Genomic DNA, 144,179 nt, shown 5'->3' on the forward strand with positions numbered 1-144,179 from the left:
GGCCTGGGAGGGGCCATTCACAAGTCATTCTTACTTTCAGTAGGGGAGGATGTAATCAGCACGTCCTGGAGAAGGAAATGCTTGTTTCTTCTTGTCCGTCCCTCCTTAGCTGTTTGGGGATGGTCAATTTCTATCTGGCAAAGCTCCTGTGCCAATCCCAGTAGGTCTATTTTTATTTTATTTTATTTGCAGGTTCCCAGTTATAGTTTTCTACGGTTCTAGAATCACAAGAGAAGTGGTAAAAGACGTCATTTCTATTTGATTCAAATGAGTCAAAGATTTATATGGGAATATTTGGGTAACTACTAGAGGGGAATAAAATAATGTATAATAATTTTAATATGTATAATATAATGTATAATATATATAATATACAATTATTATACACTATAATATAATGTATAATAATATTATAATAATAATAAGCTAAGAGAGGCGAAGGAAGAGAATAATAATAATGTGATTAATCCCCCCAAAAAAGACAGAGAAAAGAACTAGGTCAAATAAAACATAAGCAGTAGGTTGATAGATAGAACTCCAAATACAACAGTAATTACATTAAATGTAAATGGATTACATACTCCAGTCAAAACAGATAACAAACCAAAGGCCACATAAATGCAACTTATAAGAAAACCATATGAAATATAAGGACATAGAAAAGTTGAAAGCCAAGGAATGGATAAAAGATATGCCATACGCACATTAATTGAAAAATAATTGTTATGCTACCACCGGATCAAGTAGATTCTAAGGCAGGAAGCATTACTAGGAAAAAAGAGGAAGTTTTTGAAATGAAAACAGAGCCAAAAAATATAATAATTTAACATACATGTATAGGGGCGCCTGGGTGGCGCAGTCGGGTAAGCGTCCGACTTCAGCCAGGTCGCGATCTCGCGGTCCGTGAGTTCGAGCCCCGCGTCGGGCTCTGGGCTGATGGCTCGGAGCCTGGAGCCTGTTTCCGATTCTGTGTCTCCCTCTCTCTCTGCCCCTCCCCCGTTCATGCTCTGTCTCTCTCTGTCCCAAAAATAAATAAACGTTGAAAAAAAATACACGTATGAACAATCACATAGCTTCAATGTACACGAAACAAACTTGGCAATGATGAGAAATAGACCAATCCATGGTAATAGTAGAGTTTCATACACTTCAATATCTGATAGAAAAAGCACATAAAACCATAGAACATCTAAAGTACAGTTAACAAACGTAGCCAACTTACATATTTATTATGAATTAATATAACATATGTACAATATGGTATATAATCATAACCATTGAATCCAACAGCTACATAGAACATTAAACCTAAGGTCTTGTCATTTTCAAGGCACGTTCTATGACCTCGTATTTCTCATTTTGGTAATGTAAGCATACCTCTCTTCATGTAGGAGATATTGTGCCCTCTGGGTGGCTTTTCCTTGTCTACTCCTTCCCTTGGCCACTTCTAAAGTGGGTGTGAGGAAATATTTCCTTCTTGGGGACTGAGCACCTTTGTAAGTCTCGTTCCTGGCTACTGAATTCCTGTCCCAGGACTGAGTCTCAAAGGGCCACAGGCTCCTTTATTCCAGACCTGTAGCTTCTCAACCAACACAGCTCAAAAGTAGCTCTTGTCTATTTGGTTACAAAGTTCTCTAATTTGACGTATTGATCTGCTTTCTTACTCTTACCCTGCCCTCACGCTAATGATATAAAAAGGGAGGCATGATTGGTCTCAGGACAGATGAGAATTCTATCCCTGGTGTACCACAGAATTGCAGATACCTGGAGATGATAAAAAGGCAGACTGATTCGGGGTTGGTTTCAGAACTGTTTTTAAAGTCTGTATTGACAATGTACCCCTTTGTTGCCCAGGCATAGAGACTACTGATCCCACCAAAAAATCCCTTAGTGGCTGCGCCCCATCACCTCTCACGTCCATGTTACATGGGGCTTCTGTCAGAAAGCCACACCCTTGATCTCATCTCTCTCCTGAGTTATTATAGTCAACTGGGAAATTTTGACATGATGTAATTTCTTTTTCTTTTTCATCTGCCTTTGTCCCTCAAATTCTTTTAAAATTTCATCTCTTACTCTTTGGCGTCTAAATATAAATGACTTTTCAATACTGAAAAATCCCTACATTTCTAGGATCTCTCTATTATTACTGCTAGCAAACTTGCCAATTCGTTTCTAAGCTCATCTCTTTCTTGTGATATCTTGCCAGACGTAGCTATTTGCCACTAACACCTACAAGTAAGGTGTGCCTTCCCATTTCTTCCAGAGCGACAAGATCCTTAGGCAAGGAGTCTGTTTTCCAGGTATCCATTGGTTTACTGCCTATTTGGCTGCTGTCTAACATGGACAGTCAGTTCACGTTGGTTTCCTCACCACCCTCACTTTCCGGCATCCGACATAATTCCTTCACCCTATATTAGTCAGGCCAGGCTAGGCTTGTGCTGTGTGACAAATGATTTCAAGCTTTTGGAGACTTAGAAAGGAAATTTATCACTCACGTGAAGTCCACCACAGTTTAGGCAAAAACCCGTGTTGTAAATCTGAGATACTGGCTTCTCCCGTCTCGTGTCTTGCCCCGTCAATAAGGGTTTGAGTTCTTTACGTGAAAGAAAGACACTTAGAAGGTTGCTGGTGGGGCGTGTCTCTGCCTCAGCACGAGTGTGACCTGCACCCATGAACCAGTCACATGGCCCATCTCACTATGAAGAGAAAGAAAGAAACACAGGTCCCATGGGTTCTGGAATGAAAACAAGAATCAGATACCGGGAACCCTAGTGATGTTTCTCACGGATAAGAGTTACAGTCTTCATTTTACAGATGGGAAAACTGAGGCTCAAAAACATGAAAGGGATTTGCCCGAAATTCCAGGTTGGTAAGTGACAAAGCCCCAAATCAATCCTGGTATCGGTAAATCTGGTATTCTACCAAGTGACACTCCTCTCCCAGTTTGTTTTCTCATTTCAAACATTTAGGCATCAGATTATTGTCCTAGGAAACTCACTTGGAACATTAAAAGTCACCTTTTCTCTGTGATACTATAATGGCTCCCCATTGTATGTGTTTTTCCTAAATATGTGAAATAATTCCCCTTAGAATACATACATTTTCTCTTTTTTATTTTTACTAATTTTTTAGTGTTTATTTAGTTTTGAAAGAGGGAGAGAGACAAAGTGTGAATGGGGAGGGGCAGAGAGAGAGGGAGACACAGAATCTGAAGCAGGCTCCAGGCTCTGACCTGTCAGCACAGAGCCCGACATGGGGCTCGAACCCACGATCCAAGAGATCATGAACTGAGCCGAGTTCAGATGCCCCATCGACTGAGCCACCGAGGCACCCCTAGAATACGTACGTTTTCAACGACTACTAAAGCATAAGCGTGTATCTTGAGAAGCGTGTGCTCTCCTGGAACTTGCTGCCGATGAGCGAACTTACCCAGTACCACAAAGGGTAAGATCGCCTTGCAGGCATCATTGGTACATTGTATACCTTGGTGGTTGCAGCAAAAGCATTTAGGAAGAACCAATGCTTGGAACAAAAAGCAGGACTTAGCTGGTGAGGGTAACTGTTGCAAGACACCCAGCCAAGAAGTGGCCAAGGTAAGGAATAACGACGTGTGGCAGTCATGGAGAAGCAGCGAGTTAGATGACAGAACAATGGTGGAGAAAAGGGGGATTACCAGCCGATATCAAGATGCCGGAAAACAAAGAGGTGGGGGGATTTTAGTACAAGGAAGAAGCACACACGTGGCAGGGTTTTATTTTGACAGCTAAAATCTGTCCTTTTTTGCTGTGTGATCATGTCTGAGAAAACAGTGGTTGCTGCCTAGAAGTTTCTCTACCAAATATTATCCCTTTGAGGCTGTATGAAAAGAACTCGAAGCTTGGGATATTTGAATATGCTGTATCTGAAATTCAGGTTAAAGAAAACAACAACAACTGTAAATACCAACAGCCTAAAGGCATAATGCAAAAGCCCAAAAACTTTTGCCTTGATGCTTATTTTATGTTATTTTGTTGCATTTTTTAAAAGTGCAACGCAAGCTCATTTTAGTGATTTAAGTAATGTTTCAAAGTAACAAAAAAGTTAAAAAAAAGAAAAGGGAGAAAATGACTTCAAAGCACGTGTTAGAAATTGCCGTAATTTGATGACTATTATTTCACATATATTTATGTGTCAGTGCTCAAATACGATAGCATAAAGAGAGGAATCATTTTATAAAAACGGATTCACGTTACTGGTACAAAATCATGGTAAAATATTTAATAGAATAAGAAGAAACTAGAGGGGCACCTGGGTGGCTCAGTCAGTTAAGCGTCCGACTCTTGATTTGGGTTCAGGTCATGATCTCACAGTTCGTGGGATCGAGCCTCACGTCCGGCTCTGGGCAGACAGTGGGGAACATGCTTGGGATTCTCTCTTTCTCCCTCTCCGTGCCCTTCCCCTTCTCTGTCTTTGTCAAAATAAATAATAAATAGAACTTAAAGAAAAAAAACTTGAGAAATTGCTGGACTTTGTATGCATATAAGTATTCCATTTTTCATTACTTTCTATATGACATCTCTAAGGAGAGAAAAAAAAAATAAAAAGGAAATCATAAAGAGGTTGAAGCCCTCTTTTGAAGGCATGTTTCAATTTTAGATGAAGGCAACTGACCCCTGGCTTTGAAAAAAGGAAAAAAAAATGTACTGTAACATTTAAAGAGAAATCCTCATTGTTCATCTCCCACTTTGACGAGCTATCGAATTGTTCCTCACTTTTCAGGATGTATACCATTCAGATTCTGTACCCTAGCCATGCTATTCACAGTTGTTTAGTCTTAATTCTATCCGTGAATGGGTTCAAGTCCACTTATGATCACCAATTTCATGTCGTGCTTACCTGGATTTTACCACCATGTAGGTTTGGTTTTGGTGTTATTAAAATCTCATGGGGGCTGCTTACTTGAGCTTTTACATAATTGCACATGTCCTTATGCTCAGAGGGCAAATCATCTGGATACACTTTTTTAAAGGTAATTTTTCTTCCATCACTGTTTAAGCACTGTTTATCTCTGGGGGTGAGAATGGCATTGACCCTTTGATCACAACTCCCAGGGCTTTTTCATTTGTTCCTTGTTTTTTTCACTGTCAAGTACTTTTTTTTTTTGTTTAAATATGAAATTTATTGTCAAATTGGTTTCCATACAACACCCAGTGCTCATCCCAACAGGTGCCCTCCTCAATGCCCATCGCCCACTCTCCTCTCCCTCCCACCCCCCATCAACCCTCAGTTTGTTCTCAGTTTTTAAGAGTCTCTTATGTTTTCAAGGAACTTTTTAAAGAAGAGTGAATGGTGTGATGTTTCTGTAGCTAGTTCATCTGACTGATACTTTTACTTTGAAAGGACAATTGTATCCACATTTTATATTTGAAAGCCAAATTCATTCTTGGGTATAAAATCTGGCTGCCAAACTTTCTCTCCCTCAAGACTTTCTGTTGTTGTTGTTTATGTGTTTATTTTGAGAGACAGAGCATGCGAGCAGGGGAGGGGCAGAGAGAGAGGGAGAGAGAGAGAATCCCAAGCAGGCTCCGCACCGTCAGCACAGAGGCCGACGTGTGGTTCGAACTCATGAACCATGAGATCATGACCTGAGCTGAAACCAAGAGTCAGACCCTTAACCACCTGAGCCACCCAGGTGCCCCCCTCCTTCAAGACTTTGTAGACATTGCCTCATTATCAGCTGGCATAGAGTATATGCCTATAGCCACATGTATGTGTATGTATACATATATCATATATGCATATAAATTCACATACATGTATGCATATGTTGAGGAATGTATGTGTATAAAATGTATGAAGCCATTCTGATCCTTTTTGCTCTTCTTTTGTAAGCGATTTGCTTTATTTGCCCGGGTGTTTGAATATATCATTCTGTATCCTTCAAGTTCAATATTTAACCAGGCTCCGTCTCCAAGCTGATTATTTTGTGCCATTCAAATGGGCAACTAAGTTTTTCCTTAGGTTCACAGAATCTTATTCTATGTCAAGAGTCATACCCTTCAAGGTTGAGAAAGGGCTGGTGCATAACAGGCATACATAAAGTAGGCTGGGTAACTTCAAGAGTGATGGTGTCCCTGGGGGATGCAGAACATGAATGCCCTGTATTGAAACAGCTAGATAAAAATTTTAAAGCAAGAGAATGCACGGGTCAAAAGATACATGTTCCCGGTGTGTTATTCTTGGATTATGACTCTGTATGATTTGTATGTTCCATCTTATTGTTTTTCTTTTCCAATGTTGGGGACCATGATCAACTTATACTAGACTGCATTTTCCCCCTCTTCCCTAATTATTATCTTCTTTCTTTGTATCTTTGTACCTTCTGCTTTCATTATTGTTTCCTTCTCCTTTCCATTATGCCTGTCATTCAGCATCGTCTGTGCTCCACCACTGTTTCTCAAATTTATTTATTAATTCGTTAAGGGCGTGATTTTAGTCCTCAGTGACTTTCAGTTAATGTTTATTATTATTATTATTATTTAAGACTTGAGCTCTAATTTGATTGAGTTTTTATTATTGTCATCCTTCTACTGCCTTAAGCAGCAATGGAGGCCTGTCCATGGTGCCTTTTGCCAACTTTTTAAAAAAAAAAAATTTTTTTTAACTTTTTTTTATTTGTTTTTGAGACAGAGAGAGACAGAGCATGAACGGGGGAGGGTCACAGAGAGAGGGAGACACAGAATCTGAAACAGGCTCCAGGCTCTGAGCTGTCAGCACAGAGCCCGTCGCGGGGCTCGAACCCACGGACCATGAGATCATGACCTGAGCCGAAGTCGGACGCTTAACCAACCGAGCCACCCAGGCGCCCCTGCCAACTTTTTTTTTATAGGTTAGGTTCTTCACTTGTCTGGTAAGTATAACTTTTCTTGTCTTTTTTGTAGCTAGGAAGCTTGCACATTTTCCGTGGCATTTCTTTTTATCATATTTTTGGATGGCTCTGATATGGTGTGGGTGAACTTCTCCTTGAATCACACCTAATCTTCTCTGAGTCATGTTTATTTTCTCTGAGCTAATACTCCAATGGACTGTGGGCTCAGGGAGAGGGAGAAGCTACGCCCCTTAACTAAAGTGGAGTCCTGGCTTTACTTTTGGAAAGACGCTCTGCAGCCTCCTCTGAATTTTCTTGCTTTTCCTGTGCCAGGGGGATGTGGCAAGGTGGGCTGGGTTCAGTCAGGACCCAGGACCCTCCCTCAGGGCAGTGTGGCACCCCTCAGCGCAGTGTGGCGCCCCACATCTATGGATGTGTCAGAATTGGTCCCGGCTGTTCTCTTGCTCCCGTTGGCTCATTTCTTCCAAGAACTGTTTGCTTTCTGCAGGCAGATGGGATGGATGAGGAAGAATCTCTGATTCTAACCTGAGTCCAAAATTGCAAAAGAGATAGGTTGGAGGTGGGCACCACGCCCATCTTGCTCAAATTGCGCTAGAATCTTGTGTTCCTTTTCATCATTTCACCTTTTGAGATTTTGCTACCAACCTATGTTCTATTCCTGGTTTGGTTGCTTTTGATAAATAATAATAATAATAGTAATAATAATAATTATTATTTTTAGATAGAAAGAGGAAAAAAAGACAGTCATCCCTCTTCATGTTGCTAGCGGTTCTTAGAAATCCTGTCTCTGTATTTACTCTATGGAAAGGAAATCGATCTCATTGAGGGCGTGTTTCAACATGTCTCAGAGCTGGAGACCACAGAAGCATTTGTGATTACTGTAAAATGGTTCCTTGGTTAGTAATTTGCAGATACCACACAAATGGATGGATAAAACTGAAGAATGAAGTACAGACTAGCCCAACAGTTCTGGGGTAATATACTGGCTTCTCTGGGAAAATGATCTGAAGAGAATATACCCTGGGAAAAGACTCAACACCCAAGAGACAGTCGTGACTTACAATGAATAGGCTGGAGATTGATGAGCACCGGGGCCAGTATTCAGGTCTGGGACATCAGAAAGGAGACCTGAGAATGGGGAAGGGGGGGTGGGCAGGCACTTTAAAGGGCAAGATGGGCTAATTATGAGACCAAAATGTTTCCGGTTGTTTATCTCCCTCTGAAATCACTAGCAGTTGGGCAAGCACTACAAAGTGAAAAGCTTAGAGGACACAACTATTAGGAAGAGTGATTGGTGCAAATTCTATCAAGTTGGGAGACATCACATTAAAGCTCCAAACACTAATGCGTTGGTTGGTCGGTGGATGTTTAATAAGCCCGTTTGTGGTGAGACTTTTTCCAACTTTGTTCTGATTTCTAACGTATCTTTATCTATCTATATCTATATCTATCTATCTATAACTATATCTATATCATCTATATCTATATCTCCATCTCCATCTATATCTATATCTATCTATCTAGATCTATCAATCTATCTATCTATATTTTTCTTTTTGCTAGTTGAGTGTTTGTAAACAGGCTCAGATCCTTACTGGCAGAAGTGAGGTATAAATGAACACGCATGTTACTGTCTTAATTATGTTATTATTTATAATATACTTTTAAGAACCAAATCCTCTTACTTTGGGTTGGTACCAGTGCATCTGAATTAGCTAGCTAGGTAACGAGACGCATCACCACCGCTTCTGATGGTTAATCGTTTGGAACATACACTGTGTTGCTTCTGGAGATCTTTCTGAAAAGATGAAATTTGGACTCAACTTGGAAAAAGTTGTTAGAAAAATGTCATTTAATCTTGGTGGTGGGGCAATGAGGCAGAACGTTTTGCATGTTTGCAAAATAAGCTTCATTTTGATGCATTTGGCTTTACTGATTATATTAATTAACTTAACAGCAAATGTGAAGATTATTTATGATGCATTAAAAATGATTGGTCCTTAATTGCTTCTCTGGTAGAACAAGGGACCGGAATTTCAGTGTAAGGTTTGTAAAATTTTAGCTTGCTGGTATGCAAATTCAAATTTTAGAAATGGTCCTTTGAAAAGAAATGAAATCTCATGATGAGATGTAATTATGCATAATATTTCCCTCAGAAAGCAGAATTTAAAGGTTTTCTCTAAACCAGCGCCCCCCCCCCCCCATTTTACAGCTTATGTGAAGACTATTTCTATTTTGTTTCTTTTTAAAGATAGTTGTTTATGTATCTTAAGGTATTCTTTCATTATTTAGTAAAAATATACCCAAGTGTATATTTCTATTGTAATATCTAAGACCCGAGCATCATGGGAAATAAAAAAAAATAGTCACATGTTACATTATTGGCTTCTAAGATTTTTTATTTAGAATATCCTCAATTTTACTTCAGAACGTTAACAGCTTCCTCATATTTTCAATTTCAATTTGATTCGAATTGTCTTTGCCCTCTTTTCTCTATTTCTATGCAAACTGAGGCCTGAGCCCTTTTCTGTGAATTTTTTTTTTCCTGTTTGGGTATTCATGTGCCATGGGCAAGAGTGAATTTCAGGATGAAAGTTTATGTGGATTCTCCAAGTTTGTTAACCCCATGGAACTTGCTTTACCTGTTACCAACGGTCAGTGTATCTCACAGGCAAATGCGCAAAACTCCAGCAAGGAGTAAGAAGAGTGTGTAATATTGAGTTATGAGTTATGTGTAATATTGAGTGTGTAATATTGAGTCAAATGTAGTTGACTGGTAAAAACCAGATTAATAATTTAAAGTAGTCTTTTAAACCTCGCACGTAATGTGTTTTGTTTTATTTTCTTCTCTGCTGAAGATTTTACTTCTCTGGGTAGGAGGCAGGTGCATAGTAGATCAAAAGTTAGTGGGAGCAGTGGGGCAATCTACTTATCTTAACCAATATATGTACTTCAGGCCGTAATTATGATAGCTCCCAGAACAGGTTCGCACCTATGTTTTTTGGTCCTTAATGCATCTAAAATGGAGTCTGAGCTGCAGAGTTTCTATGAATGCATGTGTAATGTCTGTTTGATAAGTGTCTTCTCGCACCCTGAGGACTTTTATAAGCAATTTGCATTTCACAATGAGAGAAATCAGCTGGAGAGGGTTTATTGTTTTGTATAATAGAGAGGAGTGTGAAAATATTCCAGTTCTACAGATGGCACTTCTCGTTAGCCTTGAACATATACATGTGCAAGGATTGTTTTATCTTAACTAATATAGCCACCAAAAAGGCTATTTTTAGAGGTGAATTCACAGTTTGGTTGGATTGCAATAATTAGTCGGATTTCTTTAAAGATAGATGAAGTAGTTTTTTGAACTCTTGGCTGTAGAGTGACTCCATGATACTGGGAAGGAAATTTCCCTTTGCGTAGATATCTTTTAAAGAGAGGGCTGTAATAAGCCTATACTGCCATCAGCCTGATTTTTAAATAACTCAAAAGGCAAATCGAGGAGTGGAGAGCGAGTGCCGCTATGGACAATCTTCTCACTTGTGGCGGTGACAAGCACATGAAAGCATGTGCGTATGTGAGCCAAAAAAGCAGGTAATAAAACAGAAGCCTCTAAAAAGAATCTCAGAAAGGAAAGCACATGCACTTAAAAATGCATACCAATGAGTAATAAAATCTTGTCAGGAAACAGCAGGATCCTCACAATTCGTAAACTTCGCTTGAGTCCTATATATGGCTCCGCCTCCCAAGTAGGGTGTCGACTTCTCAACTAGATACGGGGATAAACGAAAAAATGATTCCTGTCGATTGGTGGTACTACTGCCCAATTTAAAGAAGTATCTATATTTACATTTTCATGGAAAATGACATATCTCAGCAATTCTCAAACTTTGGGTCTCCTTGTCCCTTTCCTTCTTAAAATTTATTGAGGCTTCTAGAAGGCTTTTGTTTCTAAGGATTGCGTTTATTCATATCTACCATAGTAGAAATTAAAATATTATTTTGCAGTTCTTATTATATATTTTAAAAATGACTATCACAAACCCGTTACATGGTAACATACATGACATTTTGTTAATGTTTATTTATCCTTGAGAGAGATAGGGAGAGGGAGACAGAGAGTGTGAGTGGGATAGGGGCAGAGAGAGAGAGAGAGGGAGACATGGAATCTGAAGCAGGCTCAAGGCTCTGAGTTGCCAGCACAGAGCCCGACACAGGGCTCGAACCTGTGAACCACAAGATCATGACCTGAGCTGAAGTTGGACGCTTAATGGACTGAGCCACCCAGGCGCCCCTACATAACATTTTTTTAAAATTCCTTTTACTTTATTTTTTATTTGAGAGAGAGAGAAAGGCTGAGAGTGGGGAAGAGGGGCAAAAGGAGTGAGAGAAAGAGGAGAGAGAGAGAGAGAGAGAGAGAGAGAATCGTAAGCAGGCTCCATGCTCAGGCAGAGCCTGATATGGGGCTCAATCCCACGACACTGGGATCATAACCTGAGCTGAAATCAAGAGTTGGATGCTCAACCAACTGAGCCACCCAGGTGCCTTGCTCACATACACAAATTTTTTGGTGGCAAAACAAAAAAAATAGGGAAAAGGGTATCCGTGATTTTCATTTTTGCTAATCTTTTTAATGTCTGGCTTAATAAAAGACAACTAGATGTCATATCTGTTTTTGAAATCAATCTGTTGTAATATATTCTTTTGGTTGAAGTATACAAAGAACAATTAGCTTTCATATTGACCTTTAGTTGCAAGAGGAAGAAATATTTTAATAGACCTTTAAGACAATTGTGAATACTCTTCTTTGACATTACACCCAAACTCAACAAATCGTAGTTTTAAAAATATTAATTGAAAGTGGAATCTTAAAGATCAAAGCTCTGTTACATTAAAGTGATTTGTTATGTCTTGTAGGTTGATTGGATGTTTTAGCCACACATGATTTTATTTTTCTTTAATGTTTTTATTTATTTTTGAGGCAGAGAGAGAGACAGAGCATGAGCAGGGGAGGGGCAGAGACAGAGGGAGACACAGAATCCGAAGCAGGCTCCAGGCTCTGAGCTGTCAGCACAGAGCCCGACGCGGGGCTCGAACTCACAGACTGTGAGATCATGACCTGAGCCGAAGTCGGAGGCTGAACCGGCTGAGCCACCCAGGCACCCCAGCCACACATGATTTTATATCATCACGTATTGGCCATTTTTAAACTACTACCTTGCTAAGTTATGTAGGTATTCCAAACGTGGACACAATTTATCATACGATATATATTAAAAAAAAAAAACACATGCTCCTTAAAATTACCATTGCTATCAGAAATGTCTTTAAGTTTTGGAAAGCTACCATAGCTATAGAGGTGGACACAAAGTTTCCATGATTTTTATATTTGCTTGAGAGTGTGAGTTGGCCTTTGCTAACACACATGGTCAATGGTTTTCTTGAAGGGATACATTCAACCAGTTAATTTTTGAAGCATTTTCTGCCAAATAATCTAAAACTAAATAACTATATTTTATCTATCCATATTTCCTTTAATTAAAAATAACGTTCCATTGGGGGGGGGGAAGTGGCCAGTTAAGCTCACACCTCAAACACTAGGGCTTTTCTTGGAGATAACCGTGTGATATTCGTAAGAAGTACTTTGTGCATGCTCCCATTTGGTCAAACAGAATATTTAAAAAGGAACATAAAGACCTGTACTCAAGGGGCAGAATTTAATAACATCCGTCATTTTTCCTACCTTATCAAGGACCTTCTTAAATGAAATTGTTGTTTCTTTTTTACCAGGGAGTGTGTGGGGTGGTAAAGAGCACAATATAATGCAGTCTAGCGTCATTTGCCTTGATTCAAGCACTGGTATCAGCACTTTTATCGTTGTGTCTTTTCCACCACCAGGTTGAATGTTAACACTGTGAAAAGAATAAATAATATCGTACTACTAACATGAAAATAGTTTTGAAGTCATGGAGTTCACAGACCAAAGCTTAAAAACCAACCACATGCCATAAAAAGTTCTATTTGGGTCTATTGGAAGAACATCTTCTTACTTTAAGTGTTCTAAATTGTATCACCTACCCAATTTGAGTCTATGACTTTGAACTTAAGCATTTATTATGAGTGACTGACTGGGTCGAGAAAAGACCTTCTAAAGGTAACTTAAAAATTGAATACTTCTAAAAGCAATCCCCAAATCCAAATAATAACATGTTTTATTGGTTATTTTATGACTCAGGATTGGATCAGAAAGACAGAAACCACCCTAGGCATTCTAACAGATGTAATTTAATGTAGGGGATTGGTTTCATATCAGGAGGTATTGGAGGGTTGAAAGAGAAAAAAAAGGTGATACTTTAGTATATCAGAAATGATAATTGCAGAGCCAAAGAACTTAGAAGTTGACCCAGGAAGAGGGTGCTCAAAACTCTGAAGGGTTCATGACTCTACTTCTGCTGAAAAAATCTCTTTCCTTCTTCTCTCACTTTCCATTCTCCTTCTAGAGATTCTGGTTGTCGGAAACAGAGGCAGTTAGTTTCAGGAAAGTCTGTAAAATGTCATATCCTCAGTCGAAGCTCTAGAATCACAAAGTGGAATACGAAAGAGTAGATTTGTAGCCGAGTGACAGAGACAGATAATTAGCATGTTCACCCTTTGGGAATCTCAGAATTCATGTGCACTCTCCTACAGGTGTGTGTACTGCCGTGTAATAATAATGGTTTCATGCCTTGGTCTGGTCCCTCATGCAAACAAAGGTACTCCCAACCTCTATCTTCAAAGCAGAGGCTCAAGTTCCCAATAGTCATGGTCCCCACCCCATGGAAGAAGTTACTGAACTCATATCTGAGAAATGTTTATTCTTTTTCTGGGCTGCTTTCAATCCCCCATTTGAATAATTTATAAACTAAATACAAATGGGGAGACAAAAGTCATAAAAGGATAAGAGGGTGGAGGACGGTAAAATTAGTCGATCCATGTTAATGTTGTATGGATACTGTTAATAGTTATATTATATATATTTTATGTATATGTAAAATCATGTAAGGAACAGTTTGCTACAGTCTTTGCTGCTGTAACTGGTCACAAAGCTATAGCTGGCATTCGTAGTATCCTTTTTCCACTACCCACTTCATGTCCAGCCTCTCCTACGTCAGCACTGAATCTCTGTGGTTCTGAATTTAATTGGTTGCTGTCGTGACCAGTGAACTTTTACTGATGGATACGGACCTACTAAGAGGCGTGCCACAGAATATCCTGGGGTCCAGACAATAACTTCCTTCCCCCGTTGCCTCACAACAACCCAGTTTCTCCTTGACAGTCTACTGAAGCCAGTAGAATCACACTCTTTGTGGCCCATTGATGCAGTGATGTGAGAAATCCACATTGGCCAGGTGGCAGCCGTAAATTCCAACGCAAGGAAATGATGTTGTATCTCCTAATGGAAGCATACCTCTTTGGGGGAATGGATACTTCTAAGCCAGCAAAATTCAAAACACAATTTCTGTGAGTGGATTATTTAGTGCTAATAGAGGGAGAAATTATTTCCATTTCCTCTTTGTGATTTTTGTAACTCATGGATTTAGGCTTTGGGAGAAACCACATCTTGTATGGCTTACTGCCCAAAAAACATACTGTATCTTACAAATGAGATCCCCAATCTTTCATCATATTGTCGCCCAACTGACATTATAAGCCTGAAATTTCAGTAGGTTACTCCACCTTTTTATCAGGCCAGGTGTTTCTGAGTCATGGGATACATGGGAAGAGGAGTTAACTCTTTTTTTTTTTCAAGTATTTATTTAAATTCTAGTTGGTTAACACATATGGTAAAATTAGTAAATTCTATGTCCATAAATCCACTACAGCTATTTTTGTTGTTGACAACTGTGTTTCTTGCCCAGAAGCGATGCTAAGTGGGATGTCCTGAGAGTTAATCCGCATTCCTGGTGTGAAAAGTTGGCCCTAATCCATGGACTTTGTAATCTTTGCTGTTTGATGAGTGGACATGTGAGAGAGTACAATGGATGTTATTCGACGAACATTCACATAAGACAAAAATATCCAGTCTCTATGTCTATCTGGAGAGTTTCATCTGTAAACATTTTCCTAGAGCTCCTTATCGCCAGTCTTTTTCCTTCCAAGTCTTTGTTTAGTTACGCTGATGAATCAATGTATACCGATATCCTTGGCCATTTTTCAGTCCAGCCAAAATGGACCACCAAATGCATTGTTTAAAATTCTCTGCACGGGGGCGCCTGGGTCGCTCAGTTGGTTGAGCGTCCAACTTCGGCCCAGGTCATGATCTCACAGTTTGTGGATTCAAGCCCCGCATTGGACTCTGTGCTGACAGCTCGGAGCCTGGAGCTTGTTTCGGATTCTGTGCCTCCCTGTCTCTCTGGCCCTCCCCAGTTCATGCTCACACTCTATCTCTGTCAAAAATAAATAAATTTAAAATTCTCTGCATGGTGAAGATTTTCCTTCACTACTACCTTTCAGGAACTTTCCTATTTGTGGCTGTCATACAGTCGTCCCTCCCTTATCCACGGTTTTGCTTTCCCTGGTTTCAATTTCCTGAAGTCAGCCACTGTCCACAGCAGATGATCTTCCTTCTGACAATATGTCAGAAGGTCAATAATAGCCTAATGCTACATCACAATGTCTCCATCGTTCTCCTCCCTTCATCTCCTCATGTAGGCACTGTGTCATCTCACATCATCGCACGAAGTGACTACAGGGACATAGATGCTTTGAGAGGGAGAGAGAGGGAACCATATTCACATAACATGTTTTTTACAGTATGTTATGATTGAAGTTCTATTTTATTATCAGTTATTATTGATGATCTTATACTGTGCCCAATTTGTTAATTAAACTTTATCATCGGTGTGGATGTCTGGGAAAAGACAGTACATACAGGGTTCCACACCATCTGGAGTTTTAGATATCTACCGGGGGTCTTGGAAATTAGTTGCTGTGGCTAAGGAAGGGAGGACAATGGTACTAAAAATACTTGTAGTCCGTACCAACGTATTGTGGAGGAACATTTGTAATCAAGGTCAAAGTTTGTTTTCCTCCTCGGTAATGCTGAATGTCCAGTGAGATCACAGGTGTAGATTGAGCAAGAGGAGACAATGAAACACGTGTAGGTGATACATGAGTCTCAGATATGTATACGTGACTTCAAAATCTGCTCAAAGATGATCGCTTATGTGCCATTCTCGTTGGATGGTGGAGTAACTCTTGTGCACAACCAACTTTATGGTTTAGTGAAGCCCCTAACATCCATTTTATGACAGAGAGCTCAGGTTACATAAGCAATGAGGTCTCATGATTAGGCTTTCCGACACTATCAGAACCCAGGCACAAAATGTGGGACTTCTCCAAAAAAAAGTTATCTTCCCAGGAAGGCATGGCTTTTTTCTTTTCTTCTTCTTTGTTTGTATTTTTTTTTTTTAACAAACCTCTCTGGGTCTGCACTGCGATTCCTCTCTTGTGGCTTATAGATGCTCCATAAAACATGTCTATTTGCCTCAAATACGTAGACTACTGGGGACTCTTGTGAGTCACAAGGATGAACTAACAGGGTGAACTGTATTATAGAGTAGGTGACAAAGTGCTTACTTTTTCCTTAAAACCAGCCACTTTGTAGGTTGTTCTCACTTTCACAGACTACTTGCCACTTTAAGGACTTTTCTCTAAAAGCAGGCCACTTTATAGGTTACTTAATAACCTATTAGCACACTCACGGTGGCCTACCTTGCCTCTAAAGTCCAAAGAGACCAGCCATGTAAGCATGAAATATAGCAACTGTTTTTCGCCTAGAGGGACAGCCCATCGTACTCCAAATCACTGGGTGTCCAGAAATTTCACGAAGGTGGCAGGCTCACCAATGTTCATGAGATAGGTCTTTTGTATTCTCCGGCATGCACGTGTCTGAATAAGTTATCTAGAATACTTGCTTCCACCTGCTCATTAGATTCAATCAGCAATGCTGCCATCAATGAAGAGGAGAAGTGTGACATTTTGTGGGATGTGCTTACAATCACGACCTCTGTGAACTAGGTTGTGTCAGAGAGCATGGGACCTGATATACCCCTGGGGCAAGACAGTGAAGATTCCTGACAGATGAACCTGGACAAGGAGTGCTGTGGTTCCTGACACGTGAAAACAAACAGCTAGTGGTCCTTGCAAATCAGTATAGACAGGAAAAAAATGTGCTAGATAAATAGCTGTATGTCAGACTCTAGGAGACATGTTGATTTGCTCCAGTAAATAATTTATATCTAGAACAGCCTCTGTAATTGGATTACCTTATACATTTTATGAAAACCTATAGTTATTCTCCAAGACCCACTGTCTTTTGCACCAGCCCAATGGTGGAATTAAGTAGGGACGTGGTAGGAATTTGCCTGCATTTTCCCAATTTTTAATAATAATACAGGCTCCTGGAATTCCGTTGACGGTGATACTTCTGCTTTACCATTCTGATGAAGAAAGGGATTCCAGGGGTTTCCTCTTGGTTATTGTTACTATAATAACCCTGCTGATCGGCTCATACCTGAGTTGGTAGTTCACTGTGCGGAGCTCGAGGTTGCTTTCTGTAAACAGTTCTGTGCATTTGAAAGCGGCCAAATCAACACACAATCCTTGGGGTCATCGTGATTTCAGTAACACTAGGTGTATGAGCTACTTAGTTCTCCATAGCACCTGCCTTGAAAGCTACCTCATTCCAGACAACTGGAGTTGATAAATCGTATTATCTTGATGTCCCCGTGTGATGTGGGTTACCAGGTTCCATCTTGCATTGGCAATTAACTCAGCTCTGTGCTCCCAGCCAAAGGCATGGCCAAGTCAATCCTAGAATACCTCCTCTGGGAGTCCCAAGTACGATATCTTGTCAAGAAAAGAGAAACCATACCACGTTAGTTTAACAAAGCTGATTTAAATTGGCTACACAGGTATTGGGGTAGTGAGAGACAAAAAAAAAAGAAATGGAGGAGAGGAAGGAAAGGAAGAAAAGGAAGGAAAGGAAGGAAGGAAAGAAGGGAGGGAGGGAGGAAGAAAGAGGGGGAGGAGGGAAGGAAGGGAAAGAGGGAGAAAGGGAGAAGGGAGAGGGAGGGAGGAAGAGAGGGAGGAGGGAAGGAAGGGAAAGAGGGAGAAAGGGAGAAGGGAGAGAGGGAGGGAGGAAGAGAGGGAGGAGGGAAGGAAGGGAAAGAGGGAGAAAGGGAGAAGGGAGAGAGGGAGGGAGGAAGAGAGGGAGGAGGGAAGGAAGGGAAAGAGGGAGAAAGGGAGAAGGGAGAGAGGGAGGGAGGAAGAGAGGGAGGAGGGAAGGAAGGGAAAGAGGGAGAAAGGGAGAAGGGAGAGAGGGAGGGAGGAAGAGAGGGAGGAGGGAAGGAAGGGAAAGAGGGAGAAAGGGACAAGGGAGAGAGGGAGGGAGGAAGAGAGGAGAGAAGAGCAAAATCACTGACGATACTTCTATTCTGGCGAGCAAACCTTTATTTACCTACCTTATAGTGATATCATGATAAAATAATATAACATAGGTAAAGATAAACTGCTATATACAAGTAATGTAGTATGAAATTAAAATATCTGAATTCTCATCATCAGTATATTTTACTTCTACCTAAACAAGAGTCACGTTTTACTAAAGCTCATCTAGATTTATTGGGTGGCCAGAAAATTACATTAATATTTTTTTTTTGATGCATAGTGTCTGGTCCATTGCCCTGGGGACTCGGGGGCCTCTTGACCTTGCTGAGGGATCTGGGACAGAGAGCCTTACAGGAATCCCTGAACTTACCCACCCGACTCAACAAAATTCAGAAACTTTTCGAATCACCTTTCCTGTGGGTGAAGAGTATTACTGCAACTCAGTTCACAACCCCCTGGGCATATACAATATCTACATTTCTGTACCCAGAGTTTGGGTGCGTGCTAATAACATGAACTCTTCCTACCTAATAGGATATATTTACATAAATGTGTATCCATGTATAGAAGGGCGTGGGTTAAATGTTGTTTTTAATTCCCAAAACATTCTATTGAATAATCCCAAACTATATGACTGCTAAGGGGTCTGTCATTTTGTTTGTTTCTGTAATACTTTTCTGTGTGGAAATGACTATTGCACCCTAACCCGTTTGAATCTATTAATATCCATTAACTCAGTGAAAGGTTGTCACTTACTTTTATGCCAGGCAGTGGACAAACCAACAAGGTCATCAACACTGAGGAGTTCCAGGGAGCCCACATTTTCCTTATCAAGATGGCGGCTGGCAGGGATGTTCCTCAGAGAAGCATCTTAAGATTATCTCATCTTCCTCCGGATTTTTGTCACTTTCTCTACATTCCCAATGCTGTCAAAGGGAAACTGTATCTATATGCAAAGGAAGAGGTGGAAAGTGATCCAAACAAGAACCAATTGGAAAGTGCAGTTTCCGCCTGAATAGAAGTGCGTCCAATTCTTTAAGTCTTTCCTCGGTTTAATTTTTCCATAAAGTGGAATGATTAAAAAAAATCATCAGGCATATTGGGAGACAGGGAGGTTATCCATAAAGTCCTTACTATGTCATTTGCCTTTACCACATGCAAAATTTCCTGACGTATGGGAACTTCCTTCTCTACATCTTATGTATGAATATTTCTCCATGAGCTCTGCCTCCTCCATTCTTTTAGGACAATTCTTCTGCAGCCTTCCACCTTGGAGTTAACCTTTTGCTGGTCTGTTCAGACTTTCCATCTCTTCCATGGAAAATCCCCACAGGTCAGGCTGTTGCACCTTTAGCGGACAGGAATCCGGATTCCTTCCTTATTTTAGCTTATCTGATGGTGGGTCCTTCTTGATTCTCATCTGATGGAATAACTCAGATATGTCTCAATAAATGCTACTATTGTATTTTCTTGCTTTGCTTAAGAAAAAACTGGAAACCCACAAAGGACTAATACTCTTTCTTTTTAAAAAAATTAAAAAAAAATTTTACATTTATTTATTTTTGAGAAACAGAGTGAGACAAAGCATGAGCAGGGGAGGGGCAGAGAAGGAGACACAGAATCTGAAGCAGTCTCCAGGCTCTGAGCAAGTGGTCAGCACAGAGCCCTAGGCGGGGTTTGAACCCACAAACTGTGAGATCATGACCTGAGCCGAAGTTGGACGTGCAACAGACTGAGCCACCCAGGTGCCCCTTTAAAAAAATTTTTTTTAATGTTTATTCATCTTTGAGAGACAGAGAGAGAGAGAGACAGAGCATGAGCAGAGAAGGGGTAGAGAGAGGGAGACACAGAATCCGAAGCAGGCTCCAGGCTCTGAGCTGTCAGCACGGAGACCAATGTGGGGCTTGAACTCCTAACTGCGAACTGAAGTCGGATGCTTAACCGACTGAGCCCCCCAGGTGCCCCAATACTCTTTCCTTTAATCTGAGTAATTAAAGGGAAACATCAATGTATATTTCTTTTTTTTTTTAATGTTGATTTATTTATATTGAGAGAGAGAGAGAGCCCGTGAGCAGGGAAGGGCAGAGAGAGAGGAAGAGAGAATCCCAAGCAGGCTCCATGCTATCAGCAACTCCATCCCACATACTGTGAGATCATGACCTGGGCCAAAATCAAGAGTCGGACGCTCAGCCGACTGAGCCACCCAGGTGCCCCTGTACTATTTCTTGAACCCACCAGACCCAACCCTTGCGTCAAGGCTTTTTGGACGTGGCGTCCTCACGACCTTTAGCCCTTCTTACACGCATTACCTCAATCGCCACGAACCAATCTCTCCCCTTCCCTCATACCTTCAAAGCACTTATCCTCTTCCAATGGAGGCATAATCTATTAATTAATTAATTAATTGGGTTTATTGTGCCTCCACTGGATTACACAAGCCACCCCTCACACACTCTTTTCTTGGAAGTTTTGTGTTAACGGTGCGTCCCCAAGGGCCTAGAACAGCGTTGGAGTCAACACAGCAAATGTTAACACCGTGGACGAGGAAGGTGAAACGGATACGTACATTCCTCTGCAGCCCTATCCGTGCCGTCTCACCCTGTCTCTGGCATGCCTATCTCAGACAGCGCGGAAAGAATTAGGCATTGCCAAGCTGCGCCCCCGATCGGTCGCTTTCCAGTACCGCCTACGTTAAAAATCAATGGCACTTTGCCTAACGGTCTATCGAATGCCTGGTTCATACAAAGGCTGTGGAGTCCCGTGCAGGAAAAGCACAGAGACGCGTGACCATCGTCTCCTCTTTCAAGGAGTGTAGAAAGTGCTCGACAGACATTGGGAGGGGACTGGGGCACAGCCGTGGCCATCATGTCCCTCAGCTCCCAGGAAATCTGATGAAGTGGAAATTGAATGCAAAGGTAAAACAGCTCTGGAGCCCATGCAGCCAGAAGGTTCTAATTCATCTAATGCTGATTCACCCTCGTGTCGTGGATTAGAAGCGCTGTTAATAGCTTTTTTTTTATTTTATTTTTTTTTTTATTTAAAAATTTTTTTTCAACGTTTTTATTTATTTTTGGGACAGAGAGAGACCGAGCATGAATGGGGGAGGGGCAGAGAGAGAGGGAGACACAGAATCGGAAACAGGCTCCAGGCTCCGAGCCATCAGCCCAGAGCCTGACGCGGGGCTCGAACTAACGGACGGCGAGATTGTGACCTGGCTGAAGTCGGACGCTTAACCGACTGCGCCACCCAGGCACCCCACTAGCTTTCTTTTTAACCTTACTCTTCTTTTTTGTCTCTAATTTAAAAATGTTATTTATATATTTATTTTAATTAAGTGGGCCCCATGCCCAGCTTGGGGCTCGAACTCGGGACCCTGAGATCAAGACTTGCACGCTCTGCTGACCGACCCATCCAGGCGTCCCTAAAAATGTATTTCTTGAGTGTAATGTTTTCTCCGGGTATTTCCCGGCTGTTCCGTCTTTACAAACTGCGTTTCTCCCACTAGACTTTTCCTGTATGCCAATTCCTAGACTTTATGTCCCAGAGTCAGAGACATCAGTTAAAACGACATGCTTTTTAGTGTTGCGCTAGCTCAATTCGTAGTAGGTGTGCATCCACGTGTCACTTTGAGAGGTGATAATTTTTTGGCATTGTATGCTTTTAAAATATGTCATCAGGTTTTCTTTTTGTTAATGTTTATTTTTTAAAAGAGAGACAGAGAGAGAAAGAGAGAGGGAGAGAACACAAGTGGGGGAGGGGCAGAGAGCGAGGGAGACACAGAGTCTGAAGCAGGCTCCAGGCTCTGAGCTGTCAGCACACAGCCTGATGCGGGCTCGAACTCACAAACCCGAGATCGTGACCTGAGCTGAAGTCGGACGCTCAACCGACTGAGCCCCCCAGGTGTCCCTGTTATGAGATTTTCTAAGCATAGGCATGGATTCACTGTTGGTTAAGCATTATGGCTATTTCTGTACTAAAGTCAGCATATTTGAGTTGTCCCATTTCTTTTTGAATTGTGTGTGTCCCATTTACATTCGCAGTTTATAGAGCTATAATAAAGTTCAGCAAAATGAAGATTTGTGTTCGTATTACTTTCAGGTAGAAAGCATGCATGGTTTTCTAAACTATTTATTTTCCTACCTCAGCTAGTTTCCTGTCTTGACCAAATGGAGTACATTATGTGGCCAGTCATCGAAATTGCATGACCTTTTCCTTTGGAAAACTGTCTAAGAAAATATGTACACGTATATTTTGGGCAAGTTATTAAACCCGACAGAAAAAAAAAAGCATATTATTTCTAAACAAATACCTTAGCCCACTAGCATCTACACGCCCCTCCAAGGCGCACCTATTTGTAAGGCTTTCTATTTTCCATGCTTCAAATTACTCTGAAATTATAGTCTACACAACTGATTATCAGATGGAAACACTGAAACAGAGACAAAATATCTCTCAAACTCCTCCGAACCTGATGAACCAAGAGTTTTTCCCTCTGCTCTTAAATCTGTCATTTCTCTCAGATTAAACAGCCAAATGGAGGCCCCGGCGAAGAAAACAATGTGATTTAGTTCCAGTAAAGGTAATTCCCATTCTGATAACCTCAACCTGAAAGCAGAAGCCTCTCAAGGCACTTTCTTTGGCTAAACAATTTCTGAGTGACTCTATTTTCAGCACTGCCCCTCACCTCTCAGCGTTGGGGAGCAGCGGCGAACATTGAGGGTCCGCCCGGATGTTGTGTTTCAGTTGCTGTTAAATTTCAATTAAACAGACAAGACTCCTTCCCACTAGACATTTTCTATCCCTGGTGTGCTAGCCGCCGAATGGTTGATTTCCGTGTTTCATCCACCGTGTGGTACAGAGGAAAATAATGATGGATTGATAGAGTCCGTGGAGAAGGGAGAAATTTAAAAATTCGGTCCTCCGAATCATGCATAAAAGGGCTGAAATACCTTAAAAAAAAAACACACACACAGACCCTATTTGCAGACCCTGGCGGGAAGACACATCCACAGTCAGACGGAGGTTTGAATAAGGCAATTTTATGAAGCCATAAAATTATTTGTTAAAAATCATGATGTAAAGATAACTTATTAAATTTATGAAATCTGAGTCATCAGAACATTTGCGATAACTCGTTTTTAATTTAACTAAAGGACGGTACTTGAATTATTCAATTTTTTTTTGCGTTTCATAAACCAGCTGACCGTCACTTGGATTTGTTTTCTTCAGATTATGAATAATATGTTACATTATTAGTGCGCAGTATGGAGAATGGTTTAGAAATGTCTAAATTGGAAGACCGACAGTATAGTTTTATATAATCAACAATACGCAGGTGTGGGCATCTACATACGCCCAATTTAATTCGTAGAGTTACGATTATCATATCCTTCCAGTATTTCAGAAAGAGAAGGACGTAAACCAACATTTGCGGGAAGGAAACAAGATCTATGACAATGTAGTCACGTCTACTTGGTGTAATGCACTTTGATCCCTTATTGCAACCCTATTATTACTCACTTTTCTTTTATTATTTCAATATTAAAACAAAATTATATTATTTATCCTCAAATTTCAGGATGCACAAAAGTGCATGGTAGCTACTTTTTACAAATACTATCTTATAATCCTCAAAATAGTGCTGTTGGGTGGGCATTAATTCTCTTCGCTTCACGGTATTTAAGGAAAAAACAGGAATCATTTCTAGAGGTTTCACGTACAAGGCGTTTCGTTCAATATTGGAAACAATTCCCATGTCCGACAACAGAAGAATGTTTAATAAACTGTAAGGGACCTTATGCAGCTCTTAAAAATGAGGTTTGCAGCTGCTCATCAACAGGAGACAGTACTTTGTTTCCTTAATAAAGAAATATATGAAAATATATATTGACCACTGTCTCAATCAGGTCAGAAGGTATTCCCAGAACACAGATGGATCACCCTTAACTGTTTGTTGTGGTCACTTCCATATAGTTTCTGATATGTCTCAGCCATCTTTGTGTTTTTGAAACATTTCCCATAATTATCCTTTACTTTTATTTTTTTTAAAACATTTATTTATTTTTGAGACAGAGAGAGACAGAGCATGAACAGGGGAGGGGCAGAGAGAGAGGGACACGCAGAATCTGAAACAGGCTCCAGGCTCTGAGTGGTCAGCACAGAGCCCGACGCGGGGCTCGAACTCACGGATCGTGAGATCATGACCTGAGCCGAAGTTGGCCGCTCAACCGACCGAGCCACCCAGGCGCCCCAATCCTTTACTTTTAAATAAAACTTGTAAAAAAACATGATTTGGGTTTTTTTTTTTTCCCATAAACAACTGCTGAACTGCCGAGTTTCCAAAGATTTTGTACCATACAGATCCCTAGGGACAGTGATGAGGCACAGGACAGGGACAGTGCTCTGCCATTATTCTTAGATCCCTCTGACAACATCCGCCTGTTCCATGATGGTTTCTAGCTGACACTTCAGCAGCATACTGATTTTAAAGTTTGATCGACTAAGACACTGCTAGGCAAGCTGTAAGCTCTTTTTCTGTAAGCCACTGTTCCTTTGCTCTTCAGTCCCCAGCTTTGATTGAGGTATTGAAAATTTCTTATGTGGGGGCGCCTGGGTGGCTCAGTCAGTTGAGCGTCGGACTTCCCGCTCAGGTCATAATCTCACCATTTGCGAGTTCGAGCCCCGCGTCGGGCTCCGTGCCGACGGCTCGAAGCCTGGAGCCTGCTTCGGATTCTGTGTCTCCCTCTTTCTCTGCCCCTCCCCCACTCATGCTCTGTCTCTCTCTCTCTCTTCTCTCTCTCTCTCTCTCTCTCCCAAAAATAAATAAACATTAAACAATTTTTTTTTAATATTTTTTTTTCAACGTTTATTTTATTTTTGGGACAGAGAGAGACAGAGCATGAACGGGGGAGGGGCAGAGAGAGAGGGAGACACAGAATCGGAAACAGGCTCCAGGCTCTGAGCCATCAGCCCAGAGCCCGACGCGGGGCTCGAACTCACGGACCGCGAGATCGTGACCTGGCTGAAGTCGGACGCTTAACCCACTGTGCCACCCAGGCGCCCCTAAACAATTTTTTTAAAATAAAATTTCTTATGTGAAGCCGGGTCCCATTGGGGGAGATTTCTAGCCTCTGAAAAATTCAAAGGTCTAGCTGTGTGCGGTTCCTTAAACTTTTGCAAAGCCCCGTTTCTTCTGTCAAAACGTAAATTCGACTTTCTAATACAGAGTCAGACTTATGCTCTTCCTGGCAGCAAAGCTCTCTCCCTCTAGTCACCAGAGGAAGACATATCTGGGAGCTCCGAATACGCATCAGGCCCGGGGCTCACTGCTGAGGTTGCAAGCACGATGAAGCCAGTCTTCAAAGAGGTCACAATCTGCCGAGGACCACGACTCAGTCCCGATCTCAGTCAAATAGAATAAATGCTATGGAAAATAGAAGTGAGGGTCATTTAAAGAAGTTGGATCAGGACCAGTGTGGGGGTGGAGAGGATCTGCAATCAGCCCTGAAGACAGGATAAGATTTCGACCAGTGGAAAAGAGGGAGAAAAGCATTCCAGGCCAAGAAAACTGGGTACAAAGCGCAACGGGTGAGGAAGTGGAGAGCGTGCAATACGAAAGGAACCCCATCTGGAATCCCAGAAAACATGGTACCCGTGAAGGAACAGAAAAGGTTAAGTTACTCCTCAAAGCTGGAGAGCTTTGCGTGCCCGCTCAGGGCCATGCGTCTCAATCTCCGAGAAAATGGAGGGATGCTGGTAATTCTTAGAGCATCATTTCAATGGGCAACATAAAAGTGTCCCCGTACGTGAAAAGACACTCGCCGTCACCAAGCATCAAGGGACTGAAAATCAAACACACCAGGAGATATCAACTCATCTTCATTAGGGCAACTACTGTAAAAAATAAACAAAACCCACAAAAAGTAGCAAGCGTTGGAGAGGAGGTGCCTAAATCGGCATCCTTGTGCCCTGTTGGCGGGAAAGTAAAATGGCGTGCCGTTGCGAAAAACAGTATGGCGGTTGTTTTTTGTTTTTGTTTTTTTCTTTTTAATTAAAAATTGAATTACAATATAACCCAGCAAGTTCATTTCCGGATACACATCCAGAAGCATTGGAAGAAGTGACTTGAACGGACATTTATACGCTCGTGCTCACAGCAGCAATATTCACAGAGCCACGAGGTGGAAACAATCCAAATGCCCACCGATGGCCTGATGGAACATCAGAATGTAGTTTATACATATCATAAGATATTATTCAGCTTTAAAAAGGAAGGAAAATCAAACGCATACTATAACATGGATCAACCTTGAAGACATTATGCCAAGTGAAATAAGATGGCGACGAATACTGCACAGTTCCATTTATTTGAGGTACCTAGAGGTGTCACATGCATGGAGACAGAAAGGGGAAGCGTGGTGGCCAGGGCTTGTGGGGGAGGGGTGGGGAATCATGGTTCAACGGGGACAGAGTTTGCTTTGCAAGATGAAAAGCGTTCGGACATAGATGTACTCAACACCCCCGGACTGCACACGCAGAAAAGGTCTGTGAGTTTGAGCCCCACATCAGGCTCTGCGCTGACCTCGAGGAGCCTGCTTCGGATCCTCGGTCTCCCTCTCTCTCCCCCACACCCTGCCCTGCTTGCTCTCTCTCAAAATAAATAAACACTAAAAAAAATTTTTCTAATGTCCCTTATTTAAACAAACACGGACACATTACGTGATAAAATGACCACCTGGCTTCAACTTAGAGCACAAACCTTGAAAATACTGAGAAATCTGTGTCCAGCATCTCTCTGTATGTCCCCCAAACCTTTAAAGGCACTAATATAATCCTGTCGACTGATAGTTTTTATCAGTCAGTAGCTTTGAGAAATCCTGAATGGGGACTTGGACTTCATTCCGTGTCAATTTGGTACCAACGAGGGATCTCTACAAAGAGTTTCAATATCTCTATTTTCATCTATGTTTCTGTGTTAGATTTTGACACACGCTTCCTAGCCAAACTTCTTTTCGTTCTCTTTTTAGAGATTTAATTTTATTATGTGAAGGACACAACATGAGCTCTACCCTCTTAAAAGTTTCTAATGAGGGGCGCCTGGGTGGCGCAGTCGGTTAAGCGTCCGACTTCAGCCAGGTCACGATCTTGCGGTCCGTGAGTTCGAGCCCCGCGTCAGGCTCTGGGCTGATGGCTCAGAGCCTGGAGCCTGTTTCCGATTCTGTGTCTCCCTCTCTCTCTGCCCCTCCCCCGTTCATGCTCGGTCTCTCTCTGTCCCAAAAATAAATAAACGTTGAAAAAAAAAATATTTAAAAAAAAAAAAGTTTCTAATGAATTCCTGTTGACTGTAGGGTTAGGGTTAGGGTTACAGCAGATCTCTAGCGCTTACTCGGGAAACAACATGACCAGATTTGTGTTCTGGGCTCTGACGGAAGGGGAATGCATAGGAGGAAGATACGGCTGGAGACCCGTCGGGAATGGGGCGAAGAACCAGAGACGGGAACTTATCCCTTGTGCTTCATGGACAGCAAGGAGGCCACAGCGGTGGATGTGCAGAGTGGACGAGAAAGACAGAAAATCAGGTTGAGGATTCTGTCAGGAGCTGGCACACAGAACGGGTGGAAGGCCCATGCTAGGGATTCGAGATTTTCCTGTAGGCGTAATGGAAGATATTTCCAAAGGGAAGAGGGGGCGGGGAGAAACTTCACTTTAAACCAGAACTCTGAGCTTCGGCTTTGCTCTCTCCATTTGCTGGCCCTCCGTGCCTCGTCACAACTCCTGTTTGACTGGACTGAACGTCTCTCACATTTGTGTGGCTCCAGCAACTGTCATCTCTTGCCAGGAGCATCGTAGCAGCCTAATCGTAACAACCTTTTAATTCACCGTTCACCCTGCAGTCAAAAGCCATCTAGGTTTAAAATTTGCCAGCGGTTTCCCGCGGCTGTCCCACTGAAGGCTGCATCTTAACTGGGGCCTCAAAACTCTGCCTGGCGCGGCCTTTGCCGGTCTCTTCCGCTTTGTCTGTCTTTTCTCCCTTCCTCCGCGGCAGCGGCAGCCGCATGGACCTTATTTCCAACTTTTGAAGGAGAAAGATTCCTCCTTGTACCAAGGCCTTTTCCCCTCGACTTCTTCCTACAGCGCTGCTTCACGGCATTTTTCAAATCTCGGCCTGAACGTCTCTGCCGCAGGAAAGGTGGCCTGGGCCCTCCGGACAGAGCTAGACCCCTGTCCTCTCTACTTCTAACGCCCAAAACTGCTTCTGCATGGAGTCCACCGGATGTAATTAATTAATGTGCTTCCCGATGGTCTCTCCTGCCCCCCCCGCTTTAAGTTTCCTGACTGCAGAGACCATGTCCCTCCTCACTGCTGTATTTCCCACCCACCCCCAGCTTCCCACAGGGCCCGGCAAGAGCGGGACACTTGGAAAGCAATGACCCCGTGTTTATGAATGAAGGAAACAACATTCCATGAAGTCTGCTGCTGAATTCCGACGGAGATTTCATATTCTCTTTCGTGTGGCCGCGTTTTTGAGCTATCAGAGGAAAAAGCCCTCGCGTTCTCCCCTTGCACCTAGCCCTATGGTAGGAGGTATGAAACTTGGACCGGGCGGTACCTGGAGGGAATCAAATCACCATTAGCCGAGGTCGAATTTGGTCAGTACTCGTAACACAATGGACGACTGAGGACCAGTGAGTCACCCTTCTTAAAACGGACTTCAGCATTTGACTCGTGCCCTCTGATCCTCCGTTTCAAAACATCCCTGCCCAGGGGGCGCCTGGGTGGCTCAGTCGGTTGAGCGTCCGACTTCGGCTCAGGTCACGATCTCACGGTCCGTGGGTTCGAGCCCCGCGTCGGGCTCTGTGCTGACAGCTCGGAGCCCGGAGCCTGTTTCGGATTCTGTGTCTCCCTCTTTCTCGGACCCTCCCCTGTTCATGCTCTCTCTCTCTCTCTCTGTCTCAAAAACAAATAAAACATTAAAAACACATGCCATCTGCCTGTTGGTTCTCCATTGTCACCCTCTTCCTGCATCCGAAGCTGGGGCAGTGCCCTGGGGTTTCCCTTCGGGTCTCTCTTTTCTCCACTTCTCAGGTTTTGGAACACTAGCTCCAAATAGGTGGTGGTCGGGGGGCAGGGGGGGACCCAAACTCGGTGTCAAGTCACAGTCTCTTTGCCTAGACCGGCAAGGTTTCCGCTTAAACGTTCTGTGTGCTGCAGCAGGTTCTCCTTATAGCACCGGATCCTGAAACGTAAAACCTAGTAACAACCGGTTAGGAGTCATCCTCGACTATTCTTGTCCTTCTCTGCCTCCTTCCCCGACTTCTCTCCCATCTGTCTCTCCTCTGTCAGTTCCGGGTGCCCCCAAAGAGAAGTCCTTTCTGTATGCCTTTGGAGACGGTCTCCAAACAGATTTGCCTGCTTCCTGTGCCTCCTCGCCCCAAATGGTCTTTAGAGCCTCCCACAATTTTAAGTTTGCTAAAGTGCACTTCTAATTCCAGACTTGCCCTGGAAATAGCAGTGAGAATCGTTGTGGGCTTTATTGGCGGCTTACGATGACCAGGCCCGATTCTGAAAGATTTACATGATTTCGGCCGTCGAACCATCACAGCAACTCTGTGAAGCAGATAGCCTTACCATCCACAATTAAAAGTGGGGACACTAAGGCCCATGTCGCTGACTTGTCCAAGGCCACGTTCAAGGTCATGTAGCTTTTAAGTGACAGAACTCGGGTTCAAGCCTACGCGTTCTGGTTTTGACTTCAGGCTCCAGCCATTAAGCAGCCTGACCCCACTGTTCTGGGACAGCCCTGAGGGTGTTTGGGATTTCTCGGTGATCCACAGGTTAGGATGGACCAATGTGACCTGTGTGATCCATTACGGAGCCATTGGAGAACTCCACGACAGCCTACCAGAGCTAGACCCCTGAGCTAGAATGGCTCTCATAAATCACCCGATCTATGTATTTCATTTCATACTCCTTGGTTCATTTGTTGGAGAAAGACTTATTGAACATCTCTGTGCACAGAGTAGCCAGAGGGAGCTACTGGGAGACAAAGATCAGGAAGACCCAATCACTGCTGTCCACACTAATCAGGGCACCAAAGCAATGCGGGTTATGGTAGTCATCTTTGTACCCTGTGGGACCACAAAAACACATTTGCCCCCTTCCTTCCGTGGGTTCTGGAAAGGCTCGCGAGGGTAAATTGCCTCACCGAGTCCTAGAGAGAGGCAGAGGTCAAATCTAAGGTATTACTACAAAATAATTGATTCACATGACATTTCAGTGATACAATTAATTATCATAGCATTTTCATACCTCAGCGTAGATTTCTCCTCACCTCGATCTGTCGTCGTGACCTGCGTGAACTCGCAGACAAGGCTGCCAAAGACACGGGCCTAGGTTTTGCCTCATTCATATTTATTTAACACCTATTTGTTTTACGAGGCATACGAAAACGCAAATGCCGTGATCCCTAAACTCAGGATTGTCACAACTTAATGCCACGCTCTTTTAGAGGTAGCTCGTTGTCGCTCAGTTTCTCCTTTGGAAAACCAGAGTAGGCACAACCAACCACAGGGAATTTCAAGGAATAAATCAGCAGTGGAATGCTCTGACCCTCTAACCTTCTAATTTCTTCGGTCCGTTAGCCACCGTTGGGTTCTCTTCCTTCCCAGCCCAGCTAGGACCCCATGACAGCTGTCTAAATCATTCGTTCACCAGCCCCTTTCATTTTTCAGCAATGCTGACCTTCAAACCAAGCCTTCCGGCCTCAGGTCGTGCGAAGTTCTGCCCTCGCTGCACCTGTAGCCACATGCCTAGGGTTGTGAACAACCACTCAGCCAGCCTCTCAGCACTTTCCACCAATTCTTCCACTTGTGTTGGACCAATTACGACCCCTCCCCCATATCGACCAGCACAGACCTTTCCTAGTATCACTGGGTCCCCAGCTTCACGGAGGACAATCAGACCTCCGGTGTCAACCATTTTTGAACTCCTGTCCTGCCTACAAACACACCTATAGCCTCATCCACCTTTGTTCTGTCTCAGGGGCAGCCATAGGGAGCCGGTCTTTTAAAACCCAAGGTCAAACGTGGGCCTTGGACCTCGACCCTTTCTGTCTCTTCTAGGACAAAGTGTGTGGGAAACCACTTCCTGGCTCCTACTCTTCTTCCTAAAGACTCTCTTAAGCATTAGCCTGGTCAAAAATAAGTACATTTTAGAAGATCTCCGTGGGCCCTGGGCCCCTTTTCAGCTGCTGTCAAATTCTTTTCTCCCCCTTCGCCAATGAATTCCTTCAAGCTCTCTGCTACCCACGTCCCGATGCTCTATGGCTTGTCTTCTAACACTTAATGACTTCTTTCCTGCCCAAACCTGGAGACTCACCTTAGTTGTCCTCTGGCCAGAACTCTGCCGTCCTGGACGCTGTTAATCAGCCTCCTCTGAGGGGTGGCTCTTGGCCCCTTCTTGCGTGGGGCGACACGCCCTCTCATCTCAGGACCTCAGAAACCTCCAGTGTGTGACTGGGCCTCCACTTGCAGCCCAAGACTGGCGGCCCATCTGGAGACTGAAATATCCGCTCCGCTAATTGGCTCAGCCAATCTGCCTGTCCACAGACAGTGCACGCTCAGCGGAGAACTGAGCTCATATTCTTTCTCCTAAGCCTCCTTTCCCCTCATCCCACCTCGACCTCAGGAGTTCAAGCCAGCTGTTCCTGTGTGGATTCCCGCATCCCATCCATGGTTGGTTTCTGCTGATCCCACTCTGCAGCTCTGCCTTGGATCTGGGGCCTCTTTGTAATTCTTTGCCATTCCTCCCGTGGACTGTTGCCAGAGGCGTTATGAGTCTCTCTGTCCAGTCTGTCCACCTCCAGCTCTTCTGCCTTTTATCCCCCCATCAGAGTGATGGTCCTAAATGCAGGTCTGACCACGTCTCCTTGTTTACCACCTGTCAGTAGTTTCTCCTGGACTATAGGATAAAGGGCTACATCCTACACATGGCATTCAGACCCGGAACTTCCCAAGAGGAAGGCCTTTCTGATCCTCCAGCTCTGTTCCCTGACCTTCCCTTTACCCCAGGCTCACAACCCCTGTATACCCCAGGCCGCCTTCTTCCCTGCACGTCTCTCCCGGAGCTGTGCTTCTAATCGGCTGTGCTTCTAATCTCCTTCCACACTGTTCTCCATCCAGCTCCCAGCTCTCTCTCCAGGACTACAAGGTAAAAAAAAAAAAAAAAAAAAGGAAAAGAAAAAAACCACGCGCGCACACACACACACACACACACACACACACACACAAAATCCAAAGAAACAAAACCCAAACAAATTCTTAAGATGGGGATTTGACTTCTTGCCTCGGCAATACTCTCCACCAGAAAACCCCTGATTTCTCTCCGGCTTTGTGCTCTCAACCTCCAGAAGGCTTGGCTTCCCATGCTCTGGCCCCATAATGCCCTGCGCATTGCTTTTTCCTTTTACGTGCCACATGGCACTGCCTCTCTCTCCTTCTCCCTCCTTCTCTTTCTCCGCAGCTGGAATGTAGCCCCTGGAGAGCGGCTGTCCCATCTGTGTACCCCTGCCACCTAACATCTGCTCAATAAATGTCAGGAGAACACAACGTTCCCATAGTTTCCGACGGCAGTGAAGGATGGTATAAACGTGTTTACACACTTGGGCGCCTGGGTGGCTCAGTTGATTGGGCGGCTGCCTACGGCTCAGGTCATGATCTCGCGGTCTGTGAGTTCGAGCCCCTCATCGGGCTCGGTGCTGACAGCTCGGAGCCCAGAACCTGCTTCCGATTTTGTGCCTCCCTCTCTCTCTGCCCCTTTCCTGCTTGGTCTCTGTCTGTCTGTCTGTCTCTCTCTCTCTCTCAAAAATAATAAACATTAAAAAAAATTAATAAAAATGTTTACACAGTCTACGGGGTCACCACAGTTAAAAAGTGTCTCTATGAGAGAGTGATGCGTGGAATTTTCCATCAAATCAGCATCCTCTATAACATCACATCTCGAATTGAACCCGTCCCTTTTCCCAGTGTGTCTCACGCAAGGATTATAATGCTTAGGGCTGTTACCAAAACGGCACGGGGCAGTATATAGGAAACACAGGCACCTAACACACGAAGGTGCCCTAAACGTCAACGCGTTTCTCCCGGCCTCTGATACCGATATTGAAAGGTAATGTTCCGCCCCGTGACGTTATTTTCCCCCTGGTGAAAAATTACTGAGAAGGAAGCTGTCTACAGGATTTGGAAACTGGGGAAGACGGAAATATATGGTTAAGATGTTCATCTGTGCTGCGTTTGCCGTGAATTGAACCAAGAAGAATAGAATACAAAGCAATGCAGATCACCACGATCCCGCCTAAATTCCTGGCTTTGGTGGAGAAGAAGAGCTATTTGAAATACTGCACGCCTAGTAAGGCCTACTCCATCGGGAGGATCCAGGCCTCAGACCTGATGTGTCTGGCTGCATACACGTCTCCCGAGACTCGCTCCTTTCATGTTGAAGGTGTAAGGGACGGCAAAGCCTCCGAGTAGAATTTAAGCCACATAACAAATGTTTTCTTCCCACAAATCTTGTTTTCCTTGTAGTGAGGAAGCCAGGGCTTTAGCTCGAACCACAAACTGTAACCCAAGGTGGGGAAAATGTCCACGAAGTAAAGTGGAAGATCTCAAATAGGTTGGAACAAAGAGGGCCCGGAAGGGGTGGGGGGTGGGGGGTGGGGGGGTGGAGATTAATCTTATTAGGATCGTATATCATGAGGGTGTCAGGTGTGAAAGCAAACGAATGGCCTGTGTTTATCTGAGCTAAACCGTGTGGCTCACCCAAACATTCACTTCCCAGAGCGTTTTTTTTACCCGTAATAAATTGGCCGAGTCCTTGTAGGGCGTTGATAATAAAGTACGTCGAGGTGCAGTTAGAGATTTCTTGCCAGGTTTTCAAGGCTACCCCCCTCTCCCACTAGCTTTTTTTCTCTCCTTCTCCCTCTCCCTCTCCTTTTTTATCACAGCTGATTCGCAAAGCCCTTTGGAAAGATGAAGTAGGTAGAAATCAAAATAAATGGATTCTATTAAAACCGGCAATGCATCAACTCCTTGATAAAGTGATTAATAAACAGCTTAGGATGGTGATTGATTAAACTCTTTAATCAAAGTGCTAAACTGACTTAATATGGAGAGTTTCAACATGTTCAAAGTGTACATTTCCCCTGCCTAAGGTTCACAGTTGTTTATGTAACTTTTCTGAAGTGTATCCCTTAGGTGTGACCTCCAGAGAGCCGGGGCTCTGGAATGTGTAAGGATTATAGAGTATCACTGACTGCATTAGCTGCTGAAATGTGTTCGTGAATTATAGGACCTTTCCACCAGGCAACAAGTCATTTTTCAGAATTTTGGACCCTTTCCTCAAGCAGGCTCTTTGCGCACATCCTTTCATCACTCTTTAGACCCTTGATGTGTCCAGCAAGGTGGTGCAAGTTTTAAAAGGCCCTGTCATCCGCCTTTCATTCTCTCTGTTCAGCGCCGACGGCTCTATTGCGCAAAAGCAAGGTTTGGGTGGTGAGGGAGGAGGCTGAGGTCTCCCCTGAAAGTAGTTTTGTGTTCATTAGAGACGGGGATATTTCACCCAATGCGTGGAACTCTCGGTATCGGGCAGCCTTTGTGATACAATTAATCATCTGCTCACCCACTTACGAGGCCATTTTGGCTCCTGAGAGTTTGTGAGGCTGAAATTGACTTTTTTCGAAACATGGTCCTGGAAGGCTAAACGCAAACGTTTTAAGAGTGGAGCTTGGGGAGAAGGCGGGGAGGGGAGAACTCTGACCGTGTGTTCATGGGAGAGCATGCGTGATCCCCGTTGCGTCTGTGTTGATGGGGCCAATTCAACGAATTGATTTCCTTCAGAACACCATTCCCTGTGCAATGCACTGTGCCTGGCATGGCGTGGGTAACAGGACCAAAAGTAACACCGCTCCAACGTGAGGATATTAGTACATAACGAAGGAGATTACACAAAATGGAGAAAGTGTTTTCTGGAATAATTTAGAAAGACGGGTCTTGCTATGAAGCCTGAATGAAGGCAAAGAACGTAGGGGGCATTGGGAATGCTTCCAAGATACCATTGCAGACGAATTGGCTCTGAAAGGTGAATAGAATTCACTTGGGAAGTTAGATGCCTGGGAGTGTAACTCTTAGGAGGTGCTGTGATCATTACTCAGAGGGGTATGCATTTCTAGGGGTCACTAAGGAGCCCGGATTGTCGAGAGTGCAGCGTTCATGTAAAGAAAACGTGGGACATCAGCGGGGAGGGGTAGGTGACATCGTTTTACAAAAAGTGTCTTCAAGCATCACTCTCTCTCCCCCCTGCATTTTGGGGTAAGCATCTAGCCCGTCTCTTTGACGACGCATCCCCGGTTGACCACGTTTTCTCTTCCTTCCCTACGTAGATCAAGCTCACCCTCCTGCCAGGAACGACAATCCCAAGTCTCACCCTGTTGTGCATCCTGTTCAAAGTTCAAGATAAACCTGTGGTACGCAGCCCTCTCCTTCAGGTCTGGAAAAGACTCCCATGGTCCAGAGACATAGGCATTAAAAAGAAATGTGACCTGCTCCCTTCCCCCATGCATCCGTTATAAAATACAGAGCAGAGAAAGGATGGTTAGAATCCACTAGTCTAGAGCACCTCTGAAATCCCACTGGGAAGACATTGGGAGAACCCCCTACCCCGGGGCAGGGGGCTTCCTTGCCTCGGCCTGACCCTGCTGTCTGTGAGGCACTCCCTTATGTGTTGATCTCTGTGGTCCTGATCTGCCCTACGAGAATTTTCTCCTGGTCTGTTCTCGTCGGCCATATCTGAAACGGGTTTTCCTAAGCCAGGCTTGGGGTTTCCTTGGTGAGACAATTCCTGCAAAAACTTAGTAGGTGCTGATGCACGTGTTCCGTGCATCGGCAACCACATCTGACGTTCCTTCTAAATTGCGCCTCTCGAGTGTTTTCTTTCTTGACACTAGATTTCAAATGTCTTTCTTAATTTACTGGCGGTTGCCCTGATTGGGAAGAACACACTCTTCATCAGATACGTCCTCCATGGCTGAGACACTGTCACCTGGGAAATCTCACTGGGACCCCGTCCCTGTCAGCCTTTCTTAATCCCAGAATTTAGATTTCAGGGTCTGGAAACAATTGGCCTTCCTGACCCCACAAGTCGCCTTATATTTGGATTCTATCCCTTTTCACTTATGCTTGCAAAGCATCAACACTTTCCAGAATTCACGTTTTCCATCAACTACCTTGCCAAATGTGGCCATACCAAGCAGCAAAGAGCATTAACATTGTGTTTTCTGGCTTCTTCCGTTAGCGTCATAAACTCAGTAAAAACGTGATCTGCCTTTCAAGTTACAGCGCCTAAAGTTTCACACCTAACATGGATTTCTAGCCATCTAGCCAGTTATATCCCTTACTGTTTAACCAATGAAATAAAATTTTTTTTTTTTACATTTTTATTTTTGAGAGAGAGAGAGAGAGAGAGTGAGCGAGCATGAGCAGGGGAGGGGCAGAGAGAGAGGGAGACACAGAATCTGAGGCAAGCTCCAGCCTCCGAGCCGTCAGCACAGAGCCTGACACGGGGCTCGAACTCACAGACCGTGAGATCATGACCCGAGCTGAAGTCAGACGCTTAACCGACTGAGCCACCCAGGCGCCCCTAACCAATGAAATAAAATTGAATTTTTTTTTTTAATTTGGAAGCTCTGTAGTTCAAAGTACCATGTACCAAAAATATATATATTTTTGAAGGCTCCATAGACTAATATACAGTAAATGATGATTGCTTTCTCATATCAGAGTCCAATGTTGTTGGTGGAGAGGGGAAAAAATCTTCCTCATGTAAGTTATTTGGAAACCCAAATCTCTTTCATCTTGTAATTCTGCCATTGTTAACTCGTGGCTTCCAAGAACTCCATGGAAGAGGGAGATTCATGATCGGGGATCTCAGGTAAGTGAAATCAGGCCTGGAAGTGATGCACATCACTTCGGCTCTCATTCATTGGCCAGAACTTTGGCATCGTCTCCACGTGACCCCAGGGGAGCCTGAAACATATAGTTCAACCTGTTGCCCAGGAAAGAGAAATGAGGTTCCTAGTCAGTCTTTGCCACACATAGGATTAACCAAATCACTGATTTCCTTTAAACTGACTATAATGGCCACTAGAAGTAAAAATTCCATATTGTTTCCCTTTTATAAGGTACCAAATCACTTGCTTTTTTTCCCTTAAACTAAATTAGCTCAATCATTGTTTCATTAGCTCAGGGACTCACTAAGCTTGCCCCAGTGACATTGTTGGGCTAAGAGCTGAAGATTTGTTTTTAATTTTTTTTTTTTTTTTGAGAGATCGATAGAGCATAAGTGGAGGGAGGAACAGAGAGAGAGGGAGACACAGAATCCAAAGCAAACGTCAGGCTCTCAGCCGTCAGCACAGAGTCCGACATGGGGCTTGAACCCATGAACCGTGAGATCGTGACCTGAGCCGAAGTTAGACAATCAACTGACTGAGCCACCGAGGTGCCCCAAGAGTTGAAATCTTTTCATTGTTGACCACTACTCTAATTTTGCAGTTGGGTAGTATTTTTTTTTTTTTATTTGAAATGCTGGCTTGCAGAAGATGAAAATGTCATTGTTAGAGGTACTAAATATTCTCTCATTATTCACGTATTTATTCACTCTCTCATTTAAGATACGTTTGTCAAGTCCTTAACTGTACAAGGCTTTGTGCTCAATGTATATGCTATTGCATAATATAATATTCTCATTTCTATTTTTCGATTTGAGTTACTCAGTCTACAGATGTTTATTGAGAACTAGGCTGTGCTGGGGACTGGGGAAGCAAAGAAATGTCACATTCCAGTCCTAGCTTAGGCAGGCGGCTGGCAGGTAAGCCAGGGTTCTCAATGGCACACAAGTGCTGTGACAGGGCCATATCTTGGGGGCAGAGCTTAGAAAGGGTGTGGACGCATCCTCCAGTTGGATGCTGGTGACAAGCAAGCAGAGTTTTAACAGGCAAATCGGTGTTCACTGAAGAAAGAAAGCGAGGAAAAGAATTTCGGACAGAGGGACCTACATGTGAGGGCACTGGAGTGAAGCAGAGGCTGGCTAGGAGCAGCAGGTGACTGAGGCACCAAGAGTCCCCCAAAAGATGGCCAAAATATGAGGCTGCCAACGGGCATGAAAACCGAGTCATGAAGAACCACAGGTGTCTCCTGCAGGCACTCAGACTTGAGTCTGAAGGGAAGGGGGTTTTGACACATTTTAAATATGCAAGTGATGAGGTCAGAATTCTATTATAGGCAACTTTGCTTCGGAAATGATATTAACAAGGATACCAAAGTAGCAGACATTTACGGAGAGCTCGCTCTGTGTCTGGCACTGTTATGGCTCGTTTGCGTTGTGTAAGGGATACCCACTGCAGAGTAACTTTGGGAGGATAGCGACTCTCTTGTATTTGTTTTACAGTTGTGGGACTGAAGCCCGAAGAGGTTTCATAATTCAGCCAAGGTCACACAGCTCACAAGCACTGGAGGTAGTAACAGTAATGATGCACATAAGAATAGCAGCAAGTAATTATGACAGCTCTCAATTATGGATCTCTCTCTCTCTCTCATATATACATATATATATATCATATACGTATATATATCATATATATGATATATATGGGATATATATGTTTGTATAATGTATATATCAAATATATGTATAATATATATTATACATACATATACACATCATATGTATATTATATATATTGTATATATGTATGTATAATATATATATTATATTGCATATTATAATTAGTATAGTATAATATAGTATATATATAGTATATAGTATAGTATATATATAGTATATAGTATAGTATAATATAGTATATATATAATATATATTATACATACATATACACATCATATGTATATTATATATATCGTATATATGTATGTATAGTATATATATTATATTGCATATTATAATTAGTATAGTATAATATATATTATAATTAGTATAGTGTAGTATATATAATTAGTATAGTATAATATATTACAATATATTATAGTAATATATTATATACTTATATATATACTATATACATATATATAGCATATATATAGTATTAGTATATATACTATATCTGTATATATACTATATCTATATATATATTAGTTCCCTTCCCCCAAAGATTTCCTAAATGGTACAGAAGGGATTCCCTCTCCAGCCTGTGTCCCTGCAAAGCTGTCACACACATCCGTCTCCTCTGTGACCCCAACACTGCATGACGGAAGACTGTGTGAGGGACTAAAGTTTAAGAGAACCTCCCCCTTCAAGTCCACCTGGATGATCACCCACTAGCGTAAACTCAACTATTGGGCTTCTCTGGCCCTCCTTCTGTGTTTTTCTGTAAGTCAAGGTTGCTAAGCAAAATAGTTTGCAAGGTCCTTCTACTTGTACACGATTCCGTGTTCTCTCGATGGGAGCTCCAGCTTAGGAGGGGGAAAGCTGGCGCTCAGTGTGTGGATATGGGCAGGGAGGAAAGGCAAAGACCCGGGGGAAATGCCAGCGGCCATCTTACCCTCACGCCTTCGGCAGCCTTAGGCCGTGATGGTGGGAGCCAGGAGCTGAAAGCAAGGCCCCTCCTCTCCTTTCTGAGTCTTCTCTTCTCCGTCACTCTCACATTACAGGTGGTGGAGGATCGGTGCCTTTAAAGGCTCTTGTCACCCAGGCCCAGGGGCTGCACAGCTGGGTCACTCATTTTCCAACAATAAAACCTCTTCCAACCGGCTTGCCACGGGTGCAGCACGGTTACAGGGGCCTCCAGGTGGCAGTTCCAGAAATATTAATTATGGCTGAACGAGGCTGCTGAGCAGCCCAATTCCAGGCTCCCTGGGTGAGGGCTCTGTGGCCCAGCTGTGAGAGCCATTTTCAGGCGACTATCAGTTGTAACGGGATGCCCATCCAGCTGAATTGCAGTGCATCCAAAAAATGCTAATTAAGCACGGGACACGGCTGCAAAGCAGCATCTTGCAGCCTCTCTAGAAACTAACAGCAGAAGGCTCCAGGAACTGGAATGGAGTTCTGTTGCAATGGTTTTGTTTTTATCTCACATTTGGCATCAGAGTAAGTAAAGCACTTCGGATGCCTTCCTTCCTTCCTTCCTTCCTTCCTTCCTTCCTTCCTTCCTTCCTTCCTTTTCTTCCTCCTCCGTTTCGCCCTCCAATCCTCCCTCTAGTCTGCCTTTCTCCTTACTTCTTTTCTTTCATTTTATTTCAAGCCATCTGGGAAAGATGGCTCTCTGGCGGTATATGGAGAGTGTCAGACGTTCTTTCAGATTTCCTGGGAAAAGTTGGAGGCACGATGGGGCTTCTGTCAAAATCCACCAGAGGCAGTGTTCTGCGGATCCGGGATCAAATTCGCTTTCTGAAGTTGGTCACTCTTGGATCTAGTGTCATCTTTGCAAACGAAACCAACCATGCCGGCTTAAGCAGAGGGAAATAGATTGCAGAATTTCTCTAAGCAATCTTTGAGTAGATCATAGTTCCATTTTTGGCCCCATGAGGACTGGAGTGTGGTGCACTGGGCCCCTAGATTCTCTCCTGAGGGGCTGCAGCACCTTTTTGGCCTACGTTCCCCAGTCTCTGCTCCATTCTCTTGTTTCTCTGTATAGACAGGCCCATCTGCTCCCCCTAAGAGTAGTTGGCATGGAGCTTTGGATGACCACGTCTTTTTTTCCCACTCCAAGCACCCCTTCTGTCCAGGCTGGTTTAGTGGTTAAGAGCCTAGGCTCTAGAGGCAACCCACCTGTGTTTCAGGCTTCCTTCTGTCACTTAGCTGCTGTGTGACCTTGAGTGCAGTTCCTTAACTTCTATAAGCCTCGCTTTGCTTCCTTGTAAACGGGGGATGTTAATAGTACCTAATTCCTAGGCTTGAATGAGATAATTTCTATAAAGACCTGGCGTGCAGCAAGTGATATTCAAAGCTTGGCTATTGGTGGCAAGTGCTCACTTGTATTCAACTCATGTAGTCTCTGTGTCTCTTAGCTTCACCTCTTGATGGAGCAAAGGTGATTGGTGCACTTGGCCTAGGGATTGGTTCTTCCTTGGGTCAGTTGTGCACAAGGTCCCTTTGGGAAATCAGGAAAGTGTGTAGGACATGTTCTCCGAGAAGATGGTAGGGGTTGGGACAATGATTGACAATTGACGTCAATATGATTGTTTTTCTTTTTTCCTACCTTTTTTGACTTCATGATCCCTTGACTCGTTTACTTGGGCCAGTATATTCTGAGGAAGGGCAGGAACATCAAAGATTCCAAAAAAGGTGAGGAAACCAAGGTTCCGTTTCACTGTTAGTCACTGATATAGTTGCACCGCTTGTTCAAAGATTGTGTTCGATTTTGTTGGTTGAATACACTTACTTCCCGAGTAAATGATTTTTCTCGCCTCTGCCATCCTGGGACACCCCACAGCCAGGACCACCAGAACCTGTCATCATCTAAAACCAAAGGAGTCACATTTTACAGAGTAGGACAGGTTTGCAAGACGGTTCCCCAAAGTTATGGCCAGCATCCTATCCTCTGCTATAGCGTTCATTCTCCTTCCTTCTATTCCCTACTCATCCAATGGTTCTCATTGTCCTCGCACTATTGGTGGTGGGAAAAATCACTGGACAAAAGAGGAGGAAGAAGTCCATATAGTGTTTTTGATGACCAGACCTGGGGTGTTGTACTGGCAGAGGGACGATGGCCTGTGAAGTACTCGTGCCCAGTTCTAGGTTCTTGAGTTGTCACCTCTTATGTGTGCAAGTGTTTATTTCCTGTCTACCTAGAAACAGTGGCTGTTATTGACCTTTAACATTTTTTTTCTGGCCACCCGGTGGGCAGATATATGGCATCCCATTGCTTCCAGTTGCGATTAGCAGTTTTTGGAAATGTATGTTCTAATCCAGTTTTTTCTACACATTTTCTGTTAATATCTCATACTCACGTTCCTTTGGAGTTGTGCCAAAGAGTTTATGAGGGCAGAGGAAAACATTGCAACAGTGAGTCAATAGGGTGGAGGAGGTTGGGCTTTGGGAAAACTATAGAAGGAGAAGGGAGAAAACGGAAGGAAAACTGTGTTAGGACCCTTCTAAAGTAACTCAGAAAAAAATTTTTGTTGCTGTTGGAGAAGCAAGATTACCTATAACTATGTAAATGTAGGATCTGGGAAGCTTAAACAAATAGAAGTCAACCTGTCCCATATTAAGACCAGAGTTAGATGGTGGCCTTGGTGTTGTTTCAGTGGCTAAATGATATCGAGCCCAGCATGACTGCAGTGCCATTGGCCTTCTGCTCTTGCTTATTGCCTCACGACCACAAGTCTGTTGCTGCAACTCCAGCCATCACATCTTCATTCTAGCAGGAGAAAGGACAAAGAGAAGCCTATAGATAGAATACAGGGAATTTCCTAGGATTCAAAAGATTGTGTCCTCCAGCCATACCTGGTAGAAAGGTTGCTAGGGAAAGGGAGTGCTGGGTCAGCGTAGGATTCATAGGGAAGAAAAATGGACACCTCTAGGACAAACAAGTTTTCTAGCATCGGAAATTGGGTGCATTTGGTCATTTAAGGAAATGTAAGCGGAGAAATAAGTTGAGGTATTTCAAGGCCATCACATGTGAGGCAGATAAAAGTCTGAGATTAGAGATAGAGATAGAGATAGAGATAGAGATAGAGATGGAGAGAGATATAAATCCGAGTTTGGGGGAGAGATTGAGATTGAAATAATAGAAATGGGAGTCATTAGGCTGGAGATCGGAGAGTAGGGTGAAGAGAAAGGGCAGGGGGTCAAGGACAACACGTGAAGGAAGTTTTGGACACTGTTTTATACCTCTCAAGTTTCTTGAATTAAATTCTCGGAATTGGATACCAGATTTGAAACTGTACCACTACATTTTTTTCCCCCCAGCATCGCATTGCTTTTCACAGCTTATTAATTTGCAAATAATAGACTCAGGCACTTTTGCACTGAGGATAAAACTTTCAGAGCTTATGAAGCAGCTCTTAGATCAATAGAAGACTCCACTCTCTAGAACTGTTTTTTTTTTCTCTCTCTCTCTCTCACCAGCTCTTCCCTGGTAACTATTCTGATTATGCATTTAAATAAAAGGATAATAAAAAAGAATTCCCTGACACATTTAACTGCCTTGAGGGATAAGAATATGCAGCAGTAAGTGATATGTAAAGTGTCTGTTCCTGTGTGGCCACATGTGTGAAGGTATATGCGGTCGCCCTCTGCCAAGCCTTTGTACTGGGCTTCAAAGTCCTAATGCGGGAGCTCAAAGGCCTGGGGGAGTGGTGGCATCTTCCTCCTTTTTACTGAAACTCGAGTGTGAAAGTACTTTGATAGTTGAGTTGGTGTTTCAAAATGTTGGTTCTGGTAATGCGGTCTTCTGAATGGGTTTTCCATTTCATAATCTCGTATTCAGAATGTAAATGGAAAACTCTATTTGCATGAATATTAAAATGGGAGACTTGCTTTTGCTGAGTCCTGGATGCTGTGGAGGAGAGGTTGAAATTGTCAGCTACGATGGGACCTTAATAATATAAATAGCTTACGGGTATTGAGTGTCTACTTTTGGGCTAAGCACTTTAAATGAATGACTTCCGGAAGCCCCCCCACCCCCCACCCCCGGCCAGGTACCCTATGTAGCAGATATTCTTATAATGCCCATTTAACATGTGAGGAGACTGACTCATAGATACATTACCTGTTGTACGATGCGTGTGAAAACAGTGGTAAATAACTGTCTACTTTGCTTTGATAGGTAGGTGTTGACAGAGAGCTTCCAAAGATCATAATGAGAGAAATGAGATGTCGCTGACAGGATGGGTAAACGGCAGCTTGACACGGACACCAAGACCCATCAGCTGGGTAGCAATGGCCTAGGCTGCATTTCGGGAATGTCTTCGGGCCATGGTTGGCTCCAGCTTTCTATGAGGAAACGCTGATAAAAAGATTTGGGGTTGAGGGTTGGAAGTGGAAAAAAGTCATTGTAAATTCAGAAGATTTTGTGTTTTTTTTACGTAATTTCTAACATTTCCAGTTTTGTCACCGAGTCCTAGGGGGGGCAAGCGATAATTATTTAAAACGAACAAAGCTCCGCGTACATGACGCAATTCAAAAATTGTTGCATAGAGCTTGTGGAACTTCTCAGCAAATCTACAGTAATTATATTTTAAGGGGTGTTTGTAAACGCTCGTGATTACCTACACAAAGACAAATAACAGACACATGAGCTATTTTATGGTAGAAAAACAGGTGTGCCATTGAAATAAGGAGTCTACCTGGAAAGTGCTTTAACATCCTTGGAGGAATTCTCTGCACAGAGGTTTCTGCTTCAACTCAGGGCAATAGTTTAGCTTTGGCATTTTGTGCAATTTTCCTAAACAAATAGAATTTCCAGAATGGATTTACAGTTTTGGTTTCCCCTAGGGTAAATTAGAGGGGATTAAGGTCTAGAGTGGAAGGTGGCACAGGAGTGAAGGAGAGCGGAAAAGCGTGAGGAGGCAGAGGCGGATAAATGGGTCTAAAGTAGGACCAACACGGAAGGTGTCATCCATTCTACCTGACGACATGGCGGAATGCAGATTTCCCATACTGCTCTCCGGCCTTGTTCTGAAACACCCTGGATGAAATTGCCTTCTGTTTGCTTTCCCTGTAAGATTCCTTTCATCTTCAGAGCTCTCCAGCGACACATTTCAAGTGCTGGCTAATCAGGTTTCTAATCATGTCAGCAAACTCCCTTAAATCTTGTTTAAAATGAGGGGGTCCAGTCTAATGGAGTGAATGAGCGAAAGCTGATTGAAGCTAACACTCTCCGTTCTTGCATTCTTTTTACTGGTGTTCAATAATCGTCCACAACTCACAAAGCCAAACTTCACTTTGTATTGTAACTACCTCAGGCACATCTTTCCTATCCTTGGGGAAGATGATACGGTGGACGATTCCTCGCTAGAATGTGTGGGGAGGAAACTGGATTCAGAAATTGCCAATAGGCAAGAATTGCCAACATTCATGCAGCATCATTCATCCATAGAATAGCTACTTATGTGCCAAGCCCCAGGCTGACCATTGGGAATGTACTTAGGACCAAAATGAACTTTGCTTTTCCCTCATGAAGTTAGTACTTGTCTTTCATAATTTCTCAACTGGTTTGGGTTTGCTTGAGGCAAACTCAAATTGCATTTTGTCCTCACAACACTTAGAATGTTTCCCAAGACGATACGGCCCATCCTTTCCATCCCATGAGAGAAACATGGTGCTTTCAACAGCTCGTTGACAACCAGGCACCATCAAGGATGCTTCTACAACATCTGCCGTTCACCATAAGTAGATTAAAACCTATCTGCCTCAAGTTTTCGGCAGAGAAAAAAAAAAGAAGACGAATTAAAAGGGAGGAAAGAAAAACATCAGCCTGATGACTTCTTGGTTTCACCTGGAGTTGAAGTCCTTGTGGGTTGGCCTTTCCCACATGGAACAAGGTGGGTCCTATGCCCCACCAACATTAATGCTTTTTTTGTGTTCTGTTAATTCACTGACTTGCAATACAGAGGAATTAAGGGGACAACATAGATCTAGATTCTACTTCTAAAACTCACTTGTCGTGTCCTCAGAGAAGTTATTTTGGGACACATTTTTCCTCCTCTGGAAAATAAGAGATTTGAATTAGATGACTTAACTCTTGGAGTCATGGATGTCTTTAGGAATCTATCGAAAGATACTGATCCCCTACTCAGGAAAATGAACAAGGTGAACACACACACACACACACACACACATACACTCACACACACAACTTTGCACACAACTGTAGGAACTCATGGAGTTCTAAACCCATTCATAGGAAACCTGGTTAGAGGTTCTTTAACGTCCAGTATCGCCTGGGGTATTCACTATTTTTGCATACAAAATTGCTTTCCCATCTTTTCCAGATTTCAAATTGATTCTCAGATGATGAAAATGTGGTTCCCTAGGTGACAGTAAAAATGATTTAATGTAATTAGAAATACTTTCACCCAGAGGAAACCTGCAATATTTTGATCAATAAAATGATTTGGATAAAATGATCAATGATTTTTAATGAAAATCATCAAAGTAAATTGTGTTATCTGACCAAAAGCAACACTGGTGAGAAAGGTGTTGGTTGTGTTGCAGATGTTCATATGTTCTTATGAAGAAGAAGTCATACTAGGCACACCTGGGTGTCTCAGTCAGTTAAGCATCTGACTCATGATTCTGGCTCAGGTTATGATCTCATACTTGTAGGATCAAGCCTTGCATCGGGCTCCATGCGAGGCATGGGGCCTGCTTAGGATTCTCTCTCTCTCCCTCTCTTTCTCTGACCCTCCCCTGCTCTTGTACTCTCTCTCTCTCAAAAAAAGAAAAAGAAGAAATCATGTTATCATAGATCACAAAGAGAACAAGTTCCTGAAAGGTGTAAAGAGGTATAGAGAGATGTGCATTTGGGATGGAGAAAGAGTGGACCTTTCTCAGAGAAGGAGGGGAGAGAGGTGCCTGGGTGGCTCAGTCGGTTAAGCATCCAACTCTTAATTTCAGCTCAAGTCACGGTCTCCTGGTCTTGAGTTCAAGCCCCACATTGGGCTCTGTGCTGACAGCGTGGAGCCTGCTTGGGATTCTCTCTCTCTCTCCTGCTCTCTCTGTTTCTCTCTCTTTCTCCCCCCACCCAAATAAATAAATAAACTTTAAAAACAAGAAGAGGAAGGAGAGAAGAGGCTGAACAAGGCAAATGCCATGTATTGGATGATATTAAAACTATTTTTAGAAGTGTGTTAATTAAATATTAGACCTTTGGGACAGTGAGGAGAATAAAAGTACTCCATGCTAAAATAATTTGGGAAATGTTGCAAATGCATTATATACTTGTAGAACACATTTACGATGAGCAAACTAAAGACTGAAAGTCACTGAAGGAGAAAAATCTACTCATTTTGCTTAATCCCTATTTTCCAAATTTATCAGACAATGGGATACCTTTTTTAACCCCCTGCACCGACTATTGAGACTAGTCTTGCTCAACCCATTTTCAGAAACACATTTTGAGATATCCTAGGGAAGAAAAACTAAGAATTATTTCCTACAACAGAAGAAACAAATGATGAGTTGAGAAATCACCCATTCGGGAAAAACACACCAAACAAGGAGACCTGGTATGTGGGGGAAGGCGGGCACTATTTTCCTGCTAGAGTCGAAGGAATTGAGAGTGGGGTCAAATACCATAAAGAGTTATTCATATTCAATACTAAATGTGTACACAAAAGAAATAGCAGGACTTAAACATAAAGTGCATTGCTTACAAAATGACAGAGCAGTTTTGTAATGATAAGGTGTCTCTACAACTGATGGCCTTGGAATATGAAGATGTTTCTCAATCTTTTAAGAGTTTCTGTGGCCAAGAAGATAGAAAGAGGCGCGGAGTCCTACCCACTGTGAACCAGCAACAGTGATGATACCCCTTGGGAAATCTGAGACATCACCAGTGGTGGAGCCCCATCTATCAGTTTTATGAAAGATACAAGACAGCACTGCCTTTTGAACTTGGCGCTCTGTTGATTCAATGCCTCAGGACACTTTGTGCTGCCGGAGGAGGGGAGTTTGTGGATGACTTTCAGCTGTGTGTTTCTGATGACAATTAGAGGCTTCCGCATAGATACTAATAGCTTGATTTGATAATAATACTATTGATTGGTGACCTTTCTCGAGATTTTAGTATGTGTGAGACATTGTTGTGTAAGTTGACGATTCATTTTATCTTTATTCTTTTTATGTGTCAGGTTCTATTTTTCCATTTTATAGAGGAGAATATTGAGACTTAAGGAGAGGAAATGCTAGCTCAAGAGGCACTTAGGTGACTCAGTGTGTGAAGCGACCAACTCTTGATTTTGGAACAGGTTGTGATCTTCCGGTTCATGAGTTCGGAACCCGCGTCGGGCTCTGTGCTGACAGCGTGGAGCCTGCTTGGCATTTTTTCTCTCCCTCTCTTTCTCTCTCTGCCCCTCCCGCCACTCTATCTCTCTCTTTCTCAAGATAAATAAAATAAACTTAAAAAAAAATGCTTGCTCAAGACCAACAGCACTGTTGTGGGAGAGCCAGAAGTGAACCTAATCTTCTAACTCTTGCTTTGGATTGGACCGGGGAGTTCTGAGGATGGTGATTGTGAATTTATCTCGTTCACCCTGGAGACCTCTGCTTGCAATGGGATGCCATTCTAACCTCAGCGTATAGCATGCACTTTATCTCCTTGAAGGAAAGCTAATGCTAACAATTGCCATGAGACCAACTCGTAGGTGAAGAAATTGGTCCTTAGGGATGAGCCTGAAAACATGCTGATTCTAGAAACGTTGCGTAGCATTTCCACATATGCTAAATCAGTGAGGCGAATAGGCTCAAGGAGACATCTCACTAATAGATTAGGTACCTTCAGAACATTGATACCTTAAGTGTTTCAGAGAAAATGAAGAAGCCTCATCATCTGCTGGGAAAGGAACATTGGAGTCAAGTTTGCGTTCGTCCTCATTGTAGATTTTTGGAGGTTGTGGGGCTAGACATACACAAGACCTCCACAATCTCACGAGGGATTGGACCCATGGTGTAGGTGGGAGCTAACAGACTTTTGGTTCCAATGAGCCATCTTCTGTGCTGGAGTCTGGAGTTGGTGTGAAGGGTTTTAGCTTTTTCTTCTTCTCTGACAATAGATGGGACCCTGCACAGCAGCAGAAGTAGAGAGCAAGACGTGTTTTGACAATTTAGACACAAACATGCAATTCATCTAAGTTCTTAGGGATGATACCTGGGATGAAAGGATGCTGTGTTGAATCCTCGACTTGGGCTTTTTACAAGGCCTCAGATAAGAACGTGCATTGCACAACCCTAAGGGTGCCATTTATAATCCATTTGCTGTACAAGGTGGCCCTGGTACTGACATGTTCACAACACCATTCCGGAATGGAACGGGACAAAGGAAAGAGGAATCATCTCCCTCCTCTTCGCATGGCTCTTATCTGGGCACAGAAAGGACTGGGTAGCCGTTGCCAAGTAACTTCCAAAATTCTGCAACATCTCAAATGATTTCGAAAGCCTTCTTGGGGTGAGGTGAGCGGGGGAGAACCAACGTTTCATTGCTTACCGTCCTTTTGTATTTTTGATTATATGGCGTAATGGGATGAGAAAAATCTCAGCCTCAATAGCACGACACGTGTTTAGATCATTATATGTTACAAATGCCCCCACTGGAAAACACAACACTGGGGGGCAAAAAAAAAGAGCCTCTCCGGGAGAACTTGGATATTAATTATGTTTTAGATAAAACCTGTACGTTTAGGAAAGAAAGCGTCAGAAAATCGGAGAGCTCCAATCTCCGTTGGCAAAGTTTTACACAGTGCACACTCTATTTGAGAAGGTGTTGCTCAGAGGAAAACCAGAACTCTTTGAGAAACATTTAAAAGACAACTCGATTCGAGTCCGCTTCGGTCCTTTTTCCCCCGATTGATACATGTGGCCTCCTACATTTAAAATGAAAAGTACTCAGACAATCCTAATCACATTGTCAGGCAGCCCGTCATCTGCTGAAAGGGGCTCCTTCACCTTTAAGGATGCATGTACAATAGTGATATGTAAGCAGCTCAAAGACTCAATACCCCTTTTTTCTGCAAAGCAAGGCTGGGTTAGGAAAAAATCAATATGTTGGAAGTAAAGGTCAGACTAGGAAAAGTGACATGAAACAGAACTAAGGGAACAATATCCTTCACGAGGACTGTTTGAAGTTTCCTTTACCCTTGTGCTAGCTTCAGTGCAAACGTATTTTATCCTGCCACAGAAGGCTGTATTCTTGAGGAAAAGTCATATTTTAAATATTTATCTAGTTGACAGCATCCTTATTGCATATTATCTTTGTCCTATTGACTCATCCTCAGAAAGAATCGGCTGTACTTGAAAATGCACCTCGCACGTGAACGGGGCTTCCCAGATTTTTTTTTTTTCCCCCTCGCACGCAATGGGATTCGAACACACATATGCATCTGCCTACCGTTTCGAACAGTTCTCAATTTACTTTTTCAAGTGGGCCAGATGTACGACTATAGTCCTTAAAAGGGTCAAGACCATCTCCTTATTTCCCCACTCTCTATACTTATTGCTTGGGTATAGCTTTAAAGTAGCCCATGAACCCTTTTCACTCTGGCAACACATTTACCCACAATTAACAATCAAGCCGCCTTCCCTTCATTCAGGCATCCATTCTCCCTGGCCTCATTTTCCCTGCCTCTCTCTTGATCTACCATTGTGCCGAGAGCTGTTTGTGCCATCTCAATCTGCCCCCCTCACCAGCCGCACAAGGATTGTGGGGGGAAGAAAGCGTCCAGCATTCAGATGCTGAATAGCAAATTGCTCTTGAGTGTCCTTGCTTCCCCCGGCTCCCCCCCTGCCTAGGGAAGGACACAGGGGGCGCTGAAAGCAACCATACATTTTGTTCAGGGCTCTTGAAAACAAGCGTTTCACACCTGAAGCCTTTCACAGCAGCCCAGAAGCACCCCTTCAAACCACTTAATTGCCAATTGCTTCAGAGCTCCCTGTAAAAGTCCATTATGTCAGCCAGCTCCATGGCGGAGACAAAGTATGCGAAATGAGAGTCCTCCTTTTTCCAGAGCCCATGCGGCATTAAACATCCCCAGATCACTGGTTTTCTTGTTGTTAACAGGCCGTGATTGGCTCCCGTTGGAAGCATGCACAGAAACCTTGTAGCATTATTTGAAAATGAGAGGCGCAATTTTCCTTGCGTTCTTTTTCGACATAAGATAAAAAGAAAGAGGTACCAGACCTACCCGAGAAAAAGGATCTTCACGTAGTCATGTGTAACACTGGGAGTTGGGCCGGGGTGGGGGACGCGGATGGGACAGGATGAGAAACACCCAGACTTGTGCACCTGTCAAAACTGAGTAGCCCTCTGGTTCGGGTTCGGGTTTTTCCTTAGGCTGAAAGAAAAATTACAGTGTGTGCAAATTCTCAAAGTTAAGAGGCTCTATCCTTGAAGTCCAAAGAAACTCACAAGGAGATACTCCGCAAGAAAAGAATGCTCACCTTGAATACAATGGAGGTGAATGCTTATTCACCGGAGAGCTGTTGCAAAGGTGCAGCTGTGGAAATTGATTTTTCCGATGACTTGGTTCTTTTGGAGGCCTCCCCGTGCCTTCTACCCCAAGCCTTTCCCACAATTGGCCATCGATTTGATGAGGAACCACGCCTGGCAAGCACCTGTGAAATGAATGAAATGTTCCTGGACAAATACATTTCTCGCTGTCCATACTTCTGACTCTGAGGGGAGGGGGGCTGTCCACGTGAGGGAGACCTATTAATAAAATACGATCCAGTCAGAGAGCCACCGAGCCTGATGGTAGAGGCAGAGGGTCGGTTTGTCAGGAGAGTTCAAGGTATGTTCTTTGGAGTAGACATTCCGGGTTCCTGGACTCCTATTGTTCTCCACGTGCTTTCAAAAGCAGGGGCCTGATGCTGGAGGGGGTCTGAGTATGTCTTCCAGTGTCCAGGATGGTGTGTGTGTGTGTGTGTGTGTGTGTGTTTAAATGCAGTTGTGTTCCTCTGCTTCCAAAAAGGGGGCCATTTAATCTGATCCTTTTGATCTGAGGTTCCTTGTAGAATTCAGCGCTTTCCTTCCTATAAAGAGCCAAGGGGAGAGTGAAGTTGAAGAGGAGGAGGAAATGTGACTTTATTCTAATAAAACATGTAAGAGTGGGCTTCTATTTTGAGTCTAAACACTGGTCTATGGTGATGGAAAGGCTGGCTTTCTTATCACGTGTGCACTTCCTTTGAATGAATGAACTTCATTCTGCTGAAGGAACCTTCCCCAGATGGCTCCGTTCTTCTGTTGTCTTTACTGGTCCCGAACTCGGCGTTGGGATGGCCCTGAGAATTGTCCCTGCCACCTCTTGTCAAAGAATTTGGTCCAAGCTGGCTTCTGGGACTTCTGAGGCTAACTCACCAGGCTTTCCCCCTTCCTGTCATGACAAGCCTTTAATTGGGCTGGCCGTGGCTGGCATTATGCAGTAAGCATTCCATACTTCAGTCTCCAGGGCTGTAGAACCCAGAGCAACGAAAGATACATTTTTTGAAGTGGGGGATGCATCCTTGTCGTTCTGTCCATATCCAAGGTACTTTAAAAATTATTTTTAAATCAATTAATTAACTGACAGTGTTATATTAGTTTCAGACGTCCAGTATAGTGATTCGGCAATTCTATGCATTCCTCAGTGCTCATCATGGTCAGTGTACTTAATCCTCTTTATCTAGTTCACCCACTCCACTACCCTCCTCCCCTCCGGCGACCACCAGTTTGCTCTCTCTAAGTCTGTTGTTTGGGTTGTCTGTCTTTTTCTTCGTTTTGTTCCTTAAATTCCACCTATGAGTGAAATCTTGTGGTATTTCGTTCTCTGTCTGACTTATTTCACTTAGCACTGTACTCCCTGGGTTCATCCATGTTGTTGCAAATGGCAAGATCTCATTCTTTCACATGGCTGAGTAATATTCCATTGTGTATATATACCACATCTCCTTTGTCTGTCCGTTATGGATGGACACTTGGATTTCTTCAACAAATAATCTGATTAAAAATGGGCAGAGGGTTACATAAGCATTCTTCCAAAGAAGACATAAAGATGGCCAACAGACACATGAAGGGATGCTCAACATCAGCCATTATCAGGGAAACGTAAATTGAAACCACGGTGAGATATCACCTTGCACCTGTCAGACCGGCTAGACTCCAAGAGACAAAAAATAGGAAGTACTGGCCAAGATGTGGAGAAGAAGGAACTCTTGCGCACTGTTAGTGGGAATGTAGATCGATGAAGCCGCCATGGGAAACAGTATGGAGGTTCCACAGAATATTAAAAATAGAAAGATCGTATGATCCAAGCACTCCACTTTCAGGTATTTACCTAAAGAAAATGCAAATACTAATTCAAAAAGATATGCACCCTTATGTTTATTCCAGTGTTACCTACACAAGCCAAGATACAGAAGCATATCCAAGGATCTTTAAAGCAGCAAGGCTCATCCCAGACCTCCTAGACCTCATTTTCCAAGAAAGATGGCCCCACTGTTGTGTTTGATCAAGGGCCATATCTACGACCCATACAAGGTAAGAGTGATTTTCACCCGAAGTATTTCTTTGCTTTTCTTTCTGTCTGTTCTTCCTTTAGGCTTCCCTTTTTTGTTATGATTTGCTTGTTTGGCTTGCTTCGATTCTCTATTACTCACCAGGTCATTCTGCACAAAAGTTTCCAACAGGTTACTTTATTCTGTTAACCATCCTTATGTTGTAGGAGGTACAATGTGCTTTGTTCGGTCTTGTGATCATTGCAGTGCCGGTACGAATTTCTTCTACACTCAAGTAGTGAGCGGGAGGGAAGCAACACTGGTGACCTCTTGTTCCCCGGCTTCCCCCTCTCCGACCAAAGCCTGTAAAATACGGGAATGTGGATAATGATACTGAGGAGGAAAGCTAGCCAATGCCGTCTTGTAAAAGACTCCATTTTAGCACAGTAAGCCTCAGGACGATCCCTAAGCATAGCAAGGTCAAGAGGCTGTGGCCAATTCGCCAAACCTGGGCTGCTATTTATTTTTGGAAAATACCACAGGAATGTGGCCACACCCATAAGTATATATATATAGTCTCTGGCTGCATTCACTTTGAAGAGTTGCAACAGAGACCATCTGGCCCCCAAATCCTAAAATACGCACTATCTGGCCTTTTTACGGCGAGTGTTTGCTAACCCTTACAATAAAGAAAAGGCATTGCCAAGATCTCCTTTAATACGTTTCACACAGGAGAACGTGAAACATTTGCTGAAGACTTAATCAGATAGACTTGTGTTGGGAGCCTGATCTGTATGGGCCAGGAGGAAAACACTGAGATAAACCACATAAGCATGGAGGCATGTTTAATTAAATTTTATTTAATTAAGGACTGTTTGCACGTCTGTCTCTCCTGGTAGATTGCGATCCTTGAAGACAAGCACGCCTAACCTGTGGCCACGGCTAGCAAACAGTTGCCATCGGTATGTGTCGGTCACATGGGCAGTTTTTTGAATGATTGTTCTGTGAAGACCCACCATTTCATAAACCTCTCCGTCTTCAGGCCCAGCTCATTGGAAATGCAGACCGTGGGGCAGTGAGACGATTCACCCGTGGCTATTTTCGAGACGTGCCCGTCAGATCACTCGAACTCCGGACGTTGCGGCTTCGTATTTCTGAGTGAACGATTGCGTGCTTTCGAAGTGCCTTTTTTTTTTTTTTTTTACCCCCTCCCGTTGTCTTCCTTTTGTTCCACTCACTCCAACTTTCTGGCGTTGTTGAAAAGAAGTTGAGGATTTCTCTGAAGGAATGGGTTTCGTATAATTGCTTTCGCAACAAAAACACCTTTTATTATTCCACAAACAATCTATTTCCCAGGATACAGCCTTGCTTCCTCTTACTCAACATATTCAATAAGGCAGCTGCTTTTTCTGCGGTCCCTTGGCACAGGTGTGCCAAACTCCTTTGCCACTCACCTGGTAACATTTGTTGAGACAAATCGCGGCATATTTCATCAAGTCTTTCCAATACCTCCCCGTGCCAGGTTTGAAATCTTGTGTTATATGGGACTCCTCTGGCCATTTCCAAAAGGAGACAATAAAGAAGTTTCCTTTTTCTTGGAAGAACAACCGTTTGTTGGCAGAAAGAGGGTGGCTGAATTAACTCCCCCTGGAAGAATGGAGTTCACACCTCCGGGAAATTTTAAACCAAAGAAGTATAAATCTGCCTAACAATGTCTGATCGTCTTTCTGCAGCCCAGAGAGCCCGCTCACATATGTCTAGGTTACAGCATGCTTTCACACACAGTGTCGGGTTTTGTTTTTCTTTGTAAAAAAATTTTTTTTAATGTATTTTTGAGACAGAGAGAGAGAGAGACAGAGTGCGAGGAGGGGGAGGGACGCAGAAAGAGAGGGAGACGCAGAATCTGAAGCGGGCTCCAGGTTCTGAGCTGTCAGCACAGAGCCCGACGCCAGGCTCGAACTCACGAACCATGAGATCACGACCTGACTCAAAGTCAGACGCTTCACCCACGGAGCCACCCAGGTGCCCCGTGTCAGTTCTGATCAATGCTTGGAGTTTAGCTATTGGAAAGAAGAGGACCTAATAATTCTGAATGTTCATTCTGAGTTCCACACTCTACATGTGTTATCTAATTTAACACTCACCTATGTGCGTTATTTAATTTACTATTAACGATTGCCCCAATGGAAAGCTGTTATCGTCCAAAATTTATAGATGAGGAAAACTGGAGCACACCGAGGTTAATCACGTTTACAGAACTAGAAAGAATAGAATCTGTCAGAAGGATTGATTATATATTCTAGCTAGTTTGCATTTAATAAAATCCAGGGTGGTATTGAACTTCAACATGTGGTCACTACTTGTGCTTCAACTATTGATGTCATAGACTGCACTCTGTTCTCTGATCACCATGATTATAATAATAAGGCAATAACAACAACAATAATAATAATGGTTAACATACGTGGACCACTTACTATGCGCTGATATGTTACGTGGATCAGTTTGTGTATCTCGCTCAGAACCCTATGAGTATACGATATCATTATATATCCTGTAGATAGGAACACTGAATCTCAGCAATGTCAAATGACTGCTTACGGTTCTGCAGCAAACAAACATCAGAGGAGATATGTAAACATAAACCTTTGGTTGTCGGATGCTGAGTCGATATCCCTTACCCCCATATCCATAGTATGTTCTATATAGGATCCCTGGGTGAGCTTATCATCCACACCCTGGCTTCAGCCGTCCCTCAACAGTCCTGATGACAAGCCATCTATGCCATTCCCTAGGATTGTTCTGCTAAGGACAATCCTATTATCTACGCACATGGGTAGGAGTCTCTACTCAGGCTCAAGTTTGAGGTTGTAATCGTTTCCCCAAACATCCTTCTTTATTTTATTAAAATGATAAATGGTGGCTTCCATCCAACTGCCTGAGTGTGAAGCCGAGAAAGAGTTCCAGTCATCCTACTCCCCCTGAGGATCTCTGACTGTACCATTAAGCCTCCCTCCCCACTTCTTCTCAAATCCGCCCCCTCCCTTCCTTTTCACTATCCACAACTTAAGTCACAGATAACCATGCTCAGTGCCCGCCATCGTCTTTGACAGGGCTCCTGTCTCCAGCCTGGGGATCGGGAAACCCACAGCCTGTGCTGGAAGTGAAGTAATTTATCTAAAGGTGATTTGGACTACATTCTGTGCTGCTGAAATGTGTCCAGGGGTTCCTATAGTCTTAAGATCTGCCGAACCCACTCAGAAGGCACTTCTGATTCGGGTCCTCTTCCATGGAATGATGACCTTCCTACGTCTCCCCCACACTAGACAGCATACAGTCGATTCTCCACAAGTGGTTGTTGAATAAGTGAGCGTGCTCTTAGTCAAAAGATTCCATCAGAAATGGTTGGGACTTCATATTTAAGGTCTGTAGTAGGAAAAAGATATTGAACTAATTTGGTTTCAAGGGACAAATAGAAAATTTTTGCAAGCCCATTATTTCCCTCCCTCCCTCCCATCCTCCCTCCCTTCCTTCTTCCCCTTCCTTTCCCTTCCCTTCATTTCCCTTCCCTCCCCTTCCCTTCATTTCCCTTCCCTCCCCTTCCCTTCATTTCCCTTCCCTCCCCTTCCCTTCATTTCCCTTCCCTCCCCTCCCCTTCCCTCCCCTTCCCTCCCCTTCCCTCCCCTTCCCTCCCCTTCCCTCCCCTTCCTTCCCTCTCCCCACCTCCCCTCCCCTCTCCTCCCCTTCCTTCTCCTTCCTTTCCCTTCCCTTCCCTCTCCACGCTACCCCTCCCCTCCCCTAACTTTCCCTTCCTTTCCTCTCCCTTCCCCTCCCTTCCTCTTTCTTTCTTTCTTCCTTTCTTTCTTCCTTTCTTTCTTTCTTTCTTCTTTCTCTTTCTTTCTTTCTTTCTTTCTTTCTTTCTTTCTTTCTTTCTTTCTTTCTTTCCTTCTTTTCAACAGCTTACATTTCTTGCATACTTGTGGCTGGCTGCTGGAAGATGAAGAGTAGGAACATGGAATGCAGAATGAGATAATATAATGTGAAAATCTTTTGAAAAGTGTAAAGTACCATAGAAATGACAGAGTTGGTGATGATGATGACAGTGCAATCATAGCCTCTTGGTTGCAGGCCCATTATTTTCCAAAACTGTTTGCAAGTTAGCAATTAAGCTATTAATGTAAATCTTCATGTCATTGCTTATTCTCCACTGAACCATTCTGCTCAAACTTGAGTAAGTGATCACTTACAGAACATTACCCTAAACTCATTGTAAGGCACATGCCTAATTTTGAAGTGAATTGTCTTTTTTTTTTTTAAATTATTTCAACCAAAGCCAAGTTGTTTTTGTTGTTGTTTGTTAAAGCAGTTGCACAGTACCCTGCTCTGTGGATAGGAGGCTTGCTTATTCACAGGCAGGATTTGGCAGTAAGTGTAGGGAATGGCTTTGGCAGACTTAGCTGAAGGGACTAAAACTTGAGGACTGGCTGCTCCTCGCATAGAAATCCCCAAAGCTGTTCTTAACAAGCCTCACAAATCGAACAGTAAAATGATTTGTTGATGAGAAACAGCTGCCTTAGGGTCTAGTGAAGATTCCATAGGAACTTCTACTTCCCACCCCGCAACCTTGTATGGATTTCCCCTGCTAATCTTTATCATGGGGAAAACCCATGATTTCATGATGGGCTTTTTGCATACCTTCTCTCTTTAGCAGAACCAATTGTATTGTCTTGTTGTTAGAAAGAATAGAGAGGCTATTGAAGATAATTGAGTTAGCCCCTACCCCACTGTTGCTGTAGGGTCTCAAACTTTGGGTCTCTTTAAGAGCGATTATAGAAAATGCGGAAAAAGAGGACCTGTATTCATCGTAAGACTATTGAAACAGTTACAAAAATATATTTAAAGAAATATGACTGTCGTCTGTTTGACAATTTTAGAATTTTTTTCTGGTTTGCATAGGAAAGAGATTTTTTAAGTATAGTCGACAGGCGATGTTACATTACTTTCCAGCATGCGATGTGGTGATTGGACAATTCGGTACATTGTGCAATGCCCACCGTGACGAGTGTAGTTACCATCTGCCACCATGCAAAGTTGTTACAATATTATTGGCTATATTCTCTACGCTGTACTTTTCATCCCCGTGACTTATTTTTTGAATGAAAGAAACTCAGCTCACATACACTCTGCAGTATATCCAGTCTAACCCCAGACCCCACATATTGGCATTCAAGACAATCAACAGAATCAACCAACGTAAAAACCGTCCAGTGCTAGAGAGGGAAAAAAAATCATGGCCATGTTCTTCATGAGTGTTCAATTCAAGTGTCAGATTGAAATTTAGGATCCACATTTTCTAAGTAAAATGGAGGAGTTAGATTTCCCAAGGAATGAAGAATGAGGAGCTATTAATGAAGAAAGACAAATTATGCAGTGAAGGGAGCCTGAGTTATATTTCTAACATGTACTGAAGAAGCCCCATGTTATACTACATCTTGCAGAAAGGAGTGCTTCTTTCTGGTGATGCATATTTCTACACCCCCGCTCCCTTGGTAGGAAAAATCTAATTTTAATGTGTGCTTAGGCATGTGGTGTTTATGGGAAAAGTTGTGTGTGTGGGCGTGCACTTAACTACTCAGGAGGGAGCTGAAGCATGATTCAAATTTCAGAAGGTTTTCCTACTTCCGAATATCAAGAAACCAAAACAGGCAAGTAGATGAATCTACTTCTAAGCCAAGAAAAGGAACAAGGCATTTTCATATCACAAAAAGTAGGGCAAAGTTTTGCCATGAATTATTTAAGAAATACTTTCCATACCCTGAACAGGTGATCTAGTTCCTGTCCTAAATTGGCAGTTTCCTTTTAAAGAAGAACTGACGTGTCTTTTGATTCAGGACAAATGAAAACCAATCAGTAAGTTTTCAACCCAACAGATCTTCCATCTTTAAGGTCAGAGAGAGAGAGGAGTACGATGTTCAATAAATTATATTGTGCAGGTATTGTACAAGATCTGGTCAACATTATAAAAGCTAGGTTTTAGAGCTGAATCTCGATTTTCTAAAAATATACAAAAAGTGTATAAATATAAATTTGCATAACCATTTTATAATCATTTTCCGTTCACACAGTCCTGGTTTCTGTGGAATTTTGGAAAATTCAAGATCTCCATTTGCTAAGGAGTCAGAGTCCAAAGTGACTGCAGGGACAGCATCCATTGGAGGCCAATTTCATGATCCTTCCCGGCCTCTGAATGTTGACCTGTTGCCCCGAGATGAATATGTTAACAGGAGAAAGAGGAGGAAGAAAGACTCCAGCTCTGTACACAGTCATGGCCTCAATTCCTGGTTCTGCCGGTTGGCGTAGTGAATGAGAATTTCTTCTGTGCCTTGATGTTTGTAATAGAAATCCCTGGGGTAGAATATAGACGTGCAAAAGCTCAGATAGCCTTGATGAGGGTTGCTTCATAAGTTTTGGCGCCCACTGGTACTTTTTTCCCAGTCCAGGGAAATGGATAATTATCTTGGTTCATGGTGGGTGGTATCTTACTGCTAAATTGTTCTCCTGAGAGTGGAACTGCCTCAGGTTTTGCAGTTAGTGGTCTGAAAGTTTTGGACTAATTGATTTTGATTTGTAATACTCTTTTGTTTTATGTAAAAACTATTGGTCTTAACACTGAAGGGCCATTGTAGCCTTGCAGCTTTAAATTTGTGGTCTCATTGAATTAGATTTGTAATACTTCTTTGTTTGATGTGGAAACCATTGTTATTACCACTGAAAGACCACTGTAGCCTTGCACTGTCTCCCAGAGAAACTAACGTCTTTGTTTTGGAAAGCGTCTCAGAAGATAGGAAGCTTTAGGAGGGTAGGAAGCAAGTGTTTTGTTCTGCCCCTAGGATCCACCACAGTATCTGTGCCAGAAAAATTCAGCAAGGCTTTGTTGAACTGAATCCTGTATGCGTGTCCTTGCTTCTGGTGGTGATTATACACGGGAAGCTGTCTGTACCAGTGGAAAAGTAGTCTGGAAGCCATTGTTGAGGGTCTGTCTTTGCTGCTTACGAGTGATGTGATCTTGAGTCAGTAAATCACTTAAACCTACCTTTGGCTTCATCCTTTTTACCTATAAAACTGGAGTATTAGAAGATACTGATACTGAAGAGAGTTATCCTGTCAATCAAGGGAGAAAATGTATGTGAAAAAAAGTCTCCTTTATAAAAATATTGTAGTGTAGAAATCCAAAGTATAATTAGAACTGTTATCGTGGGAAAGTATTGAATTTCAGTTTTCTAGCTGATTCTCCGACTGGGATTTGAGATACCGAGTCAGGTACCTCCCCTGACCCCCCGTGCCCCAGGACTCATTTGTCTTACTTAAGCTTATTTTGCTTCCCTCCAGGATTTCTTCCAGATTTAAATATATGATCTCAAGCCCCAATTTCCTGACTCGTATAAACGAGAGACCATACATTATCCATTGAATTACCTATTCATGTTATTAAATATTTTAAGTTATACAAAAAATAAAGGAGCGGATACATAGAAAGTAAACAAGATGCCAACATGTAACTGAAATTCTAGGCATTTTTGTTTTATTCCAGTGAGTGCTCTGTTTCCTGTACTCGTCCTGCAGTGATTCTTATCTATAGGGCGAAAACTCCACAAGATCCAAATAATGAAGCCATCAGGGGGGATGTTGTAGTGGTATGGAGTGGGGGTCAACTTCAATCAAGAAATTTCTTAGGGAGATAGTTTTTATGATTGTTTTCTTGTCAAGGTGGGAGAGATCTGCCTACCTGTCAACGTTCGGCTCAAGTGACCCATTCTCCAAGAAGTCTCCCCCGACCCTCCCTTCCATAGGCAGTTGAAGGGACCACTGCCCACTTTGTGTGCCCATTCTGTGCGATGCAGAGATGTTTCTCATCCCTCACCCAAAGATTCATGGCACCGCTTGGCTTCCATACCTACCTCCCTCTACCTGACTTGCCCTTTGGGACACCGTTGCATCGGTGTGTAGCATTTGGTAGGCTGAAGGAGGATAACTGGTTAAAGGACTGAAGGAAACAAAAACAAAATGAAGAATCCAGAGTAAGAAGGATGAGCCAAGGAGAAATAACTGGGCTAAATTAGCCGAAGAGAGTTCTAAAAGCCAGTTTCGGAAACATTATAGAAAAAGCTGTGTATTGTGCGACCCCATGATAGCTGGGCTGGGTATGAGTAGGGGTTGGCAGGTCAAAATGGCCAAGTCAATACCAAACAGCCTTTCAATGCCAATTTGAAATTCTGATATGAGATGGTGAGAAGGACAAGATGATTTAAGTTGTTTAATGAACGTTCCTATCCCGGGTGATGACGGCAGTCACAAGTGTGATGTGGAACATTATGAGGCTAAGCGAGGCGATAAATGTGGCTTCAGAGATCGGTTCACCCCACCAGTTAAGCAGCGGGACCGTGGGTTGGGACAGATCTCATTTGGGCCCTGATCCTCTCTAGCTGTGTGGCTGAAGACAGCTTTCGTACCTAAAGTTCCTCAGCTTCATGTTTCCTAATTTTAAAATGGGGTTGGCAATAAAGGTACCTCCCTCAAAGCACTCTGAAGTTTGAATAAAACGATCCATTTAAAGCACGTAGCAGAAAAGAACAAATGCTTAAATTTTGTGCATTCGAAACATTGAAAACTTTGCAAAAACAGGATGAAGTAATTATGCCTTGAGCCCTTGGACACCTGCTCGTGGAAACTTGAATCATTCAAAGTTGCCTTTCTTTCTCTGTTTATTCAAAATATTTATTGAACATTGCAAAGCACCGGGCTAGTTTCCCTGAGATACGTAAACACATTATGCATAAGACGCCATCCCTGGGTTTCGTGTCTTGAGAATGAATGAAGGAGGATAAGGCGTGGATATAATACAGTGAAATTAAAAAAAAACACAACAAACAAACAAGCAAACAGACAAAAAACACCTGCATATAATAAACTGAGAAGCAGGAGAAAAGGGCACTGATGGGAGAGATCAGAGAACCAGGCTTAAGTTCTAGACTCTTGTTTGTTTTCTGGCCGTGGGTTGGTCTTAGGACCTTCCTTGCCTTCATCTTCGTCACCTGGAGTGTGAGAATGTTAGTTTCTCCGATCTCAAGGTCCCAGTTGGGCCCGAGGATTCTAAGCTCAGTAGGGTTATTGCTGCCATTCAGACCAATGGCAGAGGTCATCGCCTCTTCAGGAATGTGGGGAATGATTTATATGGAGTGAACACGTTTTGGCCGGGTCCTGAAAGGCGAGTAAGATTTCTCTGAGCAGAGAAAGAAGGAGGGTGGTCTTAGAAAATGTAGGAGCAAAAATCCCAGGGTGCACAGTGGCAAGACGTTTTTTGGATTTATCTACAAAACTAGATTCAGCGGATGGGTGTGTAGTCAATTGAGTCTCAGATTTAACTAAGGTTTACTGAGAATATCTCCTTATCAAGCACCAGCCTGAATCTTTCATGTATGTTACCTCGTGTAAAGCCCCATCAATATGGCGTGATATTGGGTGTCGTTACCCATCCTGTGCAGATGCTTCACGGGTGCACATGTAGATGGCTGCAGACCCATACAGATAATCCAGAAGAGTGAAGTTCATTGTCCGGAGCGAAATGCACGTCTGGGTTCACATCTGGCCCACAGAGCACTGTGGTCAGCTTTTGGTTAGTGGAAACTGAAGTTCAGACAGGGTAAGCAACTCACTCAATGAAACACGGTGGCTATATAATAAGCTTGGATTCAAATTTCAGTGTCTTGAATCTAAGCCTGGTGTTTTTTTTTTTTTTTTCACCATATGATCTTCCTACTGGAAACATGGGGAAAGAAACCCGGAATGCCAGGTAGCACCCAGATTTTAAATAGACGTAAAACATCAGCCCAAGGATTCGGACTGTATTCGGTGACCAGCTGAAGACCATAAAAGAATCAAAGTGGTAGTTTGTGTCAGAGATGGAGGGATGTGGCTAAGAGAATACAATTTAGGCGAGGTGTTCTAAGGATAGAAGTAGCAAGGTAGAATGGAATCCAACAGAAATGGAGTGCGAAACACGGGTGGCTGGATAGTGATAGAGCCAAGGAGAGAAACCACTAGTGAGGTCTTTCTTAGGCCATCCTCTCCAGCCTAGTTGAAGAAACTGACATAGACAGAGAGTAGTTGAAACTGTGTGAAAGGTTCGAGGAGAAACAGTAAAATCCTACGATGGAATCTATGTTCATGTAGCACAGTTCACCAGATCACAAACCGGCTCTAGAGTTTTCTGTGCCCGTCTCGATCACTGAAGCAGAGACATGTTGCTGATTCAGAAATGTATCAGCTATTCAGATGGCATGAGGCTTCAAATTTTATTTATTTTTAAAAAAATTTTTTTTTTCAACGTTTATTTATTTTTTTGGGGACAGAGATGGGGGAGGGGCAGAGAGAGAGAGGGAGACACAGAATCGGAAACAGGCTCCAGGCTCTGAGCCATCAGCCCAGAGCCTGATGCGGGGCTCGAACCCACGGACCGCGAGATCGTGACTTGGCTGAAGTCTGACGCTTAACCGACTGCGCCACCCAGGCGCCCCAGGGAAATAGAAATTTAAACCACAATGGGCTATCACTACACTTCTATCTGAATGGTTAACCCACTGCGCCACCCAGGTGCCCCGAGGCTTCAAATTTTAATACCGAAAAACAAAAAAAAAAAATTAGCTCAGATGCAGAGAATATTTTGGTTTGGTAAGTTGAGCTTAACTTTGTGTGAAGGACTTAGCTAGATTCTATTCTTTTTGTGTGTGTGATCTCATCGGTTTCTCTGTTTTAAGGGGCTCTTTGCAATTGCTTATCTGCCAATACCCTGATTATACAGTTGCCCTTATAACCACAAATGGATACTTTTTTTTTTTCTGCAGTAGAATTTCACAAATGCTGCTTTGAATTTGAAGCTGGGAGATCTGATGGAAAGACAAGTAGTAAATGCTTAAGGTACACCTCATATGTACCTCTGATATGGCTAATTTGAAACATTACAAATCTTAGTAATGAAATAAAACATGGTAAACGTCAGTAAATTACCACCAATTAAAATGTTTACATTTGAGTATAGTTTGTATACAATGTTACATCGGTTAAAGGTGTACTGTTTTCACCCACGGTGTAAATTTCTTTTAATTTTAAAAATCTACTGAATACAGAGGTAAATCAATTACTGTTAATTAAAAAAAAAAAAAGCTATTGAATACAGAGGTAAATTGAGAATATAAAGTGGCCAACCTTTTCTATTACCACCGACAGTGTCAATTCAAACCCAATGTTGGGCAAAAATTGAAAACGTTGAAATGACCAGTATAGCTTTTAGCCCAATTTGAAAACTATTTATCTAAGTGTCCATCTTATTTAAGGAGAAAAACCCTTAGAGCATGTTTGAAAGAAGATGATTGTTCTCTAACATAATTGATCCATAATTAGGAATGGGTCATATATGATCAAATTAGAATATAGAAAAGCAAAACTGAAGGTAATGTCATCTAGTATAAAGTGCAAATATATCTAGTCTATTCCATTCTTCCAAAGTAATCTGAGCTGGAATCCTGTTCAGTGTATCACAGACCTCTCTTATCCCTCTCAGTTCCAGAAAGTCCAGACTACATGTGGAAACGTATTAGAATGTGGGAGAGTATAGCTGGCATTAAATTAAATATGTTACAAATCAATGCACATCAGTTTGCCTAAATACTAACAAAAATCATTTTTTATTGAGTAGTTACTCTAAAAATTATTTGGTATTCTTTTCCAATGTGATTTTCTTTCTTTTTCTTTCTTTCTTTCTTTCTTTCTTTCTTTCTTTCTTTCTTTCTTTCTTTCTTTCTTTCTCTTTCTCTCTCTTTTTCTTTCTTTCTTTCTTTCTTTCTTTCTTTCTTTCTTTCTTTCTTTCTTTCTTTCTTTCTTTCAATACTGAGCTTGCACTGCATGAAGCCCTTTGACTTGAAGCAATAGTGATCTAAGACAAGGTTCTGCCATCCGGAAGGATTGTGGGCATAAGAGAGATTGAAATTGGTGTGTAATGTTAATGCTTTTTTCATTTCATAACTGCAAAGCCATATGCTAATCGAGCAAGTCTGTGTGTGCACATGAGCTCCCGGTCTAGGTACTAGGCCTGATGGGTCCCAGATCTCCTTGCTTTCCAGGTGGATAACAGCCCGAGAGTCAGTCTTTCATGCTCTATACCTTGATTCGGTAATAGTATGAGAAAAAGGTGAAAGTCACAGTAATATTTTTACAGCCAGAGTGAACTCAGAAAATCTAGCTTTTCATGTGAAGGCTTCTCCACTGACTTGCTTCCATATACAGTATTTCTTTTTCTGAAGAGTGCCAAGAATCCTTCCAAACCTTATACGATGGATCTCATCTGTATTTTTTGTTTCCTACGTGAAGTAACACAACTATATTACATGGACCTCAGACCGTCTTTATCGGAGTAAGAAACACAAACTTTGGCAGCGATTTCAATATGATGCGCGTGGGAACAAGGTCCCACCGTGACTCCTTAGGACCATCTCTTATTTATGCATTTATGTATTTATGTATGTAGGTATTTATTTATTTATTTATTTATGCCTGGGATCCTGGATGGGCTGGGCCGTTTCTTCCCGGGTTGCACCCATTCACCTTTTTTCCCTTTCTTTAAAATTGCCGAAGCTTGGCCGTGGCTCTTTGGTATGGCTCGACCCTTCTGGTCAGCCAGGACTCCCGAGGGTGGAGAAGAGCTTCCTAAAGTTGCGAAGGAGAAAATGTAATCAGCAAAGTAATCATTTCTGCTGTGATGGAAAAGAGAAAAAAAAAAAAAAAAAAGAAGGAGGCCAGTGTGAATGAAAAAACAGCTGTGGACCACCAAAAAAGTCAACTGGAATTGGAAGGAGGTAGACCTTAAAAAAAAAAAAAATTGCTCCAAAGACATAGCTTTAAAGGGAAAATGAATCAGAAAAGAGTTCTGAAGTGTAGAATGCAATGCCTAATAACTTTAAATAGTACATTGAGTCTTCCGGAATTTTTTTTGTTCTTCTTCAAGAATAATCTGCTTACATCGTTAAGACCTCAGCTAAGCTCAGTAACACAAATTACCAGATGTTGTATCCCCTAGTTTTTCCATCAAAAGACCAACCACCAAGCTTGTTGAAAGAGAGAGGTCATCGTCCCTCCCTGGCTATAAAACTATTTTTGCAACTCCTAACAAATGAAATGAGAATACCTTTCAGCTGTCGAAGGAAACTATCTCCCACTCCTTCCAAGTCTCCCTGTTTCGCTTTGTTATTTTCTAATAATGCACTCATGTGTAAGCTAATAATGTGAACAGAGGGAAAATGAAGAGACTTAAAAAAAAAAAAAGGAAAAAAGCAGAAGGAATTAGGGCAATTGAGGTCGCTCTGTTTCATTTTTTGCTGGAAGGATTTTAGCCCTAGTTTTTACCTTATCGCTTATTACACAATTTACGATAAAATGAGATGTGATTCCATTCTTATTGTTGTGCTATCGCCTATTGAACATGCATATATAGAATTCATTTCAGATTTAAACACTATCTTAATTATAAACTGAATAAAATGGACAACCTATCGGGTTCTCTAAATTGCATTCGAACAAATAGTTTCATTTTTTATCACATTTCTACCGATGACACATTGGGTATAATGATGTTCAGGGAATATTCCGTTCTTATGCAGTGCCTTAATTGGGCCAAAGTATTTCCCATATGACAACTCATAGTTTGTTTCTGACTTACAAGTTTGAGAACTTGAACCATACGTCATGACTAACAATATTTCTCATGATGTTCTGCCTAAATAACATTGCCAGGCAATCTTCATGTTTTAAAGTCACCTACAAATGATATAAGTGTTGCATGATGAAAACAGGGTGATTATATTACACACAACTTTCTAGTTTTGTTTTAAACAATGTGATTGTTGTTTGTATTTAGGATTCATGTATGGAAACTTTTCCAACAAAAGCCGGGCACCATTGGAAATACTGCAGTAAATACTGTGATTGGTTTTAAAATGAAATATACATTTAATAAATTATCCAATGTAACTTTTAAGGAAAGCACATAATGTAATTATCCAATGTAATTTTTAAGGAAACCATGAGCCTAAGAAGTTTAGTTTTACATGTATCCTTACTTGCTACAAACTCTGAAAATTGCTATCAAGAAAAGTTACGTACCTGATTAAACTTACAGTTATTTGGTATAGTCCTTCCGAGTATAATCGGAGTCAACATAATAAGATAGGTCCTAATTGTCAAAAGAGGATACTGTGTATTCTATAAAAACATTGATTTATATTCATGGGATATTTTACAATATAGAATAATCATGTTTAGAAGAACTCAGACATTGTAGGCAACATATAACTTTGTCGTTAAATGTATACCTTAATATGGGTAGCATTTGTTGAAGAATTTCCAACTCAAAAGGACTTAAATGCAATTTTACGTATCAAGTAAGCATTTCAGTGGCAACAGGGGAAAGGGAAAGGGCTAGCGCTTGGATGTTAATTGTTTATTAACGTGTTACATTTTCCAAACTGCCCCATTTACTTAACTAGATAGTTTTAGGTCGTATCAAAGAAAATTTTGTATGCGTATAAATAAACGCACACACCCACATACTTTAGATGTTTGTCTTCTTTTTAAAGTTCCCCTGCAACATCTAAAAAACAAAACCAAAAAACAAAAAACAAAAACCAAAAACAAAAAACAAAACAACAACCACCAAAAAACCTGGCCGGCTGGGCTAATCATTTAGAATAGAGCCTGCGATTTTTCGAACTTTGCACCTAGACCACAAAATAAAGCAGTTGTCCTGTCAGAGCTGCGAACCACTCTGTCCCCCAATGTCGTCTTGCAGATACTTTTTTTCAACGGTCCAAATGAAAGTCGGTTCATTTCTCTCTTTTACTTTAAGCAGGGGGGTTGTCCCACACACACACACACACACACACACACACACACGCGTGCGCGCGGGCGGGCGCGCGCACACGCACGCACAAATACAATTTTTAGTCATTTTTTTCAATTTAAATGATTTGCTATCACAGTTAGTCCATCTTTTATCTCTAAAATAGTTTCAACCCTGTTAATGTGTGCATGTACTTTTTTCTTATCAGTCTCTCAGCAGCATTTGTGATTCATAGCAGCCATCAAAGTGATAATAAACTCATTCACAATACTAACAAACACGGGGCTCCCAGTTATTTACGAGGCAAATTCACTGCAAGGCTGGGCTGCGGAACAGGGGAGAATCAAGATGGTGTTGATTGATAAATTGACAGGTTAATTTACAAGTGGATAATAGGAGTTAGACCCAGAGGGAAAGAGGGAAGGTCTGGATTCTAGCTTGGTTGCACTGCCATCTGTCTTATACTCAGAAATCTGCAGGGCTGCTGGCTGTCAGGATCAAATACATCCGCATTCTTCGTAACTTAAAGACAAAGACCTCCATTTACTGCTGTTTGATGGGCTCATTGCCTTGGTTCTTCACACAATTGACCCTCAATGTGTCAAAAACAGTGCCGCGTCCCAGTGAGTTTCAGAAGCACCACTTAGAGCACGATTTAGACTGTTATTCTGTCCGTTTCACAAAATAAACAACGCGCGAGATTGTTTTCAAGACGATCATTTCACGAGTATTAATTGTTTGAGCGTTGATGGTTGAAATGTAGTCTTTCAAGGCTTGGGGGGGGGCTCCCCATGTCATCGTTTTAGGGTGTCCCTCTCCCCCATCCCCCTAAACGTCCACCTTTTCTTCTTTATCTCCGGTCTGAGATGCTAGCTGGTCTAGCTGTTTACAACGTATGATAAAACGAATTGTGCGAGTCTCATGATCAACCTCCCCTAAGCATCCTTTTTCTTCTAGAGTTGGGTTATTCTACATTGTGAACATATTTGAGAGTTGTTTTTTTTTTTTTAATAGGTTTACAAAGTACTTAGGAAAATAGAGTATGGATACCTCTGTTTATTTTTCTCTTCCAAGGAAACATTTTATCTTATAGGTCAGCCATGTATCTTATTAGTTTGGGAGGAAAAAAAAATCTTCAACAGCCAGTTTTGTTTGCCTCCCATCGGTCTGCTAGAACAGGAAAATTTCATCCTCAGTTTCAGGACAGTGCCTCTTTATTGGGCTAAGGCCCCTGCGAGGTAGATAGCAAATCTGTAACTATTGCCACTTTCCAGAGAGCCTCTTCTTTGGTCTTTTAAAATCAGCTGGTTGGAGACTGTTAGAAGCCCTGGCCGTGCCCCGTGCCTCCCAGACAGCGGGCGCTTCGTCCTCATTTGCCAGCACCTATAATCAAGGGGGCTGAAATTCTCCGCTCTTGACCCGAACTCTTCCTCCCCATATCGCCACATTGTAAGCGAACACCCTTCTCCGACTTGAAAATTCATGTAATGCTTAGCTAATGTGAAAACTTGGGGTCGATTTGAACAAATAACTGCTCAAACAGGTTTTGAAAGGAAATTCGAAAAGGCAAAAAAAGCATGTCTGTTCAGCTTCTGTAATTCATTACCAAGTGCCAACACTAATATTTTTAAACAGATTGTCTCCTACTGATCAAGGTATTCAAATGAACTATTGAAACTATGCCTTTAAGTTCAATAACACGAGAAAGCCCGTGGAAAATATCTGACCAAGAATGAATGTCAGAAAAATAAAAACAAATAACTTTGCATGCATGGAATTTTATGGGGTCACAAGGTTAAAAATGTCTCCTTAAAGGGTAAATATCCTTTGAAAAGAAAATGCATTTATGTGTGAATGGGAGCTTGAATGGCTTTTACTGCTTTGTTTAAAAGGAGACAATCATCTTTGTAATTTTTTTTGGCAAGTTGTATATTTTTCAAAAAAGACTCATAAAAGATCATGATATGTTTATAGCTAAGATTGCTAATTTTTCTTGATGTGCTGATTGTTTCATTAAAGGGATATATTTTATTTAGATAAGTATTTAAGTAGTTTTTAAACTTCATAATATACTAAGTAAACCTGAATTCTTTCTTTCGACTGAAGCAACGTATTTTATTTTCTGAGCACTAGTAAATATGGCATTACATAATAGTTTTCTATTTACAGACTTAATGACAAGGACACGCTTATGTAAAATAGAGACATAAATTGATAGCCGGTTTACAGAAATGTGTGATTTTATACCATATTTCTACAGGGACTCTCCTAGAAGATAGATATGTTCAAAATTCAGCCTAATGTCAGGTTTTCCGTGTTTCTAAATTCTGATGGTAAAACCACCAGAGTTACTGAGACATAATGTCCAATATGTTGTACTTTTATAACTTAAAATAAATATATAAGTTAATTTTCTAGAGATTTATTTTTAGTTACTATTTTTAAAAAGCCCTTGATCCCCACTAGACCGTGGCCAGGCTCATTACAGTCAGAAGCACGTTGATGCAGAAAAGAATAAAAACCCAATGCAAAATGGGCAGGCACCGATCATTTTATGTGCTTGCAATTTTGAATTCTTTTTAATAAGACACACTCTTTTCTGTGGAAGCTAAGGAGAGATTTTCTGCCTTTTTCTCTCTGAGGGTAGTAAAAGCAAAAAAAAAAAAAAAAGGGAGAGAGATATCAGATCTAATATCCCACCCAATTTCTGAGTTAAGCCAGTGACAGGTATGTTTCGAAGCAAGACTATTTAGACACATTGATTTTTGTTGTCACTTTCTTCTTACTTCATATGTCACATCAAGGCTTGGAAATTAGATGAATGTAAGTAGGGTCCGCTGATCATTGTTCCTCAGGAGGAATTTTCAAAGTCAGCTAGCTGTGCTTGATAAAAGTGTCCCCGTGCAGAGCCCCACTCTGCCTACAGGGAAGTTTAGGCAAACTCCAACTTTACAGCTTCGCTCATGTTACTGAGATTCCTGGCTGTCAGGTAGGCATCTACGTAACTGAAGTCTGGTAAATCTCAAAAGTAAAGCGTGAAGGGGGTGGGGAGCTTAAATCATCTTTATCCCTCTTACTTCAAAGCCCTTTGAAATGAACGTGGAACTCCAATTCTGGTAAACAAATTTTATGAAGGAAGTCATGCTTTTTTCAATTGTATGCTTCCAGGATAACATGTTGACATCCAATCTTTGTGTTTTGAACGGTTTGTAATAATAAATAGAAATCAATGCGGGAGACTGAGAGGTGCATCAATTACGTTTCTTTTATTTCACAGATTCTATGTGGTGTCTATCCGTCCCTGTGAAATTTCTTTTTTCGCGTTTTAAAGCGTACTGTTGTTAATTGGTAACATAGATTCTGAGTGCTGATTGAACCTAAATCATATTTGACAGAAATGTAAAAAAAAAGGCTTTATTTTATGTGCTAGATAAAATATTATGGTGCTTGAGTTTAGAACAGGGAGATGATTTTTTTTTTGGTGTATCATACTTAAAAAGAAATTTGAGAACAGGTACGAAAAAAAAAAAACAATAAGAAAACTCCCATGGAGTCACTTGGCCCAGGAAAAAAGGGGGGAGGGGGAAGTGACCAAAATAGTTGAAATCTAATAAGTGCAGTGGATAAATATCAAAAAGTTTAAAACTGAAAATATTTAGGGGAAAAGGGGGGTTAATTTCATTCCACTAGAAATATGTTCCTTCCCTATATCCCTTATGCCCTGTAGACGGGGGAAGTTCAAAGCTGGCCGGTGAAGTTTCAGAAAGAAGCTGGTTTGGAACTCTGTGGGTAGGCACTCTGTGTAGTTCTCAAGCAGATGGGATTCAGAGCTCCTGGGCAGACGGTGCATATGTCATGGCCAGGGTCTCAATTATGAAATGTTGCAAGGAGACTTGGGGAAGAGGAAAGGATCATGCATACCATCGTAGCATAACAGAGGGATGGATCTCCTTTTCAGAGCACTTAGAATTCCTTTCCCACGTGTGGTCAATCTAGAGTCTTTAGGAAATTTTATTTGAGCCCATGGGGAGAGAGCGCTGGCTAAGCTCTAATTTCCTATGATTTGAAATATGGCATCTGCAGGCCTCCCGTGTAGGATCACTCAGCAAAAAATAAAAACAAAAACAAAACCCCAAGCAAACAAACAAACGAAAGGTTTATCTTTTAAACTTGGCTGAATACCCAGGCATTTTTAACTCAAATTCCCCTTAATGCATTTTCCTTTAGAAATATGTCCACTGAATTGCGGGGACATTTTTGGACGGTGGCATATTGGACGACATTAATTTTTTTATTAACATGATATTTTTAGCCTAAATGAAATGTTTCTCCTAGTCACATTATTTCAAATAGTGAATTAAATTAATGAATAGAAAAGGATGTTAATGTATTAATATAAATGAGCATTTACAAAAACTACGATTGAGGTCAGAATGCTAAATCAGAGAACAAATTAAAAAAATTGTGACTTTCCTGTGTTCAAACTCACAACTTTGAAGTTCTAAACCCGGGTGATGATACGGTCCTATCTTTGCCATAAATGTTACAGCAGAGGAAGCTAAAACCCAGGAAATAAGGTCCCAAGTTCTCATGGGTAGTTTATGCCAAATCAGTGGCCCGGATCCGGGTCTGTGGATTCCCAGATTGGGTTGGTTCCCGCAACAGCATGCTAGAGACAGTGCCTGCGGCTGTACAATTTTAGGGGCTACAGCAAGCGAAGAAAGTCAACTTGCCATCGAGCCTCAGTTTTTATCATCTCTAAAATGGAACCAATCGCACTGTCTTCAATTTGTAAATATTAAGAGTAAGCCTTTAAAATTTTTACTGGCCATTGAATGAATGGCGAAAAACCAAGAGGAAAATACACGTGGTATCATTTATGATATATATTGATTCTTTCATCCATCAGTAGGGAATATGAGGTGGGAATCCAGGTTGACCATGGCAATGATCATCCTAGAGTATGCCTTTGTAGAGTTACGAAGCACCTCTCCCATGAATAAACACACACACACACAGACGCACATGCACACGCCCACATGCACACAGGTTCTTTCTCAGGGAAATCCTTCTGCCGTGTTAACTGTTTTAAGTGTCATGAAATGGGACCAGAATTTGGGGCCTAAGGATCAGTCTCCTCTTGGGAATAAATTAAAGCCTATACTTCCCCACTCAGCCCCTGAATTGTAGTGACCCAGAACTGTCCTCGGTGAATTCTCAAGATATTTCAATCTCTCCAGAGAATCAGGCAGTGTGTGTGTGTGGGACGCATGCATGTGAATGCATGTGCAAGCGAATGTGGGTGCATTTTGGGAGAGGAGGGTGGCTCGGGTGGTTACTGGGACTTGAGAAAGGAGTCAGCAAGGAGACGGCACACAATGGGAGGAGATGCAGGGTAGTTTGAGACAGCTTTTTAAAATAAAGTTGAACCTTGGGGCGCCTGGGTGGGTCAGTAGGTTAAGCATCCAACTTTGGCTCAGGTCATGATCTCACAGTTCCTGGGTTTGAGCTCCACACGGGGCTCTGAGCCTACAGCTCGGAGCCTGGAGCCTGCTTCGGGTTCTGTGTCTCCTTCTCTCTCTACCCCTCCCCTGCTCGCACTCTGTCTCTCTCTCTCTCAAAAATAAATAAACATTAACAAAATTTTGTTTTTAAAAAGTTGAACCTTGAACAACACAGGTTTGAACTCCCTGGGGCTGCCTATATGCAGGTTTTTTTCAATAGATAAGTACAATACTGTAATGTATTTTCTCTTCCTTATGATTTTTAAAAAGCTTTTTAAGTTTATTTGTTTATTTTGAGAGAATGAGAGAGAGAGAGAGAGAGAAGGAGAGAGAGAGCGTCCCAAGTAGGCTCCACACTGTCAGCACAGAGCCTGATGTGGGGCTCGAACTCACCAACCGCAAGATCACGACCTCAGCCAAAATCAAGAATCGGGCGCTTAACCAACTGAATCACCCAGGCGCCCCCTTATGATTTTTCTTCATACCACTTTCTTTTCTCTGGCTCACTTTATTGTAAGAATACAGTATACACATGTGTTAACTGTTTATGTTATTGATAAGTCTTCTTGTCAACAGTAGACCATTAGCAGTTAAGTCTCTGGGGAGTCAAAAGTTATACGTAAATTTTCAATTGCGCAGAGGTTTGGCATGCCTAACCCCCACCTCGTTCAAGAGTTCATTGTACTTCTTAAATTGGTGTAGGGTCAGTCTTAGATAGGGATCCTGGGCAAAATACCTGGGAAGTTAGGATTGAGTTGAAGTCACGTGTAGTCCCCAGAGCAATTGGAAGACTGAAACTTCGTGCATGTGGGGGCTGCTTTGGCAAGACTAGGCGACCTCATGATTCAGAACACAAATGAATTTCACTACAATGTCACCACCTGGCAGTCAAATTTACATATTGATGCTTATGGTGTTTCTCCGTACCTCTGTTTGGTGACGGTGGTGTTGATGATGATGATATACAGGGCTTGTTACGTTCTGGGCACTTTATAATTTGTATTAGACAGGCTACTTCAGAGAAAAAGAACCAGTAGGAGATAAAAGGAGGTTTATTATGCGGAATTGGCTCATGTGATTATGGATGCAGAGAAGTCCCACGAGTTACCGTCTGCAAGCTGAAGACCCAGCTGGTGGTGTAATTCAGCAGAAGTCCAAAGGGTCAGAGAAAATGAGATGAGATGTCCCAGCTCAGGCATGCAGCAGGAAGCGAAAAGGGGCAAATCCCTCCTTCCTCTGCTTCTGTTTTACTCAAGCCCTCAAGAGATATGATGGTGTCCACCCACACTGGGGAGGGCAAACTACTTTATGGAGCCTCCCAATTCAAATGCTAATCTCATCTGAAAACACTCTCAAAGACATACCCCCCAAATAATGTCTAATCTGGGCACCCCACGGCCAGTCAAGTTGACACATTCAATTAACCCTCACAGATTTCAACCTCATCACCACTTGTGATAGAGTCTATGACTATTGCTATGTTATAAATGAGGGCCTACAAGTTGGAGATGTTGGATAAGTTTACTCAATGTCACCAAATGAGTAAATGACGGTGGTGGGATTCAAACCCAGGGAGTCTGATCTAAAGGCAGATGCTTAATCACTGCACAGTACTCTATCAGGGACACAGAGATGAACTTTCATGGCAGATGCTTAGCAAAGAGAACTATGTGTTCAGTAAATTGCCAGGAAATTTGTTGAATTGGCATGAGGTCAATTCAAATAAATGATGTTCCCAGAACTGTTCACCTGACATCTTCTTCCTTCCCTATATCCTGCATTCATTCAATAGGTTTTATTCACATTTTCACATTGTCTCCCCTCCCCCACCCCACCCTCTCCATGTAAAGTCAGGGTAAGAAACAATCCACGTTTCTTTGAATCCATACTTTTCTTGACACAAGGTAAGAGTTTTCTAGCACATCTCATGTCTCTACTTGTGGCTGTTAGAAAACTAGGTCTAAGTTTTGTGCCCATTTCTTTTTTTTAATTTTTAATTTTATTTGTTATTATTCTTTAAATTTACATCCAAGTTGGTTAGCATATAGTGCAACAATGATTTCAGGAGTAGATTCCTTAGTTCACCTTACCCATTTAGCCCATCACCCCCTCCCACACCCACCTCCTGTAACCCTCTGTATGTGCTCCATATTTATGAGTCTCTTATGTTTTGTCCCTCTCCCTGTTTTTATATTATTTTTGTTTCCCTTCCCTTATGTTCATCTGTTTTATCTCTTAAAGTCCTCATATGAGTGAAGTCATATGATTTTTGTCTTTCTCTGAATGACTAATTTCACTTAGCATAATACCCTCCAGTTCCATCCACATAGTTGCAAATGGCAAGATTTCACTCTTTTTGATTGCTGAGTAATACTCCATAGTATATATATACCACATCTTCTTTATCCATTCATCCGTCGATGGACATTTGGGCTCTTTCCATACTTTGACTATTGTTGATAGTGCTGCTATAAACATGGGGGTGCATGTGCCCCTTCGAAACAGCATACCTGTATCTCTTGGATAAATGCCTAGTAGTGTAATTGCTGGGTTGTAGGGTAGTTCTATTTTTAGTTTTTTGAGGGACCTCCATACTGTTTTCCAGAGTGGCTGCACCAGCTTGCATTGCCACCGACAATGCAAAAGAGATCCTCTTTCTCTGCATCCTCGCCAACATCTGTTGTTGCCTGAGTTGATAATGTTAGCCATTCTGACAGGTGTCAGGTGCTATCTCACCGTGGTTTTGATTTGTATTTCCCAGATGACGAGTGATGTTGAGCATTTTTTCATGTGTCGGTTGGCCTATCTGGATGTCTTCTTTTGAGAAGTGTCTGTTCATGTCTTTTGCCCACTTATTCACTGGCTTATTTTTTTGGGGGGTGTTGAGTTTGATAAGTTCTTTATAGATTTTGGATACTAACCCTCTATCTGATATGTCGTTTGCAAATATCTTCTCCCATTCTGTTGGTTGCCTTTTAGTTTTGCTGATTGTTTCCTTTGCTGTGCAGAAGCTTTTTATTTTGATGAGGTCCCAGAGGTTCATTTTTGGCTTTGCTCTTATTTTCAAAAACTCTTCCTATTTTTCAATTTTCAGATTATTAACTCAGGTGTCCCAATGGCTTGCTAAGTTGGTGTTTATTCTTTATATGCTTTAGGTACATTACAGTAACCCAAAGACAGTGGTTCCCAAATAAAGTTGCATATCAAAATTACCAGAGGGAGGGTGGAATATGTAGCATTGAAGTCACTAGGCCCCTTTCTAGTCATTGTGATCTTGAATTTCCAGGGATAGTATCTAGAAGCATATATTCTTAAAAAGTGTCTCAGAGAATTATGATAGAGTAAATCCTTGGATTGGCTATCTGTCTGGCTCAATGGATGGCTAGCTGAATGGATAGGTGGGTGGGTGGGTGGGTAGATGGGTGGATGGATGGATTTGTAGTTGTCCATTAATTTAGCAAGTTTCACATTCTCCTGTGCAAACACATGTATAAAGGTTGATTCTAGTCTGTGCCATGACTTACCAAATACCCTTAATTGCTCACTTTCTTCTCTTAAATGTTTTCCTAAAAGTAATAACAGAATTCCATAGATCAGGGTTTAGGAATTCCTGACTTAGATACCAATAAACCACATTTACTTGGATAGTTTAATTGTTCTTTGCTCTTCATCGTCTATATAGTATTGATGCCTAGGCACGAGCTATAATAACCCACTCATTACATCATTACAAATATGTTTTCGTATCCCATCCCTTTCTTTCCTAAGGGGTGAAGGTGTCTCTAAGTGAGGTGGACACTTTCCTGAAAAACATGGGAATCGATCTCAAGAAGAAAAAAGCCAGAAACTGAAGAACCTCCTACCAACTGATGGTGAGAATTTTAAGTGTCAATATACTCTTTAGCCAAACTTTGGACTTGAGGCTAGTATCAGGCCTGGACTACCTACCTGAAGATATGATTTATCTGAACAGAAAAAGAGTGAGGCCTTTCACATAGCTACCAAACTAAGCCCAATGGCTCTCACTTGGGAAGTATCACCAAGAATGGTCCCCAGTATAGATTGTGCCCATTTCTCATATACTTTTTTTCTTCAATAGCTATTAATAAATGATGATGTGTATTGATGGGATTTTAATGCTCATGTGGGTCATTTTTTTTCTATCTCCAGTCCTGTGTGGAAGGATGATATGGTTGAAGGTATATTTGCATAAATGAACTTCAAATATCCAAAAAAATCTTCCAAGAAGTGAGTGAAGGAACTATTTTCTTTCCTAATGTTTATTTATTTATTTTGAGAGAGAGAGAGAGAGAGAGAGAGAGAGAGAGAGAGAGAGAGTAGAAGGGGCAGAGAGAGAAGGGAGAGAATCCCAAGCAGGCTCTGAGCTGTCAGAGCAGAGCCCAACATGAGGCTCAAACCCACAAATCATGAGATCCTGACCTGAGCTGAAATTAAGAGTCAGACACTTACTTGACTGAGTCACCAGGCACTGTGGGAAGCTATTTTTAAACCACTCGTTTCTGAGGATAGCCAGGTAATGAACCTATAAAATAGAAATGCCATATTATGTTTTCTCATTCTAATAGTATGTATCTGTGATAGAGAATCTTACATACAGAGAGAACGACCACTAGTAAGTTTATCCTGTCATGAATCTATAGCTAATAAATGTCAATAACTGTATATAATTGTATATACAGCTAATAAATGTATATACAGTAAATATACAATAAATTGTATATACAGCTAATAAATGTCAATAACTGTATATAATTGTGTGTGTGTGTGTGTGTTTGTGTGTGTGAGTGCGTGTGTGTGTCCCCACTCCCTGCATTTTGGCAAATTTGTGATCATGCCATGGTGTTGTTTCATAACTTGTTTTTCCCATGTAACAATATATTTTAAGTATTCCCTACATCATTATGTATTCTCCCGATTGTTTTCAAATAATCTCACAACAGGATTCACTTCGCTGCTGACCTCCTATAAGTAAGAGTTCATATTGTACATTTAAATGTTTATTTACATGTAGCACCATAATCCATGCAATCTTGCATAAATCCTCCTATGTAATTAAGTTCATGGGCTATTACCGAGGGGATTGTTTCTCTTTTCCAACAAATCTAAGCACATCTTGAATATGGAACATGCATTCTTACACCAAAATTACATCAGCAATTTTGAATTCAGTTTGTAAAACTCCTTATCCTTTTTTTATGTTTATTTTTATTTATTTTGAGAGAGAGAGTGCATGAGCAGGGGAGGGGCAGAGAGAGAGAGAGATTCCCAAGCAGGCTCTGCACCATCCATGCATAGTCAGACATGGGGCTCAATCTTACGAACAGCGAGATCGTGACCTGAGCCAAAATCTAGAGCCAGGCACTCAACTGACAAAGCCACCCAGGCACCCCTTCCTAATCTTTATCCGAAGTTATTGTCACACCTGTGGCCATTGAGGCACCTGAGACACGAATTATGATTTCTTCTAGGCTTTCACGTCACTCCAAAAGAAATTGAATCTCAGAGATGAGGAAAACTATTTATCTGAACTGTGGTCTAACCCCTTTTTCTTCTTGCCCTAGGCTGCCAGTTCTGAAGGCACACACTTCAATGTTCTCACTTCTCAATCTTCAGAGAACGGGTGCTACATTCATAGCAGCAGTGACTTACCCACTCTCCCCTCCCAACCAAGACCTACAACCATCTTAGGAGCCTACTCTTACGTCCCTGGCCACGAGGACCTTTATTCACTTTACTATCCACCAACTTTAGGCCTCCATTCTCTTTTCAGGTCTTCCTATACTTTCTAGAACATTGCTTCCTATTACCATTGAGGTTTCCAATGGTCTCTTAGCCCACTCAGATCTCCTATACCGCTCCTCTCTACATTAAATTCTTGTTTTACACTCTCCTTACTTTTCAATAATAATCCTTGATTAGGAAGTACTTATGTTGGGAAAATAGGTTGACAGAGTTACTTCAACACTGGTCAGCTGGAGAAGAATCAGAGTTAAAGCCAGTGCATCCTTGAAATTTTCCTGAGAACAATTGAGAGCTATGATTAATATAAAATGATTAGTCCACAATATTTCTGAACACAGCTATTATCTTAGACTATTTACATTGGTCTGATACAGCCAACAATTTTCCAGGAAGCTTAAAGTAGGTATTATGGCATTTTTTGAGAGCATTGGATGCACTGAGAAGTGTGTGGGAAAATCCATTTTCACTTGGAAAGGAATCTTGACATTGGGAAGAAGGACACAGCCTCATAAAAACTTAAATAAGAAATTGGAATGCTACAATGATTGTCATTATAAGGAAAAAATATCCTGTTGAGTATATTTAACACTTACTTCACAGCCTGAGTCTTTAAAACGCTTTGCCATCTTACATCATTTATTCCTTGGTCTCTTCCATTTCAGGTTAACATCTGTCAACACCGAAAGGTAGTTTCGATGCCTGTGCTCGCTCTCATGGTTCTGTTTCTCACAGATCTTTTTGATTAATTGACTTTGTTCTCGAAGAGCAGGACTGTGATTCATTTTTTATAATCATGTCTACAGCTTGTGCCTATACCCTGAAAGTATTGGGACCATAGGGGTTTTGTCCTTAAATATCATCTAATTTAGGGTAATGCCTATTTTTAGTGCCGGAATCCAGTTTTCGAATGGAATCTGACACTGAACCTCAACATAGATACTGACGAAAAGGTTAACGAGGGATTTTTCAACCCACGCTTATTCAGGCTCCCACTTGACCCATTCCCTTGTTGTGGACAAACCTGGCAAGACAGGGATAGACCCATATATATGGTTTTGTTGATACCAGTATGAGAATGGCTGATCTCATATAACCTCCTAATTTTTCTTGGGAAACTGAGGGTTCAAGAGATTAAGCCACAGAGCCAGGGTAAAACAACAAATATTAGATAAAGCTGAGTCTAGAGGTCAGATCTCCTGACACTGCCCACTATGCCTTTCCTTTTAGCAGGGGCAAAAAGAGAGAGAGAGAGAGAGAGAGAGAGAGAGAGAGAGAGAGAGAGAGAGAAGGAGGGAGAGAGAAAACCTTGCTGCAGGATGCAACTTTGGGAAAAGTCTATATTTTTAAAGTCCATGTAGACATGGGAATGTTTGGTGCTGACATCCTATACACGTGTCTGCATTTCTCCATGTATCTATTTTCTTTATACTCCTGGAATGTACCGGTGAATCATATTAGTGGTATTTGACATCCATAGGCAGATGGCTCTGTTGGATATGAAATACTATTCATGTTCATTCAAGACTCTGTTGTTAATATCATTGTGATGATAGACACAAGCTTGATAAAGATATGGAACAAATGCATTTTTTTTAAAAAGCATTCTGAAAATGAGAATGGCCTCAAATCTCAAAGTGTTGCCAGATGTTGTTGTGGACTGTGTGGTGTCTCTTCTCCAAATCCCTCTTCTCATGGCAGAGGGAGTCAAACAGAAGAAGGGCATCCTTCTTCTGAAAGACTCTCTGAAGTACCGAGAGGAGCATTTGAAGTGGAAGGGGGCTGAAAAACAGCAGCTTGTTACAGCTAAATGCTTTTACCCTGTGGGTAAAACTGTGGTGTTACGATTTCTGGAGTTTCTCATCATGGCGCTTTGTGCCTTTTGCAAGGTGGTTGACTAATAGTGTGTAGCAGAACGCGGGTAGTTCCCCTGCGTTCCAGAAGACGCTTTGACGTTCAACGTGGTCCCACTTGTTGATCTCTGCTTTCGTGGCTTGTGCTTTTGGTGTTGGATTTGAAAAAAAAAATCATTACCCACAGCAATGTCCAAGAGCTTTCCCCCTGTGTTTTCTTCAAAGGGTTTCATGGTTTCAGATCTTACTTTTAAGTCCCTGATCCATTTTGAGCTCACTTTTGTGAGTGGTGTAAGATGGGAGATGGGTTTTAGTCTTCCAGTTTTCCCAGCGCCATTTACCGAAGAGGCCATCCTTTCCCTGTTAGTATTCTTAGCTCTCTTGTCAAATATTAGTGCTTGATTTTGTTTCACCGACCCGTGTGTCTGTTTTTATCCCGATACCATACTGCTTTGAAAACTATAGCTTTGTAATGTAGCTTAAAATTAGGAAGTGCGATGCCTCCAGCTTTATTCTTTCTCCAGACTGTTTTGCCCATTCAGGGTCTTTTGTGGTTCCATGGAGATTTTAGGATTTTTTTTTTCTAAATCGGTAAAAGATTCCATCAGTATTTTGGTAGGGATTGCATTGAATCTATAGTTGGCTTTGGATAGTATGGGCATTTTAACAATTAACTCATATTAATTCTCCCAATCCATGAATATAGGGTATCTTTCCATTTGGTTATCTGTGTCTTCGATTTCTTTCCTCAATGTCTCATAGGTTTGGGGTGGATAGATCTTTTACTTCTTTGTTTAAGTTTATTCCTAATACTTATTGTTTTTGAAGCTATTGTAAATGGAATTGTTTTCTTTCTTTGTCTAGTCATAATTAATGAATTCCCTCAATTTATCTCCCCTTCATTGATGAAGGCCAATGTTGCTGGATAAAGTATTCTTGGTTGGCAGTCTTTTCTCTCAACACTTTGAATATATCTTATTTTCTCCTGCTCTGCAAGGTTTCTGCTAAGAAATCTGCTGATAGCCCTATGAGGGTTTGCCTGTAGGAGGCACACTTTTTAAAAGAAATTGCTGCATTTAAAATTCTCCGGTTTTTAATTATTATTATCTTATTTTAGGTGACCTCATTTTAATGTGTCTTGGAGAAGATTGTTTTTGATTGAAATTTTGGAGTAACCTGTTAGCTTCATGAACTTGGATAGCCAAATCTCTCCCCAGATTTGGGTATTTCTTAGCCATTATGTCTTTAAATAAGCTTTCTACTCCCCCCTTCTCCCCGCCTTCTCTTTCTGGAACTTCAGTGATATATAGATTGTTTCTTTTAATGGTGTCTCAGGAGTACTGTAAGCTTTTTCATTCCTTGTCTCTTTTTTTCTTTTTTGCTTTTCTCACTGGATAATTTCAAATTATCTGCCTTTGAGCTTGTTAATTCTTTCTTCTGCTTGCTTCAGCCAGCTTCTGAAGGTCCCTAGTGAATTCTTCAGTATAGCCATTGTATTCTTCAGCAGCAAAATTTGTTTGGTTCTTTTGTGTGTTTTCTCTCTCTCGCTGAACTTCTCCTTTTGTTTTTGCACTGTTTTCCTGCTTTCATTAAATTGCCTCATGTGTTCTTTCCTAGCTCTCTGAGACTTACTTGAAATTCTTTGTTGAGCAGTGTCTATCTCTCCATTCTCTTGGGTCCATTTCTGGAGGTCTGCTGCGTTCTTTTGGTGGAATCATGCCATGTCTCCCTGCTTCTTCATGAAGGTCTCTTCTCTAGGTGTCTTCATGAAGGCTTCTTTTGTGGGTGTCTGTGCATGTTAAGAAGTTGTCATCTCTTCCAGACATTATGGATTGACTTCAGTAAGGCAGGGTCTTCACCTGCACATAGGGGCGTGGTAAAGGATGCTGCCACTTCAAGTCCAATGGTGCAGGTGCTGATGGGGGTGTGGCAGCTCTAGATCCTGGGGGTATGGTGACTCACTGGCTCATGCCACAGAGGCACACAGCACCAACAACTGCAGGGCCCTTGGGGAGCCCTGTGGGGGCTTTGCAGGGACTGCAAAGACTGTTGGGGTCCTCAGCGGCATCTCCAGGTCTAATGGCTAAGGACCAGGGTAGGCAGGGTAGGCCGTGGTATCAGTGGTGTGCACACGCTTGGCTGGGGGTCAGCTGAAAGTGTCTGTGTAATGGCAGGGGCCAGTTGCAAACACACACAGTGTCGGGGGCCAAAGGAAGCAGTAAGGCCTGAAGCTAACGGCAAGCACCCTGCAACTGTGAGGTACTCACAGCTGTGATGGGTGTTCCCTGCCATGGCCACACAGCAGTGGAGACTGGTACTGGGAGTCAAGTTGATGGCCATGCAGGTGCACAACTGGAGGGGTGTAGCTGCTGGTGATCCCAGTGGTGGAAACCAATGGCAGCGAATACAGCTGCATCCACTCACAGGAGCAGTTGTGTGGGCCCTGGCTGTCCGCGTACCCTCCTGTGCCTTCTGAGGGTACAGTCTCCTCTCATATGGGTGCATTGCAGTGGAGGCCAGTTTTGGTGGGCAGGCTCCGGGCATGCTATTGGATAGCTGGGAGAAGCTGGTTGTGAGTCCAGGGGTCCAGGCCAGTGACAGGAGACAGGGTTAAATGTGGGGCCATAAACAGCTGTGAGAGCCTTGGTGTCTTGTAGTTAGTTGCAAAACTGCCTGGGCTGGCTGCTGGTACAGATCACAGGTTCCTACAGGGATGAAGGGAGAGAGGAGAGAAGGACTCAGGCAGTTGGTATCAGGTAAAGCAAATACCTGCGGGATACAAGCTAGTGAAATCTACGGACGGTCCATAACAGTTGTCCTGGCCATTGGTTTCTTTAGTGGTGAAAGCTGTGGGGCAGGGGTCGCTGGGAACTGCGGTCACTCCCAGTGCACATCTGATATGGTGGCCCCTGATTTCCTTCATTGTTCCTAGCCATCTCTATGGGTATCTGCTTTGTGATTTTTTGTGGAACCAAAAGTGAGAACTTTGTGTTGTCCCCCCAAAGATGGGGGAAGCAGCTGTTCACCCCTTTCAAGTGTCTCGTTCGACTACATTACTGAAGTTTTGAAGTGGACTCCAGAGCTCCCCAAGAGCTGTGTATGTTTGTGGATAATGGTCTAATTGCTGGTTTTACTGAGAAGACCGAGTCTGGGGTCTCCTATTCCGCCATCTTGGTGATATCACCCTTATCAGTAACGTTTTATCATGTCATCCAAACTATGGGTTATTTCTAGCCTACACAAACCACCAAAAGAATAAAGTGGATAAGCTACAATAATTATTTTATGAAGCTAATAGAAAAAATTTCCCAAGTAGTGCATAAGAAAAAAATCATAAACCAATCTCTTATATGATCATAAAAGTAAAAACTTTAAAGACTAACCAATGGAATTCATCTGTGTGTATATTTACAAATATACGTCTATGTATCATCTATCTATCTATCTATCTATCTATCTATCAAAACATCGTCAGGGTATTTGGGTAACATAATCCTAAACTACTGTAAGGAAAAACAAAACAAAATGAGGGTCTTAAACTTTAGGGGCACCTGAGTGGTTCAGTTAGTTTAGCTTCTGACTCTTGATTTCCACTCAGGTCATGATCCCAGGGTTGTGGGACTGAGACCCACATCAGACTCTGTGCTGACCATGGAGCCTGCTTAAGAGTTTCTTTCTCTCCCTCCCTCTCTCTCTCTCTGCCCCTCTCCCCTACTTGCATGCACTGTCTCCCTCTCTCTCTGTCCCTCTCTCTCCATCTGCAAAGATGGAAGTTTATATGCCTTACAAGAAAAAGTGGGAGCAATCTTTTTAGTCAGGTAGGTAAAATCCATCCATCATTTAGGGAACTAGGTTCTTCCCTTCTTGTTTAACCATCCCACAGGCTAGTGTTCTCAAACTGTGGTCAAGCCAGATAGTAAATATTTCGGTCTTTGTGAGATAGGCGTTCTTTGTCACAGCTATTCAACTCTGCCATTGTAGAATGAAAATAGACATATGCAAATGAAAATTGTTGTATTCCAATAAATACATTTTTATTCATAAAAATAGCTGGAGGGCCAAATTTGTCCCTCACCATAGTTTACTGAATCTATTCTAAGGCATTACCCTCAGCAACATGGTCAAAAGTGAGATTTGTTCCTGCTTGTTGAAAGGGATAAGAAAGGAACTTCAAAAAAAAATGGTTTGGCTTTTAAGATGATTTGCATGTCGCACATATCCCTTATGCTTCCCTTTTGTTGCCCTGAACTTAGTTACATAGACGTATCTAGCTGCAACGGAGACTGGGGAATGAATTTTCTAATGTGATAGTGTTTATAAGCTTACATCCTATTGCTACACAAGAAAGGGCAAACAGGATTTCTTGGAAAAGTAGCCAAGTTTGCTCCCCACCCCAGGAGTTCAATGATGGTTACATCTTAGACAATCGAGGGGTGCCCAGATGGATCAGTTTGTTAAGCATTGGGCTCTTGATTTCAGCTCAGATCATGATCTCCTGGTTCCTGAGGTCTATCCCCATGTGCTCTCTCTCTCTTCATCTCAAAATAAATAAGTAGACATTTATAAAAATCTGTGAATATACCCTTCCATGAGACATGACAAATGACAAAACTCAAGATAATCCATCCACACTGTAGTTTATGGGGATGTTGCTTATGGGGATGATGCCACGTTAAATTTGAGTAGAGTATGGTTTGCATAGCCAAATATGGCAGCAATGATCTTGGATTAACAGCTTGCATGTGAATCTCCATGGGATCAAATCAATAAATGAAGAAGAGTCATTTGATAGAGTTCAACACTCATTAATGATAAAAAACTGACACTAGATTTCACAGACAAGATAATTTCCTCCATCTGATAAAGGTTATAGTTCAGAAATTTACAGAAAATATTAGATTTGGTGGTGGAAATTTCAAAGCACAACCATTAAATTCAGTAATAACACAAGACTGTCCATTATCAATATGCCTATTAAAACTGGAAATTGGATGCTTTAACCAATGATAAGAAAAAAATGAGATGAAAATCAGAAAGAAACAGATAAAACTACATTTATTTCTAGAATACATAAATTGACTTAATAGAAAAACCAACAGTCTCTACAAATTATTAGAATAAGTATAAAATCTCACTAAGTTCACTAGACAGAATGTAATTACAAATAATAAATTCCTAATCACTAGACATACCTTCCTGTATAATGCAATACAAAAACATGCTATTTATAATTGGTATCTCTCTGGAAAAAATATAAAATATTAGTGTGGGATATAAAAGAAAAAAAAATGGAGACATATAACATATCCACATAGAATGTCAACATCGTAAAGATTTCCAGTTTCCTCAACTAATCAACAAATGTATTTCTCATAAGAGTCCCATTTGATTTTTTGGGTCAGATTGAACAAACCGATTCTCAAGTTTACATGGAGTAGTTATGGCAATTTTTAAGAGCCAATAGGAAACGTTCTTGACAAGATTTTATCTCATATTATAATTATTTCAAGACTAGAACATCGTTACAAAAATAGTACACAGAATAAAGGAGTAGAATAGTGAACACAGAAACAGATTCACCCTTATATGGAAATACAATCAACAATATAGGTGATATTATAGACATGGTAAAAAGATGGAAACAAATCAATTACTTTAGGATGTCAGGAAACCCATAAAATATCATATCCCCTTTATAATCCACGTATGTTGATTCCAAAAGCAAATGTAAGAAGCAAAAACTTTAAAAGGCTAGAAAAAAGAGTCTAACTTTATGATATTGGAATGTGAGAATTTTTTTACTACGGTAAAAATATACAAATCATAAATATGACTATAATAAAATACAAAAAACCCTCCTACCTGTGTGGGCGTTGTTTTGTTTTGTTCTGTTTTGTTTTGTTTTGTTTTAGAGAGAACAGAGAGTGAGTGGGGGAGGAGCAGAAAGAGGGGAGAGAAAGAAGCCTCATCAGGCTTAGGGCTCAGGGTGGAGCCTGATACCGAGTTCCATCTTAGGCCCCGCCCAGATCATGACCTGAGCTGAAATCAAGAGTTAGGTACTTAACCGACTGAGTCACCCAAGTGCCCCCAAATCCTCTACCTTTTGACAAAAACATTTTATACGAAGTAAAAAGGCACAGTTCACAGCGCAGGAGGGCTCATTTATTCATTAGCACCCAGAATTGACAAAGAACTTCTAAAGCTTAACAAGGAAAAGACAAGCAACTGACCAGACACTTGATCAAAAGGCACGAATATACAATTCACATAAAATGACACATACGTAACCAATGATCAGCAGAATAGATTTTTTAAACCTACTAACAAGGAGGGAAATACAAGGAAAAATCATTAGATACTGTTTCACAGATTGGAAATATTTCAAAGTCTGATAATAAGAATTGGTGGGCATGTGGGGAAGTAAACTCATAGATTTCCAGCAGGTGAGTGGATTGGTAGCACCCCTTTCAAGAGCAATCTTACAATATCTAGTGAACTTGAAGATGTCCATATACACTTTAATTCACGGCTTCCATTTCTGCTGGAAATTTGTGTATTTGTGCACAAGGAAACATATATAAGATTGCTCCCTACAACATGGTTGTACAAAGGAAAATTGCAAAGTACCTAAATGTTCCTCAAAAGCAAGTAGATGAGAATATCTGCAAGAGAGAATACAATAGTTATAATTAGTAATTTAGAACTACATTGATCAATATAGATTTTTTTAAAGAAACGATAATGTTAAGCCAAAAAAAATTATATAATGTTTGGATACTAATGTGCCATCTCTACAAAAGTTAATTGTCACACAATAAAGTAGTGTATATGCATATATACAGGGATATATTATAGTTGGTATCTCTCTGGAAGTATATACTATATATAAGTATATATACATATATACCACTTATATTTACATATGTAAATATGTAAAGCAGGCAGGGTAAAAGAACTTTTCCAAGGTTATAAATACACAATTCAGGATAGGAGCTAACAACCCAGGTAAGGAATGAAAGGATAATGTGTTTAGAAAGAAGACATAGAGTTTCAACTTTATACATACAGTTGCAACGTTTTATAACTTACGATCATAAAGAAATATAGCAAAATGTTAATAAGTGTTAAAATCTGAGAGGTGCGTACACAGATATTCATTATATTCATCTTTATAACATTCTAATGAAGTATTTTCTTATACAAATATTTAAAGGTTTTCTTATTTTAAGGTTTTGTTTAAATTACAGTTAGCATACAATGTAGTATTAGTTTCAGGTGTACAATACAGTGATTCAACATTTCCATACCTCACCCAGTGCTCATCCCAAGGGCATGACTTAGTAGCCATCACCTATTAACCCATTACTCCACTACCTTCCCCTCTGGTAACCAGAAGTTGGTTCTCTGTAGTTAAGAGCCTATTTCTTTGTTTGCCTCTGTCCCCGTGTATTTTTTTCCCTTTGTTCATTTGTTTTGTTTCTTAAATTACACATGTGAGAACGTGGTATTTGTTTTCTCTCTAACTTATTATGCTTAGCATAGTACTGTCTAGCTCCATCCATGTCATTGCAAATGGCAAAATTTCATTCTTCTTTATGGCTGAGTAATCTATTATATATATATGAATAAATATATGATGGATATATACAAACATAAATACAAAAATATAATGGATACGTGTGTGTGTGTGTATCACGTCTGTATCCATTCGTCAGTCTCAGAACATGGATGTTTATAGCAGCATTATCTACAATAGCCAAATGAAAGTTTCTCTTAAGAGTTCTGTTAAATTTGAGGAACCTCTATACTGTTTTCCAGAGTGGCTGTACCAGTTTGTGTCCCCACCAGCAGGGTAGAAGTGTTCCCCTTTCTTCACATCCTCGCCAATAACTGTTGTTGGCTGAATTGTTAATTTTAGCCACTCTGACAGGTGTGAGGTGATATCTCATTGTGGTTTTGATTATATTTCCCTGATGATGAATGATGTTGAGGTCTACCCCTATGGCCCTGCGATTGCATTACTAGGTGTTTATCCAAAGGATAAAAAATGCTGATTCGAAGGGGCACATGCACCCCCATGTTTACAGCAAGGCTATCAACAATAACCAAAGTATGGAAAGAGCCAAAATGTCCATCGACTGATGAATGGGTAAATAAGATGTGGTATACCTGTATACAATGGAGTATTACTCAGCAATCAAAAAGAATGAAATCTTGCCATTTGCAACAACATGGATGGAACTAGAGTGTACTATGCTAAGTGAAATAAGTCACTCAGAGAAAGATAAATACCATATGATTTCACTCGTTCGTGGAATTTAAGAAACCAAACAAATGATCATAAGGGAAGGCAAGGAAAAATAAGATAAAAACAGAGAGGGAGGTAAACCATAAAAGACTCTTAAAGACAGAGAACAAACTGAGGGTTGTTGGAGGGGGGGCTGGGAAGGGGGATGGGCTAAATGGGTGATGGGCATTCAGGAGGGCACTTGTTGGGATGAGCACTGGGTGTCATATGTAGGTGACAAATCACTAAATTCTATTCCCGAAACCATTATTACACTCTATGCCAACTGATGTGGATTTAAACTTTTAAAAATGAAAGAAAAGGAAAAGGAAATAAAAGGAAAAGGAAAAGGAAAAGAAGAGGAAAGAAAAGAAAGGAAAAGAAAAGAAAAGAAAAGAAAAGAAAAGAAAAGAAAAGAAAAAGGATTAGATTGCAGAAAATCTTACCCTGCATGGATAAGTGAGAACAGTCAATCCCACTGAATAATTCCACTCCCTGGAAAACATCTTTAACAAACACAGCACCATATTTCATTAACAAGACTATTGGGGGAAAATGCAAATAGACATTGCTACAGGGACAAATAAAATCTTACGAGCAGGGTAGTGCTCATCTTTCATTCTGTCCCACCATTGTCTAGCTCTATGATCTGTCTCTAATATCAATTTTTTCCCCAGGAAAATACTTTAGTACCTTAAACTGTCCAAAACCCATTTGATGTCTAGACATTCTTTTTCAATCATCAAATAACGAGTCTCTGGGGAAAGACTTTTCCTACTGATGTGCTCAATAGGTTGTTCCTGACTGGCTGGTTTCTGTCCTGGCACTGAACCCCAGCTCACCTGCACGCACTTTAAAAGACTTCTCAAAGTCACATCTAATTAACACTGGTTCTGGGTATAAAAAGGCTTTGTGATGACTTCTCATACTCAAATGCAGGCAATTTCTTTAGATCTTTCCAATCTCTTAAATACATCGTAAAAATGACAAAGCCTAATATCTACAATACACACGTTACTTAAACCCCTTAAGTGTCTCTTTGTCTTGTGTTGTTGTTGTTTGGTATGTTTCACCCCCTCCTTGCAGTCCGCCCTCTCCTTAACCACCTCTCCCCTCTTCAAAAATCATAGGTACAGAGAACAGTGATTGCTAGAGCAGGGGAAGATTGGGGGTGTGTGTGTGGACAAATGGGTGAAGGGGGTCGGCAAGCAAACTTCCATTCATAAAATAAATAAATTATGAAACATAACGTAGAGCGTGGTGACTATACTCAGCAATATTATAGTACATACTTGAAACTTGCCAGGAGAATAAATTCTAGAAGTTCTCAGTAGAAGAACAAAAAAAATATTTGTAACTTTCTATGGTGATAGTCGGAAACTAGACTTCACTGCAGAGATCACCTTGCATGTATACAAATATCAAATCATTTTGTTGTGTCCCCCAAGCTAATATAATGTTCTATGTCAATTATACCCCAATAAAAAAAATCAAATACTTATTACAATGTAAATTTTTATCACAAGGAGCATATTTTTAAGTCCCTCGAAATCCAATATTAAGAAACCAGATTATATCAGTTTAATATCTTCCTCAGAGTTCTTGTTGAAATGTTGTCTTTATGTATCTGAAAATGTCATTATACTTCTGAAGAAAACTCTACGGATGTCTGAATTTGAATAGGTTTCTGAGCAAAACTTGGTGAAATGAAATGAGAAAAAACAATTTAAAAGCTTCCTAGGAGGAGCTCCTTATCCGATCGATCGCATGAATAAACCTGGATTCCTTAAGTATCTTATTAACTATTCCTCATTAACCAGATCTTCAAATCTGTCATTCACATGGCTGCCCTAGTTATCTTTCTAAAACCTAAGTAAGTTGACCTTTCTCCTGTTCATCACAGTCTACAGGGGCTGGCCGCCTGAAGAATAAGGTTGAAATGCTTTAAAATGACATTTGAGACCGTCTGCAATCTAGTCCCAGGCTTCCGTGGCCGCATCTCCCACCAAATTTTATCAAGCGCACCACTTAACTCTATTTCCACTCGATAGCATGCACACTCGTGACTCCGTGCCTGTCCTCGCGGTGTTCATAGAATTCCCACATGCAAATGTCTCTCTGGTTTATAGCCTTCTTCCTGCTGGGGTTACAATCCTTATTCTGCTTTCACTGTTGAGACGTGTGATCTCTTTGGAGACAAATTTTATTTTGCCTCCTGTTTGAGTTATTGGCTGGTGGTGCCCTCATTGAAAGGTAAATGCTGTGAGAGAAATTAGTTTCGTACTCAGCTTTGTATTCTCCCAGTAGCTGGGACAGATAATAGGTCCTCAATGCATGTTTGTTGCATCATTCGAGACCCCTTACTCAGTTGGAGGGCTTGATCAACATCATTTCTTAAAGTGATATTTTGTGTTCAAGTTTACGATTTTTCTTCCTTTGTGGTGAAGAATTTGGAATAATGAACTGTCCAGTTATCAGGACAGGTATTGGAAAGTTACTGGACCTGACCCAAACTCGGGTGGCATCGACACGATGCATTTGTAAATTGATACAATTTACATTTACTATGGTTGCTGATTATTTACATCTATTTTATGCTTTATATTTGTCTCACCTTTTCAGAGTTCCACTTTTTTCTTCTTTTTATGATTTTCTGAATCAATACACATTCTTTTATTTTATCCCTCCTTCCACTGGTTTAGATACTATAAATGCTTTTTTTTTTTTTTTTTTTTTTTACTGGTCCTACTTTAATTTTTAACCTGCAGATGTCATTAACAAGGCCAAGTAAGTATCATCAGCCTCCTTGACAAACGCCTGGGAATATTTTAAATTCAATAAACCTCTCTTCTTATAATATCCATTCATAAGTTTTGTTGCTTCTTTTAATACACACGTTGGGAATTATTACCATTATTAGTTAAATACCAATTTTTTAAATTCACACATGTTAAGTAATCTTATTTTACTTGCTATGCTGCTCCCTTTTACGTCTCTGAATGTCCTTTGGGGCTTACGGGAATCACATCTTTGGTGGCAAACACTTCCTGTTTTTGTTTGTTTGTTTTTTGTCTTTTTGGAGGATTATTTCACTAGATTGAACAATTCCAAATTACCATCATTTACTCTCAACTCTCTAACATGTAATTCTACATTCTCCAGTCCTTCATTTTTACTGCTGGAAAGTTGCCAGCAAAAATGTCACTCTTAAAAGTAATCCTTTTTTTTTTTTTTTTTTTAAATCTCTGACAGATATTTAATTCACTCCTTTTTCCGAGGGCTTCTGCAGTGCAATGTCTCTGGGTGTGGAATTTTATTTATCTTGCGTGGGACTCACCAAGATTCAAGAATCTGAGGATTCGTATGTTTAATCTGTTGTGGGAAACCCACACACATAATATCTTCAATTGTTTCCTCTGCTCGCTCTCTATACTTTCTCCTTCTAGAACTATATTAGACACATACTTGCTTGGACTCTATCCGATATCGCCCTTTAGCATCACTTTAATATTTTCTGTCTCTTTGAGAAGCATTACTGGTAATTTCTTCAGATCAATCTTTCAGTCTTTATTCTCTCCTTTATTGTATCTAAACTAATACACAAACCAATCATTGATTTTCTAATTTCAAAAATTATATTTGTCACTTCTGGAAATTTTCTTTCTTTCTTCCTGCGTGGTCATGCTTTGATAGTTATTTGCTCCAAACTCGTGTTTTGGTATAGTTTATTTTTCCCCCTTGCTTTTCAAATGTGTTAAATCTGATAATTCCAACAATTGAAGTCATTACAGATCTCATTTTGTCCTTAGTTGTTTCTGCTGACTCCCACTAATTGTAGCTTATAGTCTTTTGTATATTGGGATTTTATTATGAGTTGGTGTTTTGTTGAACCCACTCTAAATTTTTTGACCCCTGCTTTGAAGATGCATTCTTCCAGGGAAGATTTATATTTATTTCTGCCATGTATGCAAGGGCACTGGAGATGTGGTTCATTTTAAATTATAGCTCGTTGTTTGCAATTTTAAAGCCATGAAAAAAAATTATAAACCCAGTCTCTAATCCTACATGAAGGCAAGTCATGTTGCTGATGTTGCTGTTTTTTTTTTTTTTTTAAATATTCCAACCAGAGGGAAGACACATTGCTTTGTGGATGGTTCTAAATGGTTGTTTTCTCTGCTTTAATCTTTTTCTGAGGGTGAGACCTATCTGGAAATTCCACCTTTATGTAGAATCTTTCAATCAGTAATTTCAGGATATTATCTACAGTTACCCCTTACCACTGGTGTTCCAACATCTCTGTATATCCTCTGGTTAACAAGCTGCTTTATTACTAGTTTTTTTCCTTGCCTTATCTTCCTTTTTCACTCATGACCTCAGATTTCCCATACTTTCTTTTAGGTACATCCAATCATTTTTTTTTTAAGTTTCAAATATTTTATTAAGCCTGTAATGGATTTTTTTAAGTAAGGAGTGATTTATATCTGCATTTCTACTGATACCATTCCTTATGAAAACAGAAGTCTGTGTTTTTGTTTGTTTGTTTGTTTGTTTGTTTGTTTGATTTTTTTTCCCCAAAAGTAATAGGAGTAGTACCCAACCTGGAAGACTCCCTTTGGTCTTTTGAGGAGGAAAAGATTTTAAAGAGTTTAGTTAAGAAGAAGAAACTGTTTCATTAGGTCTCAGAATTGTCAAAATTAAACAGTACAGTACAATGCATTCCTCAGATGAACTGGAAAGTCTAAAATTTCAATAGTTGTCATCGAAAGAGAATTCATCTGCAGGTTGTGTAGACGCTTAGAGCTGGGTAAAATGTCAAGTGACATAAGAAAGTCTATATTTGGAGGGGCGCCTGGGTGGCGCAGTCGGTTGAGCGTCCGACTTCAGCCAGGTCACGATCTCGCGGTCCGTGAGTTCGAGCCCCGCGTCGGGCTCTGGGCTGATGGCTCGGAGCCTGGAGCCTGTTTCCGATTCTGTGTCTCCCTCTCTCTCTGCCCCTCCCCCGTTCATGCTCTGTCTCTCTCTGTCCCAAAAATAAATAAACGTTGAAAAAATAAATTAAAAAAAGAAAAGAAAGTCTACATTTGGAGACAAAAGGAAAAGAGAGCTGGCAGAGTTAGTTTACATGGTCACATTCTACTTGGAGAGAGAGAAACATGGCTGAAAGGGCAGGAATGGATTTTGTGTATCTGGACTTGGAGTTGAATGATGCACTACCAGACAATTGCATGTACCAGTCAATTCATTTAAGCTAAGACCCTGTTTTGTCAATATAATGAGGACAATAATAAGTTGGTTATAAACTTTAAGAGAACCCATCTATGTGAAGTGGCAAGTGGGGTTTCTGGCACAAAATGGGTCCCTAACAATTATTATCTGCTATAGTATTCTGGCCAAAAATGCTCTGCCTACGAGGGGCTGGAGAGGCACACCAGAGTTACACTTGGGCTTTTTGTATATTTTGTTTAAATTCATTACTATTATTACGATGAACTATGTTGCATTGGAACCATAGTTAAGCTGCTCTCAGAAATCTTTTTTTTAAAATTAGAGTAGATAGAATTCACATACATGAAATCCACCGCATTAAAGTTGAAAAAAAAAGTTCAGTGGCTTTTAGTACATTTCCAAATAGCATGCTACTATCTAATCCCAACATCTGCATCAACTCGGAGAGAAATTCTGTACTGCTTAACAGTCATTTCTCTTTTTCCCCTCCTCCCCAACCCTCATCAATCACTAGTCCATTTTTTTTTCTGTCTTTATGAATTTACCTATTACAGTCATTTTGTATAAATTCATACAAATATAATCAGGCATTATTTGGCCTTCTGTGCCTCCTTTCACTTCATATAATGTTTTCAAGATTCATCCATGTTGTAGCATGTATCAGTACATCATTCCCTTTTAGGGCTGAATAATTTTCCATTGTATAGATAGACTACATTTTGTTTAACCCTTCATCTGTTGGTCAGCATTTGAGTTCTTGCTCTTTGGCCATTACGAATGATGTTGCTTCAATGTGCAAATGTTTTGTAGGAACACCTGTTTTCAATTCTTTTTTGGTCTTTGATTGGGAATAGAATTTCTGATCCATAGGGTGATTTCATGTTTGACTTTTTGAGACACTGACAAATTATTTACTATGGCAGCTGCAACATTTTTACATTCACATTAACAGTATTCAAGGATTCCAACTTTTCCACATTCTCGCCACCACTTGTTATTTTCCTTTTGAATTAATTTTTGTATATGGTGTGAGGTAAGGAACCAACTTCACTCTTTTGCATGAGGATGTCTAGTGTCTAAGCTCCATTTGGTGAAAAGCTTTTTTTTCTCCATCTAGTTTTAATAGTTTAGACACCCTTGTTGAAAATGAGTTAACAACAGATGTATGAGTTTATTTGTGGACTCTCAATTCTATTTTATGGATCAATGTGTTTATCCTTATATCAGTACTATACTGTCTTGACTACTGTGGCCTTCAGGCTAATTTTTGAAATTGGAAAGTGTGAGTCCTCCAATTTTCTCTCTTTTTCAAGAGGGTGTCAGGTATTTTAGAGTCCTGTGAAATTCTATATCAAGTTTAGGAACAGCAGACTTATTTTTTTAGAAAGGCATTTGGAAATTTGGTAGAAATTGCCTTGAATCTATAGATCACTTTGGGGAGTACTCTCACCTTAACAATATTGTGTCTTTCAACCTATGAACACGGAATGTCTTTTCTTTTATTTAGGTCTTCTTTTACTTCTTTCAGAAATGTTTTGAGGTTTCTAAGGTAAAAGGCTTCCATACCCTTGGCTCAATTTCTTCCCAAGTATTTTATTTTCTTGATATTATTATAAATTATTTTTTTAATTCCTCTCAGGTGATTCATTGTCATTATATTGAAACACAACTGATTTTTGTGTGTTGATCTTGCACCCTGAGACATTGCTCAATTCACTTATCTGTTCCAGTTTGTGTATTTTTTGAGATAATCTATATATAATATCATGTCATCTGCAAATAAAGGCAGTTTTAGTTTCTTTCCAATATGGGCATTTAAAATTTTTTTTTCTCATCTAGTTGTTCAGGGAACAACTTACAGTGCAATGTTGAATAGAAGTGGTGGAAGCAGACATTCTTGTCTTGATCCAAACTTTACATGGAAATGTTTCATTGTGTCTCCATAAAGTATAATGTTAGCTGTCAGTTTTTCACAGATAACATTTTGCTGGTATTTAACTGACAATTTTTGCATCTATATTGATAAGGGATGTTGGTATGTCATTTCTTTTCTTACAGTGTATTTACTTGGCTTTATTATCAGAGTAATATTCGCTTCATAGGATGAGTTATGAAATATTTCCTTCTCTTGTATGTTTTAGAAGAGTTTGGGGAGTAAATATGTAAATTATTTTTAAGATATTTGGTAGAATTCACTAGTGGAAACATATGGTTTTGGACTTTTCTTTGTTGGTTATTTTGATTTTGGCTCAATGCTTTTACTTGTAATTCCATTCAGATTTTCTATTTCTTTAAAATCAGTTTTGGGGGGCGCCTGGGTGGCACAGTCGGTTAAGCGTCCGACTTCAGCCAGGTCACGATCTCGCGGTCCGTGAGTTCGAGCCCCGTGTCAGGCTCTGGGCTGATGGCTCAGAGCCTGGAGCCTGTTTCCGATTCTGTGTCTCCCTCTCTCTCTGCCCCTCCCCCGTTCATGCTCTGTCTCTCTCTGTCCCAAATAAATAAATAAACGTTGAAAAAAAAATTTAAATCAGTTTTGGTAGATTATATTTAGGAATTTGGAAATTTTATATAGTTTTTTGGTGTATATTTGTTGATAGTGCTTTCTTTCAATACTTTCTATTTTTGTAAGGTTGTTAGTCATGTCCCCACTTTCACTCCTTATTTTAATAATTTGAATCCCTTCTACCTTTATCTGTTAATCTAGCTAAAGATTTGTCAATTTGTTGATCTTTTCAAATAACCAATTTTTGGTTTCACTGATTCTCTCTATTACCTTTCGATTCTCTATTTCTATTCTCTACTTCATTTTTCTCCATTCTAATCTTTATTATTTCCTTCCTTCAACTTGATTTGTATTTAATTTGCTATTATTTTGCTCATTTCTTAAGCAAGGTTAGTTATTGATATGATAACTTGCTTTCTTTACTGTGTTTACAGGTATAAAATTTCCTCTGAACACTGATTTCATGGCATCTTCTAAGTTTTGCTATGCTGTCTTTCTTTTTTATTCACCTCAAAGTATTTTCTAATTTCCTTTGTGATTTATTTCTGACCCATTGCCTGTTTAAGAGTGTGTCATTTAACGTCCACACATTTGTGAATTTTTGTTTTTAGTTTTCCTTTTGTTATTGATTTCTAACTTCATCCCATCGTGGCTGGAGAAGATACTTTGTATTATTTCGATCATTTTAAGTTAATCAGGACTTATTTTGTGGCCTAAATATGGCTATCTTGGAGATCATTCCATGCACACTTAAGAAGAATCTATATACTGTTGTTATTGGGTGGATTGTTCTGTACATGTCTGTATATGTCTGTTAGGTCTTCTTGATTTATAGGATTGTCCAATTCTTCTATTTCCTTGTTGATTTGCTATTGCGTTGCTCTACCCATTATTGAAAACCAGTAAATAAAATTGTCAGCCATTATTGTTGAATTATATCTCCCTTCAATTATCACTTTTTGCTTTATATATTTGGGACTTTATTGTTATGTGCATGTAAACTTGTAATTGTTGTATATTCTTGATGGATTGATCATTTTATGTAATGACCTTCTTTTTCTCTTGTAACAGTGTTTATTTTGAAGATTATTTTTCTGATATTAGTACAGCTACTCTAGTTCTCTTTCATCTGTTTGTACAGAATATCTTGTTTTACTCTTTTGCTGTCCATCTGCCTTTTTGTCTTTGTGGTGTTGAATCTAAAGTGAGTTTCTTAAAGACAACACATAGTTAGACTATGTTCCAAAATTCTATTCTGCTAATCTCTGCCGTTTCATTGAAAAGTTTTATCCACTTTCATTTAATAAACAGATAAGGAAAAACTTACTTCCATCATTTTGATAGAACCTCATTCCCATGGTTTCCTTTAATTCTTCGCTTATGATTTATTTTAGCTCTTTGAGTATATTGTAAATTGTTGAGTTGAAGACTTTGTCCAGTAAATTCAATGACTGGGCTTTCTTAGGGACGGGAATTGCTTTTCTCCTTGCTGTGGATGAACCATATTTTCCTTTTTCTTTCCATGCCTCATCATTTTTTGTTGTTGAAAATTAGACACTTGGAGGGGCTCCTGGTCAGGAAGGTGCTCCTGGTCAGGGGCTCCTGACTCAGTCAGGTAAGTATCCAACTCTTGGTTTGGCTCAGGTCATAATTTCATGGTTTGTGAGTTTGAGCCCTGCATTGGGCTCTAAGCTTGCAGTGCAGAGACTGATTGGGATTCTCTTTCTCCCCCTCTCTCTGTCCCTGCCTGCACATGCCATAAATAAATAAATAAATAAATCTTAAAAAAAAAAAAAAGAAAATTAGACATTTGGAAAGTTATACTGTGGCAACTCTGGAAAGTAGATTTTCTCCTCCTCCCAGGGTTGGTTGTTACTGTTTGTTTAGTTGTTATTTGTTTAGTGATTTTTTTTGAAAAAATTTTGTGAAGTCTATATTTCTTCTTGTGCCACTGATGTCTCTGTTTAGTGGTCAGCTAGTAATTTGAGAGATTTCCTTAACATCTGGAATCAAAAAAAGCTTACAAGGAAAACTAAACAGACAAAAGCTCTCAGTCTCTGCAGTTCATCTGTGTGTGTGTTAGAGTATCCTTCAGTGCTCAGCCAGGGAGTGTGCCTCAGCCTTCACTTCCTACTCACGGGAAGTCCAAAGGTCAGCCAGAAATGAGAGTTTAGAGGCCCCTGACATCTTTTCAGAACGTGCACACAGCCTCAAGTATGCCCAAAACCACTTGAATTGCTAGGACTATGTGAAGGCTTTTCAAAGTCATTATTCTCCAAAGTATCTCATTCCCTAGTCTTCCTTCCCAATCTCTTTGGTTTGTCCACTGTTTTCCCAACTGTTGTCCCTCTTCCAGGTGGTAGTGGTGAATGTATTTGCCTTCAGTTTTTCTTCAACATATAATCCATGGATAATTGCCCTAGCTCTGAGAGAGTTCTGAGGTAGACATAATGGAGGGAAGCCCTTTGACCTGGTTCTTCAGGGAGCAAACAGACAGGTCAAAACAGCCACAATTCTTTGAGAATAAGATCAATACTGCTTTCTCACGTACTAGGAACCTCTATCAAGAAATTATGAATTGAGGCATACTCAATGCCATTGAGGCATGGCTCAGTAGGTTAAATGTCTACCTCTTGACTTCAGCTCAGGTCATGATCTCACAGTTCATGAGTTTAAGCCCCACATTGGGCTCTGTGCTGACAACATGGAGCCTGCTTGGGATTCTCTCCCCCACCCCTAATCCCTGCTCCTCTTTCTCTCGCTCAAAAATAAATACATAGATTTTTAAAAATGTGTATCATTGTCTTCAAGGCTGACACTGAACTGTGTACTGGAGGTTGGTACTGAGGTAAAGGAAGATGTCAAAAAGCTCTAAGAGTAAGACTTGACTGATTTTCTTTCTTCTTTCTTTCTTTCTTTCTTTCCTTCTTTCTTTCCTTCTTTCTTTCTTTCTCTTGATAAAATATTTCCTTGGTTGTTTTATGCTTTTGATTGGATTCCAAAGCCCGCCCCTCCCCAATGGATTCTGACAGTTGTTACCAGGTTATTTGTTACTTTCCTGGGGGTATACACTTTGGCATTTCCCTGTTCAACTGGTTTTTTTTTGTTTTTGTTTTTGTTTTTTGCTGATATCTCAATGAATACTTTATTAATTTTTGGCTGTTTTAAAAAAATGCCTGAGTGTAAAAATTGTTTCAGGGTTATTTTTTAAATAAGAAAAGCTTGCATCAGACATTTGACAAGATTCAGTGGCATGGAGTGAATAAAGTAGGCAAGGACTGCTCCTCACAGAAAAAGGGAATCTACAACACACAGAAGTAAGCTTAGAAGCTCTCCAAACTGTCTCTGTTTTCCACGGGAAAGACAGACATCAACTATATGATTTTTATTAACCAAGTATAATTATCCTAATAAACAGTGTTTTTATATTTGTTGTACTTTGAATAACTTACGAGTAGCTGTTTAAGTCAGTGCACTTGATGAGAATTTTCTACCAAAGAAATTACAATGTGTTCTAATAATTATTTTCTAGAGAGCATTACAATTTCATCATGTGTTTATGCAGTGTTAAGTCAAAAGTAAATGTAGAAGGACCATTAAATGTTTGTTTCAGGCATTTATTTTTCTTTAGGATACATTTAAGTGATGAATTATTTATTGTGAATGGATATTTGGGGGGCTATATGCTAATTAGGAAAAGTTTTGCAGATTGTTTCTTAATTAGTTGGTTAACATTAATAGAAGTATATTTGATATAAATGTAATGGCTTAATTTCATTAATGCGGTTAAAATAATAAATGCATCAATTCAAACAGTAAAAGGAATTTGCTTTCAGTGATGGGCATTATTTCATTGGTGGAAGGGACACTCAGTATTGAGCCCACTTGTTTCTTTGATTGACAAATTGATTGTATCAGAGTAAATAAAAGAGAAGGCCTCACCTCTGACTACAGAGTTTCACACTGCTAGATTCTGTTTCTGTTCATATCCTGGAAGATAATGTTAAATAAGGCATGTGAGGTGTTGTTTTACCAGGTTCAATGCTCTGATGAGGGTTTTGTCCCTTAACAGAGGTGTGGTTGGCAGGGCTCCAAAGATGTTCTTCAAGATTCCTATCCCATGATTATTTAATCAAACACCAATCTGGATACTACTGTGAGAGATGTCACAGATGAAATTAAGGTTACTAGTCAGCTGACCTTGAAGGACAGAGATTATCCTGGATTATAGATTAAATCCATGTAATCACATGAATCCTTAAAACAGAAGAAGGCTGAAAAGTTAGAGAGGTGAGGTTCAAAAAAGAGACAGAGGAAAGGTGAGATAGAAGGTGAGATCCTGAGAGATTCTAAGCATAAGGGCTCTACTTGCCATTATTGACTTGAACTATGGAAAAAGAGGGCCATGAACTAGATAATGGGGGTGGTCTCTAAGAAACTGAGAATGAGCCATGTCACTGGCCAACACGGAAATGGGAACTTTAGTTCTATAATTAAATGGAACTGAATTCTGCCAACAACCTGAATGAACCTGTAAGCAGATCCATCCATAAAATCTCCAGAAATGAATTCAGCCCAACCAACATCTTGAAACCCATCCTGTGAAACCCAGAGCACAGCTCAGCCATGCTGTGCCTGGATTTCTGACCTACCGATTGTGAGACAATAAATCTGTGTTGTTTTAAACTTCTGAGCTTGTGGTCATTTATTATGACAGCAAGAGAAAACCAATACAAAAAACAACATAAACCATAGACCTCACTTAGAAAATATTCATGGCAAGAGGCAATGGTATTGAAAGTGGTAATGGCATCACATGCCCTGATGCAGTAGTATCCAGGAGTGGTTTGCTACAGAGATCACTCTTGTGCTTTAACTCTGTATGTATTCCTGCTCCATAATCTGCTTTGGTCTCTAGCCATTTTCTACTACTAATTTTACCACAATCTTGGTCCTAGAAATTCCTATTCTGCTTAAGTTGGACAGAGTTGGTTTCTGTTGCTTGCGATCAAGAAACTGGAAGTGTATAGACATTGAAAATAGCAAATGGCATGTAAGCAATGGAACTCAATGTTAATACAGGTATTTGGAATGGTTTACCTTAGGAATTAATAGAGTCTTTTAGGTTGGGTGTATGGGAATCCATGGCGTATAATGGAATACCTCTAGTGATCGCCTATAGTTACTTAGAATGAGGTGTTTTCTGAAGCAAGTTTTTGAACGACCATTTTGCTGAATGAAAGACGGGAGGAAATCAAGATGGCTGCTGAAACAGAAGGACAACCTCAAATCCTGAAGTACTGTTCAAGGCACTAATTAAAGTCCAATACTTTCTTGATCTCAATTTATGTTTCAATGCAGTGGAAGCAGCCAAAGTCTGAGCTTAATGTTTGACTTAAATTACAATAGCCATTGAATTCGAAACTTCTCCATATGTCTTATGTCAAAGTTATAAAAAGTGATTGGGAAGCATTAGAACCTTAACAATTAGATTGAGGATATATGGGAAGATTCAGAGATCTTAAACTTCTCTTGGGGGTAGGAAGAACGCCCACCAAATGGTAGTATCAGTTAAATTCAGAGCTCCACAATATCTTAGATCAATAGGACAATGATTAGGAAACCATAGAGTTTAAAGAGGGATGTATAGGGGAAATTCAGAGGTCTTATCATTCCCTTGGAAGCTAGAGTGACCCTCTTTCCTTGTTGATAAGACTCTCTCACAGTTGCATGAAAGTGTTTTAAGTAACATTCTTTCTTGAGCTATTTACTCTAAAATCAGATCATTCTTGACCATCTATTCTGAGCATTCCTAAACCCTGATTACCTCCCCAAATGTAATAAGCACTATATTCCAGAATACTCCTGGAGAAAATTAAAAAATCAAACCTTCACAAGAGTGCTTTCGTATTAAAAAATATATATGTCTTTACTAATTCATGTTGACCAAAATCCGGGAAATGTGTGCAAGAATGGATCTGAGCTTGCTTTTCAAATGAGGGATCATTACTTTTGATTTGATCAAATTAATTGATATGATTCTAGTATGCTCGTCAGATTCTCTGAAAGTGATTTTAATTGTTTTCTTGGGTGGATGCCTAAAATCTGAAATCTGACAATCAAAGGCGATGAAAAAGCAGAAAAGCCTTGTCATAATACATAGAGGAAGCCCCTAAGACTTTGGGATAGGAATGTTGCAATGCATTTGTTGTGTGTTATTCCAGATCATTTCTTAGCTTTATTCCTCAAGAAATACCAAAAGGCACTCTCTTTCTTCCCTTTTTAAAATGTTTTTAATGTTTTATTTATTTTGAGAGAGAGAGAGACAGAACATGAGTGAGAGAGGGGCAGAGAAAGAGGGAGATACAGAATCTGAAGCAGGCTCTAGGCTGTGAGTGTCAACACAGAGCCCGGTGCGGGGCTCAAACTCACGAGCTGTGAGATCATGACCTGAGCCAAAGTCGGACACTAAACTGACTGAGCCACCAAGTTGCCCTGAGACCCTCTCTTTCTAAGACTCTGAGAAAAATATTGTGTCACAAGAACACCAACATCTATGAAATATGCTTATTAGCTATTTTGTTTAGGATTCAAGATGCTTATAAAGACTGTACTTGAAATAGGTTTCTGGTGTTGGTGAGTAGGAGGATAGTAGAGGAACAGAAGCCATATGGTTGCATTTAATCTCCAGAACAGAAAGGCCAGCATGGTAGACAGACTTTCCAGAGTCTTTGACCATGGTTAATATTATGAGATCCCAGGGATGCCTGGGGGCTTGGTTAAACGTCCCACTCTTGATTTCAGCTCGTGTCATGAACTCATGGTTCATGAGCTTGAGCCCCACATTGGGGTCTGCAATGACAGCGCAGAGCCTGCTTGGGATTCTGTCTCTCTTCCTCTCTCTCTGGCCCTCCCCTGCTTGCTCTCTCTCTCAAAATAAATAAAAATAAACTTTAAAAAATTTGTGAGATCCTCTAAGACAAAGCAGACTCAGAGTTACTAGAAGTTTTCCAAATTTCTAAATATAACAATAGGTTGTATATGTTGGAAGAGGATAGAGCTTCATGTCTGGTAAACTTAGGCCAGTTCTGAGAAATCATGATATAAATATGCCATCCTAAACCTAATCCCAACCTAGACCCAGTTACCCTCAAATGAAACGGAGGCAGACAGCATTACGACTGGACCTTGTAATGATATCAAAGTATGTATCATGATTCTTTCTCCAAGTCTTTCTCAAAGGGTGTGGAGCTATTTACCACTAAGAAAGGGGTAGATATCTACACTTTTTATGGATACTAAGTCAATGCTCGAACTATTGCTCACAAAACCCTAAAATACCACTGTGCTCCATTAGAGTGGTGCTTATGGATATCAGATGATAAGCAGAAATTTGGCTCAGGACTCCAAAGTCATTGTGTGTCCCTTTCCTAGTTATATAGCATATATTTGACACTAAAAATTCTATATTCGAAATATATCACACACACACACACACACACACACACACAGAGAAAACCCTCACAAATTTTTGTGACCCATAAATAAAGGTTATTATGGTTATGTACTTGGAATTTCTTCCTCTAAATGAAATAGTGAATTAAAGGAATATCCCAACCCTAAGGGAATATTTTCCTCCAGAAAGGGATCGCTGCTGCCATCAAAGACTTGAGACAGACAGAAATGATGATTCATTTAAAAAATATTTTTTTAATGTTTATTTATTTTTGAGACAGAGACAGAGTGTGAGCAGGGGAGGGGCAGAGAGAGAGAGGGAGAGATGTGATTTCTCTGCTAGCGAAACTCAGCACACTCACTGGCACTTGACACATGTAGATTTGGGGATGCTTTTCCTCTGTCTCCTAATAAATAGAAAATATCAGCATAAGTTTGCCTGAATAAACAAGAACAGCAACATGCCTTCTCCGTCTTGTCTCACGGTTTCAGCCATATCCACATTCGTTTCCAGGACCCTCATCATTCCAAAAGACATTTTGCTTCTGTGCTACATGGATAATACCATATTGATGGTGCAAGGAGACAAAGAATGAACAGGCATTTGGGACACCTCCGTGGCTCAGTTGGTTGAGCCCCCGACTTCAGCCTAGGTCATGATCTCCCTGTTCCCGAGTTCAAGCCCCACATCAGGCTCTGACAACTCAGAGCCTGGAGTCTGTTTTGGATTCTGTGTCTCCCTCTCTTTCTCTGCCCCTCCCCAACTCTCTCTCTTTCTCTCAAAAATAAATTAAACATTAAAAATTTTTTTAAAAGGAATTAACAGGCACTTAAATGCCTCAGCAGGACACATGCAGAACCTTGACTGGGAGGTAATACCGATAAAAATACAAGGTCTTACCACCTCAGCGAATTTTATTGGGATCCACTGATTTGGTAATTTGTTCATGTGGTTGGGAGATTGGAGGGGCAAGTTTGGAAAACAGTAACAAAGAGATTTACAAAGGAAGCCTGTGTCTTTCCAAAAACCCACAGACTGTGAGGTTATTGAGGGACGCTTACCAAAGGATCATGCCCACTGTGGGTGAGGCTCTTAATAATCAGTAATGATTTTCCTGAAGCATCTTTCCTTTGTGCTAGTTACAGATTTCAAGTGGCCATGGACAAGGTTAAATGCTCCGCGTGTCTTCTCCTGGACCAAGACCATTTAGGCTACTGTCACTAATGGAAGTCCAATTTGTCATCCATGTAAGTGACAGGAAAATACAGATATATATTACATCTTAGGAGGATTAGCCAGATGTTTTGTAACAAGATCATAACATTGAAACCAAAACTTTCCAAGACAGGTTGCCACTGTTCCTCACTGGAATACATATTTAATACGAATTTGGATTTTAAAGGGACTTGCTTATAGCTCTAACATTGTTATAGATTTCCACATAACATCACTTCTAATGGGGGAAAAAAACTTGAGAGGAAGTAAGAAAGGCAAAGATTGTGATGTTTTGATTCATTAGCCTGACCATATTTGCCATAACCCAGAAGGATCTGTTATGATGAGACCTTTGAATGGTCTACTGAAGTCTCAGTGACAGTGCTACTTTAAAAAAAAACCTTGGCTTCTTGTGTCCATAAGTTTGGGGTCTGTTGTTTAGAGACATTAGTCGGTCAGGGAAGAATAGTTCCACCAGGACATACAACAATGTTTCTATTGTATTGGAAGCTAAGAATGCCACCTGGCCATTTTCAGCATTTTAGGACTCCAGGGACAAACGGAAATAATAGACATTTTAGCATTGGCTGGTGTGGTTGATCCTGAATGGAAAGGAAAAATAAGATCATCACTTCACAACGGAGAAGGAAGATTATGGGTGGAACCCACGTGGTCTCTCAGGGCACCTTTTATCTTACTACTTATAGCAGTAGAATTCGATGAAAAAAATAAATAAAACCACACGCTGAAAAGACTGTGAAGGGCACGGCTCCAACAACAATCAAGGTTGGTCTGTTAGGTTCAAAACAGCAACAACCTCCCTGGTCGGCGGGGGTGCTGGTTGAAGGCAGATGCCGAATTAGCAATGAACGAGAAAAGTCATAAATGGCAGCTCGGCTTTCATGCACAGGTGTCCAAGTGAAAGTAATAACCCCTATGCATGTCTGTCTTTGTTGTGTGATGACAACATTTATACACTTCAATTCCCGATTTATTTTCCTTTTCCTTCCGCATTGTATTTGGGGTGTGCGACTTAACATTTTCTTCAGGAAAGCTGAACTTCAACATGGGATGGTGTCTGTATATGAGGGATGAGTATCACCTAGTAATTCTGGACTTTGCACAGGCTCCAATTCATTGACAAGACTTCGAGTTACCTTGCTCTGGGGAAACAGTAAATGTGTTTATTGTGGCATGGCTGTCTGATGTGATGAGTGCCCCTTTCCTGTTTCCCCTCTGGAGGTGTGAGCAGAGGAAGAAGTATTTACACAGATGACAAACAGAGGTGGTCTTTTCCCGTAGTCTTGCCTTGTCAGAATCTGTATGCCTTTCGTAGTTTCGGCAAGGGCCCCACTGTGTTGCTTTGGTGGGACTCCATTTCAGAAATGAGAAAGACTATGCCTCCTCTCTTCTCCCTTCGTAGGAGCTGGAATGAGATTTTCTGTCCTAGGCTCAGCTCATTGGGACTTTGAGTCGAAGGAGGGATGCCAAGATACAGGGGTATTGTAGAAATAATGTAATTTGGCTTTCGAGCTGTCGAGACTCGTGGCGGGGATGTTGCAGCTCCAGAAGCTGAGCTGTCAGAGCGGAGAGGGGCAGTGGAGCTAGCTTGGGTTCCTGTTCAGAGCCTTCCTGTGCCTGGTCCTTGCTTATGGTTCCCACTTGCCAGCAGCCCTCGCATGACACCAAGACCCCGAGCTCTCTGATGTCCTTTGCCGTCAAGTTAATAGAATTGGTGTGTGTGACTTCCGACTCCAGCTAATACAATGCTACCTATATTTCGTCAATACTTGCTTGGCTTTATTTTATTTATTTATTTTTTGTTTCTCTTCTGTTTTCTTTAAGGTTTTACTTTGAAGTATTTTCTACACTCAACGTGGGGTTTGAACCTACCACCCTGAGATCAAGGGTCACATGCTCTACTGAGTGAGCCATGTGCCGCACTTGTATAGTTTTGTACGTGTGTGTGTGCGTTTGTATGTATGTGTAGTTACATATATGTATAGTTATATGTACATACATATATAATATACATAACAAAATATCAAGTTATGCTAAGTCAGCATAATATTTTTTCATCTTTCTTTCCATTCGTTAACATTTCCAGTCGTTAACATCCACTATTGATATTCATGAGAAGATAATGGAAAAAGATATTTGTCCTGTAACAGTATTCTTCCCCTGAACGAGGAGCTGCTGTTTATTTCACTTAAACGAGTATAGAACTCATTTTAATTTTACCTTTTACAATTAGATTCCTGATACTGATCGCAAAGCACCTTTCCGCACGTGACACCATGTTAAGTACGATGTAGAATGAATGGACAGCCGTGGGCACCTCCTTCCCAAGGCGGCTCGCAGCCCAAGAGAACCAGTGTGATTATAAATAAACATGAACATTCATAGACCAGGACAGACATGGGGGAAATTAATATTTTTATCTATTTCTTTGATATGGAGTACAATGGTTGGGTGTCAGGAGGAAGCTTTGGAAGAGAAATAATGTTTTTATATGAGAAAGAAACATGAAAAATTTGAGGACTCCCCCCCCCCCCCAATAGTCAGTGTAATTATTCAACTTGGTGGCAAACTTTCCAGATTCAAAATGAGTTCTTCCTCTATTCATTAAGATAGCATCATGGATGCTTGGCATAGACAGCCTATGTCTGTGCAGGACAATGTGCTATGTCTGACTGCTAATAAGTCCCTCATGAAGTTGAGTCTCCTGTTTTTATGACATTTGAGCTCGTGGCATGCTAATTTTATCTGACACAATACAGTCAGATCCTCCGGATGTGTCTTTGTATTGATCAGTTTCATATAAATAGCTGGTCTTTGTTCCTTTTAAGACGTGATCCTAGAAATGGCTGTTGGGCGAGTGATGACAAAAAACTCCATTTATGCCCACATTGTTTAACAGATACGGTTTGGGTTGGTATTAGAAAATGTTTAGCAATTGAATGTATTGTACCAGCAATTTAAGGCTTCCAAGAGGAAGTTGAAATATTAGCACTCCAGCTTTGTGGATTTGAATTTTGTAAAGTGGATTTGAAATTTGAAAAAGTAAAAAATAATTAATATCATGTCTGTTAAATGCCAGTTAGACAATTACCTGATGTTTCTAAAAAAAAAATACCTAAGTTAATGTGGTAAACCCGGTTCATTGCCCACAGACGTTAACTTCTTCACACTTGCCTTTCCTCCCAGTAGCCATCTACTTCGGGAGAACCCGGACCCTTCTCCAAAGCAAAGAAGAAAATGCTGATCAGCCTAGGTTCCCTGTGGTGATCCAATGACCCTTTTTTCTGTCAGCAATGAGTTCAGAGATGAGCTTGTGACAAGGCTCTGGCCAGTGAGACTCAAGCAGAGATTCTAAGAAAGTTTCTCTTGCCATTAAAATAGGAAGAAAGCGTTCCCCTTTACCACCTTTGGAAGTATCTGTGTGAGAACACAGCGTCTGGACTGCTGCAACCTTTTTACAACCAACAAAAATAAGTCATGAGGGTCTCAAAAGCCAGCGTCTAGGTTTGCAAAGCAGGGAGACAAAAAGAACCTGGCTCATGGATTACGTTATTGAGCCAGTGAATTATTGCTCCAACTGCCCTACCCTTGGGCTTATTATTATGTGACATTTGAAAGTCATCATCATGTAGACCACTTTCTGTTAGGTTGTCTCTGCTTGCCAGTAACGAATCCTAACGGATTTAATAAATACCTTCATTATCAGAAGAAGACTAAAATTGTTTTTCGAGTATATGCAAGTTAGAGTGACACGGTTATAAGGATAGCATTGATTAGATTCTATTAGGACAGCAAATCTTCCACCAGCTTGAGTACTTTATTATTGGTGTGTGGTTACAGCGTTGCTGAGAATCACAGAGAACATGCTGGAGTGGATAAGGGAAATTGCATGTCGTGGTATAGTCTGCCATGGACGGAGATGGGTTGGATATTGTCATTATTATTATCATCGTCATTAATATAAGCTCTAGTAAGAATCACCGGTGCTCCCTGGACCTCAGTTTTCTTATCAGCAAGGTGAAGTGATTATATAATTTCGTTTCTTAAAACATCCCTTCCAGTTCTAAATTTTTATCTATGTTTATTTATTTGAAAATCAGATTACGTTTCTCGTAAGAAGTAATTTATAAAAGTGTTCCTTGGAACACTGAGGGTTTTTGTTTTGTTTTTTTTTCTTTTTTCCCCACTGATTTATTTTCCTTTCTAGGAGATGAAAAGTTATGTACTTTGATACAGGCACTGCACAGGCACTGGTAATCAAACACCAGATGTGATCCGCACCCTTACTGATCAATGGAAGAGAATCATTTAAAAATAATTACAAATATGAATATTCATTGTAATCCAGGGAGTCTGAGAATATATGCCCAGAGAGGTGAATGTGAAGCTGGGGATATGGAAGATTTATGCATTTGAGGGGTCCGAGGCTTTAGAGACAAGAACAGCATGGGGGAATGTACAACGCAGAGTGAAAGCTGAATACATTTGAGAAACAGAAGGGATCCCCATGGAGTTGGGGCCGTGGGGAGAGACATGTAAGGTGAAGCTGGGTAAGAAGGCAGGCACCCAGTCTTAGAACACCGTTAAAGATTGTGTAACTTCATCACAAAGACAATAGTCATTGTCTTTTGGGGTGTAGAAGGCAAAGTTGGGGGGGATCCATGATTTCATTTTTCCAGACTTACCTGCTTTCTGCTCTACTCCAACCATGATTCAACTACTGTCTGGGACATAACCCTGTCTATCTCTGCGAAATCTGCATTCTCAAGACCTTCACTTTCAGTGTTAGGTGGCATTACATATGAGGTTCACCATTTTGGCAGGAGAAATCAAAGTGGAATGAAAAGGAATAGCCTAGATAAATATTTTCTAGGCAATTGAGTGCCCATCATCTGCTTTTCGTGTGGTAATGACTAGACGACCAGATGGAACAAGCAAAGTTGATCTGAGAAGGGAGCAATATACTAATGTATAGGCTTTTAACACACTTGAAGACCATTAAAATGTCTAAATAACTACTCACACCCATACTAAGTAGCCATTGCTTGGCTTAGGAATTGGAATCAGTACAATCAATAAGAACATTCAAATGCCTTCTTATACTAATCATGTTGACTTATTTTTTATCCCAGATGAGCCCTCATTGAATTTGAATATAGATCTATTTATTAAAATAATGTGTTAGGGGGCGCCTGGGTGGCGCAGTCGGTTAAGCATTCGACTTCAGCCAGGTCACGATCTCGCGGTCCGTGAGTTCGAGCCCCGCGTCAGGCTCTGGGCTGATGGCTCAGAGCCTGGAGCCTGTTTCCGATTCTGTGTCTCCCTCTCTCTCTGCCCCTCCCCCGTTCATGCTCTGTCTCTCTCTGTCCCAAAAATAAATAAACGTTGGAAAAAAATTTTTTTTTAAATAATGTGTTAGGGCGCCTGGGTGGCTCAGCCGGTTGAACGACCTACTTTGGCTCAGGTCATGATCTCGCGGTTCATGAGTTCGAGCTCCACGTCGGGCTCTGTGCTGACAGCTCAGAGCCTGGACCCTGCTTCAGATTCTGTCTCCCTCTCTCTCTGCCCCTCCCCTACTCATGCTCTGTCTCTCTGTCTCTCTTTCTCAAAAAATAAATAAACATTAAAAAAATGTGTTGACTTTTTTATGGATAAAAGATAATTTTTCACATTTTATAGCATTCAGATATCAAGTCTTAATACGGCTCCAATATTCTTTTCTTATTTAGAGGTATTTCCTACACACAATGTATTTTTATTTTAGAGATTATTTTTGATTTTTATTTTTTTCTTGAGATTTTCTTTAGGAGTTCTGGATATTAGCATTTATATTCTTAATACAAAGCATCTATGATTCAAACCTTTCAGTTTTCTTAGTTTCATTTGGTTGCTGATTTATTGAGTGAGGTATCTTTGTCTTAAATGTAAGGGTGTGTGTTGATAAATTATGGTTCTGCGGCGTGTACTCTGATATCGGTATATTTTACCACCAAGGCATCCATGTTTTTCAAAGAAAAATGAGGAGCATGACAATTTTTCAAGTTGTAAAAACGGATGTAAGTAATACCTGTGACTTCCCAAAACACAGTGTAAAATTTTTGCTTTACTAACCATGACCATTTAACAACTCAGCAGCATAGATGAAAAAAAATCGGGACGTGGTGGAGCTTTACCTTCATACACACCAAACCTCATACCAAATGTAACTAAAGAGTCGAACAAAATACAACCAAAAATTTAACCTGCTTTTCCGCTTAGGTCACATGACACCTGGTAAGTGACACAAGATTCAAAATGTAGTCCAAGAAACTACAAAATGAAGTGGCCTGTGGCAAGAAGCAAGGAATCTGAGAGAAGATTTGGTAGCAGTGTAGGATAGGGGAGAGAGAATCTTGAAGTTCCATGCTACCCAGGCGGCCAGGACTTGAGACACCAAGATGGCAGAAAGAATTACATACCGTTAGGTGAGCTTTTTCTTCTGTTCCACGTTTCCCATGAAGGCATTTTGCTGAACTAGGGACAAGTCCAGTAAAAAGGAGCTGTTAATAGTCTAGGAATCCAAACAGAGATGAAGGAAGTGTCATTAAGTGGAGAAGATAAAATGGCAAGTTAGGAATCTTTGAGAATAGGGGCCATGATAGATACCCCAGAGTTCTGCTTAGGAACACGAGAGGGCTGCAGCTTAGAAGTAAGAAGGTCACTGTCTACTACAGTGACCACAAGCCGCAATGTGACGATGGGGTGTGTAAAGTGAACCAGTCCAAATACAGATCTACTATAAATGTAAAATACACACCAAATATTGAAACTTGATTACAAAAAAGAAGGTTAAATATCGCATTACTGAAAGTCACATTTCAGTTTAATTACTGCCAGACAGATTTAAGATAATCTCTACCCTCACTCGCTGCCTACCAGAAAACAAAAGAAAATATTCTCTGGAGAGAGATGACTACAGCCAGAATCTTTGATAACTGTTTTATATATATATAATTTTAATTTGACATTCAATCAACAAGTATGAGGCCTACTAGAAGGTAAGACTAAATAATTATAAAGCAACAGAAAATGAAAAAAAAACAACATTAAATGTAGACACATAGGGGGTTCAGATATTGACATTATCAGACATAGACCTTATTTTCTTTCTAATACTTTAAAATAAATCTGATTACTATGTTCAGGAAAATAGATGCCAAAATGGGTAATTTCATCCAGCAACCTACAATGAAAATATCAAAGGGAAAGCCTAGCTTTGAAAATAAAATAACCAAAATTAAGAAATGAATAAATGGGCTTAGGAGCATATTCAGTGCAGAAAAAGATAAAAACAGTTAACTGAAAGAAAATTTCCTAGAAGAGATCCATACTAAAGCAGAGACAGAAAAAGTGCAAAATATGTAAAAGAACATAAGCATCTTCGTAATGAAATGAAAAGTTAGGAAATTCACACAATTTAAATATGTTAAAAAGAAGAGACAGAGAATGTCCAGGAGTGATACTTGACCTGGTATTGGACAAGAATTTTCTTTTTTTTTCTTTTTCTTTTTTTAAAATATAATTCATTGTCAAATTTGCTTCATACAACTCCCAGTGCTGATCCCAACAAGAATTTTCTAGAAATGGTGAGAAGTATCAAGCTCCAGATTTTAAGATTTATAGACATAGATCAAGATAAATGAAAACAAAGCTGCATGTAAGCACTTCACAGGTAAAATACTAACAGTCAAAAACTTGGAGAAAAGTCTCAAAAACAGCTGAAGAACAGGGATATAGTACTTCAGAATACGAGCAGTAAGGTTGACAATTGACTTTACAACAGAAATTATGGGAGAGAGAAGAAAATGGAATGGCATATTTAAAGGGTTTAAAATATTAACCTAGAACCCCATCCACCAAAAATAGTCTTCATAAATGAAGGTGACAGATATCTTGTCACACACACCCACCAGAGAGAATTTATTTCCAGCCGCACACACTAAAAAAAATACTAAAGGGAGCAATTTACGTTAAAAAAATAGATTAAGACAAGAAAATGAAGAAAGGAATAAAGAGCAATAAAAAAGATATTAATAGTACAAATATCTACATATCCTTAAATATACCTTGAATACATCATCATCATCATCATCATAATGTATTCTTTAAAATTTTTTTAATGTTGATTTATTCTTGAGAGAGAGAGAGAGACAGAGTCAGAGACAGAGCATGAGCAGGGGAGGGGCAGAGAGAGAGGGAGACACAGAATCTGAAGCGGGCTCCAGGCTCCGAGCTGTCAGCACAGAGCCCTACGTGGGACTCAAACTCATGAACCGTGAGATCATGACCTGAGCCAAAGTCAGATGCCCAACTGACTGAGGCACCCAGGTGCCCCAATGCATTCTGTAAAGTAGACAAGGATCTTGAACTCTCCAGGAAGTGATGAGGATTAACTTATATTAGACAGTAAAATCAAGGATGTATGTAGTTATCTCTATGGTAAAAAATGAAAGGAGAAGAATATGTAACAAACCAATAGAGAAGAATAATAGAATGATAAAAATGTTTGCTCCATCCAAATAAAGACAGAAAGAAACAAAATAAGTTGAAAGAAAAAAACAAGATTATAGGGGCACCTGGGTGGCTCAGTCAGTTAAACATCTGACTCTTGATTTCAGCTCAGGTCATGATCTCATGGTTCGTGGGTTTGAGCCCTGCACTTGCTGTCAGCACAGAGCCTGCTTGAGATTCTCTCTCTCTCTCTCTCTCTCTCTCTCTCTCTGACCCTCCCCCTCTCTTCCTCTTTCTCTCTCAGAATAAATAAACTTAAAAAATATATAAGAATAGAAATTTAAATTCAAATATATCAGTAGTAAAGAACTATGTTAAATATAAGCAGATTAGATGCTCTAATGAAAAGACTGGATAAATCTTAAAAGGTTGGTTGAATTTCTGACAGATTATTAGACTGTATAAAACAAGTAGAGGGGCACCTGGGTGGCGCAGTCGGTTAAGCGTCCGACTTCAGCCAGGTCACGATCTCGCGGTCCGTGAGTTCGAGCCCCGCGTTGGGCTGTGGGCTGATGGCTCAGAGCCTGGAGCCTGTTTCCGATTCTGTGTCTCCCTCTCTCTCTGCCCCTCCCCCGTTCATGCTCTGTCTCTCTCTGTCCCAAAAATAAATAAACGTTGAAAAAAAAATTAAAAAAAAAACAACAAGTAGGAAATTAGATATACATATATACATATAGATATAAAAGTATAGATGATGTGTATGGCTATATGTCGTATATTTATAAGATGTAATATATATATATATATATATATATATATATATATATATATATATTAGAAAGTTTAGGAAATTAAAATGGAAAACTGAAGCTGTCTAAAAACTAAACACAAGAATACAAATATAGCAATTAGAATAGCAGACAACGTAGACTTTAAGGCAAAAATGTTTTATAAAGATGAGTGGTTCAATCTAATAGGATGATATAAAAATTCTAAATGTATATGCACCTAAAACTATAGCCTTAATAGAAAGAGAAAGAGAGATTGATAAGACCAAAAAGAGAAACAGATAATTTACCATTAGTGTGTGATTTTAATCACCCTGCTTAGCACCTGAAAGAAGAAATAGACAAAATGTAGTTAAGAGTATAGATGGTTTCATTCACATGATTATCAAACTTGACCTTATTTACATACATAGAAATCTGCACTCAATAACTTAAGACCATATGCTGAGCCATATGGTCGTGACAAATTTCTAAGGATTGAAATCACAGAAAGTATCTTCTCTAACCACAGTCTAATTACAGTAACGATCAATGGAAATAGAAAACAGAAAAGCTCTGATACTTGCAATTTATCAATACATTTCTAAAGAACTCATAATGGATATTAGAAAATATTGTCTGCTGAGTGACAATGAAAATGCAACTTTTCATGACACACGGGATGCAACATAAGCAGTGTGTAGAGGGAAGTGATAGTCTTGAAAGCATATATTAGAAAAGGAAAATGGCTGAAAAATCAATGACCTAAGTGTCTTCTGAAGAATTTAGAAACAGAAGTGCAAATTAAACTTTCAAAAAAATAAAACGAGGGCAATGAGTAACAGCAGGTTTATATTCACAAAATTTAAAAAATACACCAAAGAGAGAATAGCAAAGTTAAAAGCTCACTTTTCAAAAGCCTGCTAGAATAAAAAGTAAGCACAAATTACTAACATCAGGCATGTGGAGAGAGAAAAGAAACAATGCTAGTATGATAACAGGATATTATGAATAGCTTTATGCGAAAGATTTTGAAAAGTTATATTAAATGGACCAATTTCTAGTAAAACATCGCATTGCAACTCTGATATAAGAGTTGCAAGCAATGATTATTTCTATATTTATTGAACACATCAAATATATTATTAAAAGCTCTTCTCCAAAGAATAGTCTAGAACCAGATGGTTTCAGTGTTTATTTTTTCAAACATTTAAGGAAGAAATAGCATTGAACACAAACCCCTCCAAAGAACAGAAAGTCAAGAAAAGGAAGAATTTTCATTTTATAAGACCAGCATAATCATGATACCAAAACAGTGTAAGAAAAAATAAATTAATAGTAGTCATGGCTGGGGCGCCTGGGGGAGCTCAGTCGGTTAAGCATCGGACTTCGGCTCGCGGTTGGTGAGTTTGAGCCCCGCATTGGGCTCTGTGCTGACAGCTCAGAGCCTGGAGCCTGCTTTGGATTCTGTGTCTCCCTGTCTGTCTGCTTCCTCTCTCTCTCTCTCTCTCTCTCTCCCTCTCTCTCTCTCTCTCTCAAATTAAAAAAAAAAACTTAAAAAAATAGTAGTCGTGCTATATTCATGCTGTGGAATATTATACAGCATTAGAAATAAATTAACTATTGTAGAAAATACCACCAACATAATACTGAATTAATGGGAGCCAAACAAATTAGAATATATATTTTATAGTATTCAAAAGAGTGCATTGAGTACAATTCCATTTATATAAAATTTAAAACTCAGCAGTATGAATCTGGTGTTAGTCATTAGGATATTGGTTATCTTCAACTGGGCAGGGGGGAGTATGTTAGTAACTGGCTGGGAACATGAGGGGAACCTCTGGTTTATCAATGAAACTTCGTTTTTTGATCTGGACGGTGGCTGCATGGGTGCCCTTCATTTGTGAAAAGTCATTGAATTGCATCCTATGATTTGCTTACTTTTATGTAGCCTGCTCTTCAATAAAAAGATTTACTTAAAAATTACATGATAGCAAGTTATAAAGCTGAAAGATACTTTTCCAGACGGTCAGTAAGTAAAAAAAAGAAACAAAAAGAAAACTTCTATCAACCATGTCAGAAGAAAGACAGGGGAGCTTGGGTGGTTCAGTTAGTTGAGGATCCAACTCTTGGTTTGGCTCAGATCATGATCTTGCAGTCGTGGGTTCAAGCCCCGTGTCAGGCTCTACACTGACAGTGTGGAGTCTGCTTGGGATTCTGTCTCTGCCTCTCTCTCTTTCTGTCCCTCCCCTGCTCATGCTTCCTCGTTCTCTCTCAAAATAAATAAATTTTAAAAAAATTAAAAAAGGAAGAAAGACAAATTAACCTTCTATCATCTCTACAGAAAATTGTTTGACAAAGGTGTTGGCACATGAAAAGTCAACCAAAGAGATATGAATGCCCCCCCCCCACCAAAAAAATACAGGGATACTGTCCTAGAGGAGTGTGTCAGTTTCCTGAATGATAAAAGCATAATGTTGTTTTTTCCTAGAAAAGTTCAACATGTATCAATTATGATGCTTTTAGTTACACATAACAGAAAGACAACTTACATTGGTTGAAACTCACCTAAGTTGAAGCTCCCCTAAGAGGTGGTTCATGGTGAAGAGACTTAGGGTTAGCTAGAGCCAGACGCATCTCTTCTCTCTGCTTTGTTCTACCCTGAGTTTAATTTCACCCCGAATCTAGATACTGTGGTGGCTTGCAATGGGAGTTAGCAGGCTTCATGATTTTTTGTGCGTGTCTAGTGATGGTGAGAAATGAATGGGCTCCTTCTTCTTTTTTTTCCCCTTAATGGTTATACATATTTTTAATTTAAATCCAAGTTAGTTAACATACAGTGTAATAGTGATTTCTGGAATAGAATTTACTGACTCTTCACTCACATATAATACCCAGTGCTCATCCCAATAAGTGCCCTCCCTAAAGCCCATTACCCATTTAGCCCATCACCCCATCCAACACCCTGCCAGTAACCCCTGCCAGTAACCCTCAGTTTGTTCTCTGCGTTTAAGAGTCTTTTATGGTTTGTCTCCCTTTCTGTTCTTATTTTATTTTTCCTTCCCTTCCCCTATGTTCATCTGTTTTGTTTCTTAAATTCCACAGTGAGTGAAATCATATATTTGTCTTTCTCTGACTGACTTATTTCACTTAGCCTAATACTCCCTAGTTCCATCCATGTTGTTGCAAATGGCAAGATTTCAGTGTTTTTGATTGCTGAGTACTATTCCTTTATCTATCTATCTATCTATCTATCTATCTATCTATCCATGTATCTATCTATGTATCTACATAGGGATTTTCACCCATGCAACCACCATCCAAGATCAAACAATGAAGTTTCTTTAATACACCACATTAATACACCAGAGGTTCCCCTCATGTTCCCCTCATGTTCCCTCCCATTATATATATGTGCATATATATACACAGACACAGACACACACACACACACACACACACACACACACACACATATCACATCTTATTTATCCATTTGTCAGTCAATGGACATTTGGGCTTTTTCCATACTTTGGCTATTGTCGATAGTGCTGCTATAAACATAGGGGTGCATGTGGCCCTTCGAATCAACAATTTTGTATCCTTTGGATAAATACCTAGTAACACAATTGCTTGGTCGTAGGGTAGTTCTATTTTTAATTTTTTAAGGAACTTCCATACCATTTTCCAGAGTGGTCACACCTGTTTGCATTCCCACCAAAGATGCAAAAGAGATCCTCTTTCTCCACATCCTCGCCAACATCTGTTGTTACCTAAGTTGTTAATTTTAGCCATTCTGACAGGTGTGGGGTGGTATCTCATTGTGGTTTTGATTTGTATTTCCCTGATGATGAGTAATGTTGAGCATTTTCTCATGTGTCAGTAGCCATCTGGATGTCTTCTTTGGAGAAGTGTCTATTCATGTCTTTTGCCCATTTCTTCACTGGGTTACCTGTTTTTTGGGAGTTGAGTTTGATCAGTTCTTTATAGATTTTGGATACTTACCCTTTATCTGATATGTCATTTACAAATACCTTCTTCCATTCTGTCAGTTACCTTTTAGTTTTGCTGATTGTTTCCTTCACTGTGCAGAAGCTTTTTGTCTTGATAAGGTCCCAATAGTTCATTTTTGCTTTTGCTTCCCTTGCCTCTGGGAACTCATTCCTTCTTAAGAACAGGAAAGAATGTGTCCCCAACTTCCAGCCTCTCATTAACCAGAATTGGATCAAATGTGCAATCTTTAAGCAATCTGGAAATGAAATAAAAATTATCCTCAGAGCAAGGAGCTTATCCTTGAAGGTGAAACTCAGCTTCTCTAAGGCAAAAGCGTGGGCTGGGATTTGACTAAAACTCAAGAGGCGTTATGTAGTAGAATTGGGATAATGAACAATGAGCACTTCAAGCAGTCCTCAGCGTCCTTTAGGAGATACGGATGCAACATCCATTCAACAATCTTATTCGTTGTAATAGCCCACCTCATACTCATGTTTTATCCACTAGGATATTTTTTGTCTATTTCTTACCTATTGAGAATTGTGCCTTCAATTGTCACCTGCAATTAAGCATCTCTGACTAAGATTTTTTTAAAATCTAGACATACCTTTGAGTATGTGCTTTAAAACCTACAGAGGTATACTTAAATTCTTGAATTAAATCTTTAGATGAAATAAAATAACTTTTCAAGTTATAGGCTAGCTTTGGTCATGTATACATATGCATGTCATTCTGGCCTTTGCTTTCTTTATGTTGTCCCATTGCATTGAATACTTAGCACAACTCCTGCCTTCACACACCATACATTTCCTTGGAATAGCTGAGACCAATGTTCATAGGGGATGTTTGGGAATAAAGTTACCTGGCCGAGGCTGGCAACAGCCACAGATAAAGGAATGTTTGGGTATAGATGGAACCACCCTGGTAAACTCGGAATGTTGGCATTTGCATCAATAGGAATTAGTGTTCCTAAAATGTGCTTTAGGACTTTCGAGCAGCTTCTTAGCCGTGGAGCAAATATCAGTGTGCCACAGACTCTTTAATATCATTAGTGCGGGAAGCCTTACTCTGGACCGCAGCTAAAAGATGTAGATATTCCTTAACCACACCGTGGCTCAATCAGCAACAGTGCGAAGTATCCGATTTCATTCCTTATTTGCAATAGACAGGAAATATCTTCCAAACTCCCTGACTTTCCTCTACTATATCTTGTTATCCTGTTACCTGCTTATCACGGTCGGTTATGCTATCAAGCTCCCCTTATCACAGATAAGTGTATGTGCACACACACGAAATTGGGGATACCAAAATGAGATTAAAGACATAATCATTTCAATTCACAATACCCATTTGGTACAAAATAATTCACATTTTAAATAATGAACTTCCTTATACATCTGAAATATACTTTTATTCACAAAGTTTTATTTATATGCAAAATAAAAGCTCATTGAATTAATGCTCCACACCAAAAAAAAAAAAAAATCAAATTTCCACAAGCTGAAAGCAAACATACTAATTATTCTAGAAACCGTTATCATTCAAACATTGACTGTCTCAATATTGTAGGGAAAAAAACACAACAGGATATATTTTTGAGATATTGTTTCAACACATCCTGCTCTGTCTGGGAATATGATCTTGAGGTATCACTTTATAAAAGGTTCAAAGAGATCTCTAAATTTCTACACACCCGAAAATGGCAAAGACGAGATATGACCTCGTCACCTAAGGGTGAAGATGTGTAAGGCTGGAGATGCTCCTACAGGGTGTCGAACTGAAGGGTGAAATTGGATGAGGACAATTTTTAAAAGTTTATTTATTTATCTTGGGGGGGGGAGGGGCAGAGAGCGAAGAAGAGAGAGAACCCCAAGCAGGCTCTATGCTCAGTGCACAGCCCGACTCAGGGGTCCATCTCATGACCCTGAGATCATGAGCTCAGCTGAAATCAAGAGCCTGATGATGATTAACCCACTGAGCCACCCAGGCGCCCCAGGGAGGGAGAATCTTAAGCAGGCTCCACACCCGCACGGGTGGCAGAGCCTGACTCCTGGCTGGATCCCACCAACCTTGAGAGCAGGACCTTAGCTGAAGTCAAAAGTCAGACACTTCAATGACTGAGCCACCCAGGTGCCCCATGAAGGACAGCCTTTCAAACAACAGCTTGGTTGCCTCCTTGCTCTGCAGTGGAGACAGCCCAGGCCCCAGAGCGGGGTAAATACAAGGCACAGATCTTGGCCGCCATGTATTACCCGGATGTCTTTGGAAAAACCGCTTCTCCTCTGTGGCCCTCCCTTTTCTCTTTCCCATGGTGGACATACTTGGTGAGGGAACATGCCCTGGGATCAGACAGGCCCCGCAACTTTCACGACCACCGTCGATCAAGCTGTGACTTTACTTCCTCAGTTGTTTTCCCATCCACAAAATGGGAGCGATGTGTACCTTGCAGAGTGTCCGAGAGGATTAAATGAGATGCCTACGGTTCGTAGTGCAGTGGAACCCAGAGGAACACGGAGCCCAGAGGCATTTGATGGTAAGAAGCGGCCTCTACCCGGCGCCAGAAAGTACTCGAAGAACAAACAATGCAGAGATGGATAAACAGCAGAACCTCTGACGGCAAACAACTCTCCCAAACCCAGTTGTCGTAGAGATTAAATAAGATAGTGTGTGAAGGCATCTAACACATGTGGACGCATCACGTGGGGCACTTTTTGGCCCCTTTTTCTAAGTTTATTTTCTGAAAGTTGAGTCTTGATCCTCAAAGGATTTAGAGAGGTTTGACGAATAAGAGAGCTGAATGAGTAATTTTCATATCTTAAAATTTTACATCCTTTTTTTTTTTTTTTTTTTTTTTAACTGTTGGAGGGTACCACTTGTTTTCTGGGCCTCTCCTGTGGCCCAGTGTCATTCCCCTTATATCACAGAGTGCTCTCCACAGGGGAGGAGGGTGGAACAGCCCCATCCTGCAAGAGAGGTCCAGCGACCTTGCCAAGGGAACGCGCTCACACACCCCACCATCCTGCACCCGCACTCCGGTGCCGTCCGGGTTGAGGGTCACAGCAACCCAGAGGCACCGCGACCCAGAGCGGGACTGTGTCCGGACACGGTTTGGGGGAAGGGGGGAGGGGCAGGCAGCTGCGGCCTCTGTCCCCCTGGCCGCCCCATTTGGGAATAAAGCTGGTGCAAGGTGGTGACTGCTTGGCGGAGAGGGGACAGGGGTGGGGTTGCCCCTGCCCTGGTGCTGCCGCTGGGGCTAAGATGAGCAGGAGAACAGTCGTGGGGGCCTTGGCAGCCGCGCGGGCAGCGACGGGCAGCGGGAGCAGCAGCAGAGATCACACCCTGTCGCAGGGAAGATGGTCCAAAAGGGTTAAGAATCCGAGGACGGCGACAATAGGGACGGGCTGAAAACCCAGAGCGGAATGGAGGGGTGGAAAGGAGCCGGGAGGTGGCGGCGGCTGGGGAATAATAAAATAAGAGGGAAGCTCAACCAGTGACCCTTGTCGGCAGTGAAAAGCGGCAGATTAGAAAATGTTTCATGCTAATTTCCATGGAGATTTCTTTAATTTATCGAAGATTGCTTGCCGGCTCGCCCGGCGCGCGCCGGCCGCGTCCTCTGCGGTCGCGGCGCCCGGGCCGCTGGGCCCCGCGCGGGTCGCTCGGGCGCCTCGGACCGACGTCTCTATCAGCCCCGCGCGCCCCGCCGCCGGCTCAGGATGCTTGTCACATGATGGCTTCATCGAGGGGGGCGGGGGCCGCCCTCGCCTCCTGATCCCTTCGAGCTCTCTCTGCTGCCTGGCATATCAAAGGAGATTTGTGGGTCACCGAGCCGGGACGCGGCGTATAAAGTCATCAGCCTGCCGGGCACCACCTCGGTCATTTGCCACATTGTTCTTGCACCAGGCCGAGGACGGCTGGGTCCCGTTCATACCTGGATTGGTAGTTAAAGGAAAAAGGTTAGCTTTTAAAAGCTAACATTTATATCTATCTATCTATCTATATATATATATAGATATATAGATGCACTTATAAGTATATATATAAGCATAATATATAAATAAGTAGATATGCTTATATATATAAATATATATACTTATAAATATATATAAATCTATATATGTATAAATATATACAAATATGTAAAAATATTTATAAATCTATATATGTATAAATATGTATAAATATATAAATATATAAAAATATATAAATATTTATAAGTATATATGTATAAATATGTATAAATATATAAATATATATAAAATATATATAAATATATATAAATATAAATCTATATAAATCTATGAATCTATATATGAATCTATATAAATCTATATATAAATCTATATATGTATAAATATGTATAAATCTATATAAATATATATAAATCTATATATAAATCTATATATAAATCTATATATCTCTATATAAATCTCTATATAAATCTCTATAAATCTATATATAAATCTGTATATAAATCTATATATAAATCTATATAAATCTATATATAAATCTATATAAATATATATAAATATATATAAGCATATATAAACATATAAATATATATATAAATAAAATATATATATATATATACACACACACACACACACACACACACACACACACGGATGGATAGAGAGTACACTTAGGGTGACCAGCACTGAGTAATGTATAGAACTGTGGCATCACTATATTGTCCCCCTGGAACTAATATATCACTGTTACCTACACTGGAATTAAAAGGCAAAACTTTAACAACAACAAATACAGGTAGAGACGGTCTGAAAGGTCATCACACCCTCCCAGGTGACCTTTACTAGCCGCATAAGCTAGCATGACTTAACATGTTTTTACAGAATCCTTAGTAATCCTTGTTGTTATTTTTTACAATTTAATGAACAATGTAAATATTAAACACCGCTGTTAATTTGGCCGCAAAATTACAAGCTGTGCTACTTTGTGTGTGTGTGTGTCCAAGCCTTAAAAAACAAAACAAAACAACAAAACAAAAACAGTTTTAAGTTTACCAAATAATTGAGATTCAGACACTTTCACCATCAGGGTAAAATACATTTTACATGGAAGTGTTAGGCAAGATATGCATATGGATAGATGAGTGTTTATGTCTATACACTGTAACATGTAATTTCCAAAATAAGCCACAGAGAGAGGCTCGGGATTGTAATGGGCGTCAAGGTAAAGATTGCTCTTGTCGGCAGAATTACGTGGGGCCGAACAATTGCTTCTTCCTGCCTTCTGGCTCGTTCTCCCTCTTGCTTCATTCGGCTCTCCTAAGGCAGACACGGTTAGCTACAATGAAAGCCGGAGGCACCGGCTTCAGTGGAAATTTTGTTGGAGGAAAACTGTTCTGCCAAGTCCCTTTTGATCAAAGACTGCTCCGTGGAGCTAGCTACTCACTCACCGTGCATTCCTTTTACTGTGTTCCTCCGAAATCTGCACTTAGACCTTCAAGCCTGCATTTCCAAAGGGTCAGCGCCGCGCTGCCTTTCTTTCCCGCAGCCACGGTTGTTATGAATATGCTTTAGTCACATCTTGAAGGGTCCAGGCAAGTTTCTTTGGTATTCATTACCTGCTGTAATACTCCGCCTATGAAAACTGAAGGGTCCCCTTAAAATCTTGCCTCACGGTAGCACATAGATTCCCAACTGGAGAGGCGTGTTTGGGAAAACACAATGTGGGCTTTGCATTAAAATTCAAAATAAGTTCTTTTGGGGCGCCTGGGTGGCTCAGTCAGTTAAGCATCCCGACTCTTGATTTTGGCTCAGGTCGTGATCGCACCGTTGGTGAGTTCGAGCCCCGTGTCGGGCTCTGTGCTGACAGTGTGGAGTCTGCTTGGGATTCCCTGCCCCTCGCTTTCCTTCTCTCTCTCTCTCTCTCTCTCTCTCTCTCTCTCTCTCAAAAATAAATAAATACATTAAAAGAATAAGTTCTTTTTACATTAAATGTAACTAAATGAGGCCAACGAATAGCAAATCTTATACAACGTATTATATAAGATCTATGCATTTCATACATTATGCCTGGAAAAATAGAAGTTCTTTCTATGTCACGGGTAGATAAATTCACAGGTACTATAATTCAGCTAACCTTTCCAGAACTTGGCCGTTCAGTCTCTAGAAACGATTCAGAGCTGAGATGGCGATTATGTGACATTCATACCTTTGCATTTCCTGTTCTGGCTTCTGTGGCTCTCGATAGCCTCTCCAACCCACCTCCCGGGAGCTCAGGGCCTATCCATCAGATGAATTTTATTTGCTCCCACTGATCCAGGTTAACAAGCATATTTTGTGATTGGAACTGCTAAATATGTCCCTTACCATTAGTTCTTAAATATTTAGAAAGTTTTTATTCAATAGCCTCTATAAAAAGAAGATTGAGTTTTTAAACTTTGTTTTTAAGTTTTATTTATTTATTTTGAGGGAGAGAGAGAGAGAGAGAGAGAGAGGGAGCAGGGGAGAGAAAATGGGGAAGGGGCAGAGAGAGGGGAGAGAGACTGAATCCCAAGCAGGCTCTGTACTGTCAGCGAGGAGCCCGACGCGGGGCTCAAACTCATGAATCGTGAGATCAGGTCCTGGGGCAAAAGCAATAGTCAGACACTTAACCAGCTGAGCCCCCCGGGTGCACCAGGAAGATTGATTTTATGTGTGCTCCAAGCCCAAAAGATTTTGGACAGATGTGTGATTCTCTTTGGTGTTCCGCCCGGAGAATATTCAGAACCTCGTTTGTGGCATGTAGAGACCCTTGAAGAGTTTCATGCTCTATGGCCTGAGCCAGCCAGGCGCGGCGGAGACCCTTCCGATCATTCCCAGCGTCAAGAAGCAGGCTTGCCCTGAAGACCGGATTTGGACTTCGAAAATGAGAAAAAGGCATTACCATTTCTAATCAGCTGCCACAGTCACTTCCTATCTACAGTTGTTAATGACACGGTTACAAATATCCACAGTGAACAACTGTGATCCATAACCAATTATAATGTTTTTAATAATAGTATAATAAAATCCTTTCCAGCTAACAAACTGCAGATAGGCTATAAAGGAGTCTTCCTTCCTCCCTCCCTTCCTCCCTTCCCTCCCTCCTCCCTCCCTCCCTCCCCTCCTTCCTCCCTCCCTCCTTTCCTTCCCTCCTCCCTCCCTTCCTCCCCTCCCCCCTCCCTCCCTCCCTCCCTTCCTTCCCTCTTTCTTTCTTCTTTCTTTCTTTCTTTCTTTCTTTCTTTCTTTCTTTCTTTCTTTCTTCCTTTCATACCTGCATTTTGTATCTCTGATATTGATGGTGAGGCATGAATTCTACGGTAGATATACGGATCTGGAAATGGAGCACATACTCGGAGTTACAGAATTTGGGATTTGATAACCCCTCAGTCACAACAGCGGGCCTGGGTCACTGCCGTAAAACAATGAAGCCTCGGCTGGCACGACGGGGGAGAAATACCAACATGCTTGTTTTACTTGGTTCTCATTAAGCTCCTGTATTTAATACACAACTTGGTCTCTCATATTCAGGGCTCTTTGTCACCCCCTCAAAATTTCAGATCACTCTTGCCTTTCATTCCTGGCTTAATGACTGGTGTGTTCCCGCAGGATCAAATGCCATCATCCAGAGTTAAAGTTAGGAGGGATGGTGAGTGTTATATCATTAATTTCATAAATATGCAACAGTAAAATTAAGTGTTACCCAGTGCTGTCAGTGTTTGGCAAATTCCTTCATGTACGCCAGAATATATTAACTGACCATGTGCCTGGGATATTAGATATTCACACTCTGTAAGGAGATTTTCCAAAAGTGATTTCACCTCCTTTGTTTAAGGGTTGTATGGATTGTCAAGATAGGAAATGAGAAAGGGGGATTTTATGTCACATCTTAGTGCCCAAACCAGATATGTCACCACTTTCCACTGCTGGTTGAAACCTTCTTAGTGGACTTGGAATCCTATGACACACTTTTATCCTTAACGTTAATACTGATGAGAGCCGAGGTATAAGCCAGGAACTATTTATTAGTGTCTTAATGCAGACGATATAACCCAAATAATCTCAATATTCAAACAAAATTTTAGGAGCTTTCGGCCTGCTTGTCTTATTGGATAATCTTATTTTTATCTACTTCGGTAATCTGTGACATGTCCGTTGATAGATGTGGATGGTATGTCCAGTCTTCCTTGCTAATGTTTCTTGGAGTAGAAGAAATGGAAAACAAAGCACTTGGCTTAAGACACGGGAGATATTGGGGCAGAACAATGGAGAGGAGACATCGCTGTAACAAAGGCTTTTAAAATGTTCAGTACAGGGGCGCCTGGGTGACTCAGTCGGTTAAGCCTCCGACAGGCTCAGGTCATGATCTCACGGTTCGGGGGTTCAAGCCCCACATCAGGCTCTGTGGGGACAGCTCAGAGCCTCGAGCCTGCTTCCGATTCTGTGTCTCCCTCTCTCTCTCTCTTCTGCCCTACTCCTACTTGTTCTGTCTCTGTCTCTCAAAAATAAATAAACGTTAAAAAAAATCAAAATTTTCAGTACAATATGTGTGTTGTACCCCCTTCTCCATTTTTACTTCCATTTGCTCTACCTTTTCAACCACTTAAAAAAAAAAAAACTTTTGAAAACTGAGTGAGAATAATAACCCAATACCCAGAAATGGCATAGGGGACTCCATTGCTCTCAGAACCCAAGAATAAATGGGTACTGAGAACAGAGTTATGAGAACAGACCCTATCCAAAGCCAGACTCGGGCCAGAGTTTCTCAGCCTGGGCACTCCTAACATTTGTGCTGGGTGATTCGTATCACAGGCTGTTCTGTGCACTGTGGGGGAGTCAGCAATACCTCTGCCTTCTAAGCCTCACCCCCCACTCCCACTGAGAGCACCAAACATGTCCCCAGAGATCACCAGATGTCCTCTGCGGAGTAAACCCCTCCTGGGTTGAGAAGCACGGCTCCAGGATATTTCCTCTTTGGGCTTGGCTTGGTATATTCCTCCTCTCTTCCCCTTCATCTGCATCTTTCTAGATTACACCACCTTTTCTAGCTTCATGCTTCTCATCTTTCAGGTCTAGACTGAGAAGGCAGCTCCTCTGGGACGTCCTCCTTGACTTGGAAGGATTTAGGTGTCCCCAGACCTAGCATACATCAGTTTTTAGGACCTTCCACCTAAGTCCCAAGGAGTTCTGGTCCTTTTGAGGACAGGAGCTGAGTCTGGTACCCACGTACCTTCTGCTTCTAGCAAGGTGCCCAACAGAGGAGAAAAAGCACCCACAAGGTGGATGCCGGACGAATAAAGGTGGAGGACCACGTTGGGAGTGCTCTTTCCACACACTAACACCCCCCTCCCCACCTTTTTTTTTTTTTTTTGACCAGGGCAAATACCAAAACAATCTTCCCTTTCTTAGCAAATCCGGGACCCGCTTTCTGCAACTGGTTCCCCAGCAGCATAATGGAGAGTGTCATTTCGAAGGTGACTAGAGGCTTTATTTGGCTCTTATCTTCCCAAAGAATTCATGTAGGAATTTGGGTTGATAAAAATGTCAGCTCTGCCTGGTGCCTTTCATTTCAACATGGCACGTAGCCCTGGTCCCCAAACCTTGGGGAAAATGTTCCCCAGGAGAGCAGGAGGAAGCGGAAGCAGACCCTTCCTGGTGCCAATGTTTCCTGCCCTGCGCTCCAAGGAGGTCTGCTCGGAGAGAAAGAAGACTTGGCAGCCAGCGAGGCTTTTCCGTGGGCGCGCGCAGGAGATTTTCCGCGACAATGGCAAGCTAGCACCTTGTGTCTGGCTTCACTCCTGCTTCATTAAGATTTTTCTATTCGCTTCCCCTCTCTCATTCTTCTCGGGAAGTGGGCCGTTTCAAAAGGAGTGAGATGACTCTAATTTTGTGCTTTCAAAAAGCACACAAGCAAAATTTGGATACAGAGGGACGCGTGGGCTTCGCGTATCAGTAGCATTGACTCACAAACACTGAGGAGCATGCTGTCTGAGGGGGGCGTCCTCTCCCTTCTGGCCCAGGGTCCTCTCCCTCTCCTTGGCCACGGAAGTGTCTCAGCAGGGGAGGTAGCTTTGAAAAATGAATCAAGGCCACTGGAAGAGTGAAATTTAGCGTAAATAAGGCATACAATCCTGAGAAATCTGAGTTTCCATCCTTCTCGTGTGTCTACCCCCCCCCCCCACCTCCGCACCTTGCCTGCTTACCAAAAAAATGTCAAATAGCATCTTCAGAGGAGGAGAGTTAGCTGAGACAGAATCTCCACAACACCGTGTTGAGTTGGTGTGGTAGGTCGGTTTGTTTGTGCCCTATCTCCCTCCATGTGTCAAAAATACAATAGAAATCAAGCTAAGGAGCCATTTCCAAATTGCAGGCAATCCAGAAGGCCCTACGTTGAGTAACAGAACTAAGTAACCAAACGACGAAAGACCACATCCGCTCTGGGGATGCAGCGTAGGTTTGTGAATTAATACGTTTCTCTTAACGATCATCAATGACATTTATTGAACATATACTATGTGCTAAGCCACTGAGCTAAGCATCATCTCATTTCATTAGCCACAATCGCCTGTGATTACCCTTCACACCCAGGAAGAGCAGAATGAAATAGAGTAGCCATTTGCAAGAACCAGACAAACAAGAGTTCAACTTGGTTGTTCAATTTTCTTTTTTCAATGAAACTTTAAATGTTGAGATAATTATAGATTCACCCGTAGTCATAAGGAATCAAACTTACAATGTGATCGTGTATACTCATTGGCTAGTCTCCCCGCCCCCTTGCCCCCCCCCCCCCCCCCCCCCCCGCGCACCACATCCCATGGTCACCTCTTGCAAAAATTGAGTACAATGTCACAACCAGAGAATTTATACTGATACAATCCACCAATTGTTATCCCTATTTTTCAGCTTTACATGTTTTTTTATTTCATCTGTCCCCCAACCCAGTCTGTGTCTCTGTTTCACAGTGTGTATGTTTGTGTGCCTTGTGCATTTAATTCATTGCCATCTGTATTGTATCATATATCATATCATCATATCATATATCATGTGTAGGTCATGTACCAACATCAGAGTCATGATGCAGAGTGTTCTTCATCCCCACAGAGATCCCTCCTGTTGCCCTTTTACCACCATCCCCACTTTTCTCCTGCTTGTTAACCCTTCCTCAACCCTTTGAAACCTCGAACCTGGTTTCCATGGCTATAATTTTGCCATTTCAAGAGTGTTATATAAAGGGAAACACATCCCATGTAACCTTTTCAGATAGGCTCTGTTCATGCAGCCTCCTTCTTGTGGGATTCATCCAGTTATTGAATGTATTTATGATATCTTCTTTCTCACTGCTGAGTAGTATTTTATGCTGTGGATGGACCACGTTTGTTTAACCATTCACCCACAGAAGGACACCTGATTGTTTCCAGTTTTTAGCTAATATGAACTAAACCGCTATGAACATGTATATGTTGGTTTAATATCAACGTGTGTTTTTACTTCTCTAGGGTGAATACCAAGAGTACAATTACTGAGCCATGCGATAATTGCATGCGTAGTTTTATAAGAAAATGCCAAATGTTTTCCAGAGTGGCTCTGCAGGTTTACCAGAAATATACGAATGATCTGGTTTTGCCACATCCTCACCAGCTTTGGGCGTTGCCACTATTTTTAATTTTAGTCCTTCTGATAGAGCTGTGGTGGTATTTCACGGTGACTTGAATTTGAATTTCCCCAATGGCTAGTGATGTTGAACATCATTTTGTGTTGTTTAAACATTTTGGTCTGTAAACTCAATTTTAAAACTTTCTCTATCCCCTTCCATTAACTGGGAGTTTTAATAGATAACTATATGTATGAGGCAAGCTGTCAGGGAATCTACAATCTATTATTTGGCAGATGGCACTCTGAAGAAGATAAATAGATTGTAGTCAAAAGAAATTCATAGGAGCAAGTACCACATGGTCTTTGCTGATGTTTTGCCATGTACAGAGCTGTAATGTAGGCAGTGGGAAAAATGTGTATACATATATATGTATATGTGTGTATATATATATATATATATACACACACACACACACATTTTTGGCTATGTAGTATACATATATACTTTGACTACATAGTGTACATGGTATATATAGTAAAAATATAATATTATATGTAATATAATATATCATATGTAATATAATATATTAGTTTATATATATTAGTATATATATTAGTTTATATATATATTTATATATGTATTTATATATATATTTATATATATATTAGTTTTTAAATATTAGTTTATATATCATAATTAATATTTATATATTAATATTTATATATTTATATATCATAATTAATATTATATCTATACATAATATAGTTACTATAATATGTAGTGCTAATATTAATTACAATATATTATGTAATATATTAGCTAATATATTATAAAACATATAATATGCATTATATATTAGTTTATATATAAAAATACATAATATATATATAAACTCAAGAATATTAAGGATGCTATTCATAGTAAAGAGAAAATTCCTGATGTATTTAGCTTTTGTTTTGTTTTAATATGAGGAAAAACCTGCTTTGAAATGCTTGTCATCGTATATGGGTCCATGGTGCAATCTGAAAGTTTGTTCATGTTTTTCGGACAATCCTCTAATTACCATCTAGAGAGCAAGGTCAGTGCTCCTTCCCTTGCGGTCATGAGATAAAAATAGCACCTACTTCAGTATAAGGCAAGTCACAGCATGACCTAGAGCCGGTTATGTAGCATCTCTGAGCCCATGTTTCTCAACCGTGACTCAGGAATGACACTATGGATTTCATAGTGTAGTTGTGAGGACAAAATGGGATGACGATGTGTCGGACACAGTGTTAGACACAGGTTTTGCTCATGGTAATTACCCTCCCTCAATGACTTTTCAGTTTCTACTTTTTCTTACTTATGGCTCCCAGCTTTACTTACTGTGAGCCCGGATGTTTCCGCCAACAACAATATCAGCTATACGTGTGTGGTTCACCCAGCACCTACTGAAGTCTCTCAAGCATTGAGGATGAGGAGATAAGTCCTCTGCATATCTGACACACCAGTCAACCTTTTCTTCCAGTACTTTGAAATTATTGCGCAAGTCAGAGGGCGTGAAACCATTATTTTGGAAGACCAATCCATCTATCTCGCCTCTCTTGTTAGTTCCCTTAAAATGGGAAAGCATTAAAATTAAAATTAAAAACTGGCTACCTCCCTGACACCTGCTACGACAGATTAACCTTGAAGACGCTATGCTTGATCAAATAAGCTGGACACGCAAGGACAAACACTGTACGATTCGATTCATCTGAGGTACTTAGACTAATCAGATTCACAGAGTCGGAAAGTAGGATGGTGGTGGCCAAGGACAGGTGGGAGGAGGGAATAAGGAGTTAGTGTTTAGTGGATGTGGAGTTTCAGTTTTCGAATGTGGAAGAAAATCCGGAGATGGATAGTGTTGATGCACAATGTCAATCTAGTTAAAGGCACCGAACTGTACCCTTCAAAATGATTGAAATGCTGAATTTTATGTTATGTATGTCTTACCACAACTTTTTTTTTAAATTCCAGTATAACTAACATACCGTGTTGTATTAACTCCAGGTGTACCATGTAGGGATTCATCATTCAACCCATACATTATGCAGTGCTCATCATGGTAAGTGTACTCTTAATCGTCTTCACCTGTTTCACCCATCCCCCCACCTCCCTCCCCTCTGGCAACCACCAGTTTGTTCTCAATATTTAGGAGTCTGTTTTTCATTGCCTCTTTTTTCTTCATTTGTTTGTTTTGTTTCTTGAATTCCACATATGGGTGAAATCACATGGAAATGTCTTTCATGGACTGACTTATTTCACTTAGCACTATAGGCTCCAGATTCATCCACGTTGTTGCGAACATCAGGACTTCGTTCATTTTTATGGCTGAGTAATACTCCATTTGTGTATGTGTGTGTCTATCTATCTATCTATCTATCTATCATCCTATAGAGTCCCAAATCTCTTAGTTTTATTGTCTCAATCTTGCCTTAGGGAGCTATTGAGTAAAGTAATAATTGTGATCCTTCACATAAAATAACTCAAAATAGATTGTAGACCTAAATGTAAACTGTCAACCTGTGTATCTATATATCACATCTGTTTTTTTTAAAAAAATTTAATGTTTATTTATATTTTGAGACAGAGAGACACAGAGTTTGAGCAAGGGAGGGGAAGAGAGAGAGGGACACACAGAACCCCAAGCAGGCTCCAGGCTCCAAGCTGTCAGCACAGAGCCCGACGCAGGGCTGGAACTCACCAACCGCGAGATCATGACCTGAGCCGAGTCAGAATCTCTGTTGACTGAGCCACCCAGGTGCCCCTATTCTCCATTTTTTTTAATGTTTATGTTTGAGAGAGAGACAGAGTGCAAGTGGGGGAGGGGCAGAGAGCTAAGAAGACACAGAATCCGAAGCAGGTCCTAGGCTCCTCGCTGTCTGCACAGAGCTCAACACAGAGCTCAACACAGGGTTCAAAACCATGAACCGTGAGATCATGACCTGAGCCAGAGTCAGACACTGAATCAACTGAGCCACCCAGATGCCCCATATGGTATTCTACTTTTAAATACTTGTGATAAGGTTTGGTCTAAGTTGTAACTGCCATACGGCCACTGACAGCATCCTTCTCACGTGAATTGCCTACCTCCAGACCCAGAGTCTATTTGCTGATTCTTAGTTCACTTGTCCACTCCTCCAGCAGTGGCATAAAGCCTTCTACCTGGGCCCAGTGCTGGGCGCTGGGGATGCCTTACTGCTTCTTGCTGTCAGGAACTGGTGGTATTCTATGAATTAGGTGGAAGAGGCAATGGGCAGCATGAAGCTGATGGTCACGGCAGGCAGGAAGGAGATGTAGTGACAGAGTGTGGACCAGACGCAGGGATAGTATGGAAGAGGCACGTGATGGGTGATGACAGATCGAGGCTCCGGATAGGCTTCCCAAAGGGGAGGCCTGACAAGGGTCTTCGATAATTTTCTCTACTTGTTTGCTTGATCTTTCAGAAGCTGACTTTTGTCTATGTGGAACCTACTTCTTTTCCCCAAAAGGCCTATGGGATGAGTAAACAAGTGGTTACAGGAACAATCTGTGCCCTGATTCAGGGGAATCTTAGGAAGTCTTGAATCTCTTAATTTTTGGGTTCAGCCTTGCCCTTAGGGAGCTATTGGGTAAAGTAATAATTGCGATCCTTCACATAAAATAACTCAACATAGATCATAGACCTCGTTGCAAAATGTAAAGCTATAAAACTCTATGAAGGTAACACAGGAGAAGACATAGACTTGGATATGGCCATGACTTTTTAGATACAGCATCAAAGGCACCATCCATGAAAGGAATACTTGACAAGCTGGACTTCACTAAAATTAAAAAAACAAAACAAAAGAAAACAAAACAAAACAAAAAAACCTTTCTGCTCTTCCAAAGACAATGTCAAGAGAATGAGAAGACAAGTCACAGACTGGGAGAAAATATTTGCAAAAGACACGTCTGATCACGAACTGTTGTTTAAAATACCCAAACAAGGGGCGCCTGGGTGGCTCAGTCAGTTGAGCAGCCAAATCTTGATTTCAGCTCAGGTCATGATCCCAGGGTCATGGGATGGAACCCCACGTCAGGTTCCGTTCTGAGTGTGGAGCCTGCTTAAGATACTCTCTATCTCTCTGCCCCTCTCCCCTCCTTGCACACTCTCTCTCTCTCTCTAAACTAAAATAAATACAATACAATAAAATATACAAACAATCCTCACTGTTTTCTCAACAACGAGAAAACAAATAATCTGACGATCTTAACAGACACCTCTCCAGAGAAGATACACAGATGGCAAGTAAGCATCGGAAAAAATGCTCCGTGTCACGCATCGTCGGAGAAATTCGGTGCAAAACGACAGCGACACACGACGAACACACCTATTAGAGATGGTCAAAACTTGGAACCCTGACAGCCCCAAATGCTGGCAAAGATGTGAAGTGACAGGAATGTTCATTCGTGGCTGGCGGGCTGCAAAACGGCACAGCCACTTTGGAAGACAGGTTCTCAGTTTCTTGCAAAACCAGACTTCTCCCTACCATGTGGTCCGGGAAACACAGTCCTTGGCATTTCCCCCAAGGAAGTTAAAAACTTACGTCCACACAAAAAAACAAAAAAACAAAAAACAAAAAAAAAACCTGCACCCAGATGTTTACAGCAGCTTTATACATATTTACCCAAACCTGGAAGTGACCAAGAGAAACTTCAGTAACTGAATGGATAAACCGTGGCCCATCCAGGCAATGGAATATTATTTAGTACTAAAAAGCAATGAGTGATTAAGCCATGGAAAGACACGGAGGTAACTTAAATGCATATTACTGCGTAATGCATAATGAGAGAAGCCCATCTGGAAACGATACATATTGTCTGACTCATTATGTTTACATTACATGAAAAAGACAAAACTACGGGGACAGTAGAAAGATCGGTGGTTGCTAAGGGTTAAGAGAGGGAGAGGAATAAATATTCCCAGGAGAGAGGATTTTTAGGGCAGTGAAAATACTCTGTATGATACCATAATGATGAATACATACCATTATCAAAACCCACAGACTGTATGACGCCAACAGTGAACCCTAATATAAACTGTGGACTTTGGGTGACAATAAAAATAAATATTAATAATGTGTCAATGTGGGTCTATCAATGGTAACGAATGCACCACTCTACTGGAGGAGGGTGATCATGGAGGGGTACGCATGTGTGAGAGCAGGGGTATATGAGAAATCTCAGTACCTTTCCCCCGATTTTTTTCTGTGAGCCTAAAACTACTCTTAAAAAAGTCTTCAGGGCGCTCGGGTGGCTGAGTCGGTTAAGCGTCCGACTTCGGCTCAGGTCACGATCCCACGGTTCGTGGGTTCGAGCCCCGCGTCGGGCTCTGGGCTGATGGCTTGGAGCCTGGAGCCTGCTTCAGATTCTGTGTCTCCTTCTCTCTCTACCCCTCCCCCACTTGTTCTCTGTCTCTCTCTCTCTCTCTCTCAAAAATAAATGAACATTAAAAAAAAAAAAGTCTTCAAGGGGCGCCTGGGCGACCCAGTCGGTTAAGTGCCGGACTCTTGATTTTGGCTCAGGTCATGTTCTCACAGTTCATGAATTCAAGCCCTTAGTCGGGCTCTGTGCGGACAGCAGGGAGCCTGCTTGGGATTCTCTCTCCCTCTCTCAGTCCCTCCCCTCCCTCTCAAAATAAATAAACTAAAAAAAAAATAAAACTAAATAGTCTATACAAAATGAACTTTTTCCCAAAAGAGAAATTTTATCTTTACCGGCTTAGATTTGAGGGTCTAGGTAAACAGCCAGTGCACTATGTCACAGAGTCAGCATGCTGGGACAGAGTTGTCCTGTTCAGGCTGGGGAACAACCCGGACTCAAAGCAGGGCCTGCATTTTGCCAAGTTTCTTTGGAAACTTCTCAATCTTTACCCTAGCCTTGACAAAAACGGATCTAATCACATGATTTAAAATGGAATAGAAATAGCCATCCAAAGCTAAAAGAAATCCAGGGAGAGAGAGAGAGGAGAGACAGAGAGAGGAGAGAAAGAGAAAGAGGAGAGAGGAGAGACACAGAGAGAGAGAGAGAGAAAGAGAGAGGAGAGACAGGGACAGAGTGAAGAGAGAGAGAGAGAGGAGACACACACACACACACACACACACACACACACACACACACACACGGCAGTAGGGAGAGGAGAGACAGCGAGAGAAAGAGGAGAGAGAGAGAGGGAATCATTTCATTGTTTTCAGGTTAAGTGAAGTAGGATACACTCCCTTCCATTCTAGAATCATTCTCTCAAAGCTCATTCACAAAGTTACCTCCGATACAGACGGTGGGCATAAAACAATTCTCCTTAAGTGTTCTTCACTGACATGAGTTTTACAGCTTAGCTGGGAATTGCATAGAGAACATAAAGCTCTTGGCTTCTAAGCTTAATAGAAACGAGGCAAGAGTGCTGGTAGCCTTGAAGGAGAATCTTGTCTCTTGACATTTTCTGAGCACCTCTGAAGACTCAAGGGCTGCTTCAAGCTCAAATACAAATCTGGTCTTTGAGATATTTGTCGGCACTGGATTCAATCGAAGGGTTCCCCACCACCTATCCCTGCAGAGGGGTCAGAGGCCTCCACTCTTCTCTTTAGCCATTGGGCTGCTCTTTGATGAGTTTGGAGTTTTATAGCTAGAGTAAATTTCATTTCATATTTTGTTTGAAAATCGCAAAATACAGATATTGAATTTTCTTTTCTTTTGGGCTTTTAGCTCCCCAGTAGACCTTGATTTATTTATTTATTTTCCTGCGCACTGAGCTCTTCCGAGTGAATGCACACACTCAGAAATGTTAAGGGTAAAGCAGCGGCATGTCAATGAACCTCAGGGGTGTTTTTCGAGAATCAGTTAGGAGGTGAGGTCCTCCTTTCGATTCAAATGAGTCCATAATCGTGTGTCCCTCTTCCACGAGAGCTGCTTTTCTTTAGGACTCAAGTTAAACGCTTTTCTTCGAAGGCGTAGAATATTTGAATGTCGAACACTAGCTCCTTGCCTGGTTCCTGTTGTTTGGCTGGTGTGATATTGTAAAACACATAATGATGCTCTGTGTGGGTAAAGACAGGATATGGGTTTTCCATACTTTCAGCAAGTGGCACTTAAAGTTTTGTAGATGGAACTGGTGCCAGGGTGTCTAGAACACCAAGCTTTCTGACAGTCTAGCTTTTAAGTGCAGCAATTGCCTTTTCATAGCTGGTGACCCTTGGGACCTGTCCACTAACAGCATTGCCTGACGCTGGTGCTGTATGTATTAGGAATGTCACAGGAAGTCTAAATTAAATGGCAAGTGCCCTCGTGTCTTAGGTCTGCTTTTGGCTCTCTGCACAGAGATGGGCCCTCCCAGAAGGAGGGGGGAAAAAACCCCCTTGGGTACCCAGAAGTCAATAAAGTGCAGAATCTGTACCAAATTGATTATACCCATAGAAAGGCATTGGCTGCATATATCAATTAGAGTTTTATTAATAGGTACAGTTTGGAAGCTTAGGTTGACATTAATTTTAATGAGGGATTTATCAATCAAACCTTAGCCCATAGTCATTTACTATTGATTTTGAAATAGGCACCTTTAATAAATTACAATAGCAAACTAGCTTTGGTAGAGGACGGTTAGCAATTTTTTTTAAATAAAATGAGGTGGCTTTTTTTGGATTTTGCAATCTTATATTTATATTTGCATGCTTGTTTTGCTCCTATATTCCAGAGAATGAGAGAGTGGACTGGTGGTCATCTGGAATGATGACACCTCCCAGTGCTGATGTCAACATCGTGTTGTAAACACATAGCGCGAACACTTCCCATGCTATGTGAGGTATAGTACCCACGAAGACTTCTGGGGAAATGACTGCCCATAAATGACTTAGCATCCAAATAAGGGAGCTTAATGTACAAAGAAACCCCACGAGGAATCAATGTGCAAAGTGAAGGGATTGAAGGTACTGTGAAATATCTCCCGCTTTCCAATCTGCAGAACTGAAAACTCAGATTCTAGATCTAAGGATTCCTACCCTAATTGTTCACCACAATGCCCTAATGCATTTACAAATGTCTCTTTCATATCCATCTAAGTATGAAATTCTAATTTACCTATTATCTATCATCTATCTAATATCTATATCTCTATCATCTATCTACCTATTATCTATCTAGTATCTATATCTATTTATCATCTATATCTATCTATCTATCTATCTATCTATCTATCTATCTATCTATCTCTCTATCTATCTATCTATCCCTCCTATCCTTCCAACTAAAATCAATTGAAATGGTGGACTCCAAGGAGGTCAGAAACTGAGTCCTTTTGTTCCTGGTTGTAGCCCTGTTGCCTGGGACGTTAGTTACACTCAAGAAGGGTTTTCTTTGGGGAGCGCCTGGGTGGCTCAGCCGGTTAAGGGTCCGACTTCAGATCAGGTCATCATCACTTGGTTGGTGAATTCGAGCCCCACGTCGAGCCCCACGTGGGAGCCTACTTGGGATTCTCTGTCTCTCTCTGCCCCTCTCACACGTGCTTTCTCTCGCCTCCCTCCAAATATATACACTTAATTTTTTTTTGAAAAAAGTGTTCTCTCTGAATGAGTCAATGGGTGCCTTGCTGAGGTTAAGTGTTTACATCGCACCACTTGGCCATCAAACTGAAGCAGGCGATATTTAACAAGCATTTATAGATACAGTCTGTTTTAGCCGCAAGCAAGATGCTTTGACCAGGTCTCTCAGAGGGCGACAACGAAATGGTTAAAAATGGGAAGCCGGAACTCTGGCTTGGAAGATCATCCACTCTGTGACCCTGGAAGGTTGCTTCATCTCCGAGTCTGGCTTTCCTCATCCATTAAAATGGGTTTTATCCGTGATGATGGTACTTGGACTTCTGTCATGATTAAATGAGCAAATATCTACGGAATGTTTACAATAATTGGCACCAAGTAACAGCACCATAAATGTTAGCTGTTATTATTACTGTTGTTGATTTTTCTTTTTGGTTATTGACTTTTTAGGCTATTTTACTCACAGTTATTTGATGCTCAAAATGCAAATTGAAGCAATTGTTAACACGGAAATGGAGGTGACTCAGGACTGCTTTTGCCCCCAAGATGTTTAATGACCACCAGTGAGGAGTTCTGCCTTCTTTGTATAAGACTTCACACGCTTCATTTGCAAAATAGGTGCTTACATACACAAGATTTGCCTTTAAGAGTATTTCCTGGCTCGGTTGCCATTCGTCTGATTAACCGACCCTCTCTTTACAGACTTGAAGTCATGAAGTTTATTTTTTGTGACATTCACTCAAGTATGGACACAAGAATTGCCAATGGTTTCCAGCGGCCTTTTATGTCCATCCCATCATGCAAACTTGCAGATGTTGTTTCCATGAAAGACATAGTTGTAGAGAGAAGGTGCTATTGACGGTGACATCTGCTGTAAGGGACAATTCCGAAAAGTGTCGTTAAACCGGTTCCATTGTTTTGCTGGAATTTTCCACAATGTTAGGGCCTTATCCATGAGGATTTAACTCAAGTTAGAACATAATTTTTGGTAAGCTTTCTTCTCTTTGACCTGTCTTTCTGAGGTTTAATGCACACAAACATCTAAGCAATCAATAAGTGTAAAACTCCAATATTGGGGTGCCTGGGCGGCTCGTCCTTTAAGTGTCCAACTCCGGATTGTAGCTCAGGTCATGATTTCACAGTTTGTGAATCGAGCCCTGCATTGGACTCCGTGCTATCAGTGTGGAGTCTGCTTGGGATTCTCTCCCTGCCCCTCCTCTGCTCTAGCATGCATGCATGCACTCTGTCTCTCTGTCTCTCTCTCTGTCTCTCTCTCTCTTTCTCCCTCTCTCTCAAAATAAATAAATAAACTTAAAAAAAATAAAACCCCAATATCTTCTAAGCACTTAAAACCTTTGAAAGATTTCTAATTATACCTAGGAGAAAACCCAAACTTGATCGATGTTCTAGATGATTCTGCAAGATCTGACACTTTCTATTTTTTGCTTTAATTTATGATATACACCATCTCTCTTGCTTTTCCTACTCTGTTCCTCTGGTGGGGTGTTTAATTTTTGTTTCTTTGTTTTTTAATTGAGATAGAATTGATATATAACCTTATGTAAGTTTAAGGTGTACAACATACTGATATGTTGATATGATTGATATGTGTCATTGATATGACACATTGATATTGCAATCCAATGGCCACCGTAGCATTAGCTAACATCTCCATTGTGTTACATAATTATCATTTCTGTTACTGCTGGTGACAATTGACATAGCTCATTTCCCATCGTAGAGGTTTACATTCAGTTCTTATCTATCTGGACCACTCCAGATTTTCACATGGCTTGTTCCTTCTTATCATTTATGCCCTGACTTAAATACTCACTTTTTGGATTTTGTATGGATTTCTCCATACAATACAAAGTAGCCTGCCCCTAAACCAGTCAAATCCTAACACATCTCCCTTTATTTTAACCATTGTTCTTAGCATTGTTGGAAAGTAGAAATCCAAAATTAGGTGCACATGGATAGCAAATTTTTAAAATTATCTCTTTATCTGTCTCTCTGATTAAAACGTAAGACCCACAAGACCAGGGTCCTTCTCTGCTGTATCTGCTTCTTCCCTGCTGTACCTCTTGTGCATAGAATCACATTTGGTGGTCAAGTGGATAATCATGTGGATGTGAGGTACTGTGGGGGATACAGAGGAGTTTCAAAGGGGATTTGATCTCTTTAGAAGCCTTCTGTCTAATAAGAGAGTTAAGCCACGGGTGTATGAGAAGATAATTTAACAAGCCAGTATAATTAAGTGATGAAAGCCATAAATACTGGGAGATCTGAATACGGTAAAATCACTTTATGCTGATCAAGGGTGGATTGATAACGGAGGTGGGTTTTAAGCTGGGCCATAGCCATAACTTAGCTCTTTATTACACAAATCTAAGCATAAGTCATTTTACTTTAATTGCAACCTAGGTGTATTCAGCAGAACTCACGTGCATCAAAGGAAGATAATGCATGCTTGACTTGTTGTTGTTGATGTTGCTGTCCTCCTAGGCTGCACATGAATGAGAAGGTCCTCTAAATTCAGCGCTGCCCACCTTTAAGCTCTCTCACATGCCCCTTGATCCTTGCCACGTATGATGTGGGAAACAAAGACAAATGGAAAACTGCATTTCCTTATAACCCACAGCCCATTGGCAAGTCCCTGAGACAGCAGAGTGAGCTTCCTCCAATTGTCTTAATGCTAATGCCTCGCTAGAGGAAAAAGAGGCGGTTAACTGATAGAGATCGTCATGCAGGACGGGAATCTCTGTTCGTTTCCAGCTGGCATCGTGATTTGCAAGGACAAAAGCGATTTTATCAATAAGCCAAACTTCTAGAAACCTAGAGATTCAATTTCCTGGGATCCTGGTGCCACCCTTCCTTCCATAGGATGGAAGATCTTCTGTAATCAGTCACCCTTCACAACCCCAGTGCAGCTCTTTCTGCTCCCAGGTCCTGTCCCCATGACTTCATAAGAGCAACTTTTTGCACCAAAGACATCTCACAAATTCTTTTTTTGGCCATTGGCTCCGGATCCCAACACTCTAAACCACACCCCATATACTCCAGACCGAGTGCTCCTGTGTCCCACCTTAGACTCCCTGGAAAGTACTCTGTTCATCCTTTCTTCTGGATCTTCATTCAGGCTTTTCACAGGGCCCATACTGGTTCCCAGGTGCGCCATGTCACCTGACTAAGGCCTTACCATTCTTCATATTGCAGCTTACAAATCCACTGCTCAGAAGGCCATTCCAGACTAGCGTGGGTCTCCCGCCCAGCCCCTCCCCTTCTCTGTACCTTGCCCAGCACAACTCTTTGTCACTGCCTATAGAACGATCATGATCCCCTTGGCCTAGAGACCACGTGAGGGTGAGAATCCTGCTTCCATCACCTCCACGTCTCATGGCCAGCACAGTGCCTAGCACATCAAAGGAGCTAAATAAAGATTTCCTGAATGGGAGAATGCATGGAGAAAGGTAGAAAGCAGTGGTCCTTAAGTGGGATGTTGGAATGCTGAGCTTAACTTGAAACCTTTCTGAAACCATCTTGACACCAATCATAGAATCTTACTTAATGGAAACCAACATGAAAATGCCAACACTACCTTATTTAAGAGGTGCTTTGTTCACTAGAGCTATTAAAGGGCCCGCTTGATGGGAAGTTGTGTATAACTGTAGGTATTATGCCAGAGACCGCTTACTGTAAGGCTGCCAGACCAAAGAGGCAGGCACTGTACTCTGGAGACCTTCACCCAACAGGATTATTAAAAGAATCTGTAAGGGTGAATAGATGGGTGGTAGCTCATTAAAACCAACTCTAAATGCTTTGACCGCAGACTCAGAGTATGGGCCATCCCGAAGGCTGGTGAAGCCTGAAATGCATCCCTCAGACTGCATCTTTAGCCTTGGGAACAGGATAGACCCTTGGAATAGCAGTTAATAGCAAAAATGCCTCATGCTCATTGAGGAACCCTCCCATTGGCCAGGCACTCTCCTGGGTGCTTTAGACATATCATGCCAATCCTTACAGAAAAGTCACAAAGTTTAAGTTTTATCATTTCCGTTTGTAGTTGCGAAAATTGAGGCTCAGAGAGACTTTGTGGCCATAGGAAACACACTAGTGAAGACGGCCTTTTCCCCTTGAGCCTTGACAATCGACTGGATCCATCCAAATTGTTTTTAGGGCGTTCCTTATAAGAAAACTGTGTTGGCTGGCAAGACCTATTCATGTCATTCCCTTGAACCTAAGATATTATGCATGGTAGAATGTGTTTTCGCCTCATGATCTGTTTGGTTGTGGGCAAGTCCCCTAAACTTTCTGTAGGAAGGGGATTATGATGGGATCTCTCTCCGAAGCTTGATAGGTAAGAATCAGAAGAGTTGAGCAAATTGATCAACAGCAAATTGGATCATATCTGCATCTTCAGAAGCACACAGGGCATATTGTTTATCATCCCAAAGCATTTGGGGTGTGTGGCAGTTTGTAGACCTTCATCCATTCCTTTGTTCCACTACCATTAAATGAGTGC

This window comes from Felis catus, chromosome B3 (assembly GCF_018350175.1).
Source record: "Felis catus isolate Fca126 chromosome B3, F.catus_Fca126_mat1.0, whole genome shotgun sequence".
Lineage (NCBI taxonomy): Eukaryota > Metazoa > Chordata > Mammalia > Carnivora > Felidae > Felis > Felis catus.